Source organism: Syngnathus leptorhynchus, chromosome 5 (assembly GCF_054491065.1).
Source record: "Syngnathus leptorhynchus isolate UIUO chromosome 5, UIUO_Slep, whole genome shotgun sequence".
NCBI lineage: Eukaryota > Metazoa > Chordata > Actinopteri > Syngnathiformes > Syngnathidae > Syngnathus > Syngnathus leptorhynchus.
In genome coordinates, this window is record NC_141199.1 from 3,370,178 (window position 1) to 3,512,500 (window position 142,323).

At 42.4% G+C, this 142,323-nt stretch overlaps 3 protein-coding genes, 2 long non-coding RNA genes and 1 pseudogene across 12 annotated transcripts in view; 1 reads left to right on the plus strand and 5 right to left on the minus strand.

The window, feature by feature from the left end:
• Window positions 1–10,265: 10,265 nt before the first annotated feature.
• On the minus strand, window positions 10,266–17,279 carry dctd (dCMP deaminase). Its single transcript, XM_085911858.1, has 6 exons — window positions 17,019–17,279; window positions 16,756–16,855; window positions 15,799–15,934; window positions 13,494–13,610; window positions 11,379–11,475; window positions 10,266–10,564 (listed from the first exon to the last, which is right to left on the minus strand). The coding sequence occupies exons 1-6, from the start codon at window positions 17,057–17,059 to the stop codon at window positions 10,480–10,482; spliced, it is 576 nt and encodes a 191-aa protein (XP_085767984.1). The 5' UTR covers window positions 17,060–17,279; the 3' UTR covers window positions 10,266–10,479.
• A 9,034-nt stretch (window positions 17,280–26,313) lies between these two features.
• On the minus strand, window positions 26,314–55,277 carry cep44 (centrosomal protein 44). 4 transcript variants are annotated; one of them, XM_085911857.1, is made up of 11 exons: window positions 55,003–55,273; window positions 54,805–54,902; window positions 51,730–51,877; window positions 50,823–50,843; window positions 41,763–41,837; window positions 38,987–39,112; window positions 38,728–38,856; window positions 36,503–36,601; window positions 35,913–35,984; window positions 35,610–35,647; window positions 26,314–26,739 (listed from the first exon to the last, which is right to left on the minus strand). In XM_085911857.1, exons 2-11 carry the CDS (start codon window positions 54,894–54,896, stop codon window positions 26,679–26,681), a joined length of 861 nt encoding a protein of 286 aa, XP_085767983.1. In that variant the 5' UTR covers window positions 54,897–54,902; window positions 55,003–55,273; the 3' UTR covers window positions 26,314–26,678. The 4 variants fall into 4 exon arrangements, with proteins under 4 accessions (XP_085767983.1, XP_085767980.1, XP_085767981.1 ...); XM_085911854.1 differs by having other exon boundaries at window positions 50,823–50,981; XM_085911855.1 differs by having other exon boundaries at window positions 50,823–50,960; window positions 55,003–55,271.
• A 5,736-nt stretch (window positions 55,278–61,013) lies between these two features.
• On the plus strand, window positions 61,014–109,001 carry fbxo8 (F-box protein 8). 4 transcript variants are annotated; one of them, XM_085912966.1, is made up of 8 exons: window positions 61,015–61,354; window positions 74,226–74,328; window positions 85,294–85,377; window positions 95,197–95,341; window positions 95,435–95,561; window positions 95,700–95,818; window positions 103,202–103,398; window positions 105,220–109,001. In XM_085912966.1, the coding sequence occupies exons 2-8, from the start codon at window positions 74,226–74,228 to the stop codon at window positions 105,405–105,407; spliced, it is 963 nt and encodes a 320-aa protein (XP_085769092.1). In that variant the 5' UTR covers window positions 61,015–61,354; the 3' UTR covers window positions 105,408–109,001. The 4 variants fall into 4 exon arrangements, with proteins under 4 accessions (XP_085769095.1, XP_085769092.1, XP_085769094.1 ...); XM_085912967.1 differs by lacking the exon at window positions 61,015–61,354 and adding an exon at window positions 61,374–65,626; XM_085912969.1 differs by having other exon boundaries at window positions 61,014–61,354; window positions 103,202–105,370.
• LOC147056251 (uncharacterized) lies at window positions 80,873–83,274 on the minus strand (annotated as a pseudogene).
• A 4,959-nt stretch (window positions 109,002–113,960) lies between the features above and the next one.
• On the minus strand, window positions 113,961–121,121 carry LOC147056252 (uncharacterized). Its single transcript, XR_015066125.1, has 3 exons — window positions 120,618–121,121; window positions 119,060–119,149; window positions 113,961–114,119 (listed from the first exon to the last, which is right to left on the minus strand). It is a non-coding gene; the product is annotated as an uncharacterized LOC147056252 (long non-coding RNA).
• A 14,168-nt stretch (window positions 121,122–135,289) lies between these two features.
• The window catches only part of LOC147056253 (uncharacterized), an 18,860-nt gene continuing 11,826 nt past the window's right edge, over window positions 135,290–142,323 (minus strand). For both annotated transcript variants that reach the window (XR_015066118.1, XR_015066119.1), the window contains one exon: window positions 135,290–136,162. This is a non-coding gene — a long non-coding RNA (uncharacterized LOC147056253). The remainder of the gene's footprint in view (window positions 136,163–142,323) is intronic.

Here is a 142,323-nt window from a genome sequence, read left to right on the forward strand (position 1 = left end):
GAAACGGAAATTATCTTAAATGTACAGGAGATATTCGCGTTAAAGGAAAAGTAAGAGAGAAACACTGAAGTTAAAATTTGCAAAATAAAAGGAAAAGAATTACAAATAGCGTCTAAAAGTAAAATAGAGAATAAATCAGACAAGTAAGATGAGCAAAAAGGTGTTCTTAGTGTGCTCTTTGTGGTCTTTTATGTTGTGCGCCAAACGTGTGTGTAGCGTGTGTGTGCGTGCGTGTGTGCGCAGAGGATCCTCATGAATGAGTGTGTGTGTGTGTGTGTGTGTGTGTGTGTGTGTGTGTGGGTGTGTGTGTGTGTGTGTGTGTGTGTGTGTGTGTGTGTGTGTGTGTGTGTGTGTATACGTGTGTGTGAGTGAGATGTGTGTCCTATGGAAGAAATTAGTCATGGAGAATGTTCAGGAGCCTGTTGAGCGATAATAGGGAAGTTGAGAAGTAGACGATGAGTATGTTTAAGTTGGTTGGAGAAACTAAGATGATTGAGGTGTGGCAGTAGAGAAAATAAGGTGTGTGGCAGTAGAGACTATAAAGTGTGTGACAGAAAGTGACTAGAAAGGTGGCCTGATAGGATGAGAATAAGAGACAACAAAATGTTGTGTAGAAGACAGTGAAAGATGTTGAATGTGAACATGATGAAGGGGGAACAGTAAAGTAGGCCTGCCCTTTGAGAGGGTGAGATTGAGGAGCGTGCCTGCGCTTGCGCGTAGTCGTGGGTCTGTGCTATGCTCGTGTGTGTGGTGGGCCGGCATCATGATTGTTGCAGGAAATGGCCAGCCTGTGAGCAATCAACATTGATGCCGCGTCCCCCTCGCACGGGGTGTGTTATGGCTGCGGGTGAGGCAGAGAAAGTGTGAGTTTTTCAGAGAATGTTTGAAGAAGAGTGATGCTTAAGGAAGTGGTGACATTTGCATGAAGGATAAAACTCACTGATGAGAAAAGAGTATAACCAAAACGTCATCCTCTATGACCTTTGCGCAGCGTTATTTGTTGGTATTGTTTGTGAGCTGTGTCTCTGCTGTTTTTTGTGTTGTCTGTGTGCTGTCAGTGTTATGTGTTAAAAGGATGAAATTGGCTAAAATAGGTAAATAAAAAGAATTTATTAGACTGTAGTCTATCTGATTTGCACCGCAAAACAAAAGCAATTTTGAAAGATGTGTCATATTAAATGATAATGTAATCGTATGTAGTAATACAACACCTTATATGGGTTCTCTAAGTTATATAAACATACATTTTGTAGAGCTTGTTTGACATGTGCTAAAGAGAATCCATAGGGTTATAATGCCTGATCATAATCGATAGATTTTCAAAATGGATTGAATTGTTTCAAAATTAACACTGAATGCCTTAACAGTGGCAAAAACGTTATGAAAAGAAACAATGACGTTATTGCATGTTAGGTGGCCATCTTGGTTGCCGTTTTGTTAACTTTAACAATATGGTATTTGTGGGAACTAAGAGTCATAATGAATAGGGGAGAGATGAGTTGGCAATTTATATAGAACACTCCCAAAAATTATGCTGCATTGTGTTGATTTAAAAAAAAGATCAATTTGGCCTTTGCAGTGTGATCTGCTGTGTTGCATCTGGCCATGGAGAAAGTATGTTGTTTATTTGTGTACTTTGTCAACAACCGATGTAGATGTTAACGAATGAAATTAATATCTTTAAAATGAATGTGGATTGAGACCACAGGTAAACACCCAGGCAGCTACCCTGAAGCTGAGATGATGTTCAGGACGGCGATGCTGAACGGCCTCCCAAATGAGGTGTAAGTGATTATGAGAATTGATCCGGACATTTTGGTCTGTCCGGAACCGAGATTCAAGAGGCATTTGATACACCATTGCCGCATCTACATGGAAAAAGCAAATAAAGATCAAAAGGAAACTGACGCTCTGGCGACTAGTTTGGTTAAATTACAGTTGGCAAAGTTGCATGGTGAGGCAAAACAAGAAAAGGTTAAACAAAAACAGATGTATCAGACTCCAGTGGGGGCTGGACGGGGCCGAGGCCAAGGGTTCCGTGGTGGATACAGAGGGCGTGGTCGTGGCGCCCCCCTGGGACGAGGGCGGAATTGGTTCGCTCTAGGGACTTGCTTCAACTGTGGGTCCCCTGATCACTGGGCACGAGATTGTAATGGCAACCCACCACCACCAGGGGCGGAGCAGCAGAACCAGCAAGCAGGGCCACCACACCAAAGTGGACCACAGCAGCCCCGCCCGTGGCCACAGCCGAATCCACAAGGGCAGTATTACCAAGCCGACCCGTGGTACGGCCCGGACGAATAGGGGGGCCTGGGAAGCTCGGGAAGCACTGGTCAGGCAGAGCCAATGCTTCGGTTGACAGTGGCAGACACTCCGGTCCAGATGTTGGTGGACACTGGAGCAACACATTCATCGATCAACATGCCACTGCCAAGTACAGCGTTGTCGAAACGAGTTACAACGTTGGTCGGCTTCTCGGGACGTCCTCAGACTCTGCCCTTTACTCGACCATTGAAAACGGAAATCACAAACACCGGACAGAAACTATATCATTCATATGTTCATGCAATGGACACACCCATCAACTTGATGGGCAGAGACATGTTGTCAGCATTGAGAGCCCAGATTCTGTGCGGCGAGAAGGGACTTACAGTGACATTTCCTGACGGACAGGTTCTGGAATGCTCCCAGCCTGTGACACCTCAGGGTCAGTGGTTGATGGCACCACTCCCCACAGTACCAGAAACGGCACGAATCTACTGGGCGAGATTGAAACCTGAGACTCCGTTTGGGGGAGGTGTCTACTCCACGTACCTCTTGTGGAAACCGTGGATCCAGGCATTGGCACCGTACCACCCCCCAGTGGATCCATTGCATTGCACTCTATATTATGATAGAGAATCAGATGAGATATATAGAGATGCGTTTGAAGAAATTGAGGGAGATGATTGGACATTACAATCACCATGCATCTTTGTGGGCCCCGAGGGGGTGGCAGCATATGTACAGTTGTCGCCGGAGCAAGAGCAATGGTATCGAATGAGTGAGGAAGGTTTACCGCACGTGTCACTGGCTGTGTCGCCAGGCCATGAGCCCCGCCAATTGGGGCCCATGGTGAAACGATTAACACAACAACATGACTGGATGATGACTAAGATTCCAGATGTGTGGCATTCGGCCGCAACCAAAAGTTACAGGACAATGGCAAAAATGGTAGATGAGTCAGACCTTGAATTGGTCTTCCTGGACCGCCATCATGGGCGGGAACAGACGGACCATGAGTCTGCACAGGCGATGCTGGATCAAATGCCACAGACCTTGTGGTCACAGGGTCCATTTGATGTTGGTTTTTGTCATACGGTTCAGCCGATCCAATTGGAAGTTGATTGCTCCAGTCCGGTCCGCCGTCCTCAATATTGATGGCCGAAGGAAGCAGCCAAAGGTATGGAGGACACAGGGGCACAGTGTCTGCCAATGGTGGGCTTAAAGGTTGACCGCCTGGACAGGCAGGTCAAGAGAGGGAATGTGACAATGGCGGGAATTGGATCCAAGTCGGACTCGAAAGTGTCTGAACAACGACGACGACGATGCAAATGTTTAACTTTATTGACTATTTTCAGAAGTGATGGAGCGAAAGAAGAACGAGTGATGGTGTATCATTCCTGTAATGGAACGGTATGGTATGAAGCAGAGCAAGATGGTGGTAAGACGCTGACACAGACACAACAACTACTGCTAAATCTGAAGTGTAAACAACCGACACAGGTGAAAGCTTGGGTGACAATTTTCAACTGGACTCAACAATGGCTTGATTTGTTAGATAAATTGGACAATTATCAACCACGGTACCAGGACTGGCCCTTGGTACGCCCACAGGAAAGAAAAAGCAAATTTTTTACGGCAATGTTGCACAACAAAATTTCACCTGCCTAAAGTTAAATGGGACTGGCCCTGGGATTGGAAATATCCAGGAGTCATGGTGTAATGAAAATGTGTCTTTGCCAGCAGGAATCCCTCTCGCTCGTGCTGATGTTTGGCTGTGGTGTGGAGCAAAAGTGTTGTACGATAGGCTTCCCTCCAATGCCTCAGGTAAGTGCGCCCTAGTAACGCTGATCATGCCAATTAGTGTGACAGCATTAGACGTGTCCAGAATAAATTGGGAAGGCGTTGGACGGTGGGGAAGAATCCCCTTCCTTTTGAGGAAGAAAAAGGACATGCAAGAATGGTTGAAAGCAGGAGACCCCACGTACATAGATGCAATTGGAGTTCCGAGAGGGGTCCCTGATGAATACAAATTGGTGAATCAAGTGGCGGCAGGATGGGAGAGTATTTTCCTGCTCATTACAGTAAACAAAAATGTGGACCGGATTAATTATGTCCACTACAATGTCCAACGATTGGCGAACTTCACCACCTCGGCACTCCAGGCAGTGCATGAGCAATTAGCAGCCACGTCTCTTATGGCATTCCAAAATAGAATAGGTTTAGATATGGTGTTAGCGGAAAGAGGAGGAGTCTGTGGTATTTTTGGGCATCAGTGCTGTACTCTGATTCCCAACAATACGTCTCCTGACGGTCGGCTCACTAAGGCATTGGAGGGTCTGCGCACGCTAAGTAACAAAATGAAGGAGCACTCAGGTGTGAACACCAGTTGGTACTCTGACTGGTTAAACGTCTTTGGCAAATATAAAAGCTTGATTGCATCAGTACTGATTTCTATCGCTGTGTTTGCTGCTATTATGGTGTTATGCGGATGTTGCTGTATTCCATGTATCAGATCATTAACTGTTAAGACAATTGAACGCACGTTGGGGCCACTCCCTCCGGGTGGCCAGTACATGATGATCCCTCAGAAGGACCCCCAGGAGGCGGAGACAGCTGTGGTCCTCCGGGATGTGAGTATGTGAAGGTGGCCTCAGGGACCTGAGGCCATGAGGAGGGTATGAAATGTTCTCCTGATTGTCTACTAGAATTAAATTGTTTGCTGATTTTTAGCTTACGGCGAGTGATTTTTAGCTTGTGTTTAACAAGAAAACAAGGTATTCGAGTGATGACCTCAGTGGTCTGAGGTCATGAGAGGGAATGAAGGAACATAAGAATTTGATCTTGAAATAGTTCATTAGACATCTTGTGCATGAGAGTATGAAACTGCTGAGTGTGTGACAGTGGGAACAAAACAAAATATGTGGTTGGTGCGAGGACGTCTGCGTTCCAGAACAAAAAGATAACCCAGGAGCAGCATGGATGACAAGACCCACAAGGCCAGCTGATAGAGAACAACTGGTGACCCTATATGGAAAACTACAACCAGGAGGAGCGAGCAAGTTATTCGGCAGGAGAAGAAAGACCAATGAGAGCAAGCTAAAGTTAACTGCAGTTTACACATAGCCAATAGAATAATGACAGAATGCCTTTGTTGATGTGCCATTTGCATATTGTGTAGTATAACTAATGGCTGGGCAACTCGGATGTAGAGTACGTCTGCTGGTTGGCAACAGAGGCGTACAGAGGTGTATTGAGAGGGACCCGAGACCCAGGTGATGTATTAGATTTGTGTGTTAGGAATAAATCCACTCGTGTGTGAAAATGCCGGCTTCCTGATACCTTTCTATTGCAGAACGAGCGCGCATATTGTTGGATGAGTGGCAGTTGGGTAAAGTCACAAATTGGAGTCAGATTAGTAACTCGAGTTCATGTTAAATTAGAAAAATATTCCAACACACGGTAAAAAACAACAAAACAACAGAATCCACTTACTTTTAAAATCACTCATCTATTTAAAACTGCTTAAACCGTATAGTAAACTTTACACATTAAAAGAGCAACAGTGGCATGGAGCCTTCAAGTCACACATCTATAAAAAAACAAGCAAAACTGATATATAGCCAAGAAGGTTTACACACACCCTCAACATGTGCCCAAACGTAATTTTGCTTAGTTAAGCCTTTGTCTGCGCACTTTGTCTATGCGTTAGCCATTTGGTGTGGAAACCTCTCGAGCATTTTTTGCACGTTGGCTTGTTCGAATCTATAATTGCTCCTGTTGCATCCGCCTCGACTGCAAAATATTTCCACACGTGACTCTTTGATCGACTTGGCTTTTCAATAAGCCGGCGTGTTGGACTCCGACTTGGTGAAGACATTATTATGAAAGACCAAACATTTTCTTCTTCAGCGCCGCTCCGTGCTCCTCCGTGCTGCTCTCATGCGTATACTGCCCCCTCCAGTTCCGGCAAAAATCGACAAAAGCTCCCAGCTGTAAAGTTAAACATTCGGTTCTGACGGTACCTCAAAAAAGGAGGTATCGACGTATTTTTTGCGTGTTGGTACTGGAAGTATCGGTTCTTGTGACAATCCTACCTTGTAGTAATTGGCATGGTTCAACAATTTTTATCCAAAAAAAAAAAAATCATTTCCACAGTGCTTGGCTTTAATTGGCTCCTCTTCTTTTTCCACCCATATCTTTTCATTGTTAGGCAATACATTTTCCTCTGTCCAGAACATTCTGTAATAATCCAAAACTGGCGTCTACCATTAGGCGACATAAGACGTCACATCAAGCATTCATCAAAACATAAGATATAATTGAGTACTGAACATTCTTAAGACACCATTGGCAGTGTCCGTGATTTAGAAAAACATCAGGCATGCATTAAACAGTTCATTAAGGGTCGGTAAGGTATTCAGGCAATTAACCAAAAAAAAAACATTTCAAAGTGTGCAGAAATACATATCAGATCATAAAGTTATAAAAACCTTTGTCATTACCACATATCAAAATTGTCCAGTTATGTCTGCTTTATTGTGTATAATTATATGCTTAACATATATCTTTTATTGATTTAATATGTGAATATACCAGCTCAGTGGCCTCGTAGTAGAGTGTTAGCCCTGACACTGGAAGGTTGTGGGTTCAAACCCTGACCGGGTCATATCAAAGACTATAAAAATTGCCTCCCTGCTTGGCACTCAGCATTAAGGGTTGGAATTGGGGGGTTAGATCACTAAATTATTCCCGAGCGCGGCACCGCTGCTGCTCACTGCTCCCCTCTCCCCCAGGGGATGGATCAAAATCACATGGGGATGGGTTAAATGCAGAGGACAAATTTCACCACACCCAGATGTGTGTGTGACGATGATTATTGGGACTTTTTAACTTTGACTTTATACTTGTATGTTTATGTACTTTATTCAATGATGTTTGAGCATATCTGTTTTTGTAGCTAGGCGTGACTTTTGGTTTTTCGACCCTATTTCTTCAAGTTCTAAAACTGTAACAGTACGAAAGCAAGTGGGGAATGGGCCATTATTGCTGTGAAATCAGAATGCCAGTGATTCACTCATTCAAAACAAATGCCTGTGAGTCCTGTAGTCATGAAAAACACCAACTTGGACACATCCTTTGGTACCATGGAAAAATATGATCACAATGTTGATAGGACAGTCTGAGAGATCAAAATGGAACAATTGGCGCAAGATCCCGGTTTTAAACTATGAAACTTTGAGGTCAGCTTCCATAATATGGTGGGGCAAAAAAATATTTTGTCAGTCACCAATTGTGCAAGTTCTCCCACTGACACCAGCTGAACACCAGCAAGACGAAGGAGATGATTGTGAGCTTCGGGTGGACAGCACCCCACTTCACTCCGGTGAACATCCAGGGATTGGACATTGAGGTAGTGGAGAACTACAAATTCCTGGGTGTTCGCCTTAACAACAAACTGGACTGGACTGATCACACCCACGCCCTGTACAAGAAGGGCCAGTCGCCTCCACCTGCTGAGGAGACTGAGGTCCTTCGGTGTGTGCAGGGCTCTCATCAGAACCTTCTATGACTCTGTGGTGGCCTCAGCCATCCTCTACGCTGTGGTCTGCTGGGGTGGGGGCAGTACGGACCGGGACAGGAGGAGATTGAATAAGATGTTCGGGAGAGCGAGCTCTGTCCTGGGCTGTCCCCTGGACTCCATTGAGGTTGTGGGTGAGACGAGGACGTTAATTAAGCTGAAATCCATCATGGAACAACACCTCTCACCCCCTCCATGACATTGTGCGTTCCCTGAGCAGCTCCTTTAACAGCAGACGAACGATTCCGCAGGTCCTTCATTCCCCCTGCTGCTCTACAACATGCGTGGCACCTGATATAATTGTGTTTTGTCTCTACTAGCGGCACTTGTCTTTGTCCTTATCTGTTATTTATCTTTTTTTGAATTTTGGCACTTGTATTCTTGCACTCGTATGCGTTGCTGTGACAAGTAAATTTCCCCGCTGTGGGATGAATAAAGTTCTATCATCATCATCATACAAGGTGAAAGATGGCTGTAATTTTCATCATAGGTACACTTCAACTATGAAACAAGAAATCCAGTTAATCACACTGTCTGATTTTTAAAGAATATATTTGCAAAATATGGTGGAAAATAAGTACCGTAATTTTCGGACTATAAGTCGCGTTTTTTTTGTCATAGTTTGGGTGGGGGGCGACTTATACTCAGGAGCGACTGATTTTTTTCACAAATTTTCAAAATTCAAAAATCTGCGATGTAGTAAAACCGCGATAAACGAACCGCGATGTAGCAAGGGATTACTGTCATTTGAACTGCAAGTGACGTCACCCGTGCCGCGCAGCGGTTGTTTACATAAAGAACAAAGGATTCGATCACGGGATGACGAAGGGCCCCACGTACTACCGGCATCAGTAGCGGCTTTGTTTGTAAGTGACACGGAGGATGAAGAGTTTGAAGGATTTAATGATTTAGAGTGACACAGGTTTTAAAAACTATTATGGCTTTTACGCATGCCCGGTCCTTCTCGACGGGAGCTCTCTTTCATCTTCGTGGATGGAAGTCGGGGGCCGGCGCTCGGCGGGGTGGCTGTCCGGGGACGGTGGATGGGGCTCGGACATGGCTTTTACGCACGCCCGGTCCTATTTATGGAGCTCTCTTCCATCTCCGTGGCTGGAAGTTCAGTAGTTGTTGGCTCGTTGAACTCTTGTTTTGTTAAATAAAGAGCCGTTTACCAAACCCACGTCTTTCCTGGTACTTTTGTTAACGCTACAATATAATTATATACCAGATCTCTGCAGCGCACGCGCGGCGTTGTTTACATACAGAACGAGGAATTTGATCGATGGATTTAATGATTTGGAGTGACACAGATGATTTGATAATATCATTTTAATATGATAGTTATTTGAAATATACTTTATATATCGTTATATGGGTCTGTGGAATAATTAGAAATGCAACTTACAATGGGTCCGACTCGAGAATATGCGGCACATACGCGGCATTGTTTACATAAAGCAAGATTGATGGATTGAATGAATTGGAGTGACACAGATGGTTTTAAACGTGTTATTTATGTAATACTTACTTGAATAACTCTGAATGTTACGTCAGGCCTGTCCTCAGCTCCTCGTTTGTGTATATGTCACGTTAGCATACCGTATCGTTTAGCCTGTTGTTGCTGCTTCATGTCTGTTTTTTGTGTTGGATTTTGACAAATAAATTTGCCCCAAAAGTGCGACTTATTCTCCGGTGCGACATATGTTTTTTGTTTTTTTTTTATTGTGCATTTTATGACTGGTGCGACTTACACTCCGGAGCAATTTATAGTCCGAAAATTACGGTATTTGGTTAATAATGGCCTCGATTTGGGGTTCCTGAAGTTTGCTAGAGAGCATTTGGATGATCCAGAAGAGGATTGGAAGAATGTCATAAGGAATGTTAAACTTCAGACGGGCCTGGACATGCTGGCTTAGCCAGGGGGACACATTTAGCACTGCAGGATTTGAGTCCCTGACAACATAGTGTGTTACTGATGGTAGTCTTTGCTACTTTGGTGCCAGCTCTCTGCAGGTCATTCATTAGGTCCCCAGTGTGGTTCTGGGATTTTTGTTCATCATTCTTGTGATCATTTTGACCCCACGGAGTGAGATCTTGCGTGGAGCCCCATTATTGACCAAATACTTATTTTCCACTGTAATTTGCAAATAAATCGTTTAAAAATCAGACAATGTGATTTTCTGGATTTTTTTTCTGCATTTTGTCTCTCATAGTTGAAGCGTACCTAGAATGAAAATTACAGGCATCTCTCATCCTTCAAGTGGAAGAACTTGCACAATTGGTGGCTGACTAAATACTTTTTTGCCCCACTGTAAGTGAAATGGCCAGGAACTTAACAATATTTCTCCTTTGCCATAGTTGAGGAATGTCTTTGGATTAAAAGAAAAAGATGAATACATTTTTAAACTTAAAACATGTAGACTTGTAGGTGGAACTCAATTTAATTTTCAATTAAAAATGTGAAAACAATACCTATAAAACTCTTCTTGTTACCCAGATTGCAAAAGCAAGTCATCTGTATCTTGTCCAAAAAAAACCCACTACGATACAGGGCTCAAAAGGTATATACATAACAAATGCAACACTTTTTTCCATATTCTGGCTTTTTGGCTGGCCTTGATCAGAAATCTGGATGGTCACTTTGTTGAGTTGTCCAGCGCTGTTAGGAGGTTTATGGAATTAAAATCAATGGTAATCTTGGTCCTCTTCGGCTTGAATTGCCTAACAAGACAGGAGGATGTAAATATACAGATTTACACAAAAAAAATCAAATGTCTAGAATTACTAGCCTAACTGTAGCACTGTTTTTTTTTAAAGAAACAAAATCTTAAAATATGACTTCTATAAAAGACCAAAAATGCTGCCCAATTAAAAAAAGTCAAAAATGGCAGTCTTCCTGTTAGCATAAGGCAAGTCTTTTATGTAGGTCTTGAACTGTTACATAAGTCACACAATTTTCTACGTAGAACCAGGAATGCCTCATTAACCATTTGTAGAGGGCACTGTAGAGCCAATTTCTGAAACCCGCACAAGAAATTGCTGAAATATTGATTGTTATGCCAGGTGCGATGTGTGTGCCAAGTTTCACGAGTTTTCGCCGAGGTCCAGACCCTCAAAAACACCATGATTTTTCTTTGTAAAGAGCATTGTCATGGCAACAGCGTGCAACGAAATAATGTTTTCAATGACTTTTCAGCCTTAACATGTTAACTAGATGAAACACCCAAAATTTGATAAAATATGTTAGAGTTCAAAATATGCAAAAATGGGCAAAAATTGTACTTTCAAATACTCACAACGCACTCCCTGTACTGTACGGGGTATAGCTATGAACGCCTTTTTTGTACATATGAACGTGCCTCCCAGTTTTTGTAGCCAGCGGCGGCAGTTAAAGCACCTCTATGTCTCTACGTGCATTAGTTTACTACTACAAAGATCATCTCTCAACCGTGGGATGATGTTATGGGTAAAATGTTTAACAAGTTGGGACCACCAAAACTCTATATGAAGTCACACACAAGAAATGGTTACTCACTGGAACTGTACACATGCCATATTGAGTAGTCGTCTTGAGGCAATCATCTCAGGTGTGTCATGGTATTTGTCAGAAAGATAGACCACTGCCTTAATGCCTGGACAGAAGGTCAGTGCGACAAAGCAACGATACACAACAATAAATAAATTACAAATAATTTATTTGCATGCCTTCTTAGTATACATTGATATATTAGTATACTGTACAATGATTGTCAGAAAGATTCCAGGACTGATGTCACAAGACATATTTCAAGGATTTTAGGATATTTCATGTTTTTTTTTTCTCTTTGAAGTAATTCTCTGCTTTTGATGTTATGGGGGGGGGGGGGTTCACGATGAGCCAGCTTGGGTGAGAGGTTGCGCCAACATGACAATGTTGTTCACAGCCAGGAACAACCAGATGCTTAGCGAATTGTCATAATGTGGAGGTGACAAAAGGTCCTCCCCCAACTCTTACCTCATCTTGTGCACTGAATCAAGCCAACACTGCATGTTAGGGTTGATAGATTAGTTTGATCCTATGCTTATGTTGGAATGTATGTAACCTGTAATAATTAACCAAACTTGTCCTGTCTTAACAAAGTAGTAGAACAAAGTGCTAAGCTCCTTTAAACTGATTGATCAGCTGCAGAGGAAGCAATCTAAATTGTTCTGTTTACACAACATCGTAAAATACCCCCTGCTAAAATTTGACCAGAGGCCAGGGGTGCACCCCCATCCTGTCCACTCGCACCACCACCCTGCTTTCGCTCAATAAATACTCTCTTGCAAGAATCCAAAGTCAGACTTCATTCGAACATCACTGTATGCAGTGACAAACGACCTCTCCATTTGCAAGTGTTCAAAAGGCATCCTGTCTCCCGTGTGGTTCTTGTAAATAAGTTAGAGTGAGCACCACTCTAACACTGCAGGATCCATAAACATGCTGTTTGGTAGCCTTGCATAAGAGGATGCCCCTCCCTCGTAGAAGAATGCAATCAACATGTCTGACTTTGGACTTTGACAGTTTTTTCGTTTTTCTAACAGTGAGGGCTCTATTAATTGATCTTTAGGTTGTAATATTTATGATTAATTACTGGCATTGACTCTCCAGAGCAAGTCTGGTCTTGTTATTATTACTCTCATTGCTTGACTACCCAGACATATGTGGAGACCTCTTTCTGTCCTTTAAGTCATCAAAAGCTACGTGCAAGTAAAAAGACGAAAGACGTGTGACTTCCTCTGTCCAGACAGGAACGAACCTCGTCTTGGGTCTACAATAATCCCTCGTTTATTGCAGATAATTGGTTCCAAGACCACTCGCAACACGTGAAAAATGTAGAGAAAATATATTGTTACAATATCCACGAAAGACTTTTATGAAACACTATTGTATTTTTGAACACTGTATTATACTTTCAAATGCTTTTTTGGTATTTTTGTAAACACTTTAAGTCAAACAGATTTTCAGAAACATTCTTATTTAGAAAATAAATAAAGAGGAAGTATTTTGTTACAATCTCCGCACAAAACTTTTAATATCCATTATTGTAGTTGTATACACTTTGTTTTTTTTAAACACATTTTTGTATTTTCAAATACTTGTAAAAATGTTTAAGTCATATTGACTTTCAGAAACATTCTTGTTTATTTAAACAAATAAGAAAATAAATAAAAGTAAATAGTCCCGAACCTTTTAGTAATAACATAACAAAAATATATATATATATTTTTTTTACATGGCTGGGACAAATAAATTGCATTTCTAGTCATTTCAATAGGGAATGCCATTTGAATGATGGTCATGGGACAAATTAAACTCGTATCTCAAGGTACTGTACAACTATGTTATTAGACATGCAAAGACCATTTTTAATACTGTTGTTACACTATTTAACTAGAGGAGTAAAATTAGTTCTCAGTACAGTTTCATAAAGCCACTAACCATTACTTGAAGCTCTTTGAGACTGCTTGTGATTTAGGGCTATGCAAATAAACTTGACTCGACTTAACCCCCGCCACCGCCCCTTCCCCCCAAATAAATCAGCATTTTTCTTAGCATTACAACTTAAATCCATCATTAACAAAAGAAAATCATCATCAATCAGCCAATAGAAATTACACCAATACCAACCTGCTTGGATGATGAGTTTAGCACATTCATTACAGGGGAAAAGTGCAACATAGATGGTACAGCCCTTCACTTCAGCGGTGTTCTTGTTCATGATGGCATTTAGCTCTGCATGGCACACTGTGGGACACAACCAGGTGATTAATATAATGCACCTGTGTATGTTCTGAGTCTGGCTGATTAACAAGAAGCACTTTTGAGTTTGTCGTCAGTGTTGAATTGGTGCTGTATGTGACTATGATGTAATTTTAAATATAAAAGAGATATATTTTTTAAAACAATGAAAAAAAAAAATCAGACAGATAAGGTTTCAAACATTTGTCTACGGAAGAGGATTAGGGCCAGTGAAGAAAAAAAAACAAGGGGTGACAGGATTCTGACTTTTCTTCTCAGATAAAGTCAGAATTCCGACTTTAAAGTCAGAATTCTGAGAATAAAGTCAGAATTCTGACTTTAAACTCAGAATTCTGAGAATAAAGTCAGAATTCCGACTGTAAAGTCAGAATTCTGAGAATAAAGTCAGAATTCTGAGTTTAAAGTCAGAAATTGGGAATTCTGACTTTAAAGTCAGAATTCTGAGAAAAAAAAAGTCAGAATCCTGTCACCCCTCATTTTTTTTTTCTTCACTGGCCCTAATCCTCTTCCGTATTTGTCAGAGCAGCATAAAATGACAATCATTTAAATGAACAATACACTACTAGATATTAGCTATTAAGCCTTTTTTGGGTGGTGAACCTGTTAAACCACTATGAGCCATGTTATGGAGGGAGACCCAGCTTAATGTTCGCTCATGCTGTTTGTGTTTAGTCATATAATACAGTGGAGCCTCGGTTTTCGACCACAATCCGTTCCAGAAGGCTGTTCGAGAAGTGAATTGTTCGAATTGTGAATCATGTTTTCTATTAGAAATAATGGAAAAAAAATTAATCCATTCCAAGCAAAAAAACAACCGCTTTTAAGCATTTTTTTCATTTGCGCATTTTTGTCCGATCGCGCAACTGTAGCGCACCGCCGAACGCGCAATCGTAGCGCGTCGCCGTCCGCGCAATTGCACAGCGCTGGTTGCAATATTGTGACAGAGCCGTCGCTGAAATTTAGAAAATATTTTTAAAGTCCTGATGTACTTTCCAAAATTTAAGTGGACCTCAGTGCGCAGGGAGCTTGATTTTGTCCGATAGTGCAACTGCAGCGCACCGACAAACGCGCGACCGTAGCGCGCCGCATGACCACGCAACTGCACCGTGGTCGCTAAAATTTAGAAAATATTTTTAAAGTCCTGATGTACTTTCCAAAATTTAAGAGGACCTCAGTGCGCACGGAGCTTTATTTGGTCCGATCACGCAACCGCAACGCGCCGGGCGCTCACTGTAGCATTGCTTTAGGAGCGTCTTTGTGTTTTAGGATGGCTTTACTGCTCCCACTTGCTTCCTTTGGAGGCATTAGAGTTACAATCCTCAGAGTAATGAGAATGTAATAACGAACGGAGTCAGTTGGCATGCGGGTTTCTCGGCTCATCTCGCGAGGTTCGACAAAGCAAAATAAATCTCGAATTTTTTGTTCGAATACCGATTTGTTCGAGAACCGGGACATTCAAAAACCGAGGCTCCAGTGTATAATATAATATAAAATTAACTCAAAACCCCATGGTTTCTTTTTCAAAAACGCTTTACAAAACCATTCCTTTCTCCATGCCATGTCATATCCCTGGAAATTTGTCGAACCACTCTGATTTTGTTTGACAAGTTGAGTCCCTATTAAAAGCTTGTTTTGCTGTCATCTTGCTTCTTTTTTTGTGGGCACGGATACGGAAAACAAAACTTTGCCGTTTGCCGCGGCTCGAGTGCTAGGACGTTGTTGGTGCAGTGTGCTTATCAATATTACATTAGTAGCAATGCCTGTACATTGCCAGCCTCACTGCAATGTGGAATATACTATAAATTATAATATTGGATTGAAAGCCATATTGTAATGATACAATCGTCAATCATATGCATCACTGGCTCCATTTAGAACTGTGGGATTAAGTGATTCGCAAACGGACATTTTCATTTCAATGTGACAGCTTTTGAGACCATTTCAGCAAGGAGAGTTTTATCAAATAAATCAGCTCTTCACCTGACGTCATTGGCAACATAGCAAACGCCATGTGATCCCTGCTACAGCTAGCACCCTGACATCATTGTGACATAAGCCATGCAAGGGACTATAGTACAGAATGTACACTCAAGAGTGAGCACTTGGAATAAAGTCATGTAATGATTGATGCTGTTATGACTAGTCCATTTTTGTTCAAGTAAGACATTCTCACCATAGGGATATTTAGTGTCCAGACGATCAGCCGCTGACCGAGCCCAAGGCAGCTGATCATCATCACAGCCATTAGGCATTCCATTGTAGCCAATGCCAACAATCTTATTCTCCTGGTTCACTATACATGCCCCCACCTGTAATTACAAAAATAACTAGGGTTGTCATTAACCTTTATGGAGCCGATTATCCTATGGATCATTCGAGAAATTGAACACTACACCAATTTCCAATATTCAAGGGTCTGGTGCCTCTTTTTTTCCCCATAAAAACCTGCTCCAGATGACGTAAGGAATTATTTAAAAAAAATAATAATAAAAAAAGACCACACAACGACGTTCATGCTCGCCTGGTCCTTTTTCATTTTTCTTCACTGTTCCCCACGACTGGTCCTTATTCATTTTTCTTCACCATTGCCCACATTACAAAGGCAAGCTATGCTAATATGACAAGAACAAATGAATGCACACAAGACAACTGAGTTTAAATTTTAACATGTTTTATGAGGTGAGATTTGGGTAAAAATTATTTGCGCGAATACATCCACAATTTGGTTTTTCAGATCCATAGATATATTCGTGATTTTCACGTTTTCAGATTCACAAATACATTCGTGATTTTTACGTGTTTTTCGGATACAAAAATATATTTGTGACTTTCACGATTTCATCCATCCATTATCTGTACGGCTTAATCCATCAATACAGTTTTATAGTTAAAAGGTTGGTGCAATCATGCCATTTTACGAATTTGTATAACTGTATAAAAACTTACACTCTTTGTGACGATTTTTCTTTGGAACCAACTTGTTGGAACACGCGCGCGCACACACGCAAGCCTGAAATGTCAGTTTAAGGCTTAAACTTAAACCTTAACCAGTTTGTTGTTGGAAAGGCTTAAACTTTAAGACCTTTCAAAGACAAATTGGAATCGTTTAAAATTGGGACACAATACACACTTGTGAGTTCGGGTCTTTGCTTCTCTGAGCTGACAAGAATGCCACAGCCATGAAGTACTCGGGCCAGTCCAGGTAATCTTCCCTCTTCTTGGTTGTGCATCTGTAGAGATCAGTCCATTGACAAGATTGAGCTTTAAAAGGTTTGCAAACATGGCAATTGTGCCTCCAAGAAAAACCGTATATTTTGTCAACTGACGGCGAGCCCCATTCTATGCGTAAATTCTTTCCGGAGGTTGTTGTCTATTGTCAGTTAAAACACTTACCCATGGCAAATGTCTGTCTTCGGCCGCGAATTGCTTTCCATAATCGGTCAACCTGGTCCGCGATACCAAACCTTACTTTCTACGCTTGGTTCCGCAAATTTGTTAACTCCCTTTCTCTATTTAACATAACCCGGAAACGTTAATTTTTACCCAGAGTTTTGTTTTACAGGTAAATTAAACTAATCGGAGCCATGTTCCAAGACTAGTTGTGTGTCTAAGATTTATTATACAACCCAAAACCCTATCTAATACAGTCAAAAGCGTAATATATATAGTACGAACGCGCGCGGACACACACACACACACACACACACACACACACACACACACACACACACACACACACACACACACACACACACACACACACACACACACACACACACACACACACACACACACACACACACACACACACACACATATTTATAAATATATATATATATATATATATAAATATATATATATATACATATATATATGTATATATATACATTTATATATATATCTCCAGACGGCTCAGTATATAGACATCCCAAAAATCTAAGTGAAAAAATGATGTGGCAGGCTCATCCATATTGCCTAAACTCAATTTCTGCAATTCAAAACTCTTCAATATTTTGTGTAGCCCCCAGATGCTTGTATGCATGCTTGACAATGTCGCGGCATGCTCCTAATGAGACGAGGGATGGTGTCTTGTGGGATGTCCTCCCAGATCTCTCTTAGGGCATCAGTGAGCTCCTGCAAAGTCTAACGAGCAACCTGGCGGTGTCTGACAGACCGAAACATTATGTCCCAAAGATGTTCTATCGGGTTTAGATCAGGTGATCGTGAGGGCAATTCAGTTGTGTCAATTCTTTCATCCTCCAGATACTGTCTGCATACTCTTGCCACATGAGGCCGGGAATGTCGTTGATCAAGAGGAACCCAGGACCTACTGCACCAGCGTAGGGTTTGACCATGGGTGCAAGGATTTCATCCCGATACCTAATGGCAGTCAGACTGCCATTCTCTAGCCTGTAGAGGTCTGTTCGTCCCTCCATGGAAATGCATCCCCAGACCATCACTGACCCACCACCGAACCGGTCATGCTGAATGATGTTGCAGGCAGCATAGCGCTCTCCTTGGCTTCTCCAGACCCTTTCACGTCTATCACAAGTGCTCAGGGTAAACCTGCTCTCATCTGTGAAAAGCACAGGGCGCCAGTGGCGGACTTGCCAATTCTGGTGTTCTATGGCAAATGCCAATCGAGCTCCACGGTGCTGAGTAGTGAGCATAGGGCACACTACAGGACGTCATGCCCTGAGGCCACCCTCGTGAAGTCTGCTTCTGACTGTTTGGGCAAAAACATTCACACCAGTAGCTGAAGTTCATTCTGTAGGGCTCGGGCAGTGCTCAACCTGTTCCTCCTTGCACAAAGCAGCGGATATCGGTCCTGCTGATGGGATGAGGACCGTCTACGGCCCTGTGCAGCTCTACTAGAGTAACTGCATGTCTCCTGGAATCTCCTCCATGCTGCGGAGATTGTACTGGGAGACACATCATATCTTCTTGCAACAGCACGCATGGATGTGTCATCCTGGAGGAGTTGGACAATCTGCGCAACTTCAGGAGGGTTAAGAAATCACCTCATGCTTCCAGTATACATACATACATACATACATAAATACATATACATATACATATATATATATATATATATATATATATATGTATATATATGTATATGTATATATATATATGTGTGTATGTATGTGTGTGTGTGTGTGTATCTATATATTTGGGAATTTTCTTTCTTCAAAGCTTAGTCTGGGTGCCATCATTTGGATCGATGGCTTTAATCTGCAAATAAAAAAAACAAACTTTTGAGTTATCAACTGCTAAAAAGTGTACATCTTTTTGAGACACCCTGTATATATGCCGTTGCCTGTCAGTCCTCATGAGGAATAAACTGAAAAAACTATAAATACATCCTCCGTTCAAACATTGCCATCTAGTGGCTAATCAAATTCTGTACCTGTTAAATAGTTAAAATACTAGCACCTTAACAGTACATGGCAAACTAAACACTGCAGGCAATCCTAAATCTTAGATTATTTTTGTTTGGAAAAATTATACCCATTACAATCTGTAAGCAAACACTGATCTAGCCCTGCAGAAGCACTGACCTAATTTAATTCTTGTTGAGGCTTCACCGTCTCCCCCTAGTAATTAGGGCAGTTTGATTCGTCAAGTTTGGTCTCGATTTGGTGTCGTGTTCAGCCACATCGCTATAATCATGCTTAAATGCGCTAAACGGTTCAGCTTTTTCCCTCAGTGTACAGTTGTTTTTAAGATGATCGGTTCATCTATTGAGTGTTTCAGGGAGGCTTATAGCTGTCTCTGCCACCGCCCTCCCCTACAGCCTCTCGTGCTGAATAATATTAATGTTCTTCCTTTAAGAAATCTAGTTCAGGTTGTTTGTTAATTTAGGGCAGTGTTTCCAAACCCCGGCCCGCGGGCCAAATCCGCCCCCCGGTATATTTCATACGGCCCGCAGCTTTGGTTTTATAATGTTTTATGGCCCGCCTGCACTGTCAAACTGAATTTTAAAAAATCAGGAAACGTTAAATTGTAATTCCTACTATTGCCATAGGGTGGCAGCACCACCCCTCTACGCTCATTTTTGCCATGGCGACTGCAAAGAATACGAGGAAAGTTGACATTGGCGCTGTCACTTTCAAGAGAAATAGTAATTACAATTCTTCTTCACTGAAACTCAAGGCAATTGTGTTTGTCTAATTTGTAAAGAGACCGTTGTCTTGTTTAAGGATTTCAACCTAAAGAGACACTACCAGCCTAAACATGCTAACACATACCACAAGCTAACAGGGAGTGACCGCGCTGATAAAGTGAAGCAGCTCCAAGCTGAACTGGCATCACAACAGCGATTCTTCATGCAGGGCTGCGAGTCAAAAGTAAATATTACTAAAGCAAGCTACGAAGTGGCCATGTTAATACTGTTGATGTTATAAACCTGTAACAGGGAGTGACCACGCTAATAAAGTGAAGCAGCTTCAAGCTGAACTGGCATCACAACAGCAAATCTTTACGCGGGGCTGCGGGTCAAAAGTAAATTCGAGATTCAAGAAGTTTATTGGCCATGTTTGGGCATGCCAAACAAAGAATTTGACTCCGGTAGAGCTCAGCCTTGTTCAACATTTAGGTGACTAACAACATTCAGGCTATGTGTGAAAATTAACAATTATTCTCAAACATCCCTTGCTCTTAAACTCCCAGGAGGGCAAGGAAAAACTCAAAACTTCTACTAGGGGAAATGAGAAACCTTGAGAAGAGACCATAGATGGTAGAATCCCTCTTCCAGGATGACCAGGCTGCAATGGATGCAGAGAGGACACGTACAAGATAAAGCCTCGAGAGCAGGATGTTATTGCACAGCAATGACTGAGACTTTATGAGTGGTGTGAGTTCATCAGAGCGACAGCGTGGGGGAAGAAGCTGTGTCTGTGTCTGCTGGTTTTGACGTACAGCACTCTGTAATGCCGTCCAGAGGGGAGTAGTTTGAACAGACAGTGACCTGGGTGAGAAGGGTCTGTAGAGATGTTACTTGGATGTTTCCTGGTCCTGGACAAGTCTTGGATAGATGAGAGGTTGGTCCCGATTATATTTTCTGCAGTCCTGATTGTGCATTGCAGTCTATGCTTGTCTTGTTTGGTGGCCGATCCAAACCAGACAGTAATGGAGGTGCAGAGGATAGACTGAATGATGGCAGTATAAAAGGTCTTCAGCAGTTCTTGTTGCAAGTTAAACTTCCTGAGCTGTCTCAGAAAGTACAGCCTCTGCTGGGTCTTCTTCCAGGCAGTCTATGTGGCCGGTCCGATTCAGTGGATCCCAGGAATTTGAAGTTGTCTGTGGAAGGAATAGCATTAGTGAGGATAGTGAGAGGTGGAAGTGGTGAAAGGTCTCTCCTGGAGTCCACTGTCATCTCCACGGTCTTGAGCAGGTTCAGCTCCAGGTGGTTTTGGCCCCTGTCTGTACGCAGTCTTGTCACCGTCCCGGATCAGTCCGATGAGAGGGTGTCGTCCGCATACTTCAGGAGCTTCACAGAAGAGTCGCCTGAGGCTCAATCATTGGTATAGAGAGAGAAGAGCAGTGGGGAGAGGACGCACCCCTGCGGGGCGCCACTGTTGGTGGTCCGGGTGTCTGATGTGATGGTCCCCAGCCTCACACGCTGTCTCCTGTTGGTCAGGAAGCTGGTGATCCACTGACAGGTAGAGGCAGGCACCGCGAGCTGGATGAGCTTCTGGTGGAGGATGTGAGGAGCGATGGTGTTAAACGCCGAAGTGGTCCACAAACAGGATCCTGGCATACGTCCCTGGGGTGTCTAGGTGTTACAGGATGTAGTGCAGTCCCACATTGACCGCATCATCCACCGACCTGTTTGCCCGGTAGGCAAACTGCATCTCAAAGGATTTTATGACCACAGATGTCAGGGCGACAGGTCTGTAATCATTCAAACCTGTGATGGTGGGCTTCTTGGCCACCGGTACAATGGTGGAGCTCTTGAAGCACGAGGGAACTTCACACAGCTCCAGGGACCAGTCGAAGATCTGTGCAAAGGTGGGTGCCAGTGTTTCAGCACACACTTTCAGGCCGTGATGCTCTGCAGGCCTTTCCATACTATTGAGGGATCAGGATTGGGAGCGAGGTGTCTCCCCAGGCTCTCCTCATAACACAGCTTGGCTTCCCTGATCTCTTGGTTCAGTGTGTTCCTGGTCTGCTTGAACAGTTGCCGGTCCCCACTACTGTAGGCCTCCTCCTTGGCTTTGCGCAGCGTCCTGAGGTTTGGTGTAAACCAAGGTTTGTTGTTGTTGTACGCGCAGGTCTTAGTCTACACACACAAGTCCTCACAAAAGCTGATGTATAATGCCACAGTATTGGTGAGTTCATGCAGGTCTGAAGCTGCAGCTTCAAAAACACCCCAATCGGTGCAATCAAAGCAGGCCTGGAGGTCCTGCTTTGACTCCACTGTCCATTTCCTTACAGTCCTCACCACAGGCTTAGACGTTTTTAATTTCTGCCTGTAGGTTATTACTAAAGCAAGCTACGAAGTGGCCATGTTAATACTGTTGATGATATGAACCTGTAGACATGACACACACTCTTACTTTCTGAAAGATATTGTAAATGACAAGAGCAAAATTCACTTGTTCTAAGTTTTCATCATGATAATGATCACGAGGTGGAGAGGAGGTGTGGACATTGCTTGTACGTAAGGGGGATCACCTTCCATAAGAAAAATCTGGTGGCTGCATTTTGTCAGTGTTTTCGTTGTTTTTTTCCACCTGTTGGGACTTGTTTGGTAACCCCCTTAGCAACAATTGCAGTTTTTAATTGCCTTTCTATTCCTAAAAAATTAACTTATGGTTACTCTCAGCACTTGCCTAGTCCATCACACAAACCCCTCTTTCATACTTGTCTATGATCGCCTTTCTCAACTCTATCGTTGTTCTCGCCACTTTCCTCTTCTGCTTTTCTCCTGCTTCTTTCTTGGGCCCATGTTTTTTCTCAGTACAGTGCAGCCTTACAATGGTTGACAACCCGCCTAACAACAATGCCAACCAACGCTGACTAGTGGCAGGTGGAATGAACTGTATTTTGTTTACAATAGCCGCGTGAACTGAGTCAGTTTCTGAAGCTTTGTCAGAGACCAGGGACAAAGATTTCCCAATATTTTTTTCCGTTGAAAATGGAATCTGTGGAGTTCCCAAGGCGGTTCCGGGGTTTCACTATAATTGTTCCTTAGGTATTTTGGTAAAATATGGTCTAACACATTTTTACAGAACAGTTATTAGTTTGAGTCTTAATTAGCTTTGAAGAACGCAAAATGCAGAATGAGGACTTTAAATATTCCATATGTTAATAGCCACAGGATCGGAAATATATCCTGTGGGAATAACTATACCTGATGGATTAAGATGGAGCTGATAGTTTGCCAGGAAAGATAAAACATGTTATTTGTTGGTTAGGATGAGGTATTTCTTTTTCTTTGGATCAATGACACTTGCACTCCGATATCATGCAAGGAACACAAAAACGTCAATCTCTTTGTCGTGTTATCACCGAGACATCACAAATTACATTATCTGATGTGAAGGTTTTGTTTGTTGACCATATCATACATATGTATTAAACGTTTTTTTCTGAAGTCACCAGCCATAAAGGAAATATGCAAAAGTTTGGGCACCCCTGATAATTCTCAAGATTTTACTTTATAAATCATTGGTTGTACGGATCAGCAATTTCAGTTAAATTTATTATATAGCAGACAAAAACAGTGATATTTAAGAAGTGAAATGAAGTTTATAGGATTTACAGAAAGTGTGCAATCATTACCTAAACAAAAGTAGGCAGGTGCATAAATTTGGGCACCCCAGCAAAAAATGACATCAATATTTAGTAGATCCTCCTTTTGCAGAAATAACAGCCTCTAAACGCTTCCTATAGCTTCCAATGAGAGTCTGGATTCTGGTTGAAGGTATTTTTGACCATTCTTCTTCACAAAATATCTCCGGTTCAGTCAGGTTTGGTAGTTTCCGAGCATGGGCAGCCCGCTTTAAATCACACCACAGATTTTCAATAATATTCAGGTCTGGGGACTGAGATGGGCATTCCAGGACATTGTATTTGTTCCTCTGGATGAATGCCTTGGTAGAATTGGAGCAGTGTTTGGGGTCGTTGTCTTGTTGAGTTATCCAGCCCCTGCGCAATTTCAACTTTGTCACTGATTCTTGAACATTGTTTGCAAGAATCTGCTGATACTGACTTGAATCCATGCGACCTTCAACTTTAACAAGATTACCAGTACCTGCACTGGCCACACAACATGATGGAACCACCACCAAATTTGACTGTGGGTAGCAAGTGTTTTCATGGAATGCTGTGTTCTTCTTCCTCCATGCATATCGCCCCTTGTTATGTCCAAATAATTAAATTTTAGTTTAATCAGTCCACAGCACCTTATTCCAAAATGAAGCTAGCTTGTCCAAATGTGCTTTAGCATACCTCAAGTGACTGTTTGTGGCATGTGCAAAGAAAACATTTCTGCCGCATTATTCTCCCATACAGCATCTCCTTGTACAAAGTGCACTGAATAGTTGAACGATACACAGTGTCACCATCTGCATGGAGATCATGTTGTAGGTCTTTGGAGCTGCTCTGTGGGTTGACTTTGACTGTTCTCACCATCCTTCGCTTCTGCTTATCTGAGATTTTTCTTGGCCTGCCACTGCGGGCCTTAACTAGAACTGTGCCGGTGGTCTTCCATTTCCTCACTATGTTCCTCACAGTGCAAACAGACAGCTAAAATCTCTGAGCTAGCTTTTTGTATCCTTTCCTTAAACCAGGGGTGTCAAACTCATTTTTGTCGCGGTCCGCATTGTAGTCATAGTTTCCTTCGGAGGGCCATTATGACTGTCAACCCAAATCAATGTATGATATTATATACAGTATAAGCTATGAAACAAAGTGACAAATAACTCATTTTCAAATTAGACTAGTAAAAACTTTTCAAATATTTAAAAAAAGATGCATTTTAAAAGTGAATATGATTTGCAATTTTAGTAATGACTGAATTTGATGCACAATTTGTCCGCGGGCCACATAAAATGATGTGGCGGGCCGTATCTGGCCCCCGGGCCTTGAGTGCCTTAAACTATTGCGTTGAACAATCTTTGTTTTCAGGTCATTTGTCAGATGTTTTGAGGCTCCCGTGTTGTCACTCTTCAAAAAACATCCAAAGAGAACCACTTGCAACTGGCCACCTTAAATATTCGTAAATGGAGACCTTTTGTGAAGACGAATGGTCAAAATACCTTCAACCAGAATCCAGACTCTCATTGGAAGCTATAGAAAGCGTTTAGAGGCTGTTATTTCTGCAAAAGGTGGATTTATCTGTTGGGGTGCCCAAATTTATGCACCTGTCTACTTTTGTTCAAGTAATGATTGCACACTTTCTGTAAATCCTATAAACTTCATTTCACTTCTCAAATATCACTGTGTTTGTCTGCTATATGATATATTTAACTGAAATTGCTGATCAAACAACCAATGATTTATAAAGGAAAATCATGAAAATGATCAGGGGTGCCCAAACCTTTGCATATGACTGTACAATTCTAGCATTTTCATCTTCAGGTCATCATGTCATCGCCTCACCGCGTAGTTGCGCTTGTTAGCGTCGCATACATAGGAACTCTGCTAACCTGTTTTCCAAGTTTGGTTATGTGACAATCCACATAATGCACATTCCTATTCCGAGGCAAGTTGAATTGTGATGATTGATTATATTAAGAATTAATAGAAAAGGTACAATTAAACGGCTGCATGATAGAGTGGGTTGCAAGAGTGTCTGCATTATAATCACAGGCTTTGATGTAAAAAAAACAACAACAAAAAACATGCATGCTATGTTAACAGAAGACTCCAAAGATCACAGTGCAGATGTTGAGAGTAATGCGAGTGAGTGTAAATGCATGTTGATCTATCTAAATGCATTCAATGATTCAAATGATCTGAAATCAAATGATCTGAGCCAGATCAAGTTGCATAACGATCCCGATCATTTACACATTAAATTTTTGAGGCCATAACCCTTCACTTATTTTCCCAAAATATATTGTCGAGTATAAATACCAAAAGATTATTTCAACTACCATTTGAATTAAATGCTAGTGAGCATATGTTAGATCATTTATTCCATCATGTCACAGTAAATTTAGCTTTTATGTTACGTGATCTAGTATGCTCGCTGTTCTTTAACATGAACACATCAATCTGTACATTAGCACTCAAACCAAAACAATTCTTGGAGACTTCATAATCCCTCCTTTAATGGTCCTCTTCTTTTTACCAAACACAAAATGCACTTTGATAGGTTGTTTATGAAGTGTTTTAAAAATGAACATCATACTTACGTAAACTACTATCAACACAATATTTATTTCTTAACATAGATTTTATTTATTCTAAATACAAATAACTAGCAGTGTCCAGTAAGCATTTAGAGCAGAAAAAAAGTCATTTGAGATGTACATAAAATCCATGAAGAACTCTTGGTTAACCACCATAATACTCCAATGTCCCTAAGTAAATGCCACTTCATACAATGGACAGTAACGTTAAATTGCATAGCTTGTTTTGTGTTTGGTAGACATTCTGACTGGTTGTCATAGATTGTTTGAAAAAAGACATAATAGTGTGTCAGAATTGAAGAATTTTAAAGAAGAAACCTTCATAAAACTGCCAAAAAACATTTACTAAATCAAACAAATATATACAAAAGACAAATTATTGGAAAGTAAACAATTTAGAATCAATTAATTTCCACACAGTGATACTAGGACAGAGTAAAATAAATACAAACCCATAATCTCTGAATTACAGCAGACGTGCTAAACAGTCATCAACCTTGCTGCATATTGAATACAGATTACAGAATTATTGAATTTTGCTCAACAGAAATGACCCAAATTGAGTTTTCAGTTTTTTCCCCATCAAAAAAAGATAAATATGCCTCCCCTAGGCCAAGCACAAACAGAAGCTCGACTGATGAATTGTGGGCCTCCTGTGAATTAAGTTGCTCTGATTTAAGTAAATAATCTAGTTGTAAGGTGTTGTGGATGAATCTATTCTCTTCATTAGAGTTGAGGTACTCTTCAACCTATAAATGTCAAGACAAAGGAACACTCAAAAACAGTGCAATGTTTGTACAGTGTTGGTCATCAAAACCGAAGTTCAAGAATAAATCAGTTTGAGTACAATTTTCGAACAATATTTCTTTGTTCCACGGACTGTTTTTCAGTTTGCAAAAACACAAAATCCATGCAATATTGCGCTCTTTCACATATTGTGAACTAGTTATCTTCATGTGCCACCTACTTAAGAGAAACGTATCTTTTCCTTTTTAAATTAAATGTTTGTACAGTCTTGGTCCACGAAACCCATTTTCGAGAATAAATCAATTTGACCCCTGGAGAGAAGGCGAGCGCCTGGTGGCCAGGCCTTCGCCCATGGTGGCCAGGCCTTCGCCCATGGGGCCCGGCTGGGCACAGCCCAAAAAGAAAACGTGGGTCCCCCTTCCCATGGGCTCACCACCTGTAGGAGGGGCCAAAGAGGTCGGGTGCAAAGCGAGCTGGGCGGCGGCCAAAGATGGGTTCCTTGGCGTTCCGATCCCCGGCTGGAGAAGCTGGCTCTTGGGACATGGAATGTAACCTCTCTGGCTGGAAAGGAGCCTGAGCTGGTGTGTGAGGCAGAAAGGTTCCGACTAGACATAGTCGAACTTGCCTCCACACATAGTTTGGGGTGTGGTACAAGCTCTCTCGAGAGGAGCTGGACTCTCTTCTACTCTGGAGTTGCCCATGGTGAGAGGCGTCGAGCAGGTGTGGGCATACTTATTGCCCCCCGGTTGGGCGCCTGCACATTGGGGTTCACCCTGGTGAACAAGAGAGTTGCCTTCCTCCGCCTTTGGGTGGGGGGACGGCTCACTGTTGTTTGTGCGCATGCACCGAACAGCAACTCAGAGTACCCAGTCTTTTTGGGGTCCTTAGAAGTGCTGGAGAGTGCTCTTTCTGGGAACTCTATCGTTCTACTGGGTGACTTCAATGCTCACGTGGGCAATAACAGTGAGACCTGGAAGGGCGTGACTGGGATGGTGGGGGAAGATGCCAGTCTGACCTGGCAGATGGAAACGCTCTGTGAGGGTCTGCTGGGAACGTCTGGCAGAATCCCGTCAGGAAGAGCTAAACTCCGACCTCTGGCAGAGATTTTCCTGCCTCCCAGGGGAGGCGATGGGACATCGAGTCCGAGTGGACCATGTTTCGTGCCTCCATTGTTGAGGAAGCCGACCGGAGCTGTGGCTGTAAGGTCTGTCGTGGCAATCCGCTGAACGACGCCAGTGATAAGGGATGCCGTCACGCTGAAGAAGGAGTCCTATCGGGCCGTTTTGGTCTGTGGGACTCCGGAAGCAGCTGACAGGTCCCGGATTGCCAAGCGGAACGCGGCTTCCGCCGTTGCTGAGGCAAAAACCCGGGCGTGGGAGGAGTTTGGCGAGGCCATGGAAAATGACTTCCGGACGGCTTCAAGGAAATTCTGGTCCTCCATCCGGTGTCTCAGGAGGGGGAAGCAGTGCACCGTCAACACTGTTTACAGTGGAGATGGCGTACTTCTGACCTCGACTCGGGCCGTCGTGAGTCGGTGGGGAGAATACTTCGAAGACCTCCTCAATTCCACCTACACGCCTTCCATTGTGGAAGCAGGGCCTGGGGACTCTGAGGCGGACTCTCCAATCTCGGAGGTCGAAGTCACTGAGGTAGTTAAAAAACTCCTTGGTGGCAAGGCCCCGGGGGTGGATGAGATCCGCCCGGAGTTCTTAAAGGCTCTGGATGTTGTGGGGCCGTCCTGGCTGTCACGCCTCTGCAACATTGCGTGGACATCTGGGACGGTACCTCTGGATTGGCAGACTGGGGTGGTGTTTCCTCTCTTTAAGAAGGGGGACCACTCCGGTGTTCCAAATACAGAGGAATCATACTCCTCAGCCTCCCTGGTAAGATCTATTCAGGGGTGCCGGAGAGGAGGGTCTGTCGGGAGGTGTGGCTTTCGTCCTGGCCGTGGAACAGTGGACCAGCTCTACAGCCTCGGCAGGATCCTCGAGGGTGCGTGGGAGTTCGACCAACCAGTTCACTTGTGTTTTGTGGACTTGAAGAAGGCATTTGACCGTGTCCCTCGGGAGGTTCTGTGGAGGGTGCTTCGGGAGTACGGGGTGCCGAGCCAACTGATAAGGGCGGTTCGGTCCCTGTATTACCGATGCCAGAGTTTGGTCCGCATTTCCGGCAGTAAGTCGGATTCGTTCCCAGCGAGGGTTGGACACCGCCAAGGCTGCCCTTTGTCACCGATTCTGTTCAGAATTTTTATGGACAGAATTTCAAGGCGCAGCCGAGGCGTTGAGGGGGCTAGGTTTGGGGACCTCAGCATCACGTCACTGCTTTTTGCAGATGACGTGGTGCTGTTGGCTTCTTCAGGCCGTGATCTCTAGCTCTCACTGGAATGGTTCGCAGCTGAGTGTGAAGCAATCGGGATGAGTGTCAGCACCTTCAAATCTGAGTCCATGGTCCTCGTTCGAGAAAGGGTGGAATGCCCTCTGCGGATCGGGGATGAGATCCTGCCCCAAGTGGAGGAGTTCAAGTATCTTGGGGTCTTGTTCACGAGTGAGGGCAGGATGGAGCGCGAGATCGACAGGCGGAACGGTGCAGTGTCGGCAGTAACGCGGACTCTGTACCGGTCCGTCGTGGTGAAGCGAGCTGAGCCAAAAGGCAAAGCTCTCGATTTACCAGTTGATCTACGCTCCTACCCTCACCAATGGTGTCCGGGCTCTCCCTTAAGGAAAAGGTGAGAAGCTCGGTCATCCGGGAGAGACTCTGGGCTAGAGCTGCTGCACCTCGACATTGAGAGGAGCCAGATGAGGTGGCTCGGGCATCTTATCAGGATGTATCCTGGACGCCTCCCTGGGGAGGTGTTCCGGGCATATCCTACTGGTAGGAGACCCCGTGGACGACCTGGGAGGCGCTGGAGAGACTATGTCTCTCAGCTGGCCTGGGAACACCTTAGGATCCCCCGGGATGAGCTGGATTAAGTGGCTGAAGAGAGGGAAGTCTGGGAGTCCCTCTTAAAGCTGCTGCCCCCGCGACCTGACCCCGGATAAGCGGAAGAAGATGGATGGAAATCAGTTTGAGTACCATTTTGAAACATTATTTCTTTGTTTTACTGACTGTTTTTTTGGTTCGCAAAAAACACAGAATCCATGCAATATTGTGCCCTTTCACATAGTGTAAACTAGTTATCTTCGTGTGCCACTCAAGAGAAACGTTTCTCTTTGTTTTTAATTATCTTTGGAAAGAGTTACATTTCCAGCAATGTCTTGTGAGCTCTTGCTAGCGGAGCTGGGCATCTGCCAACCTACTCTGCCTCTGAAAGCCATGGGTAGGGGCCAATCGTCCGCTCCTCACCAGGCAACAGCTCTGGCTCCACGCAATGTCAACTTTTTTTAGGGGCTGGAAGCTGATATATTTCGTTCCCATTCATTTGGTTGTATGAAGGTGAACTTATGTTATTCTACTCCATTCTCTATTATTATTATTATTGTGTGAAGGCGAAGGCCTTCACACTAATGTTATTCTACTCCATTCACTTTATTATTATTATTATTATTATTATTATTGTGTGAAGGCGAAGGCCTTCACTTATGTTGTTCTACTCCATTCACTTTATTATTATTATTATTATGTGAAGGCAAAGGCCTTCACACATGTTATTCTACTCCATTCACTTTATTATTATTATTATTATTATTATTATTATTATTATTATTATTGTGTGAAGGCGAAGGCCTTCACACTTATGTTATTCTACTCCATTCACTTTAGTATTATTATTATTATTATTATTATTATTATTAGTGTGAAGGTGAAGACCTTCACACTATTGTTATTCCTGTCCTTTATTAGTATGGTGAAGACCTTCACACTATTGTTATTCCTGTCCTTTATTAGTGTGAAGGCAAAGGCCTTCACACTATTGTTATTCTACTTTATTATTATTATTTTTATTATTAGTGTGAAGGCGAAGGCCTTTACACTATTGTTGTTCTACTTTATTATCATTATTAGTGTGAAGGCAAACCTTCGTGCTTCGTGCACCAACTGCACCCTTCTGTTAGAGAGGTTGTCCCTGCTAGAGGGACGTGTCCGCCAGTTAGAGCAGAATAGTGCGATAACAGTAGATGTGGCGGACACAGTTGCCCGCTAGCCCCGTTAGCATTAGCCCCAAGTGGCTTGCTAATCGCGATGAGCCAGGTAAGACGCATAGCCGTCCAAAGTCATCTCGGTCTACTGGCCCTCGCACCTTGGTCATAGGTGACTCCATTACCCGAAATATCACGCTTAAAAATCCAGCCACGGTAATGTGTATTCTTGGGGGCAGAGCACCCGACATAGAAGCTAATCTTAGGGAGCTGACTCGCAATAGGACTAGTCAACAGCGTAGTTCCAACAACACTAGCTACTCTGATATAGTGATACACGTCGGCGCCAATGATGTTAGGATGAGGCAATCTGAGATCACAAAGAGAAACATAGCGAGGACTTGTGATCTCGCCAGAAAGAGGAGTCGGCATCGAGTATTTGTCTCTGGCCCCCTGCCTGGGAGAGGATCTGATGAGAGGTTTAGTAGATTAGTCTCCCTTGATCGATGGATGGCTGGGTTCTGTAAAAAGCAGGGACTGTATTTCATAGATAACTGGTCCTCCTTCTGGGGCCGCCCCGACCTACTGAGGAAGGACGGCCTTCATCCTAACCGTGAAGGCGCCTTCACTCTTTCTAGGAATATAGATTACTGTTTGAGCCACTCATGACAGGTCACCTTAGAGCAGGCCGGAGCACAGGTGACTAGACCACCTGTCAGGATGAGTTTGGAGTCAGTTAAGTTAAAGTTAACTAGCGCTAGGCTAGACTTCCAGCATGCACATAGCTCCTTGTGTAGACTAGAGCGTCACAGTTTGAATAGTGCTACAGTACACATGAACACACATTCTACTGAGGTGGCAGACAAATCCAATCGCTCCACCCCGACCGGTATAGCTGATGATATGGTGCCTGTTTCAGATAATATTACGTGTGTACCAAATATTTACTATCAAATTCCTACGGTCGTATCGTCCCACCGCGCGAATAAACAATTGAGAGGTGATGTCAGGCCTAGAGAACACAATCTTACTTTCATTTCGTTTAAAAATCCTTTGATAAATACAAACCTTGATCAACCGATTACACTTAAACTTTTTAAACGTTTTATGAATATTAGATTGCTTCATACGAAAGCAGTTCTCGTTAATGACCTCATCACGGAACATAATCTAAATATATTTGGTCTTTGCGAGACCTGGTTAAAACCTAATGAACTGCTACCGCTTAATGAGGCCTCGCCTCCAAATTTTGTGAGCTCGCATGTGGCGCGTCCTCGCAAAAAGGGTGGGGGTGTTGCCCTCATCTCAAATTCCGATCTTAGATTTACGCCTCGTTCGATTAACATATTTAAAACATTTGGAGTTCTCACTCTCCGATCCACCGCTTTACCGTCATTTTATCTTGCTGTTATTTACCGTCCACCTGGGGCTTACTCTGGCTTCCTGGATGAATTTTCAGAATTCGTGGCTGATCTAGTGACAAATGCGGATAATATAATAATCATGAGCGATTTTAACGTCCACATGAATTTACCGTCAGAGCCACTTACCTTGGCGTTTCAGACTCTAATTGATACGTTTGGTTTTACGCAAGCCGTACAGGTAGCAACGCATAAGAATGGTAATACCTTAGATTTGGTATTATCCCGAGGACTGGCAACCTCTAATATAACAGTACTGCCATACACTACTGTTTTGTCTGATCACTACTTAATAAAATTTTTAATTTTAGTTCTTAGTCAAAGACAAGAGAGCAATCAGAATTATAGCAGCCGTAATATTAACTCCATGACTGCGACTGCGCTATCTGGGCTACTGCCACCAGCAATTGCCGTATTACCCTCATATACCGGCTCTATTAATAATCTTACAAATGAATTCAATGCTACATTGTTAAATGCCATTGACTGTGGCGCCGCTACGTCTGAAAACTCGCCGTAGATTGCCTACTCCGTGGTTCACAGATGAAACACGTTCGCTTAAACAATTAAGTAGAAAGCATGAGCGCAAATGGCGTTTAACCAAACTTGAGGTTTTCCATCAGGCATGGTGCGACAACCTCCTGAAATATAAAGATGCGCTTATTTTAGCAAAAACTCGTTATTTTTCGCAGGTCATTAATCTCAATAAGAACAATCCTAAATACCTATTTGATACGGTGGCAAAGCCAACACTACGCCAGCCAACCCCCGATAGCTCCTTTAACTCGGCTAACGAGTTCATGAAATTCTTTACTCGAAAGATTGAATCCATTAGGGATGAGATCAAGATGACCATTCCGATCGCTCAGTCGGGACCGCCGATTACCGGCGCTGACGATTATGCAATAACCCTTTCAAATTTTAAAAGCGTGTCCCTCGAAAGGCTTACACAATTAGTTAGTGCGGCTAAACAAACAACATGTTTACTTGACCTTCTTCCAGCCAAACTATTTAAAGAATTATTTCAAATCTTAGGACCGTCCGTTTTAAATATAATTAATCTGTCTGTCTCCTCTGGGATAGTGCCAACAGCCTTTAAAACCGCTATTATTAAACCGCTACTTAAGCGACCTAATCTTGACCCGGACTGTCTCAGTAACTATAGGCCAGTTTCAAATCCCCCATTCATAGCAAAACTGCTTGAAAAAGTAGTAGCGCAGCAGCTTATTGATTACATGGTTGCTAATAATCGATATGAATCTTTTCAGTCTGGGTTTAGAGCTAATCATTCCACTGAGACAGCACTTGCTAAAGTGACTAATGATCTCCTCTTAGCTATGGATTCAAATACTTCATCGGTATTGTTACTACTCGATTTTAGTGCTGCCTTCGACACTGTTGACTTCAATATTTTATTAGAGCGTCTTAAAGGTTGTGTTGGTATTTCGGGGTCAGCACTAGGCTGGTTTCATTCGTATCTATCAGACAGGACGTACCGAGTGGTCCATGGCAATGCGTCCTCTGAGCTCTATAAAGTTACGTGTGGTGTCCCACAGGGATCGGTTCTAGGACCAATTCTATTTAATATTTATATGACTCCGCTTGGGGACATAATACGTAAATATAATATTAGTTTTTAATGTTACGCGGATGACACCCAATTATATATGCCATTATCAATGACAGATCCGCGGGACTGTTGTAATCTTGAGGCATGCCTTGCGGAGATCAAGCAATGGATGTCTCTCAACTTCCTTCGTCTGAACCCAGAGGAGATCAAGCAATGGATGTCTCTCAACTTCCTTCGTCTGAACCCAGATAAAACTGAGATGTTGATAATTTGTCCAGCTCGTTATCAACATTTATTTAAGGAAACCGCTATAACTCTAGATAACCGTACTATCACTCAGAGTGATACTGTAACTAATCTCGGGGTAATATTTGACCAAACGCTCTCCTTTCAAAAGCACATTAAGAACATAACCAGAATAGCATTTTTTCACCTTCGTAATATTGCTCAGATTCGCCCAATCCTCTAGACCGGTGATGCGGAAATTATTATACATGCATTTATCACGTCGCGCCTGGACTATTGTAATGCATTATTCTCTGGTCTTCCCAAGTCCAGCATCAAAAGTCTACAGTTAGTACAAAATGCTGCTGCAAGGCTGCTCTCACGGACAAGAAAATTTGATCACATTACCCCAATATTAGCCAATTTGCACTGGCTCCCGGTCCATTTAAGATGTGACTTCAAGGTTCTTCTATTAACCTATAAATCATTGCATGGCTTAGCGCCTTCATATCTCGTCGACTTAGTTGTTCCTTATGTTCCGTCTCGTAACCTTCGTTCGCAAAACGCTAGTCTTTTAGTGACACAGAGGGTCAAGAAAATGTCTGCAGGGGCTAGAGCATTTTCTATTCGGGCTCCAGAGCTCTGGAATGCCCTACCAATGGATATTAGAACTGCCACCTCAGTAGAAACATTTAAGACACGTTTAAAGACGTATTTCTATGATATGGCCTTTAATTAACCTGTAGTAGCTGATTCGGCTGGAGTTTGTTTTTGCTCCCTCTCCCCGACCCCACTCCCCCCACCCCTCCCCGGCTGGGGAGGTGGTTAGGTGACACCCAAGCTGACGACGGTTATTTGGATTCTCGTGGACCAATTCAGCATGAGGGAACTGCAGCGGAATACCCTCCTAGAGGACACTGCCAGGACAATCGAAGGCACCTCCGACAGCTCTTCGCTTTGGCCTGGACATCCACTTTTTGATTTCCATATTATGTATTTTATGTGCCCTCTTTGCATCCATTGCAGCCTGGTGATCCTGAAAGGGGGATCCTTCCATCTGTGGTCCCTTCTCAAGGTTTCTCATTTTTCCCCTGGTAGGGGTTTTTGAGTTTTTCCTTGCCCTTTTGGGAGCCCAAGATCAGGGGATGCTTTGAGAATAATTGTCAATTGATTGTCTATGTGAAGCCCTTTGAGACTGCTTGTGATTTAGGGCTATACAAATAAACTTGACTTGACACATTTTTCAACCAATTCAACCCATTCCAACTATCAACTCTTCATCTTTTTCCTCCCTATTCCCCGAATTCCCACTTACCACAAATTACACATTTTCAAATTTGAAATTCCACTAAATTCTCCAAAATTCCGTTTTTCACCTATAATTTCTACATTTCTCAAGTAATTCAACCCGTTTCAACATCATTCGGCAGCATTCCTCAAAAAGTTATTCAACCATTTCGCCTTCACACGCAATTTCTCTAGAAATTGCAAATTCTAGTTCATTTTAAAATTTCTTAGGCTCATGAACAGGTTCTACTGTAAAGATTTTATCATGATGCGTTTGTGAAGTCATTACTTACATGTTGGCAATCCTTTCCAGTCTGTCTTTTATATCACCCTGGACAAACAAGAGAGGTAATAAACACGAGCTGAACTGATTTATTCTGGGTAACAGATGTTCCCGAGTCAGATAATAACATACAATAGCTGCATTTACATGCCTGCTTAATTTGAAATAATACGTTAAAAAGTAATGAAAGAAAAACAAATTATTGTTTTTCTTTCATTACTTTTTTTTATAGGCTTCGTGTGTACATAATGGAGATTCCGCGGAGATAGATACTTTTCCGCAACACCGTGATGGGAGGGCTTATTGGTCTCACCTTGGAAGCATCAGAACTGGAGGTGAAAGAGTATAATGGGGCAGATAACTCTGATGGTGGAGGAGCATTTGACTATAACAAAAATAAAGCGGTAATGTTACAATAACTTTCAGAGGCAACAATCAAATTGATGGGAATGACACAGCAATCTTAGCGAAACAAAATTGCTCAAATATTTTTTCCTGGTCCTGTCAAGTGGTTTGGCAACTTCTGCAAGGAAGAATTTTGTGAGGCAAAATCAGTGTGCTCAATGATCCAATGGGGAAAAAATGACAGAGGCACGCGAAACACCCAATAGGCTCTTTGAGTGACAAACTACCAACCGCTATTCCGATGAATTAAAATCAAAACAGAGCACTCTCTTTGCAAATCAGTGGCGGCTGCTGGTCATTCAAAGAGGGGTAGCTGCTTTTTTTCTAGTCTACATATTCTTCTTATGTGGTGCAGTGCAAACAAAACTGACATACAAAGTGAGTTTTTTATTTATTTCCAGGCGTGATATAAAATACTGTACTATATTGGAATCAATTAAAACAACCGGTAAAGCACACTGAAAAGAGCAGCACCTCAAATCCGTTCAGAGGTCCTACCTTTGTGTGGTCAAGTTCAAATTTCGTTTCCAGTAATAGGATTCTACCATTTAGATTTTCCCAGCTCTCTCTTGATATTGTGATCAATTCTCCTTCATTCTGAAACAACATACCAGTATGATTTTAGGTGAGATGATGGCACCAAAACACACTGATTGAATTGAATGAATGATGGCTGATTTGTGTTTTTTTGGAGACTGTAAGTCTCTTTATTTTTTATGGTTTGTTTGGTCCTGCAACTTATACTCAGGTGTGACTTGTATAAATTAAAATTAGAGTTGGGACTGGCACGCAAAATCCATGTTCCCGATTTGTGTTTACTTTCTGTGCATAACTGCCACTTTATTTCCACCAGTAGTAATGCACCAAAAGTATTTGCAAATTGACAAAATGCAACAAGTAGTGGTGGTTATTCATTACCCTCGCAGACCACCTTCATTATAGCATGCTAAGGAAAGTGGCAGTAATGCATCAAAAGTATTTGTCAACCATCAAAAAGTAGAGTAGTCATGGCAACAAAGGTTTACATGGTGAGTTGTGCTTGCGGTTTCCTTACTCAACAACAAGGATTTACAGCATTAAAAGGCGCAATAGTTGACCAGGGGTGAACTTTGGGCTCAATATGACCAGGCATAAAAGTTAAGGTAAGCCATTCAACCAAGAAATAATTTTCTTTTCATAGTTTTCAGTTGTCTGAAGCACAAGTTTTGTCCAACCAGAACTCATTCACTTCCGTCAACACTGGGTGCATTTGAAAATTCACTGATGGCCTAACAGCGCTCTGAGAGTTCATACAAGCAGAGCGTGCTCCACTCACAATTTTTCCAACTATAGAGTAACTATTCAGCAGCTTGTGCTTGAACTATTTTTATATGTCTGTACTGCCTGAGGAATTTTTATATTTCTGTACTACCTTTTCTTTTGAACACTGAATAACTCAACAGCACATTTTAACAACGTTCTGAGTATCCCAACGGTTGGAATGAAGCAGCGAGCACTAATTATTTGTAATTGTCCTAATTCCAAACGCACCAACGACTAGGGAACAGGGATTTTGTGTGCAAGTACAAGCTCTACTGTTCTTTGTCTAAATCTTTGTAAAGTAAATTTCGTAAAAAAATCGACTTCTACTCTAGAGGGACTTGCTACTAGAGATGCACCGATCCGACTTTTTCGGTTTCGATACCGATGCCGCGGCTATGCGTATCGGTCGATACCCGATACCGATCCGATATTATGGTTGACTTAACAAGCTACATACCTCTACATGTGGAACAGAAAAGACTAAAGGCAATGGCATCAGGCATGACTACACAGTTCTTTCCTAAAACAAAATGTAACAAGATAAAGCAGATTAATGCAATGAACTATTTATTTGTAACAAAAGTTGTGCAACAGCAGCAATAAAGTGTATCAGCATTTAAATTCAAGTAAATTAGGATACAAACTTCTTAAAAAAAATACAAATGTTGCAGCTGAAACTGCACTGGGCAAATATAGAAAGGGTGATCAAGCACACAGTAACCAAATATTAAAAGAAATAGTAATCATGTAAACATTAGGTGCGTTAACTGCTGTGTAGGTCCACCTCCCGCTCTCTTTGATCTGCTCAACTGCTGGAACTCCTGGTGCTTCGTTGCGTGGTGTTTCTGGAGATGCTTAATTAAATTGGTAGTACTATAACTGGCAGTACTACCACCACCCCTGGCAACATTAGCTTTGCAGACATTACAAACTGCTGTCGAGGTAGTTGGCGTGTTCAGTTTAAGTACCTCCACACAGCTGACTCTTTCGTTCGCTCCATGTTTGCGTTTGTTTAGAAAACTCTCGTGGCATGCGGCACGCGTGCTGCTGACGTATAACGTAGCCCGCGTCCCAATAGATTAAGAAAAGGATCGGCCCACAGATCGGCTGCATTTTCCGATACCCGATCCATCTATTTTGTTGATATCGGGGCCGATGTCTGATCCAGATATCGGATCGGTGCATCTCTACTTGCTACATGATTTTTTCTCATGATGCATATTTTGATAATGGAAGTTCTACTCAGGACCGACTCATTGCCTTTGAGCAAAACAGTATTTTTCCATTACTATACATTTAATAGCACACTATGCTTAAGTGTTTACATGCCCATACAATCATCAGCACAATTAAATAATCGGGCTAAAGTCTGTTGAATAAATCACTGTAGAGGCCTACAGGTATAAAATAAGTGTCATTACCTTTTCTGTATTAGTCCTGCTCACTAGCTCCTCCAGACGGGCTTCCAAGGTACTAAGCCTTTGAAGACCACAAAGAAGACTCTCAATTTGACCTTCCATTACAGAAATCTTTCGCTCTATATGAGAAGACTGAAAGACATACCAAATGAGATGCGTGAGTTAGGACATACTCTATTTACAAATGTATTGGATGCAGTCCAGTTTTGAGTAGGTGTGTTGCGCCTTAAAAATTTATTGCATGTTGAATGTCACCCTCCACCTGCTTCTTTTCTGTCAGGCCTATGTTCTCATTTTCAGAAGAATTGGATGCGTATGCTTCATCATGGAAGGCCTGCACTGCACTCTGGCATGCCAATGTATCATCTTTTGCATATGATTCACAAACCTGAAACAAAAGATATGTTGAGTCATTAATATACATACATACCATATTTTCCGCAGCATAAGACGCTTCGTGTTAAAAGGCGCAGACTCAATTGCAGGTGCTATTCTGTACTTAATCCACACATAGTGCGCACCGCATTATAGGGCACATGGGCAATAGCAAAGGGTGTACATTAGCACAAAGGAACAAACCCACCAGCAGTAAGCAGAGGCAGGGTAACTACCGTATTGGCCCGAATATGAGACAGCGTTTTTTGCATTGAAATAAGACTGAAAAAGTGAGGGTCATCTTACATTCGGGGTCTAGACATTATACCCATTCACAACGCTAGATGGCGCCAGATATCTGTAAAGCGAATGCTGAGCTTAACTCCCCAGGCCAAAGTGAACCCCTGTCACGAAAAATAAAAATAAAAATAGCGGTAGCACGAAGAAGAAAAATAAAAAATAGCGGTAAGAAAGAAAAGAGAAGAAAATTAGAGAAGAGATAACAGTAGTGAAGGAATGGGGTCGAAATACATAAAGTCCAGCCTAGCTAAAAAAAAAGATATGCTCATTGAATAAAGTACATAAGCAGACAAGTATATTCACATATTAAATCAATAAAATAAAAAATTTAAACATATAATTATACCTACACACCAAATCAATAAAGAAGACCTAACTAGACATTTTTGATAGGTGGTAATGATAAAGGTTTTTATAACTTTATGATCTGATATGTATTTCTGAGCACTTTGAAATAAATGTTTTTTGCTATATTGCCTGAATAGCTTAATGACCCTTAAGGAAATGTTTAATTCATGCCTGATGATTTTCTAAATAACGGACACTGCCAAAGTCGTCTAAAAATGTTCAGTACTTGATTATATCTTGTGTTTTGACTAATGCTAGACGCCAGTTTTTCTATTACTACTGAACGTTCTGGACAGAGGGAAATATTTTGCCTAACAAAGAAAAGATATGGTTGGAAAAATGATTAAACTAAGAATATGATGACGTAAGCAAGTGCATGGAGTATCAAAAGAACAAACAAACAAAAACATGGTAAGTGGTGAGTACAAACTTTGCATAGTCAGGGAACATGAATAAATGGATGATGTCATAGCCAAAAGCTCACATAATCCCGTACAAAATGACACAATTGAAAGAATGATGAATGGGCGGTGTGCGACAGTAGGCGAAGTGGATGTATGTGCAAGAATGGTTTACAGGAAGGACACTTGGAGATAAAACCGGTAGAGGTGCCAGAGGAAGAGCGGCACGGGATGACGGAAAGACGGGATGGAAAACAACAGCCCCCACACACACACACACCGAATCAACCATTATCAGCACCCAACCCCACGGAACCAGCTCTCACTGAATCAGCACCCACTCCAATGGAATCAAACTCTCCTGCGAACTTGCCACACCCCCTGACTCATCACCCATCAAACTCAGCCCACACTGGCATGTGCAACTGAATATAAGATGACCAAAGAACCTTGAACGTTGCCTTTTCTGAATGGAGACTTTCTGCTCTTGAGCATGGTCGCACAAAAGGCCCAGTGCTGTATTGTACTTCCCTGAAAACAGAGCTTTCTTAACAAGAATTGTGATTGAACTCAACCAACCTGTGTAAGTCTATATTTTGTTCCGGTGTCTTAGCCTTTTCCTAAAACTGAAGAAATAAAACGAGCACGCGGTGAGTAATTTGGATAACAGGTGATTGGCTATGGCTTTTGCCATGAGGCGCGGATAGCGCGCTTCCCAAATTGTGCACAAAAATCCAACAGTAGGTTTATTTACATTTCAAAATCCAGAAGCCATTCATTTATAAATGTGATTGCACTTTAGTTTACATATTTAAATGTTCAGATATTAAGATGTGATAGACAGTTTTTGCATGATTTGAATGAGCTTTTTCTCTCGAATATATTGTTAAAATTATTTGTTTCAGATGTACTGTAATTATTTTCTGTATAAATATTAAATTTGGTGTTCAAAAAGTATGTTTTTAACCTTGAGTCTTGAAAAAGAGGGGGTCGTCTTATAATCAGGGTCGTCTTATATTCGGACCATACAGTATTCACAAAAACTACATAGTGAATTATGTCGTATTATTTTTATCCCGAACAATGATGTTATTCCGCAAATGCAAACACGTGTATACATATTTCCCTACTGCAATTTCCCAATATGCTCCAATGCATGGATCAGAATTTATTTGCCCTTCCAAGACGTTCTAGATTATGTGCTTTCAGGTTAACGCAAATCCCAAATTCTGGACCCCAAGGTCCATGTAAAATTGAGGCTTAGCTGTATTGAGTGAGTTTGTGCACGCTTCTCTTGAGTGCGATTGAGTATGATTATACTATCATAGTGTAGTCTTTTGCTAAAAATGCAGGCAAATGTAGGTGTTCCATTTTTTGAGCGTGTCATAAATCTGACTTTGTTATAAGGAAGGCATTTTGAAAACCGACAATAAAAGGAAGGCATTTTGAAAACCGACAATATGGTGTAAAATTGGAGGGGGTGGCGTTCTGTACTGTCTAGTTGACAACATACAGTATGTAGTGTCTATCTGATAACAGAAGGGCCATACTTTTGTACTACTGCATCGAGTTTGATCAGTGCTTCTGCATTACATCATTATATTCTATACTTACAGTATCTGGTATCGTCAATTTTGCATGGTCTGCTCCTCTTGTGTCCTTGTGTGTGACAGGATTTCTGAGCCTGGGCTGAGGGAACATACCATCAATGCAATCTAGTAAAATAGATTCTAATAGACAAAATGAGTAAATTAGGAACTCCCTGCATTCTTGAATTAGACAAAATGAGTAAATTAAGAGAACAACTCCCTGCATTATAGAATTTTTGAATTTTTAGGCATGGCAGGACATTAAAGAGGATTACCGTATTTTCCGCACTATAAAGCGCACCAGATTATAAAGCGGACCGGATTATATAATAGCCGCTACAGTAGAGACTGAAGGTTATATTATGCATCAATTACTAGATATAGCTGTGCTAAAGGGAATGTCAATGAAATAGTCAGATAGATGAGTAAACTTTATTAATAAACATTAATAAATAAACATTAATGCAATCACAATATATTAGTAACACTCAAAATAGTGAAAACAATAACAATAATTCAAAGTTGCTTTATTCATAAACATTAATAAATAACAAACATTAATGCAATCACAATATACGAGTAACACTTGAAATAGTGAAAACAATAACAATATATCAATAATGTAAATATCACACAACACAAAATAAACACGTAAAACTTATACTTTAATAAGTTAGTCCTCATCCACGAATCGCTTAAATTCTTCTTCTTCGGTGTCCGAATTAAACAGTTGGGCGGATACGGCATCCAACATGCTCCGTCTCTTTGAAGTCGTCAGTGTCGCTGCTGCTGTCTTGCAGTTCAGTGACAATTCCTGCCTTCCTGAAAGCTCAGACAACGGTTGATCCATTTACGATCCACTGGCAGATAGTGGCATATGTCGTCTGGCGCTGTCTCCCTGTCTTAGTGAACATGTGTTCGCCTTCTGTCATTCACCGTTCCCACGCAGTTCTCATCCTATCTTTGAAAACCCTGTTGACACTGATATCTAGCGGCTGGGGTTCTTTTGTCAATCCACCCGGAATTACAGCGAGTGTTGAATTAGTGCGCTTCACTTGTTTTTTGAAACCATCTGTGATGTGGGCGTGCATGGAGTCATAAATAAACAGGGACGGATCTGTGTGAAAAAAGCCACCTGGTCTCTTCGCGTATATTTCGCTCAACCACTCGCTCATCTTCTCTTCATCCAAGTCAAGTCAAGTCTATTTGTATAGCCCTAAATCACAAGCAGTCTCAAAGGGCTTCACATAGACAAACAATTGACAATTATTCTCAAAGCCTCCCCTGATCTTGACCTCCAAAAACGGCAAGGAAAAACAAAACAAAAAAAACCTACCAGGGGAAAAATGAGAAACCTTGAGAAGGGACCACAGATGGAAGGATCCCCCTTTCAGGATAACCAGGCTGCAATGGATGCAAAGAGGGCACATAAAATACATAATATGGAAATCAAAAAGTGGATGTCCAGGCCAAAGCGAAGAGCTGTTGGAGGAGCCCTCGATCGTACTGGCAGTGTCTTCGAGGAGGGTAATCCGCTGCAGTTACCTCATCCTGAATTTAGTCCACGAGAATCTAGATAGCCGCTGTCAGCTTGGGTGTCACCTAATGTCACCTATGTCTCCCAGCCGGGGAAGGATGTGGGGGAAGTGGGGTCGGGGAGAGGGAGCAAAAACAAACTCCAGCCGAATCGGCCACTACAGGTTAATTAAAGGCCATATCATTGAAATATATCTTTAAACGTGTCTTAAATGTTTCTACGGAGGTAGCAGTTCTAATATCCACTGGTAGGGCATTCCAGAGCTCTGGAGCCCGAATAGAAAATGCTCTAGACCCTGCAGAAATTTTCTTGGCCCTCAGTGTCACTAAAAGACTAGCGTTTTGCGAACGAAGGTTACGTGACGGAACATAAGGAACAACTAGGTCGACGAGATATGAAGGCGCTAAGCCATGCAATGATTTATAGGTTAATAGAAGAACCTTGAAATCACATCTTAAATGGACCGGGAGCCAATGTAAGTTGGCTAATATTGGGGTAATGTGATCAAAGTTTCTTGTCCGTGAGAGCAGCCTTGCAGCAGCATTTTGTACTTACTGTAGACTTTTGATGCTGGACTTGGGAAGAACAGAGAATAATGCATTACAGTAGTCCAGGCGTGACGTGATGAATGCATGTATAATCATTTCCGCATCACTGGTCGAGAGGATTGGCCGAATCTTAGCAATATTACGAAGGTGAAAAAACGCAATTCTGGTTATATTCTTAATGTGCTTATGAAAGGAGAGCGTTTTGTCAAATATTACCCCGAGATTCGTTACAGTATCACTCTGAGTGATAGTACGGTTATCCCCTAACCCTAAGCACCACAAAGGACCGCCTTTAAAGTATCGCTTTCAAGTTTGCTTGCTGGCGCTATCGCCAACTCGAATAGTGGCTGTACTGACACTTCTATTTGCTGCTCTCTGCTTGACTGTTCGAGTTTGTCCTCCAACTTTGTCCATCGGGCCTTGTTCCCTCGGAAACTCTTTTTCGTCTTCTTGACTTGGCATAGCTCGTCTTGTTGCTTCCTCCACTTCCGCACCATTGACTCGTAGATGTTAAGTTCTCTCGCTGCTGCTCTATTCCAGTGTTCTTCCGCGTGACTGACCACCTTGAGTTTAAAATCTGCGTCGTAGGCATGTATCTTAGTAGGAGCCATTTTCGGGTCTTTACATAAAAGACAAATGGAAATGAAATATAGATACCAGTATGTATATCCCAGCATGCACCGCCTTTTATTATTTAAATTTTTGTTTTTTAATTGCATTACAGAAAATAAAGGATTTATCACAATATCCTAATTTTCTGAGACAGTCCTGTATCAAAGTCAAAGTCAGCTTTATTGTCAATTTCTTCGGTGAGACGGGAGGTGTAAATGTCTTTCAGGGAGGGGAGCGGAGCCCCAATGATCTTACTAGCAGTGTTCACTGTGCGCTGCAGAGCTTTCATGTTGTATTCAGTGCAGCCACCACCCCACACACCGATACAACTAGAGAGGACGCTCTCAATGGTGCCACGGTAGAATGTGGTCATTATGGCAGGAGGAGCACTGGCTCGCCTGAGATTCCGCAGGAAGTACAGGCGGCGCTGAGCTTTCCGGAGAGGGCATTCCACCCTTTTCCGACCGAGGACCATGGACTCGGATTTGGAGGTGCTGACCCTCATCCCGACCGCTTCACACTCGGCTGCGATCCTCTCCAGTTAGAGCTAGAGATCACGGCCTGAAGAAGCCAACAGCACCATGTCATCTGCAAAAAGCAGTGACGTGATGCTGAGGTCCCCAAACCTAGCCCCCTCAACGCCTTGGCTGCGCCTAGAAATTCTGTCCATAAAAATTCTGAACAGAATCGGTGACAAAGGGCAGCCTTGGCGGTGTCCAACCCTCGCTGGGAACGAATCCGACTTACTGCCGGAAATCCGGACCAAACTCTGGCATCGGTGATACAGGGACCGAACCGCCCTTATCAGTTGGCTCAGCACCCCATACTCTTGAAGCACCCTCCAGAGAACCTCCCGAGGGACACGGTCGAATGCCTTCTCCAAGTCCACAAAACACAAGTGGACTGGTTGGTCGAACTCCCATGCACCCTCGAGGAACCTGCCGAGGGTGTAGAGCTGGTCCACTGTTCCACGGCCAGGACGAAAGCCACACTGCTCCTCCTGAATCCGAGGTTCGACCTCCCGAGAGACCCTCCTCTCCGGCATCCCTAAATAGACCTTACCAGGGAGGCTGAGGAGTGTGATTCCTCTGTAGTTGGAACACACCCTCTGGTCCCCCTTCTTAAAGAGGGGAACCGGCATCCCAGTCTGCCAATCCAGAGGCACCGTCACCGATGTCCACGCAATGTTGCAGAGGCGTGTCAGCCTGGAAAGTCCCACAACATCCAGAGCCTTTAAGAACTCCAGGCGGATCTTTTCCACCCCTGAGGCCTTGCCCCTGAGAGGTTTTTTAACTGCCTCAGTGACTTCGACCCCAGAGATTGGAGAGTCCACCTCAGAGTCTCCAGGCCCTGCTTCCATAATGGAAGGTGTGTCAGTGGAATTGAGAAGGTCTTCGAAGCATTCTCCCCATGACTCACGTTGCCTGAGTCGAGGTCAGCAGCACGCCATCTCCACTGTAAACAGTGTTGATGGTGGACTGCTTCCCCCTCCTGAGACGCCGGATGGTGGACCAGAATTTCTGCAAAGCCGTCCGGAAGTCATTCTCCATGGCCTCGCCAAACTCCTCCCATGCCCGGGTTTTAGCCTCAGCAACTGCCAAAGCCGAGTTTCGCTTGGCCATCCGGTACCTGTCAGCTGCTTCCGGAGTCCCACAAGCCAAAACGGCCCGATAGGACTCCTTCTTCAGCTTGACGGCATCCCTTACCGCTGGCGTCCTCCAGCGGGTTTGGGGATTGCCGCCACGACAGGCACCCAACCACCTTACGGCCACAGCTCCAGTTGGCTGCCTCAACAATGGAGGCACGGAACATGGTCACCCTTAAGTTTGAACATGGTGTTCGTTATTGACAATCCGTGTTGAGCACAGAAGTCCAACAATAGAACACCGCCCGGGTTCAGATTGGGGGAGGGGGGGGGGGCATTCCTCCCAATCACGCCCTTCCAGGTCTCACTGTCATTGCCCACATGAGCATTGAAGTCACCCAGTACAACGATAGAGTCCCCAGAAGGAGCGCTCTCCAGCACTTCTTCTAAGGACTCCAAAAAGGGCTGGTACTCTGAGCTGCTGTTCGGTGCATGGGCACAAACAACAGTCAGGTTCTGTCCCCCCCCACCCGAAGGCGGAGGGAGGCTACCCTCTTCTTCACCGGGGTGAACACCAATGTGCAGGCGCCCAGCCGGGAGCAATGAGTATGCCCACACCTGCTTGACGCCTCTCACCATGGCCAACTCCAGAGTGGAAGAGAGTCCAGCCCCTCTTGAGAGGGCTTGTACCAGAGCCCAAACTATGTGTGGAGGCAAATCCGACAATGTCTATTTGGAACTTTTCTGCCTCACACACCAGCTTGGGCTTTTTCCAGTGAGAGGTGACATTTCATGTTCCAAGAGCCTGATTCTTGCAGCCGGAGAACTGCCAAGGTACCTGCTTTGGCCGCCACCCAGCTCGCTTTGCACCCTTCTACAGGTGGTGAGCCCATGGGAAGAGGGTTCCCACGTTTTCTTTTCGGGCTGTGCCCAGCCGGGCTCCATGGGCGAAGGCCCGGCCACCAAGGCGCTCGCCTTCAAGCCTCACCTCCAGGCCTGGCTCCAGAGGGGGGCCCCGGTGACCCACGTCCAGGCGAGGGAAAACTAGGTCTATACATTTTATTCACCATAAGAGGTCTTCTGAGCTGTGCTTTGTCTGGCCCCTCACCTAGGACCCTTTTGCCATGGGTGACCCTACCAGGGGCATGAAGCACCAGACAACATGGCTCCTAGGATCATAGGGGCACGCAAACCCCTCCACCGCGATAAGGTAACGACTCAAGGAACAAGACCACAAAAAATTGTTGGTCTAAACTAAAATACATGCATTTAATTGTATCTAGCCTATTGTGTTTTTTTGTTTTTTTTGTTTTGTTTTTATAAAATGGTATGGCTCTCACGGGAAATTATTTGTAAAAAATGGGCATGTATGGCTCTGTCCGCCAAAAAGGTTCCCGACCACTGATGTACAGCATGGATGTTCTGGGACATAACCCACACATTGCAGAAAAATTTACTGTAGATACGTTTCACACAAAAACCCAGGGTAGCAGAGAACATTGTAGGCTACACCATTTAAAATGCTGGGTTTAAAACGACCCAATTTTGGGTTAAAAAAAATTGACTGACCTGGATTATTCAAAGTGGGTTATTTTTGCAAAACAACCCAAAGTTGGGTCAAACCCAATTTTCTGGGTCTGTCCAATTTTTAACATAACATTTTAAGGGTGCGGCGAGGAGCTGAAGGACTGTGCTGAGGAGCTGATGGATGTCTTCACGGACATCTTTAACATTTCCCTGCAGCAGGCCATCGTCCCGTCATGTTTCAAGGCTGCGACCATCCTACCTGTGCCGAAGAAACCTGCTCCTTCCTGCTTCAATGACTACTGCCCTGTGGCACTGACACCCATCATCATGAAGTGCTTTGAGCGGCTTGTCATGGCGCACGTCAGGTTTGTTCTCCCCCCCACCATCGACCCCTTCCAGTTTGCGTACCGAGCCAATCGGTCCTCTCAGGATGCCATCTGCCCTCCCCTCCACTCTGCCCTCACCCAACTGGAAAACAGAGACTCGTATGTGAGATTGCTGTTTGTGGACTTCAGTTGTGCATTCAACACCATTGTTCCTCATCTGCAAACTCGACAAGCTCGGCCTCAGTACCTGCCTTTGCAACTGGCTACTGGACTTCCTCTGTCAGAGGCCTCAGGTAGTGCGTGTTGACGACAATGTCTCCGGCAGCATCACGCTGAGCACGGGGGCCCCCCAAGGCTGCGTGCTCAGTCCGCTGCTCTTTACCCTGCTGACGCATGACTGCACTGCAAACTACAGCAGCAACCGCGTGCTGAAATATGCCGACGACACAACTCTGGTGGGTCTCATCACCGGGATCGACGAGACTCAATACAGGTCGGAGGTCGACCTTCTGGCCACGTGGTGCAGGGACAACAACCTCCTGCTGAACGTCAGCAAGACCAAGGAGATTGTTGTTGACTTCCGGAAGGGTCACACCCAACACCTGCCGCTGACCATCGACGGTGCTGTGGTGGAGAGAGTGAGCAGCACCAGATTCCTGGGGGTGCACATCAGTGAGGACCTCTCCTGGACCACCAACACTGCGTCGCTGGTGAAGAAAGGGTAGCACTATTGAGAGCATCCTCTCCAGTTGTATCGCTGTGTGGGGTGGTAGCTGCACTGACTTCAACATGAAGGCCCTGCAGCGCATACTGAACACGGCTAGTAAGATCATTGGTGCTTCACTCCCCTCCCTGAAGGACATTTACACCTCCTATCTCACCCGCAAGATGACCGCGATTGTGTGTGATGTGAGTCACGCCGCTCACTCTTTGTTTGATCTTCTTCCCTCTGGGAAGAGGTACAGAATCTTGTGCTCACGCACCACCACACTCACCAACAGCTTCATACTCCAAGCTGTCAGGATACTAAACTCTCTCCCCCCTCCACCCTCGACTGCATAACGTCCTGTACTTTTGCGCTATATTCTGGCTGTCTGCTGTATGTACGCTTGCTCCATTTTGCTCCTCTTATTTGTCTATTTATTTATTGCTTATTTATTTTGGTTATTTGCTTATTACTTATTCATCGCTCTTATCTATTGTTTTTACTCTTTGTGCTATTTGCTTGTGTGTGTTGTGTGATGTGTCTAGTCACCGTGGGACGGTGGGAAACGTAATTTCGATCTCTTTGTGTATCTTAACGTGAAGAAATTGACAATAAAGTAGATAGACTCAAATATATTTAATACTATTATTATTGTGATTGAAAAAATGTCTGATAGTGACTCATTTGCATGTGTTTATTCTGTTAAATTTTGTATTGATGCGTGGTGTCATTAGACTAATGCTCCGAGCGCATGAAGAGGTCCAGTGCAAGATCCTCGCGCGCACTACCGCCAATTCCACGGCAGGATTCTGGACAATATTTTTTGCCAGACACAGACCAGATTTCAAGATCTTTGTCACCCTCCTTGTCGCCCAGAAGTTTCATATCAGAAGATTTTCCCGCATGCAGCCTTTTCCAGCTTAGCACAGAATCACAGAACACTTTTTGATCTGCCTCGGCTAAGAACAGAACTGACTGTAATGTATGCCATGGATGATTTTGCAGGAAAATCTCCCACTGATCTACTTGACTTTCTTCAGCAGAAAAAAACTGAATGAGAGCATGGGGCAGCTGTACACATTTGTGTGTTTGATGACCATCCCCGTGTCCACTGCTTCTGTTGAGCGGACAATCTCAGCCCTAAAGTGAATTTAAACGGATGCCAGAAATACGACAGGGCAGGTGCGACTTTCAGCATTAGCTTCGATGGCGATAGAAAAGGACTTCTTGATGGAACTGAAACGCTCAGATAATCTTCACAACAGATTAATTGAAATCTCCTTGAGGAAAGAAAGGAGGATGGGTTTTGTGTACAAATAATCAGGATTTTTGGTGAGTAAAATGTTGCTATATTCCTAAATAATACTGCAATTTTATCAGGTTATTTTTTATGCTTTTTTATGTATGTCGCAGCTGTACCTGCAGTAGATGTTTTAAAGCCATACAATACTGATGGAGGGTCGGATTGATTCAGATGGAGCACTACTGAAGGCCTAGGTGTGAAATGCACGGCCCCCCACTGTCATTAGAAATGCAGCTTTCTGGCAAATTGGCTGGAAATATAACCGATTTCTGTTACACGAGCTGTCATCTGGAGTTGCCGACTAAAATACGTCTCACATCTAAAGAGCAAGTGAGTCGGGGTCACTTCAAGCAACAAGATGGGCATGCACTCGATTCTGGGCTATCAAATTGATTGAGACCAGACCCCTTTGAGGTTTGGGAGTAATTATATTAATAATATATCAATTATATTAATTATAATAATTATTATATGAATTAAAATGTGCTCTGAGAGTTGTAGCAGCCTAGCTCATTGCCATCTGCTAACCAGCAGTCTACCAAGTGTTGTTTCCCCTCTCGAATCGAGGAAGAGTTGTAGTTTTGTTAGATAGTACTTAATGTGCACTTTACCTGTAAACTCTTTGATGGTATTGTACCTGCAATGGTGATTTTTCTTGTTGATAAAAACCCCTGAAAGTTGATGTCTGTCTTTTGTTTTAAGTTGTTGGATCAGGCACAGGTATTGTTTTAAAAATATTGGTTTAGCACCACAATATTAGTTAAAAAACTAATGATATCTGATCCTATTGACATATTTAGTTCTGTTTTGTAAATATATTTGACTCATACGTTTGTACATTTTACGCATTCCCTGGAAATGTTACAAGCATTATTACGCAACACTCACCAAACAATACAATTTGTCAACAACATTTAGATGAATTTGAATGTTCACTGTACCTTGTTAAGTTCCCTGTGTCTCTTCAGGACCAAATCAATGATGTCACAAAGGGTAGAAATTTTTCTTTGCACAAAGCCCTTCTGAAGGAACTGCTGCTTGGAAACTACTGGCTTATAGTGAAAGATATCTCGCAAAACCTTGACAAAGGAATTGTCAAGCTGAAAAGACGTGACTTGTAGAAAATCAAAATTGGGAACAGAAAATTCACATTCAGTTAAAACATCAGCCACATCATATTTGGTTTTTTTTGTTGCACAAGTCTGTTCAAAAAGTAGACCAGTTCCTAGACAAAATCATTGCAGAAAGTTGCGCCAGGGAGGAAATCTGTCTTAAAACTTTGACAGATAAATATGAAGTTAATATATTACAGAATTTCATTGCATCAGGTGTGACTCGGGTTAACATCAACCACCGATGTGGAATTCCTGAATGCAAAGGAGAGGTAGGATGCTGATTAATTAATTAGAGGAAAGGAAACCACAAAGGCTGAAAATATAAAACATGCAACTAAAAGGAAAAAATGAGTTAAAATCTTGAAAAATAAATGGAAGTGAAAACTGAAAAAAAAAAAAAAAAAGACTATTCAAAAATTACTATTCAAAGTTATTACCAAAGCGGAGCAAAACTATTTTTAACTCGAAAAAAACATTTCATATTTTTTTATTTTGAATAAATTGTTTTATTTTTCAAGATTCAAGCCCAACACATTTATTTTCAGTTTCAAAGTTTATTTTATTTCCAAGTACGAGTTTTGGTTTTTCAAATACAAAATGTTTGAGCCCAATCTACCTCCAGAGATGAACAGGTGGTAGGTACGCACGGACGCAAAATGAGTGTGACCAAATGATGTGGCTGGTGTAACCAACTGAAGAAATATAAATATATAAGATGCTAAGAGAGGGGTACCTTATAGAGTGTGTCAGTGAATCTCAGGTCACTTTTGCTTGCCAGCTCCAGTCCAGCTGCCATTAGTTGTTCAGCAAAAGGTGGAGAGAATGTGGTGAGACTGAAGCTCAAAATTGGCAGAAAAGCTGAGGGGTCTCCTTTGGAAAGGCTGATGTGAAATGGATTTGAAATTATTAAATAGAACCACCAGGAAGAAATGACATACATCACAAACAAAAGGAACTAACAATATTCAGAAAATAATTATATTTAAGGTATATTTTAAGGTTAAACATGCATTAATTAATGTAACATTTGAGACCCACTCTATGTATGTTGGTGATTTTACATCAGAATTGCATTTCACTGACATCTGTGAGGACATGTATGAATTACACAATGGACTTTGTCTCAGCAATTTGGACTGGTGGGGAGGGCCATTCAGCACGGCTCGGCACAAAATAAACTGACAAATCAAATTACCGTAATTTTCGGACTATAAGTCGCTCCGGAGTACAAGTCGCACCAGCCATAAAATGCACAATAAAGTGAAAAAAAAACCATATATAAGTCGAACCGGAGTATAAGTCGCACTTTTGGGGCAAATTTATTTGTCAAAATCCAACACCAAAAACAGACATGAACCAGCAACAACAGGGTAAACGATACGGTATGCTAACGTGACATATACACAAACGAGGAGTTGAGAACGGGCCTGACGTAACACTCAGAGTTATTCAAGTAAGTATTACATAAATAAGACGTTTATCAAACCATCTGTGTCACCCCAATTCATTAAATCCATCGATTGTGCTTTATGTAAACAATGCTGCGTATGCGCCACATATGCTAACGTCAGACCCGTTGTAAGTTGCATTTCTAATTATTCCACAGACCCATATAATGATAAATAAAGTATATTTCAAATAACTATCATATCAAAACAATATTATCAAACCATCTAAACGGCTCTTTATTTAACAAAACAAGAGTTCAACGAGCCAACAACTACAGAACTTCCAGCCACGGAGGTGAAAAAAAGCTCCGTAGAGTATGACTGGGCGTGCGTAAAAGCCATGTCCGAGCCCCATCCACCATTCCCGGACAGCCACCCGGCCAAGCGCCGGCCCCCGACTTCCATCCACGGAGGTGAAAGAGAGCTCCCGTCGAGAAGGACTGGGCGTGCGTAAAAGCCCTAATAGTTTTTCAAACCTTCTGTGTCACTCCAAATCATTAAATCCTTCAAACTCTTATTCCTCCGTGTCACTTACAAACAAAGCCGCTAATGATGCCGGTAGTACGTGGGGCCCTTCGTCATCTTCGTCATCCAGTGATCGAATCCTTTGCCCTTTATGTAAACAACGGCCGCGCGGCACGGGTGACATCACTTGCAGTTCAAATGACAGTAATGCCTTGCTACATTGCGGTTCGTTTATCGCGGTTTCACTACATCGCGGATTTTTGAATTTTGAAAATTTGTGAAAAAAAATCACATGTTGCTCCAGAGTATAAGTCGCCCCCCCCACCCAAACTATGACAAAAAATGCGATTTATAGTCCGAAAATTACGGTAATTTACTTGCTATGATGTGTCCTTCCTGTCCTACATCACAAATGGCATGCGCCTGCGAGAGGGAGTTTGTTTCATTCGGCATTAAACCCAGTTTGAAAAGACTATAAACCCATCGAATCATTATTTCAAAAAAAGAAATGTATTTTCCCCCCCTCAACGTCACATATTCACTGATTGGTTCATTTGAACTGTGTTTGCTCAAGTTTGCCCTGCCTTTGAAATGCAACTCCACACCAAACCAATCACTGTCGCATTGGCATGGCTTGCTAAGCTAGACTTTGTCTGCTAAGTGTTTTTGCCAAGTGTTAAGCCACTTACCAAACTGTTAAAGTAATTCAGTGTAATAGGCCCACAACGTGCCGGAGCGTATCCCAGCTGACTCCCGTCACCAGCAAATTGCAGGGCACACATAGACAAATAACCATGCACACTCACACTTGCACCTTTGGGCAATGTGGAGTGGTCAATCGGTCGACCATGCAGGTGTTTGGAATGTGGGAGGAAAACGGAATATCTGGAGGAAACCCACGCAGGCACAGGGAGAACATGCAAACTCCACACAGGAAGGCCGGAACTGGAATCGCATTCACAACCTCTGCACTGCGAGGCGGTCGTGTTAACCAGCTCTACATTATGCTGCCCTGATATAATTCAGTTATTCTATAAAGAATTATACCACACCTTATGAGTGTGCATTTTATTTTGAAGTAACATTTCAGATCATCTGTATCTGAATCCAATATTGCTGCTTTATAAAATTATCAAAGGTAAAAGAGCAACGTGGTCTTTATGCACAAATGAAGATAAACCTAAATAAACTGAATAAAAAAACTGAAATTGTTTAAAAATAAAATGAGCTTTACCGGAATGCAAGTTTGAGAACATGTCTTGTGCGAATCGCAAAAGTCAAATTCTAAACTTTTCCACTTCTGATACGGTACCAATAATGAAGCCTAGAGTACTGTCCAATGCAGACATCATACTGATATGATACATGTTTTTATTTATGGATTAGAATGAAATGTTAGAAGAGACTTGATCAAGTGATACTAATCAAAACAATTAACATTAGTCATTGAGGAACCACTGCTGTTTCCTTGGTGGTGACGTAAATGGCAATGAATGAGCTGGATTGTAAACAGTGTAGGATTTTAAATAAATATTTAATCTTTTGTGTTTCTCGTTGTTTTTCACGACGAACACATATTCAATTGCCGAAATTCAAATTCAGTTTTTCAATGCAATAATTCAAGTTGATCGATTCAAATTAAAACATAACTTGTTCAAATTTAATTTCTGGCGGCACATATTTGCACCGTGCTTCAACCCAGTTACCATGCAATCAAAGTCTGTAATGATTAGGGTGTCTTTATGCCAAAGAGATTTGGCCACATCAAGAAAATAAACACAATTTAAAAAAATGTATCCTGTAAAAACGCCAAACCTTCAATGTTTAAATTTACTTTTTGAAAGTCGTTTATGGCAACGTTGCCCCCAAGACAAGATAAAGAGTTGATCTCTTACCCATTGTAGTCGACATGTCCAGGGTACTTGACGATTCGTAAGAGAGTTTCCAATTTACGAAGACAGCCTTGCACATCCCCCGTGGGCAGCATTCTCGCCTTGTTCAACGTCAATAAATAGCGTTATGTCATTTTTTGCAGCTATAGTTTCTAATAAAAAAATAGCACATATGATAACGTTACCAACCAAAATGCTTACCTTAGCAATTTTATTTTAGGTTAACCGACTCTTTTCACCGTGTCTGAATGACAACGCGGAATTAGAACTTGTGTTTTGACCGGGGTTACCAACAGACCAAAATCCATTGGCTTCTCTTGTCACGTGACGTTTAGTGATGTTTATTTTTAAATTCAAATATTGTATCTTTGTTCAAATAGGTTTAAACGGATTTATGTGTAAAAAAAAAAAGTATAGGAGTTGTGATAACCTAGGAAGCGGGAGGGGGGCGACTGAGAGGAGGAGGGCCTAACATCAGATAATGACGTCGGCAGTAGTGATGAGAATTCCAGTTCTTTTAGGCGAACTGAATCTTTATAATCAGTTCACTCAAAAGATTCGTTCAAACGAATCGTTAAACGAATCGTCTCTCCCTCCCGCACTGATCCAATTTCTCACTTTTAAAAAAAAAATGTTTTATACATCCCGTGGAAACAACCCATACACATCAAACAATACAACGAAACAACCCCACCTCCAAATTATTATATCAAGTCAAGTCAAGTCAAGTTTATTTGTATAGCCCTAAATCACAAGCAGTCTCAAAGGGCTTCACATAGACAATCAATTGACAATTATTCTCAAAGCATCCCCTGATCTTGGGCTCCCAAAAGGGCAAGGAAAAACTCAAAAAACCCTACCAGGGGAAAAATGAGAAACCTTGAGAAGGGACCACAGATGGAAGGATCCCCCTTTCAGGATCACCAGGCTGCAATGGATGCAAAGAGGGCACATAAAATACATAATATGGAAATCAAAAAGTGGATGTCCAGGCCAAAGCGAAGAGCTGTCGGAGGTGCCTTCGATTGTCCTGGCAGTGTCCTCTAGGAGGGTATTCCGCTGCAGTTCCCTCATGCTGAATTGGTCCACGAGAATCTAGATAGCCGTCGTCAGCTTGGGTGTCACCTAACCACCTCCCCAGCCGGGGAGGGGTGGGGGGAGTGGGGTCGGGGAGAGGGAGCAAAAACAAACTCCAGCCGAATCGGCTACTACAGGTTAATTAAAGGCCATATCATAGAAATACGTCTTTAAACGTGTCTTAAATGTTTCTACTGAGGTAGCAGTTCTAATATCCATTGGCAGGGCATTCCAGAGCTCTGGAGCCCGAATAGAAAATGCTCTAGCCCCTGCAGACATTTTCTTGGCCCTCTGTGTCACTAAAAGACTAGCGTTTTGCGAACGAAGGTTACGAGACGGAACAGAAGGAAAAACTAAGTCGACGAGATATGAAGGCGCTAAGCCATGCAATGATTTATAGGTTAATAGAAGAACCTTGAAGTCACATCTTAAATGGACCGGGAGCCAGTGTAAATTGGCTAATATTGGGGTAATGTGATCAAATTTTCTTGTCCGTGAGAGCAGCCTTGCAGCAGCATTTTGTACTAACTGTAGACTTTTGATGCTGGACTTGGGAAGACCAGAGAATAATGCATTACAGTAGTCCAGGCGCGACGTGATAAATGCATGTATAATAATTTCCGCATCACCGGTCGAGAGGATTGGGCGAATCTTAGCAATATTACGAAGGTGAAAAAATGCTATTCTGGTTATATTCTTAATGTGCTTTTGAAAGGAGAGCGTTTGGTCAAATATTACCCCGAGATTAGTTACAGTATCACTCTGAGTGATAGTACGGTTATCTAGAGTTATAGCGGTTTCCTTAAATAAATGTTGATAACGAGCTGGACTAATTATCAACATCTCAGTTTTATCTGGGTTCAGACGAAGGAAGTTGAGAGACATCCATTGCTTGATCTCCGCAAGGCATGCCTCAAGATTACAACAGTCCCGCGGATCTGTTATTGATAATGGCATATATAATTGGGTGTCATCCGCGTAACATTGAAAACTAATATTATATTTACGTATTATGTTCCCAAGCGAAGTCATATAAATATTAAATAGAATTGGTCCTAGTACCGATCCCTGTGGGACACCAAACGTAACTTTATAGAGCTCAGAGGACGCATTGCCATATAAAATAATAATAATTGTCTCGGGTAATTAACACATTTATTTCTATAATACAACACCTGCACACTGATCTGTTGGCAACAGTTTCTCACCGTGGGACGGTGGGAAACGTAATTTCGATCTCTTTGTGTGCCTTGACGTGAAGAAATTGACAATAAAGAGGACTTTGACTTTTGACCTGGTCGTGAACGGGAAGTTGCGTCAGTGACTCGTTCGTGAACGGGAAATTACGTCACTGACTCGTAAAGTCCCTCCTCCATCTATCACTCGCTGCTGATTGGTCGTTCGCGAAGATTCACGAATGAGTGACAAACAGCATTGCCGCTATGCCATTGCCAACCACACACGTTCTGCCGACATTGATGTTTTAATTTTGTATTTGTTGGCTTGTAGTTGATGGTGTTAATATACCAAATGTGTTTGTGTTTGAATAAAAGGCTGAAAAAAAACGTCATGCCGACATCTTTGATCTTTTTATTTTGGGGGTCCCCAACTCATAAAACAACGTAAAATACGTATACATATAGTCATATAAAGCAGTTAACCAAATGTCAGATTTTTATGTTTTGTTTGGCGAATATAAGAACAAGGAATAAAACACCAGACAATTTATAACATAAATGTTTATTAAAATAATAATGATGATAATAAAATAATAACAATAATAATAATAATAATATTATCGTTATTTTTGCAGGTCATTAATCTCAATAAGAACAATCCTAAATACCTATTTGATACGGTGGCAAAGCTAACACTACGCCAGCCAACCCCCGATAGCTCCTTTCACTCGGCTGACGAGTTCATGAAATTTTTTGCTCGGAAGATTGACTCCATTAGGGATGAGATCAAGATGACCATTCCGATCACTCAGTCAGGACCGCCGATTACCGGCGCCGATGATCATGCGATAACCTTTTCAAATTTTGAATGCGTGTCCCTCGAAAGGCTTACACAATTAGTTAGTGCGGCTAAACAAACAACATGTTTCCTTGACCCGCTTCCAACCAAACTACTTAAAGAATTATTTCAAATCTTAGGACCGTCCGTTCTAAATATAATTAATCTGTCTATCTCCTCTGGGATAGTGCCTACAGCCTTTAAAACCGCTATCATTAAACCGCTACTTAAGCGACCAAATCTTGACCCGGACTGTCTCGGTAACTATAGGCCAGTTTCAAATCTCCCATTCATAGCAAAACTGCTTGAAAAAGTAGTAGCGCAGCAGCTTGTTGATTACATGGTCGCTAATAATCGTTATGAATCTTTTCAGTCTGGGTTTAAAGCTAATCATTCCACTGAGACAGCACTTGCTAAAGTGACTAATGATCTCCTCTTAGCTATGGATTCAAATACTTCGTCGGTATTGTTACTACTAGATCTTAGTGCTGCCTTTGACACTGTTGACTTCAATATTTTGTTAGAGCGTCTTAAAGGTTGTGTTGGTATTTCGGGGTCAGCACTAGACTGGTTTCGTTCGTATCTATCAGACAGGACGCACCGAGTGGTCCATGGCAATGCGTCCTCTGAGCTCTATAAAGTTACGTGTGGTGTCCCACAGGGATCGGTGCTAGGACCACTTCTATTTAATATTTATATGACTCCGCTTGGGGACATAATACGTAAATATAATGTTAGTTTTCAATGTTATGCGGATGACACCCAATTATATATGCCATTATCAATGACAGATCCGCGGGACTGTTGTAATCTTGAGGCATGCCTTGCAGAGATCAAGCAATGGATGTCTCTCAACTTCCTTCGTCTGAACCCAGATAAAACTGAGATGTTGATAATTGGTCCAGCTCGTTATCAACATTTATTTAAGGAAACCGCTATAACTCTGGATAGCCGTATTATCACTCAGAGTGATACTGTAACTAATCTCGGGGTAATATTTGACCAAACGCTCTCCTTTCAACAGCATATTAAAAATATAACCAGAATAGCATTTTTTCACCTTCGTAATATTGCTAAGATTCGCCCAATCCTCTCGACCAGTGATGCCGAAATTATTATACATGCATTTATCACGTCGCGCCTGGACTACTGTAATGCATTATTCTCTGGTCTTCCCAAGTCCAGCATCAAAAGTCTACAGTTAGTGCAAAATGCTGCTGCGAGGCTGCTCTCACGGACAAGAATATTTGATCACATTACCCCAATATTAGCCAATTTACATTGGCTCCCGGTCCATTTAAGATGTGACTTCAAAGTTCTTTTGTTAACCTATAAATCATTGCATGGCTTAGCGCCTTCATATCTCGTCGACTTAGTTGTTCCTTATGTTCCGTCTCGTAACCTTCGTTCGCAAAACGCTAGTTTTTTAGTGACACAGAGGGCCAAGAAAATGTCTGCAGGGGCTAGAGCATTTTCCATTCGGGCTCCAGAGCTCTGGAATGCCCTGCCAAAGGATATTAGAACTGCTACCTCAGTAGAAACATTTAAGACACGTTTAAAGACGTATTTCTATGATGTGGCCTTTAACCTCTCCCCGACCCCACTCCCCCACCCCTCCCCGGCTGGGGAGGTGGTTAGGTGACACCCATGCTGACGATGGCTATCTAGATTCTCGTGGACCAATTCACCATGAGGGAACTGCAGTGGAATACCCTCCTGGAGGACACTGCCAGGACAATCGAAGGCACCTCCGACAGCTCTTGGCTTTGGCCTGGGCATCCACTTTTTGGTCCCTTCTCAAGGTTTCTCATTTTTCCCCTTGTAGGGGTTTTTTGAGTTTTTCCTTGCCCTTTTGGGAGCCTAAGATCAGGGGATGCTTTGAGAATTATTGTCAATTGATTGTCTATGTGAAGCCCTTTGAGACTGCTTGTGATTTAGGGCTATACAAATAAACTTGACTTGACTTGACTTAATAATAATAATAATAATAATAATAAAAGTACATCTCAAACCAGCAATCTAATGTGAAACTGCAGTTGATATATTGGATAACAATATTTAGGCATATGCATAATGTATCTTATGTATTTTATCTCACGTGTATATGCATACACGTGAGATAAAATCTACTATAAGTAAATCGTAAATCTACCATCTTGCTTACATAGTTCACGCAAGGAGACGCAACACGTTCACTGACTGATCCGTTGATGCACGGGAAGGCAGTTCACCCATTGACTCGTTCGCGAACGGGAAAGTCAGGATTCGTTCCCTCACTGATCCGTTCTCGTGATGAACCGGAGATGCAAATCACTCACTGATTCGTTCAATCACTGATTCGTTCGTTGATGAACGGGAAATGCAATCCACGACTCGTTCGTGAACGGGAAATTACGTCACTGACTCGTAAAGTCCCTCCTCCATCTAACGCTCGCTGGCGCTGCTGATTGGTCTTCAGGAGTGAGTGGGTGACAGACAGCATTGCTGCTATGCCATTGCCAGCCAACATACGTTATGCCGACATTGATGTTTTAATTTTGTATTTGTTGGCTCGTAATTGATGGTGTTAATATACCAAATGTGTTTATGTTTGAATAAAAGGTTTAAAAAAACCTTTATGCCGACATCTTTTTATTTTGGGGGGCACCAACTCATATAACAACGTAAAACACGTATACATATTGTCATATAAAGCAGTTAACCAAATGTCAGAGTTTTATGTTTTGATTGGCGAATATAAAAACAAGGAATAAAACACCAGACAAGTTATAACATAAACGTTTAATAATAATCGTAATAATAATAATAATCATAAACCATATTAATCATCATAAAAGTACACCTCAAACCAGCAATCTAATGTGAAACTGCAGTCGATATATTGGATAACAATATTTAGGCATATACATGCATACAAGTTATTTAAAACCTATATGTAAATCGGATGACTCGTTCGCGAACGGGAAATCGGGAAAGTCAAGATTCGTTCCCTCACTGATCCGTTCTCGCGATGAACCGGAAATGCAAATCACTCACTGATTCGTTCACTCACTGATTCGTTCGTTGTTGAACGGGAAGTTACGTCATTTTCTTCTTTGTTTTGTTTTATGGCGAGGTGGCACCAGCTTCAATACGCATTACTGACACTAACTGGTTGAAGTCATATAAACTGAAAAAAGAACGAATCACTTTCGGAAGTGATTTGTTCACTCTCTTTCACTGAAAAGATTCGTTTCTTTTTTGAACGAATCGTTCACTCAGGAGCCAACACTAGTCGGCAGAATGGAGGGCAACTCAAGAACCAAGAAACGTTTGCTTTAATCGCGGAGTCGTGGGTCTATTTATTCTTAGGTGGCTGAATGAAATGTCAACCAAATAAATCTCACACCAAGGCAATTTTAACTGCTGTGCTCGTGTGCAAGCCGAGCTGTGATCCCCTAACAGGAATCTTTGAACTCAGGTAGGTGTCTCATGTTTTAATGTCATCCACCATTCATTACAGAAGCCTCCCAATTCGTACTAAATAAATCTAACCAACTAAATTACCTTTGATTCAGAAATCGCTCCATAAATCGACACAATTTCTAGAAAGATAGTTTACGATGCTAAGTCGTCAAATTGAGAGCGAGTGATAGCGCCTATAACCAATAGAATTACAAATAGGATGTACATGTGACGTGCACGTCGTTTTCAATTGGACGGGAGTTGGGACTACGCGTCTACCTACTTATGGTACTGTACCTTCCAATGTTCCTGTTTACAACAGTCGAGGATTGTTTATGCAACACAGCTGACGTTGCTGGCGAAGGAGGCAGAGCCATGGCCGTGAAGGCTGATTTGATTTTGTTTATTTCGGCAAGTACAACACGCTTATTGAAGCTTCAGTTCACGTTTTGTTCTACATGACTTGTCGAAAAGGGAAGTGAGTTAATGCAATTTTGCTTATCCAGTCCCATCCCGATTACAACCAAGTGTTTATTGCCAAACATACAATTTACATTACTACAGAACTGCTAATGAGAGAAACAAAAGAAAACAGAAATTTGACCATGATAGCAATAGCAATAACAAATAAAGTGGAAGTTTGAACATTATTTCTATATAGCAATGATTTGAATACAGCAATAACAAATTCACTGGAAATTTGAATATGATTTCAATACAACAATAACAAATGAACTGGAAGTTTGCATAAAAATTGATATCAATTTGTTTTGTATACAGCAGGGGTGTCAGTCATTTTTTTCGCGGGCCGCATTGTTGTCATAGCTTCTTTCGGGGGGCCATCATGACTGTCAACCCAAATAAATGTATGAGCACCTCATATTATATACAGTAAAAGCAACAAAACAAACTGACAAATAACTCATTTTCAAATCAGATGAGCAAAAACTGGTCAAATATAAAAAATAAAAAAAATATTAAAAGTGAAGACAATTTCCAATTCTAGTAATGACACAAATTTGATGCACAATTTGTCTTTGCGGGCCACATAAAATGATGTGGTGGGCCGTATTTGGCCCCCGGGCTTTGAGTTTGACACCTGTGGTATACAGCAATGCCAAGTAGATTTAGTTATATGTTTTAACGGTTTGATTAAATACAACAGTGACCGTTTAATAAATTTTGAGAAAGTTGGAGTCACAATCCCAAAGGCACTCTAGAGGGGAGATCAGAGACAATAAGAAGAGTATTATGGAAATGGGGACTCGATTGATTGGATTAGAAACCAAGATGGAAGAAATTGTATTTCTCAAAGCTGAGAATGCCAAGAAAGACCAGCTGGTTTCAATTTCAATTTTTCAATTTCAAATTCTCACCATCAGAGTAGAAGATATGGACCAACAATATAAAAGGAGTGATGTCATCAAGAGAGGGGCAACTGGAGGTAGGGTGAGCAAAAATCGTATGGTACTACTGAGTATTAAGCACAAAGTTGCTCTGCTGAAACAGGGAAAGAATGTAAGAGGATCCAATATCTACATCACCGAAAATCTCAACAAACAAAATGCCAACATTGCATGGTGAGCTCGTCAACTGAAAAAGCAAGGAAAATTACAAAGCACTTGGGTGACAAGCTGCAAAATCTACATAAAGCTGAATAGATTATTCCCAGAAAACACCAAACCAGTGCTGATCAAAGCAATGGATGAGCTGGAGAAATACTCAAATTGAGACAAATGTGAATACTACTTGGAAGATCAATTTAACAACTTCATAAACATGGTAAGAAAACTTCAACAGCAGGAGTTAAATGACAACTTTGAAAAAATACAGGACTATCTTTAGACTTTGGACAAACTTTTCAACGTCATTGCAATACCAAAAACGTGGATCAAAGAAATTACAGTCAACGGAATTCCACTTCAACTAATATGAACAAGTTCATAGATGCAGAAGCAACAAAACAGGTGGTGGAGTCGCAATCTATGTTGAAAATAATATTGGTTTTTGAAACACTACTATGTTAATGGTGATTGAAAACTGTTTGTGAATTTGTCAGTCAAAATTAGTCTTTTCTATTTATGACTGAAAACAAACGGCACACACACCCTACAGAAGTTCCATATTGAATAACGGAAATGGAAAGCCAAACTGGGGTCATACTTGACATGCCCCCTAACATACAAAATCTATTAAGACTGAAACAGAATAACCTTGCGCTCAGAGGACTGTTGATATCTGAACATTTCTTTGTCACCGGCTGGCTCTCTCTGATTCTCATGGGGTTGCAATTGTAAAGTAAGCTGAAACAAACAAAATCTGGCGCCCTTGGAAACGAGCGACTTCCAGCCTTGGGAAAGGCTGAGAACTGAGAGGCCAGAGAGATGATGGAACGCGGCGTCTTGAGATGTCTGAACTCAATAAGAAAATAGTCCAGCTACAGAAGGCCAGTATGGGAGACAATTAGCTGTGATTGGTCAGTGCAGGTGCCGCCTGTTTTTGGGGACGATTGTGACTCCAACTCGAAATTCATTAGTAAATTGTTACTGTTGTATTCAAATCAAATCGTTAGTAAAAGTTATTACTTTACAAAATTTAAGGTCTGTTTTGTTTTAAGAGTTCACTCAGCCCCCCATCTGCTCAAAATGAACCCAAAATGGTACCGTTCGTTTGTGCTGCAAAAAGTTTTGTTTGTGCTGCTCCGGTTTCATAGATATTAGCCTTTTTTCTTTTATAGCGATGACGTCACTCAGCCCCCCATTTTCCTCCAAATGGATCCAAAATGGTACCGTTGGTTTGTGCTTCGTTTGTGTCTGGATGACCTATAAAATAATTTTTATAACTCAAAAATCATTGCTGCACAAACGAAATTTTTCTGGGCACAAACCAGCACAAACGTAGCACAAACGAAACAGACTATTTTCCTTAAATTTTGCGTGGGGTGGGGGGCCAGCTTCACGCAGGTCTGTATTCAAATCAAACTGCTATCAATCGTTATCAAACTTCCAGTTAACTTGTCATTGCTGTATTCAAACCATATGTTATGTGTCAAATTTCAGTTTATTTTGTTTCTTCCTTGTTTATTGGTTATGGTGGTGGTATAGGTAGTACTGTAGATATGTAGATTGTGAGTCTGGCAGTGAAATCCTTGGTTGATATCGGGATGGGACGAGAACTTCAGCCCACTTTTTGAAAAGTCATGGAAAACAAAATTTGAAATGAAGTTGAAATGAGTGTGTTGACTATGTACTTAAATAAATAAACAAATCAAATCAATAGTCACAGTAATAATAATTTAATTGAAATGTGTTAGTCACTTGGGAGCTGTGGTATATATTTATGCAGCAGTATAACTTACGTAGTTCCAATTCTGAAAACAATACTCTCGACCATTTAAACATCCATCCATTTTCTGTATCGCTTTGTCCTCACCGGGGTCGCGGGCGTGCTGGAGCCTACCCCAGCCGTCATCAGGCAGTAGGCGGGGGACACCCTGAACTGCCAGCCAATTGCAGGGCACACAGAGACAAACAACCATTCGCACTCACACCTAGGGACAATTTTGGAGTGCTCAATTGGCCTACCAAGCATGTTTTTGGGATGTGGGAGGAAATCGGGGTGCACGGAGAAAACTCACGCGAACACGGGGAGAACATGCAAACTCCACACAGGGAGGGCTGGAGGTTGAATCGAACCCGCACCCTCCTAACTGTGAGGCGGACGTGCTACCCAGTGCACCACCGAACCACCCATTTAAATATACGAATGGGAAATTGTAGATTGGTTTTCTTAATGATAACAAAACACAAATAGTTCCATTTTGATAGCATAGAAAATGAGTTAAAACTGCCAATGTACTGTTTTCTTGATTTTTTTATTTATTTATTCATTTGTTTTATTCGAGATGAAACAGTAGGAAATTTGTTCATGACCAAAAATGATCATCAAATAATTAATTGATGATATCACAATACAATAGATCCATGCATACTCATAATTTGGCACCTGTAGATTCACTTTTTGGCATGTAGTGAACACGGCTAGTAAGATAATTGGTGCTTCACTCCCCTCCCTGAAGGACATTTACACCTCCCATCTCACCCGCAAGGCGACCGCGATTGTATGTTATGTGAGTCACCCCGCTCACTCTTTGTTTGATCTTTTGCCCTCTGGGAAGAGGTACAGGAGCCTGCGCTCCCGCACCACCACACTCACCAACAGCTTCATACTCCTAGCTGTCAGGATCCTGAACTCTCTTCCCCCTCCACCCTCGGCTGCATAGCGTCCTGTACGTTTGCGGTATATTCTGGCTGTTGGTTGTATGCACGCTTGCTCCATTTTGCTCCTCTTATTCGTCTATTCATTCATTCATTCATTTATTTATTTATTTATTTATTTATTTAGGTTATTGGCTTATTACTTTTTAATCGCTCTTATCTATTGTTTTTACTCTTTGTGCTATTTGCTTGTATGTGTTGTGTAATGTGTCTAGTCACCGTGTGTCTTAACGTGAAGAAATTGACAATAAAGCAGACTTTGACTTTGATATTTCTTACCCCCAATATTTTTCTACATGTTCATTTTGAGGCGCCAACATTTGTTTTTCGTAAAAGGGTTTATACGCAGTTTCATCCCCACTTATAGAAGAATTTTGGGAGTTATATTTTCCAATCTCTGGGGTCGAAGTCACTGAAGTAGTTGAAAAACTCCTCGGTGGCAAGGCCCCGGGGGTGGATGAGATCCGCCCGGAGTTCTTAAAGGCTCTGGATGTTGTGGGGCCGTTATAGCTGACACACCTCTACAACATTGCATGGACATCGAGGACGGTGCCTCTGGATTGGCAGACTGGGGTGGTGGTTCCCCTCTTTAAGAAGGGGGACTGGAGGGTGTGTTCCAATAACAGGGGAATCACACTCCTCAGCCCTGGAGAGGAGGCTCCGTCGGGAGGTCGAACCTCGGATTCAGGAGGAGCAGTGTGGCTTTCGTCCTGGACGTGGAACAGTGGACCAGCTCTACACCCTCGGCAGGATCCTCGAGGGCCATGGGAGTTCGCCCAACCAGTCCACGTGTTTTGTGGACTTGGAGAAGGCGTTCGATCGTGTCCCTCTGGGGGTTCTATGGAGGGTGCTTCGGGAGTACGGGGTGCTGAGCCAACTGATAAGGGTGGTTCGGTCCCTATATCACCGATGCCAGAGTTTGGTCCACATTTCCGACAGTAAGTCGGATTCATTCCCAGTGAGGGTTAAACTCCTCAAAGGCTGCCCTTTGTCACAAATTCTGTTCATAATTTTTATGGACAGAATTTCTACGCGCAGCCAAGGCGTTGAGGGTGTCCGGTTTGGGGACCTCAGCATCGCATCTCTGCTTTTTGCAGATGACGTGGTGCTGTTGGCTTTTTCAAGCCGAGATCTCCAATTTTCACTGGAGCGGTTCGCAGCCGAGTGTGAAGCAGTTGGTATGAGTGTCAGCACCTCCAAATCCGAGTCCATGGTCCTCAGCCGGAAAAGGGTGGAATGCCCTCTCCGGATCGGGGATGAGATCCTGCCCCAAGTAGAGGAGTTCAAGTATCTTGGGGTCTTGTTCACGAGTGAGGGCAGGATGGAGCGCAAGATTGACAGGCGGTTTGGTGCAGTGTCGGCAGTAATGCAGACTCTGTACCGGTCCGTCGTGAATTTACCAGTCGATCTACGCTCCTACCCTCACCTATGGTCATGAGCGATGGGTCGTAACCGAAAGAACGAGGTCCCGGATACAGGCGACCAAAACGTTTCCTCCGTAGGGTGTCTGGGCCCTCCCTAAGAGATAAGGTTCTTCTTCTTTCATGTAACGTCAGAGCTCCAACTTGGTGTTGTTGAGCCACGCCAGCATCTCTGGTCCCAGGTCAAAGAGGCCGGCCTCCGAGGGTGGTTCTTCTTCTTTCATGTAACGTCAGAGCTCCAACTTGGTGTTGTGGAGCCACGCCAGCATCTCTGGTCCCAGGTCAAAGAGGCCGGCCTCCGAGGGTGGTCTATATGGGGGCAGGCATTGATGATGTGGTCGGCTGTCTGCTCGGGGACGCCGCACTCGCATGCCGCACTGTCCGCCAGTCCCCACTGCCGCATAGATGTGTTGAAGCGCCCAACACCGGTTCAGTGCGGTCCACTGCTAGCGAGGTAGTTCGTCTCTTCCTATGGCGCCATCTCCTGGTTCCCTGATGTAACGGTGCATGAGGAAGGGACCAGCTGCCTCTCACTCCTGCTTTCAAGCTGCTGCCAGCCAAGCATCTCTGGAGATGTCCTCAGAGGATGGATTTGAACATCTCATGTGCTACCATGTTGTAGGGGTGGCACGCCTTGAGTCTGCTTGGTGGAGCTGGAGTTGTTGTGGTGCTGTGCAGGATGTGCCAGTTGTTATTTTTTGCCTTCCTGGCGAGAACAAGGGTGGCAGCCTCTCGACGAATGTTGGCCGGCGCTATTCCCGCAAGGACAGGCAAGAGGGACACAGGGGTGGGCTTCAGGCATCCTGTTATAGTTCAGAGGGTGTTGTTAATTGCCACATCCACCTTTTTGGCATGGGGGCTTCTGTTCCAAACTGGGGCACAATACGCAGCTGCAGAGAAGACCAGCGCTTGAGTTGATATCCGCAAGATCTTAGCAGAGGCTCCCCAAGTTGTTCCATCAAGGGTTAGGGTTAGTGCAACCCTGGATGTCACCTTTGCCTTCAGTTCTTCAAGGTGTCATTTGAAGGATAGGGTCCGATCCAGACGCACACCAAGGTACTTCAGGACTTGTTGAACTTTCAGGCGTCTGCCCTCAATGCTTACTACAAGTTCTCTCTTCCCTGGTGCTGAGGTGGTATGACGCAGCAACAGTCTTTCCAACGCTGAGCTGGAGACGCCACTTTCGAAAGGTATGCTACCATGGTGCGCATGTCTTCATTCAGGCCGTCTTCCGTCGCCTTCCACGTTAGTCGGCTCAGCGTGATGGCAAGGTCGTCTGCATAGCCATACTTTCTGGATGCTGTGTCCGGTAGATCGTATATACACTGCTCAAAAAAATGAAAGAAACACTTTGAAAACACATCAGATTTCAATGGTGAAAAAAAAAGTTGGATATCTATACTAATATGGACAGTTTGTCTCAGGAACAAAACAATGCCACATTTTTTGGTGGAAATAAAAGTTTTCAGCCTACAGAGGGCTCAGTAAATAGACACCCCAAAAATCTAAGTAAAAAAAATGATGTGGCAGGCTCGTCCATTTTGCCTAAATTCAATTTCTGCAATTCAAAACTCTTTTCAACATTTTGTGTAGCCCCCACATGCTTGTATGCATGCTTGACAACGTCGCGGCATGCTCCTAATGAGACGATGGATGGTGTCTTGTGGGATGTACTCCCAGATCTGTCTAAAGGCATGAGTGAGCTCCTGCAAAGTCTAACGAGCAACTTGGCGGCGTCTGACAGACCGAAACATTATGTCCCAAAGGTGTTCTATCGGGTTTAGATCAGGTGATTGTGAGGGCCATTCAATTGTGTAAATTCCTTCATCCTCCAGATACTGTCTGCATACTCTTGCCACATGAGGCCGGGAATGTCGTGGATCAGGAGGAACAAGGATTTCATCCCGATACCTAATGGCAGTCAGACTGCCGTTCTCTAGCCTGTAGAGGTCTGTTCGTCCCTCCATGGAAATGCCTCCCCAGACCATCACTGAACCACCACCGAACCGGTCATGCTGAATGATGTTGTAGGCAGCATAGCGCTCTCATAGGCTTCTCCAGACCCTTTCACGTCTATCACAGGTGCTCAGGGTAAACCTGCTCTCATCTGTGAAAAGCACTGGGCGCCAGTGGCGGACTTGCCAATTCTGGTGTTCTATGGCAAATGCCATTCGGCCTCCACAGTGCTGAGTAGTGAGCATAGGGCAAACTACAGGACGTCGTGCCCTGAGGCCACCCTCGTGAAGTCTGTTTCTGACTGTTTGGGCAAAAACATTCACACCAGTAGCCTGCTGAAGGTCATTCTGAAGGGCTTGGGCAGTGCTCAACCTGTTCCTCATTGCACAAAGCAGCGGATATCAGTCCTGTTGATGGGATGAGGACCGTCTACGGCCCTGTGCAGCTCTCCTAGTGTAACTGCCTGTCTCCTGGAATCTCCTCCATGCTCTGGAGATTGTACTGGGAGACACATCAAATCTTCTTGCAACAGCACGCATGGATGTGTCATCCTGGAGGAGTTGGACAATCTGCGCAACTTCAAGAGGGTTAAGAAATCGCCTCATGCTTCCAGTCGTGATAATGACTCTTGCTAAAGCCAACACTTGTGGAGCTTGAAATGGCCTCCACCCGCAAAACCAGTCCTGTTTTGGGGACCATCTCGTTGTTGCCCCTCTAGTGTGCCTGTTGTTAATTCCATCAACACCAATGCAGCTGAAAGTGATTAACAACCCCCTCTGCCACGTGCCTGACCAAAACCATCAGAAAAGTGTAATTGAATTCATGCCATACCCTGATAAAAAAACTGTTCCTTTAAATTTTTTGAGCAGTGTATAAATGTTATATAGCATTGGTGAGAGAACTGACCCCTGCGGTGCCCCGCTCCTCAGTCTCCGGAGCCTACTGCACTACCCACTGCTGGTTTGGAGAGTAAAGCTGCGGTTGGAAAGCGTCTCCATGATGTACTGCATCATGTGCCGGTCCGTTATGGTCCTCAGCAGCTTCAGGTGGAGTCCCCAGTGCCACACGGTGTCATATGCGGCAGTTAGGTCCAGGTATACCACTCTAGCTTTCTCCTTATCCTGAAAGCTGTTCTCAATGTCTTGGGAGAGTAAGGTAATCTGGTCTTCTGTTGACCTTCTTCGACAGAAACCAGCTTGTTCCCGTGGGAGCTGTGAGTCCACCTCTGGCTCTATGCGGCTGTGTATCATTCTTTCCAAGATCTTAAATGGGACACTCAGCAGTGAGATGGGCCTGTATGACTTGGGGTCCTCCGCATCTTTATTTGGCTTCAGCAGAGCTATCACAGAGCCCCTACGCCAGATCTTCAGGACCTTTAACCTCCGGTAGCATGATGTGGAGAAAGGACTAAGCCATCTAGATGTTGTTGGGCCCTGGTGGATGACGAACTCCGGGTGGATGTTGTCACGGCCTAGGGATTTGCCCGGCTTGATCTTGCTCATGGCCTCACTGAGTTCCTCTGCTGTAAAGGCTTCCGAGAGATTGGAATTGACGTTGGCTCAGATAAGGTGAGAAGCTCGGTCACCTGGGAGAGACTCTGAGTAGAGCCGCTGCTCCGACACGCTGAGAGGAGCCAGATGAGGTGGCTCGGGCATCTCATCAGGATCTCATGGACGCCTCCCTGGGGAGGTGTTCCGGGCATGTCGCACAGGTAGGAGACCCCATGGACAACCCAGGACGCGCTGGAGAGACTATGTCTCTCAGCTGGCCTGGGAATGCCTTGGGATCCCTCGGGATGAGCTGGATGAAGAGGCTGGGGAGAGGGAAGTCTAGGAGTCCCTCCTAAAGCTGCTGCCCCCGCGACCCGACCCTGGATAAACAGAAGAAAATGGATGGGTGGATATTTTTTCTGCAACACATTTATCATGCCCTCATATTGCAATTGTCTGCTGTATTACTGAATTAAATGTAAACAAAAAAAATCATCCACATGTAGTAAACAGACATTTGAAACAAATATTAGTTTGAATTAAGACACTTTAAAATCTTCATGTTTCTGTACAATACTATCCATCCATTTTCTGTACTGCTTGTTCCCGCGAGAGTTGTGGGCGTGCTGGAGCCTATCCCAGCAATCATCTGGCAGTAGGCGGGGGACACGCTGAACCGGTTGCCAGCCAATCGCAGGACACAAAGAGACGAACAACCATCCCCACTTGCACTCACGCCTATGCTCAATCAGCCTACCATGCATGTTTTTTGGGATGTGGAAGGGAGCCAAAGTTCTCTGAGAAAACCCACGCAGGCATGGGGGGAACATGCAAATTCCACACAGGGAGTGCCGGTGGTGAAACGAACCCAAACCCTCTTAACTGGACGGAGCTGTCAATCAAACAGCACGCACACAAAGCAAACCGCGATCGGACAAACGGCACTACAGTGGTACAATGAAATGTATATACTCACTTTGTGTCAAAGACCCACACGATCACAGAAACATACTCAGTCGATACCTGCAACCTTTAACTTACCGCTGTGCACAAGCTCCAACAATCACGATAAACTGAGGTAACCCACGTGAGACTTAAGGCGCGGTGATGTAACTTCACTTTAAAGATATCTGGCGTCTAATGTCTAGACCCCGAATGTAAAATGACCCCCACTTATTTCAATGCAAAAAATATCGTCTTATATTCAGGCCAATATGGTAAATGATGATTTGTGTTAATTTAAAAAATAATAATATTCAAAGCTACCTGACCCATTGGGGAAATGTAGTTAACCTCTAAATCTAATGATGGAGTGGGTCATGCTCAGGAGCAACATCTGAAATCAAGTGTTAAGTATAACTGCCAATGAGACTTTCACACCTCTGAAAAGATATTCTTCTATGCAGGATTTTTTTGTTAATTTACCAATGGGTTTTTGCATTTCAAGTCCAGACCAGTCCACTCAAAAAACTTTTTAAAAATGTTTTTAAATCAACCATCCAGAAATTGACTTAGATCATTGTCCAACGCAAGTGGGCTTCAGTTTGAAATCACAAACTGATGGCAAACCATTCAGCCTCAATAATAAGTTAGTTTTCCGGGTCCTAAATGAGCAAAGCAGCAATGGAATGTCACAATTCAACCACATTTGACTGCTGGTTAAATGTTATTTTGATGTAATGCCGTCACATCGACACACGTTGTAATGAGCTACAATTATATTATATTATATATTATATTATATTATAATATATTATTTTATATTATATTATATTTTATACCGTAATTTTCTGACTATAAGTCGCGTTTTATGTCATAGTTTGGGTGGGGGGGGCGACTTATACTCAGGAGCGACTTATGTGATTTTTTTCTCAAATTTTCAAAATTAAAAAATCCGCGATGTGGTGAAACCGCGATAAACGCACCGCGATGTATAGCAAGGGATTACTGTTATTTGAACTGCGAGTAATGTCACCCGTGCCGCCCGACGGTTGTTGACATAAAGGGCATAGGATTCGATCACGGGATGACGAAGATGACGAAGGGCCCCCACGTACTACCGGCATCATTAGCGGCTTTGTTTGTAAGTGACACGGAGGATGAAGAGTTTGAAGGATTTATTGATTTGGAGTGACACAGAAGGTTTGAAAAACTATTATGGCTTTTACGCACGCCCGATCCTTCTCGATGGGAGCGCTCTTTCACCTCCGTGGATGGAAGTCGGGGGCCGGCGCTCAGCCGGGTGGCTGTCCGGGGACGGTGGATGGGGCTCGGACATGGCTTTTACGCACGCACGCTCCTTTCTTTGGAGCTCTCTTCCACCTCCGTGGATGGAAGTCGGGGGTCGGCGCTCAGCCGGGTGGCTGTCCAGCGACGGAGGATGGGGCTCGGACATGGCTTTTACGCACGCCCGCTCCTATTCTATGGAGCTCTCTTCCATCTCCGTGGCTGGAAGTTTCGTAGTTGTTGGCTCGTTAAACTCTTGTTTTGTTAAATAAAAAGCCGTTTACCAAACCCACGTCTTTCCTGGTACTTTAACGCTACAATATAGTTATATACTAGATCTCTGCAGCGCACGTGCGGCGTTGTTGACATAAAGAACGAGGAATTTGATCGATGGATTTAATGATTTGGAGCGACACAGATGGTTTGATAATATTGCTGAAATATGATAGTTATTTGAAATATTCTTTATATATCATTATATGGGTCTGTGGAATAATTAGAAATGCAAATTACAACGGGTCCGACGTCAGCATGTGCGGCGCAGACTAACTCTCTTAGCTTCTCATGTGTAATTCTTTCCCATTCTTGTTTGATGAACCGCTTCAGTTTTTCAACAGTTCGGGGTCTTCCCTGTCGTATCTTACGCTTCATAATGCGCCACACATTTTCAATGGGAGACAGGTCTGGACTGCAAGCGGGCCAGGGGAGAACCTGGAGAACTCTTTTACTTTGAAGCCACGCTGTTTTAACGTGCAGAATGTGGCTTGGCATTATCTTGCTGAAATAAGCAGCGGCGTCCTTGAAAAAGACGTCCTTTGGATGGCAGCATATGTTGCTTCAAAATCTGTATGTGGTTTTCAGCATTTATGTTGCCTTCACAGAAATGTAAGTCACCCATGCCATGGGAACTAATGCACCCCTATACCATCACAGATGCTGGCTTTTGAACTTTGCGTTAATAACAATCCGGATGGTCCGCTTCATCTTTGGTCCGGGGGACACGACGTTCAGTGTTTCCAAAAACAATTTGAAAAGTGGACTCATCAGACCACAAAACACTTTTTCATTGTGCATCAGTCCATTTTACATGAGCTCGGGCCCAGAGAAACCGGTGGCGTTTATGGATGTTGTTCATAAATGGCTTTTGCTTTGCATGGTCGAGTTTTAACCCGCACTTACTGATGTAGTGACAAACTGTATTTACTGACAGTGGTTTTCTGAGGTTTTCCTGACCCCATTTGGTGATATCCTTCACACACTCATGTCGGTTTTTAAGGCAGTGCCGTCTGAGGCCAATCCCATGGCACACAAAGACAAGAGTAGATGTTTGTCTATGTGTACCCTGCGATTGGCTGGCAACCTGTTCAGGGTGTACCCTGCCCACTGCCCAAAGTCTGCTGGGACAGGCTTCAGACAGCCGTTATAGGCACAACAGCAAAGCCTGGTTTGCGGTGCAGATAATGGATTACTGTGCATCATTGACTCCAACTGACCTGCCTCATACTACTACCATACAGATGGGTCAGGCACTGTGGAGGCTGCCACCCAGACAACAGCAGCAGCTTCGGGAAGAGCTTGTTGACCGACTGGCTGAGACGGGAGGGGCAAGACAAGAGCAAGGTAATCCTGACATGTGTTTCTATGGTGAAGTGCATCTGCTGCTGTCAGCAAATTGATATTGACTAAGCGACTTTTATGTGAATTTTTTCACAAATTTTCAAAATTCAAAAATCTGCGATGTAGTGAAACCGCGATAAACGAACCGCGATGTAGCAAGGGATTACTGTCATTTGAACTGCAAGTGACGTCAGCCACGGCGCGGCGGTTGTTTACATAAAGGACAAAGGATTTGATCACGGGATCACGAAGATGACTTGGGGCCCTACGTTTGAAGGATTTAATGATTTGTAGTGACACAAGGTTTGAAAAACTTATTTATGTTATAGTTACATGATATATTTCATTTCGTGTTGTATATGTTTTTATTGTTACAGTTCAGTAGTTGTTGGCTCGTTGAACTCTTGTTTGTCTTGTTTGTGTATATGTCACGTTAGCATACCGTATCGTTTAGCCTGTTGTTGCTGGTTCATGTCTGTTCTTGGTGTTGGATTTTGACAAATGAATTTGCCCCAAAAGTGCGACTTGTACTCCGGTGCGACATATATGTTTTTTTTCACTTTATTGAGCATTTTATGGCTGGTGCGACTTATACTCCAGAGCGATTTATAGTCCGAAGATTACGGTAATTTATACACTGCTCAAAAAAATTAAACGAACACTTTGAAAACACATCAGATTTCAATGGTGAAAAAAAAGGTGGATATCTATACTGATATGAATGTCTCAGGAACAAAAGGATGCCACATCTTTTGATGGAAATAAAGGTTTTCAGCCTACAGAGGGCTCAGTATATAGACACCCCAAAAATCTAAGTGAAAAAATTATGTGGCAGGCTCGTCCATTTTGCCTAAATTCAATGTCTGCAATTCAAAACTCTTTTCAACATTTTGTGTAGCCCCCACATGCTTGTATGCATGCTTGACAACGTCGCGGCATGCTCCTAATGAGACGATGGATGGTGTCTTGTGGGATGTCCTCCAAGATCTGTCTTAGGGCATCAGTGAGCTCCTGCAAAGTCTAACGAGCAACCTGGCGGCGTCTGATGGACCGAAACATTGTCCCAAAGGTGTTCTATCGAGTTTAGATCAGGTGATTGTGAGGGCCATTCAATTGTGTCAATTCCTTCATCCTCCAGATACTGTCTGCATACTCTTGCCACATGAGGCCGGGAATGTCGTGGATCAGGAGGAACCCAGTACCTAGTGCACCAGCGTAGGGTCTGACCATGGGTTCAAGGATTTCATGCCGATACCTAATGGCAGTCAGACTGCCGTTCTCTAGCTTGTAGAGGTCTGTTCGTCCCTCCATGGAAATGCCTCCCTAGACCATCACTGACCCACCACCGAACCGGTCATGCTGAATGATGTTGCAGGCAGCATAACGGTCTCCTTGGCTTCTCCAGACCCTTTCGCGTCTATCACAGGTGCTCAGGGTAAACCTGCTCTCATCTGTGAAAAGCACAGGGCGCCAGTGGCAGACTTGCCAATTCTGGTGTTCTATGGCAAATGCCAATCGATCTCCACGGTGCTGAGTAGTGAGCATAGGGCACACTACAGGACGTCGTGCCCTGAGGCTACCCTCGTCAAGTCTGTTTCTGATTGTTTGGGCAAAAACATTCCCACCAGTAGCCTGCTGAAGGTCATTCTGTAGGGCTCGGGCAGTGCTCAACCTGTTCCTCCTTGCACAAAGCAGCGGATATTGGTCCTGCTGATGGGATGAGGACCGTCTACGGCCCTGTGCAGTTCTCCTAGAGTAACTGCCTGTCTCCTGGAATCTCCTCCATGCTCTGCTGTGGAATATTTTGAAGTGCAAGCTAGAGACGCACCGATCCGATATCTGAATCGGATATCAGCCCCGATATCAACAAAATAGATGGATCGGGTATCGGAAAATGCAGCCGATCTGTGGGCCGATTTATTTCTTAATCTATTGGGGCTACGTCATACGTCAGCAGCACGCGTGCCGCATGCCACGAGAGTTTTCTAAACAAACGCAAACATGGAGCGAACGAAAGAGTCAGCTGTGTGGAGGTACTTTAAACTGAACACACCAACTACCTCGACGGCAGTTTGTAATGTCTGCAAAGCTAATGTTGCCAGGGGTGGTGGTAGTACTGCCAGTTATAGTACTACAAATTTAATTAAGCATCTCCAGAAACACCACGCAACGAAGCACCAGGAGTTCCAGCAGTTGAGCAGATCAAAGAGAGCGGGAGGTGGACCTACACAGCAGTTAACGCACCTAATGTTTACATGTTTACTATTTCTTTTAATATTTGGTTACTGTGTGCTTGATCACCCTTTCTATATTTGCCCAGTGCAGTGTATTTTTTTTAAGAAGTTTGTATCCTAATTTACTTGAATTTAAATGCTGATACACTTTATTGCTGCTGTTGCACAACTTTTGTTACAAATAAATAGTTCATTGCATTAATCTGCTTTATCTTGTTACATTTTGTTTTAGGAAAGAACTGTGTAGTCATGCCTGATGCCGTTGCCTTTAGTCTTTTCTGTTCCACATGTAGAGGTATGTAGCTTGTTAAGTCAACCATAATATCGGATCGGTATCGGGTATCGACCGATACGCAAAGCCACGGCATCGGTATCGAAACTGAAAAAGTCGGATCGGTGCATCTCTAGTGCAAGCGCCGTCAGCGGCGCGCACCTGGCCGGCATTGTTGACATAAAGGACGATCGGTGGATTTAATGATTTGGAGTGACACAGAGGATTTGATAATGTTAATGCTTATATAATAGTTATTTGATATATAATTTATATATCGTTATATGGGCCTGTGGAATAATTTGAAGTGCAACCGCTGTCAGCGGCGCGCACTCGGCCGGCATTGTTTACATAAAGGACAATCGATGGATTTAATGAATTGGAGTGACACAGATGATTTTATAAACGTGTTATGTCATAGTTATTAGAAAAACTGAATTTTACGTCAGGTGATACTTATTTGAATAACTCTGAATGTTACATCAGGCCCGTTCTCAGCTCCGCGTTTGTGTATATGTCACTTTAGCATACCGTATCGTTTAGCCTGTTGTTGCTGGTTCATGTCTGTTCTTGGTGTTGGATTTTGACAAATAAATTTGGCCCAAAAGTGTGCCTTATACTGTGGTGCGACTTATATGTTTTTTTTTCATTTTATTGTGCATTTTATGACTGGTGCGACTTATACTCCGGAGCGAGTTATAGTCCGAAAATTCCGGTAATGTGTTATTGATCAAGTACAAATTTGTGAATAATTTCACATATGTCACTCCTGAGTATAAGTTGCCCCCCACCCAAACTATGAAAAAAAACGCGACTTATAGTCCGAAAAATACGGTACTAGTTTGTGGAGCTGTGGCAGCAGTATCCCTCTTAAATGATTTTTAAAGAATTTATTTCAAAGTAACGGTAGAAATGTATTCGGTCAATAATGACCTTATTCTGGGTTCTGGGATTTTTGTTCACCGTTCTGGTGATCAGTTTGACCCCACAGGCTGAGACGTTGCGTGGAGCCCCAGATCGAGGCCAATATTGACCAAATATTTCTTTTCCACCATTATTTGCAAATTATTTAAAAATTTTCTGGATTTTTAAATTTTTTTTCATTTTGTCTTATAGTTTAAGTGATGAAAATTACAGCTGTCTCTTAAGTTGGTTGAACTTTCACAATTGGTGGCTGTCTAAATACTTTTGCCCCACTGTAAAAAGAACTAACTTATTGTGATGATAAAATAGATTAATGTATAAAAAAAATCGACCTATCTATTTCTGTTGCACTTTGTTAATGCTACAATAGTAAGAAAACTAGGTTATTGTAAGGTTGTTGTTTTTTACTCTTTGGAATGAGTGAAGGTGAATAGCTTTGAAAATAAAATTCAATGAAAAGTTATCTTGAATTCATATATATTATTGCCAGATAAGATAATTTTTTTCATCGTATCAAGTTCCTTTGTTTTAAAAGAGTGATACAGTAATTAGTTCCAAAAACCACCCGCGATAAGTGAAATCCAAGAAGTAGGGTCACCCTCTCATCTGGACATTTTTGGTGTGTCAATAAATGTTGATGAAACCATTTAAGTGCATATTTTATTCTTACAACATTAAATAATTGAACGTGTAAATAATACATTAATAGTATAAATAACATGATGACAATTTTGCATAAATATTGAAAATATAAATATTATACAGGTGTGCGTGTAACATGTTAACAAAAAGTACTGGGCAAGATAAGTTAACAGAAATATGCTAATTTGCGATCGTATGAACACGCGAAAACAGACCTCTAAAGTCAAGTCAAGTTTATTTGTATAGCCCTAAATCACAAGCAGTCTCAAAGGGCTTCACATAGACAATCAATTGACAATTATTCTCAAAGCATCCCCTGATCTTGGGCTCCCAAAAGGGCAAGGAAAAACTCAAAAAAACCTTACCAGGGGAAAAATTAAAAACTTTGAGAAGGGACCACAGATGGAAGGATCCCCCTTTCAGGATCACCAGGCTGCAATGAATGCAAAGAGGGCACATAAAATACATAATATGGAAATCAAAAAGTGGATGTCCAGGCCGAAGCGAAGAGCTGTCGGAGGTGCCTTGGATTGTCCTGGCAGTGTCCTCTAGGAGGGTAATCCGCTGATGTTCCCTCATGCTGAATTGGTCCATGAGAATGTAGATAGCCACCGTCAGCTTGGGTGTCACCTAACCACCTCCCCAGCCGGGGAGGGGTGGGTGGAGTGGGGTCGGGGAGAGGGAGAAAAACAAACTCCAGCTGAATCGGCCACTACAGGTTAATTAAAGGCCATATCATAGAAATATGTCTTTAAACGTGTCTTAAATGTTTCTACTGAGGTAGCAGTTCTAATATCCATTGGTAGGGCATTCCAGAGCTCTTGAGCCCGAATAGAAAATGCTCTAGCCCCTGCAGACATTTTCTTGGCCCTCGGTGTCACTAAAAGCGTTTTGCGAACGAAGGTTACGAGACGGAACATAAGGAATGACTAAGTCGACGAGATATGAAGGCGTTAAGCCATGCAATGATTTATAGGTTAATAGAAGAACCTTGAAGTCACATCTTAAATGGACCGGGGGCCAGTGTAAATTGGCTAATATTTGGGTAATGTGATCAAATTTTCTTGTCCGTGAGAGCAGCCTTGCAGCAGCATTTTGTACTAACTGTAGACTTTTGATGCTGGACTCTGGAAGACCAGAGAATAATGCATTACAATAGTCCAGACGCGACGTGATAAATGCATGTATAATAATTTCCGCATCACCGGTCGAGAGGATTGGGCGAATCTTACCAATATTACGAAGGTGAAAAAATGCTATTCTGGTTATATTCTTAATGTGCTTTTGAAAGGAGAGCGTTTGGTCAAATATTACCCCGAGATTCGTTACAGTATCACTCTGAGTGATAGTACGGTTATCTAGAGTTATAGCGGTTTCCTTAAATAAATGTTGATAACGAGCTGGACCAACATCTCAGTTTTATCTGGGTTCAGACGAAGGAAGTTGAGAGACATCCATTGCTGGATCTCCGCAAGGCATGCCTCAAGATTACAACAGTCCCGCGGATCTGTCATTGATAATGGCATATATAATTGGGTGTCATCCGCGTAACATTAAAAACTAATATTATATTTACGTATTATGTCCCCAAGCGGAGTCATATAAATATTAAATAGAATTGGTCCTAGTACCGATCCCTGTGGGACACCACACGTAACTTTATAGAGCTCAGAGGACGCATTGCCATGGACCACTCGGTGCGTCCTGTCTGATAGATACGAATGAAACCAGCCTAGTGCTGACCCCGAAATACCAACACAACCTTTAAGATGCTCTAATAAAATATTGAAGTCAACAGTGTCGAAGGCAGCACTAAGATCGAGTAGTAACAATACCGATGAAGTATTGAATCCATAGCTAAGAGGAGATCATTAGTCACTTTAGCAAGTGCTGTCTCAGTGGAATGATTAGCTCTAAACCCAGACTGAGAAGATTCATATCGATTATTAGCGACCATGTAATCAATAAGCTGCTGTGCTACTACTTTTTCAAGCAGTTTTGCTATGAATGGGGGATTTGAAACTGGCCTATAGTTACTGAGACAGTCCGGGTCAAGATTAGGTCGCTTAAGTAGCGGTTTAATAATAGCGGTTTTAAAGGCTGTTGGCACTATCCCAGAGGAGACAGACAGATAAATTAAACGGACGGTCCTAAGATTTGAAATAATTCTTTAAATAGTTTGGCTGGAAGCAGGTCAAGTAAACATGTTGTTTGTTTAGCCGCACTAACTAATTGTGTAAGCCTTTCGAGGGACACGCTTTTAAAATTTGAAAGGGTTATTGCATAATCGTCAGCGTCGGTAATCGGCGGTCCCGACTGAGCGATCGGACTGGTCATCTTGATCTCATCCCTAATGGATACAATCTTTCGAGTAAAGAATTTCATGAACTCGTCAGCCGAGTTAAAGGAGCTATCGGGGGTTGGCTGGCGTAGTGTTGGCTTTGCCACCGTATCAAATAGGTATTTAGGACTGTTCTTATTGAGAGTAATGACCTGCGAAAAATAACGAGTTTTTGCTAAGATAAGCCCATCTTTATATTTCAGGAGGCTGTCGCGCCATGCCTGATGGAAAACCTCAAGTTTGGTTAAACGACATTTGCGCTCATGCTTTCTACTTAATTGTTTAAGCGAACGTGTTTCATCTGTGAACCACGGAGTAGGCAATCTACGGCGAGTTTTCAGACGTAGCGGCGCCACAGAGTCAATGGCATTTAACAATGTAGCATTGAATTCATTTGTAAGATTATTAATAGAGCCGGTATATGAGGGCAATACGGCAATTGCTGGTGGCAGTAGCCCAGATAGCGCAGTCTCAGTCATGGAGTTAATATTACGGCTGCTATAATTCTGATTGCTCTCTTGTCTTTGACTAAGAACTAAAATTTCAAATTTTATTAAGTAGTGATCAGACAAAACAGTAGTGTATGGCAGTACTGTTATATTAGAGGTTGCCAGTCCTCGGGATAATACCAAATCTAAGGTATTACCATTCTTATGCATTGCTACCTGTACGCCTTGCGTAAAACCTAACGTATCAATTAGAGTCTGAAACGCCAAAGTAAGTGGCTCTGACGGTAAATTCATGTGGACGTTAAAATCGCTCATGATTATTATTATCCGCATTTGTCACTAGATCAGCCACGAATTCTGAAAATTCATCCAGGAAGCCAGAGTAAGCCCCAGGTGGACGGTAAATAACAACAAGATAAAATGACGATAAAGCGGTGGATCGGACAGTGAGAACTCCAAATGTTTTAAATATGTTAATCGAACGAGGCGTAAATCTAAGGTTGGAATTTGAGATGAGGGCAACACCCCCACCCTTTTTTCGAGGACGCGCCACATGCGAGCTCACAAAATTTAGAGGCGAGGCCTCATTAAGCGGTAGCAGTTCATTAGGTTTTAACCAGGTCTCGCAAAGACCAAATATATTTAGATTATGTTCTGTGATGAGGTCATTAACGAGAACTGCTTTCGTATGAAGCGAGCTAATATTCATAAAACCTAGTTTAAGTGTAATCGGTTGATCAGGGTTTGTATTTATCAAAGGATTTTTAAACGAAATGAAAGTAAGATTGTGTTCTCTAGGCCTGACATCACCTCTCAATTGTTTATTCGCGCGGTGGGACGATACGACCGTAGGAATTTGATAGTAAATATTTGGTACACACGTAATATTATCTGAAACAGGCACCATATCATCAGCTATACCGGTCGGGGTGGAGCGATTGGATTTGTCTGCCACCTCAGTAGAATGTGTGTTCATGTGTACTGTAGCACTATTCAAACTGTGACGCTCTAGTCTACACAAGGAGCTATGTGCATGCTGGAAATCTAGCCTAGCGCTAGTTAACTTTAACTTAACTGACTCCAAACCCATCCTGACAGGTGGTCTAGTCACCTGTGCTCCGGCCTGCTCTAAGGTGACCTGTCATGAGTGGCTCAAACAGTAATCTATATTCCTAGAAAGAGTGAAGGCGCCTTCACGGTTAGGATGAAGGCCGTCCTTCCTCAGCAGGTCAGGGCGGCCCCAGAAGGAGGACCAGTTATCTATGAAATACAGTCCCTGCTTTTTACAGAACCCAGCCATCCATCGATTAAGGGAGACTAATCTACTAAACCTCTCATCAGATCCTCTCCCAGGCAGGGGGCCAGAGACAAATACTCGATGCCGACTCATCTTTCTGGCGAGATCACAAGTCCTCGCTATGTTTCTCTTTGTGATCTCAGATTGCCTCATCCTAACATCATTGGCGCCGACGTGTATCACTATATCAGAGTAGCTAGTGTTGTTGGAACTACGCTGTTGACTAGTCCTATTGCGAGTCAGCTCCCTAAGATTAGCTTCTATGTCGGGTGCTCTGCCCCCAGGAATACACATTACCGTGGCTGGATTTTTAAGCGTGATATTTCGGGTAATGGAGTCACCTATGACCAAGGTGCGAGGGCCAGTAGACCAAGATGACTTTGGACGGCTATGCGTTTTACCGGGCTCATTGCGATTAGCAAGACGCTTGAGGCTAATGCTAACTTGGCTAGCGGGCTGACTACAGTCCGCGACTGTGTCCGCCACATCTACTGTTATCGCACTATTCTGCTCTAACTGGCAGACACGTCCCTCTAGCAAGGACAGCCTTTCTAACAGAAGGGTGCAGTTGGTGCACGAAGCAGTACAAACCTCTTGTTTCGCAGCCATACTTACGTGTCCGATGATCGACGGTAGACCAAGGAATGTAAACCAACATTTGGAGCAATACTACATTGTCCTAAAGGTTAGACATATGTGATCGTTCATTTCTCTTGTTAGGGGACCTACTTACATCGTCAATGACTGCTGTACCACTGTAACATGTATGTACATGACCTCATCCGACCCATGGGAACGTTTAATCCAGCCCACCCAACTTGAATAAATTGTATTATCAAACTTTTTTTTTTTGTCAATTTCCCCTCAATGACTGCATTTCCCCAGCAGATGGGGAACCGCCCGCCCGCGCATTTACTCCCGGAAGCCGCGTCAGAAAGCTCAGTGCACACTCGCAAGTGCGTGTACGTACTCAGTAGTATGGACCCGATTCATTATCAGTGCCGAATTTTGAGTGTGAGCTGTGACGTTAGTATTGTAATTCGCTCGCTGAGCTTTCAGATAGTTTTACGCTAAAGCCACCCACAAACCTTCACCTAGAATCCTTCAATTAAAATGAGTGGCCCAAGGAAAGAAAGATGGACACTGAGTGCCGAGTGTTTATTTGCTGGAGTCCAATCAATGCAGGTTTGTCAGATATGCCAAGAAACGGTTGCAGTATTCAAGAGCACAATATTAGCTGTCACTTTGCTACAAAGCATGCTAACTACGCTAGCAGTCAACACATGAACGGGCGGCTACAGCGGAGAGGTTGACAGCTAATTTCAACAAAACTTTTTCACCAACAAACTGCAGCTCAAAAGTCAAGTACTGAGGCAAGTTTTTGATGCACCACCTGTTTGCGACTCATCTTAACTTGAAGGAAGTGTTTTCCGTTTCCTCACCTGTCACCAGGTGTTTGTGAGTTAAAGCTCTGCTCTGATTTTCAGATATCGGTCACCATGTTGCCGTTTTGGTTTCTTTATTGCTTTATTTAGATGTATTCTTTCACTGATTCTTCAAGATAATGTATTTGGTCAGAATGTTTGCCGTTTGATGTGATTTTGCCTCATAAGACAAACATCTTTCATAAATCTGACCTGCAGGCGCTGAAGTGATGGAAACTGTTATTCATAATAACAGTGTCGTATTGAATTAGTGATTGTAGTTTTTTGGTGAAATATTTATTTTAATGCTGTTAATAAATTCATTTATTTTCAAAAAGCTTTTTTTATATCCTTGCTTTACTACGTAGTAAAGGCCAAAACCTTTTATGGAATGACCTTTACATGTCATTTATATCACTTCACACAAACACTCCATCCATCTCCTCCTGTTTCTGCCCCAGTCAAAATTTAGAACCAATTCAATTCGGCCCTCAAGTCAAAAAGTTTACCCACCCCTGATCTAGCCACTCAGTTTCCAGAGTAGAATGCTTGCCGCAATACACTTGACTACTTATTATAAGGGCGTTAATAATTGTCATATGTGTCTCTGTGTGTCATATTTAAATGTTGTCACTTTTTTTTTTAAACAAAACTTGACTAAGTTCTGTGTGGAAATGGTGACATCCAGGTCAATTCTCAGTTTTAAATTGCAATGTCTTGTGCAGTGCTGGTTACTATGGATGCACTATATTAGGACAGCGACAATTTCAAATTTATTAGAGTTCACTGGACACATAAAGATTAATCTGAAAGAAATTATCCAGGAAATTATGAGACTCATTAATCAGTACTGGATAAGGAAAGGTTGTCATTCCTCCACCAGATTTAGATGATCAACAATTAAAGGCTTTGATAAATTTATGGATCACACACTTTTACAATTATGTCTCTTATTGAAATTGTGTGGTTTAAATTAGGACAACAGAGACCCCAGACTATTGACAAACTAAAATTGTGCATTAAACAAGAATTGAGAAGAAATCCACTTAAATTCCCAAACAGTTATTGAGTGTTAAATTGAAAGTTTATGTAAAACAGTGGTAAACATGTCCCTGTCCCTGCTTTTTATGGAACGTTGCAGGCATCAAACTCAAAATTTGTGAATATTGAGAAAAAAAAAAAGATAGTTATAATTTTGAACATTCAATGTCTTATCTTCTTTCATGTCCAATTGAATACAGAAAGAAAATGATTTACAAATATTGCATTATGGTTTTATTTACATTTTCACATCCTAAATTTGTTGGCAAAGGGTTTGTTATCTTATCTGTAAATGTAAATTCAAGATATGTAACTGAGATTTGTAAATAAAAACAATTTCCCCAGGGAGGGATGGAGCCACACTTCGAAGAATGCCTCAACACTGCTATGGCCCTGACATCTACCATCTATTGAAAACACGCAGAGGAGGTAGGATGATAATATTTTATACTAGCAATACTGCTCGGCCATTTTATTTATCTTATTAAACAGTCCTTTGCTTTGCATTTTAACTGATTGGTGTGCATAATTATAGCAATACTTTGCTTTTTCTTGAAAAAGAAACTGTACCTTTTGGTCATTAATTACTTAAATGTATACTGTGTAACCTCTGAGACCAATCAATTACAGGACTATGCTCATCAAACCTATATTTACTGTACAAGTAATTTCAAAATACTAATCTAATTTATGCTGAGTTCACACCGACTGTTAGGCGTGAGCTGTGCATGTTAAGTCAAGTTTATTTATATAGCCCTAAATCACAGGCAAGTCTCAAAGGGCTTCACATATACGAAAAATTGACAATTATTCTCAAACATCCCCTGATCTTAAACTCCCAGGAGGGCAAGGAAAAACAAACAAAAAAAACGACTGGGGGAAAAATGAGAAACCTTGAGAAGGGACCACAGATGGGAGAATCCCTCTTCCAGGATGACCAGGCTGTAATGGATGCAGAGAGTGCACATAGAATACATAATGTAAAAAAAATCAAAAGAAAAAGTTGATGTCCAATTCAGTGAAGTGAAGAGCTGCAGGAGGTGCCCTCGATTGTCTTGGCAGTGTCTTCAAGGGGCGTAATCAGCTGCAGTTCACTCATCCTGATTGGTCCGCGAGAAATCCAGACAGCCGTTGTCAGTCTGGGTGTCACCTAACCGCCTCCCCAGCCGGGGAGGGATGGGGCAAAAAAAACTAACTTCAGCCGAATCGGCCACTACAGGTTTCTTAAAGGCCATATCATAAAGATTTGTCTGTAAACGTGTCTTAAATGTTTCTAATGAGGAAGCAGTTCTAATATCCATTGTTAGGGCATTCCAAAGGTCTGGAGCCTGAATAGAAAATGCTCTAGACCCTGCAGACATTTTCTCGGCCCTCGGGGTCACTAAAAGAGCAGAGGTTACGGGAGCGAATGTAAGGAACAACTAGGTCCGTGAGATATGAAGGCGCTAAGCCATGCAATGATTTATAGGTTAATAAAAGAACCTTGAAGTCGCATCTTAAATGGACCGGGAGCCAATGTAAGTAGACTGTAGACTTTTGATACTGGACTTAGGAAGACCAGAGAATAATGAGTTACAGTAGTCCAGGCACGACATAATATGTCAAATCAAGTAAAGTCGAGTTTACTTGTATAGCCCTAAATCACAAGCAGTCTCAAAGGGCGTCACATAGACAATCAATTGAAAATTATTCTCAAAGCATCCCCTGATCTTGGGCTCCCAAAAGGTCAAGGAAAAACTAAAAAAAACCCTACCAGGGGAAAAATGAGAAACTTTGAGAAAGGACCACAGATGGAAGGATCCCCCTTTCAGGATCACCAGGCTGCAATGGATGCAAAGAGGGCACATAAAATACATAATATGGAAATCAAAAAGTGGATGTCCAGGCCAAAGCGAAGAGCTGTCGGAGGTGCCTTGGATTGTCCTGGCAGTGTCCTCTAGGAGGGTAATCCGCTGCAGTTCCCTCATGCTGAATTGGTCCACGAGAATCTAGATAGCCACCGTCAGCTTGGGTGTCACCTAACCACCTCCCCCAACCGGGGAGGGGTGGGGGGAGTGGGGTCGGGGAAAGGGAGCAAAAACAAACTCCAGCCGAATCGGCTACTACAGGTTAATTAAAGGCCATATCATAGAAATATGTCTTTAAACGTGTCTTAAATGTTTTTACTGAGGTAGCAGTTCTAATATCCATCACTAAAAGGATAGCGTTTTGCGAACTAAGGTTACGAGACGGAACATAAGGAACGACTAAGTCGACGAGATATGAAGGCGCTAAGCCATGCAATTATTTATAGGTTAATAGAAGACCCTTGAAGTCACATCTTAAATGGACCGGGAGCCAGTGTAAATTGGCTAATATTGGGCTAATGTGATCAAATTTTCTTGTCCGTGAGAGCAGCCTTGCAGCAGCATTTTGTACTAACTGTAGACTTTTGATAATGGACTTGGGAAGACCAGAGAATAATGCATTACAGTAGTCCAGGTGCGACGTGATAAATGCATGTATAATAATTTCCGCATCACCGGTCGAGAGGATTGGGCGAATCTTAGCAATATTACGAAGGTGAAAAAATGCTATTCTGGTTATATTCTTAATGTGCTTTTGAAAGGAGAGCGTTTGGTCAAATATTACCCCGAGATTAGTTACAGTATCACTGTGAGTGATAGTACGGTTATCTATAGTTATTGTGGTTTCCTTAAATAAATGTTGATAACGAGCTGGACCAATTATCAATATCTCAGTTTTATCTGGGTTCAGACGAAGGAAGTTGAGAGACATCCATTGCTTGATCTCCGCAAGGCATGCCTCAAGATTACAACAGTCAGGTTTAATGATAGTGGTTTTAAAGGCTGTTGGCACTATCCCAGAAGAGACAGACAGATTAATTATATTTAAAACGGACGGTCCTAAGATTTGAAATAATTCTTTAAATAGTTTGGCGTGAAGCGGGTCGAGTAAACATGTTTGTTTAGCCGCACTAACCAATTGTGTAAGCCTTTCGAGGGACACGCTTTTAAAATTTGAGAGGGTTATTGCATGATCGTCAGCGCCGGTAATCGGCGGTCCCGACTGAGCGATCGGAATGGTCATCTTGATCTCATCCCTAATGGATTAAATTTTTCGAGCAAAGAATTTCATGAACTCTTCAGCAGAGTGAAAGGAGCTATCGGGGGTCGGCTGGCGTAGTGTTAGCTTTGCCACTGTATCAAATATGTATTTAGGATTGTTCTTATTGAGATTAATGACCTGCGAAAAATAACGAGTTTTTGCTAAGATAAGCACATCTTTATATTTCAGGAGGCTGTCGCGCCATGCCTGATGGAAAACCTCAAGTTTGGTTAAACGACATTTGCGCTCATGCTTTCTACTTAATTGCTTAAGCGAACGTGTTTCATCTGTGAACCACGGAGTAGGCAATCTACGGCTAGTTTTCAGACGTAGCGGCGCCACAGAGTCGATGGCATTTAACAATGTAGCATTGAATTCATTTGTAAGATTATTAATAGAGCCGGTATATGAGGGCAATACGGCAATTGCAGATAGCGCAGTCTCAGTCATGGAGTTAATATTACGGCTGCTATAATTCTGATTGCTCTCTTGTCTTTGACTAAGAACTAAAATTTCAAATTTTATTAAGTAGTGATCAGACAAAACAGTAGTGTATGGCAGTACTGTTATATTAGAGGTTGCCAGTCCTAGGGATAATACCAAATCTAAGGTATTACCATTCTTATGCGTTGCTACCTGTACGGCTTGCGTAAAACCAAACGTATCAATTAGAGTCTGAAATGCCGAAGTAAGTGGCTCTGACGGTAAATTCATGTGGATGTTAAAATCGCTCATGATTATTATATTATCCGCATTTGTCACTAGATCAGCCACGAATTCTGAAAATTCATCCAGGAAGCCAGAGTAAGCCCCGGGTGGACGGTAAATAACAGCAAGATAAAATGACGATAGAGCTGTGGATTGGACAATGAAAACTTCAAATGTTTTAAATACGTTAATCGAACGAGGCCTAAATCTAAGATCGGCATTAGAGATGCGGGCGATACCCCCACCCTTTTTACGAGGACACGCCACATGCAAGCTCACAATATTTGGAGGCGAGGCCTCATTAAGCAGCAGCAGTTCATTAGGTTTTAACCAGGTCTCACAAAGACCAAAAATATTTAGATTATGTTCTGTGATGTCATCAACAAGTGCTGCTTTCGTAAGAAGTTATCTAATATTCATAAAACCGAGTTTGAGTCTAATCGGTAGATCAGGGTTCGTATCTATCGGAGGATTTTTAAACGAAATACGAGTAAGATTTCTGTTGTCTAGGCCCGACATTACCTCTAAAATGTTTATTAGCGCGGCAGGAAGATACGACCATAGGAATTTGATAGTTAATATTTGGCAAACACACCGTTCCATCAGCGAGACCGGTCATGGTGGAGTGATATGATTTGTCTACCTCCTCGGTCGAGAATGTGTCACTGTATACTGTGGCACTATTCAAACTGTGACGCTCTAGTCTACACAAGGAGATATGTGCATGCTGGTAATCTAGCCTAGCGCTAGTTAACTTTAACTTAACTGGAAATATACACATTGAAAACGCCATAAATAATCTCACAGTGATGGGGACACACGAGCTACCTGCAGATGACCTTATCACTATCTACACCACTCTCATTAGGCCGTGTCTGGAATACAGTTCAGTACTCTTGGTGGGCTGCTCTAAAAGACAACAAGCAGAGCTCGAGCGAGTCCAGACACGTGCCTGCAAAATCATCAGAAGGAGAGCAGGTAACTTCTCACAACCTCTACCATCACTCCAGACCAGGAGGGAGGAGGCTGCAGTGAAGCTGGTCAGACATGCATGATCAGCAACACCCTCTGCATGACCTGCTACCTCCGACAAGGCAGCTGCACTACCAGGAGTTTGATGAACCAACACAAGCTGGCTGAACCTGAACCCAGGACCAAGACCAACAGGCTGAGAAACTCCATGTATATATCAGTCAGGCTGTATAATGACATTATTTAGACATTATTTAAACAAGCAAAACCGCATGGCCACCAGAACTGACACTTTTTCCATGTCCATGCCCAGAACGTTTTCCATGCCCGCTGCTTTGAAAAACGTGTCTTGTTTTTTTAAAATATTTAATATACCGTAATTTTCGGACTATTAGTCGCTCCGGAGTATAAGTCGCACCACCCATAAAATGCACAATAACGTGAAAAAAAAACATATATAATTCGCTCCGGAGTATAAGTCGCACTTTTGGGGCAAATGTATTTGTCTAAATCCAACACCAAAAACAGACACGAACCAGCAACAACAGGCTAAACGATACGGTATGCTAACGTGACATACACAAACGAGAGGCTGAGAACGGGCCTACGTAACATTCAGAGTTATTCAAATGATTATTACATAAATAACACGTTTATCAAACCATCTGTGTCACTCCAAATCATAAAATACATCAATCATCGATCGTGTAAACAATGCCGCGTACGCGCACCGTCGGACTCGTGATTTGCATGTCTAATTATTCCACAGACCCATATAACGATATATAAAGTATATTTCAAATAACTAACATAGCAACAATATTACCAAACCATCTGTCACTCCAAATCATAAAATCCATCGATCATTGATCGTGTAAACAATGCCGCGTACGAGCGCCGTCGGACTCGTGATTTGCATGTCTAATTATTCCACAGACCCATATAACGATATATAAAGTATATTTCAAATAACTATCATATAGCAACAATATTACCAAACCATCTGTCACTCCAAATCATAAAATACATCGATCATCGATCGTGTAAACAATGCCGTGTACGCGCGCCGTCGGACTCGTGATTTGCATGTCTGGCGCAATGTGTGCTCGCATGCTGTCCATCACAAGCAGAGCTTGCATCCTAAATTGCATTGCTGCCTTTTTTTTTTTTTTTTTTTTTTTTTTTTTTTACACATCACCACACTAAATTCTCTTCACCAGACCTGTGCTTTTTTAAAACTCAAAAAAACAGCGCTTTCCCCTCCCAGTTGTTGCGTCACGGCCAATGGTGAAATTTAAATCACCCTCGTTCAGTTTAGTTTGAAAATAACTATATTTCTTTTTCAGTTGTTTTTTATTGTTTTGTTTATTTGTTTCATGAACTTGAATATTGTGCTTTAAAGTGTGAATTGCTTTATTCGTTTTTTCAGTGTATTAAAAATAATATGTGAGGTGATCAACTGTACTAGTAAGTAATGTGTTAATGAGTAAATTTTTTTGAAAAAAAAAAAACATAAGTCGCTCCTGAGTATAAGTCGCCCCCCCCCCCCCCCCCACCCAAACTATTAAAAAAAACGCGACTTTTAAATCCGAAAATTACGGTATGTATTTTTTTATTATTGTTATTGTAAAGTTCTGCTGGTTTTTCCGTGCGGCCTTTTTGCCTCCACTGCAAGCATGAATTAATAAAGTCAAATCAAATAAAAAAAGAAAAATGAAAAAAAAAAATACCTAACAGGTGACCTAATCACCTGTGACCCGGCCTACTCTAAAGTGACCTGTCATGAATGGATCAAACAGTAATCTATACACCTTGAAAGAGTGAAAGCGCCTTCACGGTTAGGATGAAGGCCTCCTGAGGAAGGACGGCCAAACCCATCCTGACAGGTGGTCTAGTCACCTGTGCCCCAGCCTGCTCTAAGGTGACCTGTCATGAGTGGCTCAAACAGTCCTCTATATTCCTAGAAAGGGTGAAGGCGCCTTCACGGTTAAATTGAAGGCCGTCCTTCCTCAGCAGGTCGGGCGGCCCCAGAAGGAGGATCAGTTATCTATATAATACAGTCCCGCTTCTTACAGAAACCAGCCATCCATCGATTAAGGGAGACTAATCTACTAAACCTATCATCAGTGCCTCTCCCAGGCAGGGGGCCAGAGACGAATACTCAATGTCAACTCATCTTTCTGGCGAGATCACAAGTCCTCGCTATGTTTGTCTTTGTGATCTCAGATTGCCTCATCCTAACATCATTGGAGCCAACGTGTATCACTATATCAGAGTAGCTAGTGTTGTTGGACCTATGTACGCTGTTGACTAGACCTATTGCAAGCCAGTTCCCTAAGATTAGCTTCTATGTTGGGTGCTCTGCCTCCAGGGATACACATTACCGTGGCTGGATTTTTAAGCGTGATATTTCGGGTAATGGAGTCACCTATGACCAAGGTGCGAGAGCCAGTTCACCGAAATAGCTTGGGACGGCTATGCGTCTTAACTGGCTCGTCGCAGTTAGCAAGCCGCTTGGGGCTAATGCGAACTGGGCTAGCAGGCTGACTACAGCCCGCATCTGTATTTGCCACATCTACTGTTATCACACTATTCTGCTCTAGCTGGCGGACACGTCCCTCTAGCAGGGACAACCTCTCTAAGAGAAGGGTGCAGTTGGTGCACGAAGCCGTACAAACCTCTTGATCCACAGCCATACTTACATGTCCAATGATCGACGGTAGACAGTAGACAAACTGCCACAAAGCCTCCGCCGAGAGGCGAACAATAACATCCCCTGATCTTAACACCCAGGAGGGCAAGAAAAACTCAAAAAAACACCAACTGGAGAAAAATGAGAAACCTTGAGAATTGACCGCAGATGGGAGGATCCTCCATCCAACAATGGATGCAGAGTGGGCAACATTGAACACTTAATATAAAACAATACAAAAAAAAGTAAACTACAGTAGGTGTCCATAGTCAAAATTAAGAGCTGCAGGAAGATGCCCTCAGCGGTAATGGCAGTGCCTGCAAAGTCAAGTCAAGTTTATTTGTATAGCCCTAAATCACAAGCAGTCTCAAAGGGCTTCACATAGACAATCAATTGACAATTATTCTCAAAGCATCCCCTGATATTGGGCTCCCAAATGGGCAAGGAAAAACTCAAAAACCCCTACTAGGGGAAAAATGAGAAACCTTGAGAAGGGACCACAGATGGAAGGATCCCCCTTTCAGGATCACCAGGCTGCAATGGACAAAGAGGGCACATAAAATACATAATATATCAAAAAGTGGATGTCCAGCTGTCGGAGGTGCCTTCGATTGTCCTGGCAGTGTCCTCTAGGAGGTTAATCTGCTGCAGTTCCCTCATGCTGAAGTGGTCCACCATAATCTAGATAGCCGCCGTCAGCTTGGGTGTCACCTAACCACCTCCCCAGCCGGAGAGGGGTGGGGTCGGGGAGAGGGAGCAAAAACAAACTCCAGCCGAATCGGCTACTACAGGCTAATTAAAGGCCATATCATAGAAATACATCTTTAAACGTGTCTTAAATGTTTCTACTGAGTTAGCAGTTCTAATATCCATTGGAAGGGCATTCCAGAGCTCTGGAGCCCGAATAGAAAATGCTCTAGCCCCTGCAGACATTTTCTTGGCCCTCAGTGTCACTAAAAGACTAGCGTTTTGCGAACAAAGGTTACGAGACGGAACATAAGGAACAACTAAGTCGACGAGATATGAAGGCGCTAAGCTATGCAATGATTTATAGGTTAATAGAAGAACCTTGAAGTCACATCTTAAATGGACCGGGACCCAGTGTAAATTGGCTAATATTGGGGTAATGTGTTTAAATTTTTTTGTCCGTGAGAGCAGCCTTGCAGCAGCATTTTGTACTAACTGTAGACTTTTGATGCTGGACTTGGGAAGACCAGAGAATAATGCATTACAGTAGTCCAGGCGCGACGTGATAAACGCATGTATAATAATTTCCGCATCACCGGTCGAGAGGATTGGGCGAATCTTAGCAATATTACGAAGGTGAAAAAATGCTATTCTGGTTATATTCTTAATGTGCTATTGAAAGGAGAGCGTGTAGTCAAACATTACCCCGAGATTAGTTACAGTATCACTCTGAGTGATAGTACGGTTATCTATAGTTATTGTGGTTTCCTTAAATAAATGTTGATAACGAGCTGGACCAATTATCAACATCTCAGTTTTATCTGGGTTCAGACGAAGGAAGTTGAGAGACATCCATTGCTTGATCTCCACAAGGCATGCCTCAAGATTACAACAGTCCCGCGGATCTGTAATTGATAACGGCATATATAATTGGGTGTCATCCGCGTAACATTGAAAACTAATATTATATTTACGTATTATGTCCCCAAGCGGAGTCATATAAATATTAAATAGAATTGGTCCTAGTACCGATCCCTGTGGGACACCACACGTAACTTTATAGAGCTCAGAGGACGCATTGCCATGGACCACTCGGTGCGTCCTGTCTGATAGATACGAATGAAACCAGCCTAGTGCTGATCCCGAAATACCAACACAACTTTTAAGACGCTCTAATAAAATATCGAAGTCAACAGTGTCGAAGGCAGCACTAAGATCGAGTAGTAAGAATACCGATGAAGTGTTTGAATCCATAGCTATGAGGAGATCATTAGTCACTTTAGCAAGTGCTGTCTCAGTGGAATGATTCTGAAAAAATTGAATATGTATATGTTTAGGCTGGCCTGAAGTTAAGCAGGAGGTCATTCCAAAAAGTGGCCCAGGCAATGGAAAGGGCTCGATCCCTACTGAGCTTTCACATAGTCCTCTGTACCTCTAATAGCATCTGGACCGCTGACTTAAGGCACTGGGCAGATGTGTATGGGTGAAGGATTGCAAACTCCAATCAGATGAATTGCTGCAGGACATGCCACAGTCTGCGGCAAGACCAACAAAGATTCTGACGTGCCAGATATTCAGCATTTTCTTGGAAATCCTAAACAGCAAATAACCAATCGTTGAGTGTGTCATAGTACGTGGGCTATGCATCGAGAGAACCTAAAATCGGCCATGACATTGAACATTTGTCCGGCATATCTGTTGCATCAAAATCAGGCAATACTCCGATAGTCTTACCTCACACTATTTTTTCTGAACATTAATTTTCGATTTGATTGATTTGTATGCACTTCATACGTATAACGATATTTGTACAAGACATTAAAGATTAAAAAATTTCCCTCTAACTCTCGAGTTATATTGAAATATTGCGTGACTTCATTGATGCCCAACAGAAAATCCCAATCTATGCCCAGATTTAATCCTTTGATGCTTGCTGAACTGAACATCATAAGACTGTGTATGACAATGTGTAAAGGACATTTTCAGTTTTCCGTTTGTACTTTGTGTTTATTCAAATTTGCTCTTTAATTTTCTGTATATGCCTATGTTTATTTAACCTGCTCTGTAATTTGTTGTTGTAGGTAAAGCACAAAATCGTTTTATAGATTTGGAGATGCTCCCACCAGAGTTGGGAATAACCATATTGTCGTATCTGAATGCTACTGATCTGTGTCTGGCCGGGTGTGTGTGGCAGGACCTAGGCAATGATGAATATCTGTGGCAGGGGTAAGGAGATTTAAGTTTGGTGTTTGTGATGGTACTTTGCCATATGTTTGCAATAAATGTCTTTCTGGTAACCGTCCTGTGTTGATTTTCTAGGCTCTGCAAGTCCACATGGGGTCACTGCTCCATATATAACAGAAGGTTGCCTGCTGGTTTCTCATATAGAAGACTATATCTACAGCTAGATGAAGGGAGCCTTACATTCAACGCAAACCCAGAGGAGGTAATGCATGCCAAACATAAAAGATGAGTTGCACAGACCCCCACCACACGCATGTACGTGTGTGTCTAGATCTTCAAAAGTACTGAGCCCAATCTATGATCTCCCTCTCTCTGTTGCTCTTTCCTGCCTCCTCAATAGGGTATCTCTTATTTCATGTCTAAAGGCATACTCGTAGATCATCCCACAGAGCAGGCTAAATTCATCTTTTACACTAGACGGCTCAACTGGAAGATGCTGAGAATTTACCTGGATGAGAGGTAAGCAGAGAGATATACACAAAAGATGTCTACAAAAATGTACTTGTGCAAAGGTTTATGGCAGGCGAAGTAGACATTTACATAAAGATTTTTCAATATATGTAAATATACCCATAAATTACCGAATAAGCAAAGTAAACCTTGCATCTGACATTTCCATTAAATTAATTATATAATAATGTTCATACTCTTATCAGGGTTTCCCCCAGAAAACTTCCCTGGTGGTAGATAAGCCAACCAAGCTTCATAAAAGATATTTAGTGTGCGTTCAAAAATTGACTAAGATGCCCTTCCACTAGTCTGAGAGTGGGTGTGGTCGGAAAGGTTAAGTGCGCTCAACTCATTTACAAACACAACCACTAGTGCACCGTGTCTCCGGTCGGAGCCCCCACTTTGTTCATGGTATGCCCTGGGAGGATATTTTCAATTGTGTCCTTCAGTTTAGTTTGTGTACTGTTTTTATTGACAATGTTTATTGGTAGGCTAGTCACAATAAGAATTTTTTCAGGATGTTATACTCACCAGAAACTATCACAGTAACCAGTATTTCATTGTTGTTGTTTCTAAATGCCACTGATAAACTGATTAGTTTAGAGCAAAACCATTTAGAGTACATCCTTTTTAAGTGAAATTTATCTTTTAATTCTCAAGGATATGGGACATTTGCATTAAAGTATAGAACAACAAAATATCTTGAATAAATAAATAAACATTCAATTATATAAAAAGGACTGCAGCTCTCTTATCTTTTGAACAACATAAATCAACATTTACACAATCGCAGTTTAGGAAATCTACTTTTTCTAGTCTGCAGTTAGGTTAAGTCAAGTCGATTTTATCCGTAGATTCTTTTGTTCAGACAAATGAAAGAGATTTTCGTTGTTACCTGCTGCTGAGAGCACAAACTGCAGCCAAATTGGCCAGCACAGGTTAATTAAAGGCCACAGCATTAAAGTGTGTTTGTAATCATGTCTTGAATGCTTCTACTGAGGTAGCAGCTCTGATATCTCTCGATAGAGCGTTCCAAAGCTTTGACCCCGAATCGAGAAAGCGCTTGACCTTGCAGACTTTTTTTGGGCCTTGAGGTTACTAAAAGACCCTCGTTTACCAGCAAGGCTCGAACTGTTTGTGTGACAGCTAACGCTGACACTTAGAAAATAATCTCAAAACTGAGATGAGGTCCAGGATGGAGAGGCTGATTTTTCGTCATTTCTGTCCAACCGGGGAACCAGGGCGGCACAAACAGTTTGTGTGACAGCCAACGCTGACATTAATCTCACAATTGAGACAACCTTCAGGGCAGAGAGGCCGATTTTTCGTCATTTGAGTCCAACCAGGGAACCGCAGAGGCTCGGACAGTTTGTGTGACAGCCACTTCTGACACTTAGAAAATATTCTCAAAATTGAGATGACCTCCAGGGTGGAGAGGCCGATTTTTCGTAATTTCTGTCCAACCGGAAAACCAGTGAGGCTCGGACAGTTTGTGTGACAGCCACCGCTGACATTTAGAAAATCTTCCAAAATTTGGAATGACCTCCGTGACGGAGAGGCCGATTTTTCGTTATTTGTTTCCGACCAGTTCGGTGCGTCGGTTCAGAAGTTGAAAATTGGTTTGGAAGTAGATGCTCTGGTTCATATCTCGAGAAGTTGGTAAATATAGGCAGCCAGGAATAATCATTGCTGTGGCTGGATTTTTAAGCGGGATGTTGCGGGTAATGGAGTCACCCATGACCAAGGTGCGAGAGCCAGTAGACAGAGGTTTGGATTGGGGCAACTATGCGTCTTTACAGTTTCTTCGCTGTTCGCGAGCCGCTTCGGGCCAATGCTAACCGGGCGAGCGGGCTGGCCGGCGAACGACGGTAGATAGCAGCTACAAAGCCCTGCTGAATGAATTCCAAGCAGTGAGATGGTCGAAACTGGCAATGATTGTTTGCAGATTACACAAAACTCAAGATAGTACACTCCCAAAAGAAAAGTGAAAATGTAGGAAGCAAGTGAGGGGAACTAGAAAAAAAGAATGTAGAATATGGGTCATCTCTCTGGCATTGCTGTGACACACACTACGTGACATCTCGAACGAACAATACTTCACCACTGGAAGTAGAAAACAATTTATTTTTATTTTTATTTGATAAATCGTGGAAAACTACTGTTTGGGGTGAACAGTTGAAATACATTTGACAAAAAAAAAAAAAGCGAAGTAGACAACACTGTTGGTTACAACAGCTTCTGCTCGCCTGCCATGTGTTTTACCTTCACCTTCATCTTCTTCCGCTTATCCGGGGTCGAGTCGCGGGGGCGCAGCTTTAGGAGGGACTCCCAGACCTCCCTCTCCCCAGCCACTTCCTCCAGCTCATCCCGGGGGATCCCAAGGCGTTCCCAGGCCAGCCGAGAGACGTAGTCTCTCCAGCGCGTCCTGGGTCGACCCCGGGGTCTCCTACCGGTGGGACATGCCCGGAACACCTCCCCAGGGAGGCGTCCAGGAGGCATCCTGATGAAATGCCCGAGCCACCTCATCTGGCTCCTCTCAACGTGGAGGAGCAGCGGCTCTACTCCGAGTCTCTCCCGGATGACCGAGCTTCTCACCCTATCTCTAAGGGAAAGCCCGGACACCCTGCGGAGGAAACTCATTTCAGCCGCTTGTATCCTGGATCTCGTTCTTTCGGTCACGACCCATAGCTCGTGACCATAGGTGAGGGTAGGAGCGTAGATCGACCGGTAAATCGAGAGCTTTGCCATTTGGCTCAGCTCTCTCTTTACCACGACGGACCGGTACAGAGGCCCCTCAACGCCTCGGCTGCGCCTAGAAATTCTGACCATAAAAATTATGAACAGAATCGGTGACAAAGGGCAGCCTTGGCGGAGTCCAACCCTCACTGGGAACGAATCCGAGTTACTGCCGGAAATGCGGACCAAACTCTGGCATCGGTGATACAGGGACCGAACCGCCCTTATCAGTTGGCTCGGCACCCCGTACTCCCGAAGCACCTTCCAGAGAACCTCCTGATGGGACACGGTCAAACGCCTTCTCCAAGTCCACAAAACACATGTGGACTGGTTGGGCGAACTCCCATGCACCCTCGAGGATCCTGCCGAGGGTGTAGAGCTAGTCCACTGTTCCACGGCCAGGACGAAAGCCACACTGCTCCTCCTGAATCCGAGGTTCGACCTCCCGACGGATCCTCCTCTCCAGCACCCCTGAATAGACCTTACCAGGGAGGCTGAGGAGTGTGATTCCTCTGTAATTGGAACACACCCTCCGGTCCCCCTTCTTAAAGAGGGGAACCACCACCCCAGTCTGCCAATCCAGAGGCACCGTCCCCGATGTCCACGCAATGCTGTAGAGGTGTGTCAGCCATGACAGCCCCACAACATCCAGAGCCTTTAAGAACTCCGGGCGGTTCTCATCCACCCCCGGGGCCTTGCCACCGAGGAGTTTTTTAACTACCTCAGTGACTTCGATCTCCGAGATTGGAGAGTCCGCCTCAGAGTCCTCAGGCCCTGCTTCCACAATGGAAGGCGTGTCGGTGGAATTGAGGAGGTCTTCGAAGTATTCCCCCCACCGACTCACGACATCCCGAGTCGAGGTCAGCAGCACACCATCTCCACTGTAAACAGTGTAGATCGTGCACGGCTTCCCCCTCCTGAAACGCCGGATGGTGGACCAGAATTTCCTCGAAACCGTCCGGAAGTCATTCTCCATGGCCTCGCCAAACTCCTCCCACGCCCGAGTTTTTGCCTCAGCAACCGCCGAAGCCGCGTTCCGGTTGGCCATCCGGTACCTGTCAGCTGCCTCCGGAGTCCCGCAGGCCAAAACGGCCCTATAGGACTCCTTCTTCAGCTTGATGGCATCCCTTACCGCCAGTGTCCACCAGCGGGTTCGGGGATTGCCGCCACGACAGGCACCAACAACCTTACGGCCACAGCTCCGGTCGGCTGCCTCAACAATGGAGGCGCGGAACAAGGTCCACTCTGACTCAATGTCCCCCGCCTCCCTCGGGACGTGGGAAAAGCTCTGCCGGAGGTGGGAGTTGAAGCTCTTCCTGACAGGGGATTCTGCCAGACTTTCCCAGCAGACCCTCACAGAGCGTAACATATAAGTCACTCCTGAGTATAAGTCACCCCCCCACCCAAACTATGAAAAAAAACGCAACTTTTAGTCCAAAAAATACGGTAGTTTAAATTACTCTGTTAAATTATTTTAAAATATTTTGAATTCATGTTTAATTGGTAACAATTGCAAATATGTTTCCAATGATAATGATATCACTTATTAAACAATTCAACGGCAAGTATCATCTAATGATGGTGTTTATATGATAATTATATTAGTACAGTAATCCCGCGCTTAGCGCGGATAATTGGTTACAAAACCACCTCGCAATAGGTAAAATCCACGTAGTAGGGTCACCCTCTCATCTGTACATTTTTTGTGTGTCAATAAATGTATATGGAACATTTAAGTGCATATGTTATAAGAACATTAAATAATAGTTTCAACATTAATAGTATAAATAACACTAAAAATATTGTTTAAATATTGAAAATATAAATATTATACATGTGTGGGAGTGTGTGTAACATATGTAGATGTGATGTTCTGTTGTTAACCATGGTAACATACTGAAAATATTGTATAAATATTGAAAATAGAAATATTATACGTGTGTGTGTTTGTGTGTGTGTGTGTGGGGGGGGGGGGGGTGGCTGTGACGTTCTGTTGTTAAGCTTAGTTAAACAGGGACCTGTAGTGGTCACAAGATACCATCGCAGCGCTATGCGCATTTTGTAGATGTACCGTAATTTTCGGACTATAAATTGCTCCGGAGTATAAATCGCACCAGCCATAAAATGTACAATAAAGTGAAAAAAACACTTTTGGGGCAAATTCATTTGTCGAAATCCAACACCAACAACAGACATGAACCAGCAACAACAGGCTAAACGATACGGTATGCTAACGTGACATATACACAAACGAGGAGCTGAGAACGGGCCTGACGTAAAATTCAGAGTTATTCAAATGAGTATTGCATAAATAACACGTTTATCAAACCATCTGTGTTACTCCAATTCATTAAATCCATCGATTGTCCTTTATGTAAACAATGCCACGTATGTGCCGCACATGAGAGAATAATGCAATGCGGAAACCTTTGATGTCTATTGTTATGCAAATGTAGTAGGTGTATATGCTAATGTGTATGACACCTTGCGGTCAGGTGTCGCATCCTGGTGTCACATCCTGTCGCCAGACAGGAAGGCGCCACCTTGGCTGGCCAAGATGGCTCCATCCTGTCATATTCAGTTCAGGTGTCGCATCGTAGTGTAGCATCATGTCGTCAGACAGGAATTTTGGCTGGTCACTGGTTGTCGCGGAGGCATGTTGAGGCATGTTAATGTATTAGGGTGTCGCCATATTGGTTGGAGACATGTCAGGGGCATGTATTTTTTACTTTACTAGGCCATCTTGGCTCTCGCCATATTGGTCTGGGGTAATATTACACTATTGTACATGCTAATGTATTTGGTGGCATTTTAGCTGTCGGCATATTGTTGGAGCTATGTTGGGGCATGTTAATGTATTTGGCTGCATTTTTTTGGCTGTATCCTCGCCCCTTATAACAATGTCTGCAAAAGAAAGCGTGACCAACATGTTTTTCACATTACTCGGCCATCTTGGCTGTCTCCATTTTGTGTTGGTGCTGATGGCCCTAGCCGTCTCCGGGGCGATGAGCTTACCTGTCATCAGACAGGTATTGAAAGTCATCATGCCTGCCTGTCTCCATTTTGCGGTGGTGGTGCTGATGGCCCTAGCCGTCTCTGGGAGATGGTCATCTGGCAGGAAGGCGCCATCTTGGCTGGCTGAGATGGCTCCATCCTGACTGACGTCATACGGCTACATCGCGGTTCGTTTATCTCGATTTCACTACATCGCGGATTTTTGAATTTTGAAAATTTGTGAAAAAAATCACATAAGTCGCTCCTGAGTATAAGTTGCCCCCCCCCACCCAAACTATGACAAAAAACGCGATTTATAGTCCGAAAATTACGGTATAAATATTCCTGTAGAAACACCAAACAACAACTAGAATTGGCAATTTCTGGAGAAATTGCATGTGAAGGCGAAGGCACTTCACACTATTGTGGGACTCGAAATAATGATTAAATGAAATAAAAATGGTAAATTAATAATGATGATTAAATAAAATAAAAATGGTAAATTAATGATGATGATGAAAATAATTATTAAAGTGATGTGTTAAAATTGAATGAATGAAAAATGAATGAATAAAAAATAATGGCCAAGTGGGATTCGAACTCGCTTGCGAACATGGCTCGTGTTGGAAGGGCCATTCTCTTCTTACTGAGCTAAACAGCGACTTAATGTTGCTGTGGTGGAATAATGCTATTAAATGAGAAATAAAAATGGTAAATGAAAACGGTTAAAACGGTAAAATGATGTTTTTAAATTAAAATTAAATGAATAAATAAATGAATGAATGAAAAATAAATAAAAAATAAATGGGTTAAATAAATGAGTTAAGGAAAGAAATCATAATAAAAGTTGTCAGATGTCAAAATTCGAACTCGCTCGGGATCATGGCTCGTGTTGAATGCGCCATTAAGAATGAATGGGGGATTTTAAGGCACAAATTTGCTAATTATGCAAAAACGGTAAATGTTATGAACAAATAAAATACTAGCAATCATGCCGTGAATTTTTGGAACGTGTGAAAGTTGGAATGGGGTGAATCGGTTAAAGCATGTGGGAGTAGTTAGGTGTCAAAAAAGTGGGAGGAATAAATTGTTTAATAATAATAAGAAGAAAAATAAAGTAGAATAACAATAGTGTGAAGGCGCCTTCACACTAATTAAAAAAATGAAATAAGTTACCCCTCAGCAACAATTGCGAGTGTCTTCGAGGCAGCGAATGTTGCGTTCACATCAGAGTTGTTTCAGGGATCATACAAGGTTGTAAATGTTCACAAAACATTGGCCAAACATCTGCGAACATTTTGGATTTTTCTTGACGCAAGAAAATTTATAACATGTTCATAGTTCCCTTGTGACAAGAAAGTACAGGCGAACCTTTGGCGAACATTTGCAACATTGAACAAAGCCTGACGTGGATGCAATATTTGCTGCATTCAAAAACACTAAATTTTTCGCCCCTTGGTGAGAATTTTTTATTTTATATTTTTGCTCAAAAACCCGAGCGTTTAAGTTTGCCACCGGCATTTGTGAACGGGAGGCTTTTGCTGTTTTGTCAGCTGATGTCGGAATAAGGTGCTTGCAACTAAATGCAGTTATCACAATTCCAATATTTCCGTAGTAAATATATGAAAACACTTGGACATTGTACCTTATGTGTATTTGCAGGCGTGATGTTTTGGACGAGCTGGTGACACTTCACAACTTCAGTAACCAGTTCCTCCCCAATGCGCTGAGGGATTTCTTCAGACACATTCATGCACCAGAGGAAAGAGGAGAGTATCTGGAAACACTCATCACCAAATTTAGCCACAGGTTTTGTACCTGTAACCCTGGTCTTGTCCGGGAGCTGGGGCTCAGTCCTGGTTAGTTTACACACACCATTAAACAACTAAAATCAATGCTTCAGCTCAGTAATTGTGTTTTTTTAGGCATATTGGTATGAATAAATAACACAATTGTGAAAAATTATGTATTAAGAAATACACTTACTGTTGAGAGTTGTTGATTACTCATTAACCTTTTTGAGATATCCATTAAATAAGCCTCTGATCATAGAAAGCATTCCATGACTACAAGCTAAAGTAACAAATCTTCAGTTTAAAAAATGTTAATGGACCATAGCCAAGAATTAACAGCATCAGCAACAAATCTTCAGTTTCAAAAATGTCAACGGACTATGTATCTACCTAATGTGCTACTGCTACTCTTACCAGAACATGCTGGAATTTCCTTTAATACTGCCTGGGTTCACTTATTTGATTAGTGGGATTAATGTAATGGTACTGGATCAAGGATTAATGGTTGGTTCTCACTGATGCCTCAATTTACTGCTGCCTATAGCCACAATTTACTTTGGGTACATTTAAAATGTATATGTAGAAGAGCAGAATTTCAGCATTCTGCAAGCAGTTCATTAATATTTTTCTTCATTACTTACCGTATGTTTCGGACTATAAATCGCGTTTTTTTTCATAGTTTGGGTGGGTGGGCGACTTGTACTCAGAAGCGACTTATATGTGAAATCATTCACAAATTTTCAAAATTCAAAAATCCTCGATGTAGCAAGGGATTACTGTAATTTGAACTGCAACTGACGTCAGCAGCACGGCGCACACGGGGCGTTGTTTACATAAACTGCAAAGGACTCGATCACAGGATTTAATGACTTGGAGTGACAGAGATTGTTTGATAAAATTGTTGTTTATAATTATATGGGCCTGTGGAATAATTTTAACATAAAGGACAAGGAATTCGATCGGTGGATTAAATGATTTGGAGTGACACAGATAGTTTGATACTATTGTTGTTTATATGATAATTATTTGATATATACTTTATCGTTATATGGGCCTGTGGAATAATTTGAACTGCACCTGACGACAAGTCTGACGTCAGCGGCGCGTCGCACACGCGGCATTGTTTACAGAAAGGACGACGAATTCGATCAATGGATTTAATGACTTGGAGTGACAGATGGTTTGAGAAACTTGTTATTTATGTTATAGTTATTTGGATAACTGTTAACGTTACCTCAGGCCCGTTCTCAGCTCTTCGTTTGTGTTTGTCACGTTAGCATACTGTATCGTTTAGCCTGTTGTTGCTGGTTCATGCCTGTTCTTGGTGTTGAATTTTGTTGAATAAATTTCCCCAAAAATGCGACGTATACTACGGTGCGACTTATATATGTTTTTTTTTCACTTTATTGTGCATTTTATGGCTGATGCTACGTATATTCCGGAGCGACTTTTAGTCCGAAAAATATGGTTGTTTATCTACACTACTTTCCCACTAATTTCTACTCATTTTAGCACTTGTTTCCATACTTCTTCCTATGAAAATAAAAGTGAATTTTTACATCGTTTAAACAACACATGTAATGATCCAAATATACAATATTAATGCCATAAAAAGCAAAGAGATGAAATTACAAAAATAGTTCCAAAAGTATGTCTTTACATACATTTTAAATCGAATTTGGGTTTGTTTTAATGTTCTTGAGTTTTACTTGACTTGTGTAGTCAGTTTTTTACTGGTGTGTTATAGCCTGCTAAATTGTCCAGCATTATGTATTAATATGAGTTTAACATTGTGAATGTAAACTTTGATATTTATGGCCATACCAACAATGTTCTCTTTGTTTTCCTATAGACAGATATTACAGTGTGCTATTATGTTCTTTGCAGATGCTGTGTATGTGCTATGCTACAGTCTCATCCTGCTCTCCATTGATCTGACCAGTCCTCATGTCAAAAACAAAATGTCAAAAAGGGAGTTCATCAGGAACACTCGTAGAGCAGCCCATAATGTCTCGGATGACTTTGTGGGCCATCTTTATGACAACATATATTTAATTGGCCATGTGGCTGCATAGCTAACGTCACCAGCTGTTTATTAGCTATTTATCACAATGCACTGAAGAATAGGAATCTGTGTTTTGGTTCCTATACAATATCTGTGGAATGTTTGAAATATTTATACAGAATTTTCAAACAAATCAAATTTACCACTGTACTGTGGGAGAGATGCTGCCACCAAAATTTACTGACATTTTTGTAATAGAGGAGGATGGTTTTAATTAAAACCATGAAGATAAGTTTATACACTGCACTGATGAAGTATTACTACTAAGTGGTGGAAGGATGAACTAGACAGCTGCCCTCGGATTGTTACTGACTGCTTCATGATCACCATATTTAACCCATATGGTGACTAACAACACTCAGGACATGTGAAAAATGACAAATATTCTCATCCCCTGATCTTAAATTGACATTTTGTACAGTACACCATGGTGTCCAGGCTGTAGCCCACCTCTCACCTAAGGTGAGCTGGGAAAGGCTCCAGCTCACTCCCGACTCTAATGATTACAAGAGGTTTATAAAATAAATGGATGGATTTTCTGCAGTTATTAGTGCAATGGCTCAATTAGAAGCTTCGTGCTGCCATGCTGTAAAGTAGTGCATAATCCTCCATGCCATAAGTATCTCAAAAATGTTACTTTCAATTACAGATTAAATAACTGAAACCAATGCCACAGAGAACGTGAGGATGTCTTTGTAGTAATGTTGGTATGTACTTTTTTATTGTTTAAATCTAGAAGAAAATTACCTCTAGAGCAAAATTACAGTAAAAACAGGATCAGTGTTAAGTTAAAATGCTTTTTAAGTACCGTATTTTTCGCACCAAAAGGCACACTGGATTATAGTGCACCCTCATTGAATTTTTTATTTTAGAAATTATTTCATATATAGGGCACACCGGAGTAAAAGGCGCATAAAATAGAAGCTATACTGACACAAACTGAGGTTGACTAGGGTTGCGGTATGCATCCACTAACCAATACCCAATGAGCCCTCTGTAAACAATCGCGTTTCTCAAACTATCTCCTATAAAATGATGAGAACTGATTAAAGTTCAATCTAACGCATTGGTACTGCTTACCATGTTACTATGTTTCCCTTCTATATTGAGCCGTAAATGTACTCGAAACATTAACAGAGCAGCCTATTTTGACATTTAATAGCCTTGTGCATACAGCAGCTATCACTATAGCATTAGCCACCTGCAAACTCCCATGAGCTTCAGCTTGCAGACTCCCATGAGCCTCAGCAAAGTGTAAACAATCACTTTTCTCAAATGATCGCCTATAAAATGATCGGAACTGACTAAAGTTTGATCGATTGATTGAACACATCGGTACTGCTAACCTATGTTTCCCTTCCATATCGATCTGTAAATTTACTCAAAACATTAACAGAGCAGCCTATTTTGACATGAAATAGCCTTGTGCGTATAGCAGCTATCACTACAGAATTTGCCACCCGCAAACTCCCATGAGCCTCAGTTCACAGACTCCCATGAGCCTCAGCAAAGTGTAAACCAGTGGTTCCCAAAGTGGGCAGTACCGCCTCCCTGGGGGCGGTGAAAAGATCTGGGGGGGCGGTGAGGAAGAAGGGGGCGGTAGGGGGGCGGCGGCAGTCTGAAGTCGAAGTCAGAAGTTCGAACGTTTGTTTGACGGTTTGTACACAACACGTGCAGCAGGACGAGTCAGTGGACGACACATCAGGGTCCGGTTACCGCACGTCGCTCTGGCCCAGTCAGATCCGACAGCATAGACTACAAAAGCAAAAGCTCAGGTTTGTAATTTCAAGCTTGTAATGTTCAGAATTTTCTAATAAAAACAGCATTCTGGTGGTCAACATCATCTTGAGTTCAAGTCAACATGAAATTGGGGACTCGCCAGAACGCGCCGTGTTGTTTGGTCGAGATGGTTAGGGTGGTGCATTCACTGATATATATTGTTACGAATGTATATGACTTTGTACCTGTGTGTGTGTGTGTGTGTGTGTGTGTGTGTGTGTGTGTGTGTGTGTGTGTGTGTGTGTGTGTGTGTGTGTGTCCGTGCGTGTGTCCGTGCGTGTGTCCGTGCGTGTGTCATTGTGTGGGTGGCGAGGGTGGCATGCCTTAGATCACGTCTGCCACCATTTTTTGTGAGTAAATGGAAGAAAATGAATACGTGAGAGGGTAAACTTGCTTTTCATACCTTCAATGTTGTCATTTTTGTCTTTAAGTAGGCCTATTTATGAAATACGATAAAATGCTGTATTTTTCATAGTTTTATTTTTTTTTGTTCCAGAATAAAGTATGGCCTTGGTACAGCAAACAAAAAAGAAGTGTCTGCAATATACTGTGGAATACCTGAAATATGGATTTGTTGCAGCACCACACAACCAACAGCAACCAAACATTTGTGTTTAACCTTTCTCTTTTCAAATTGCAGCATACCAAATATCAAGAAAGAGGTGTTTGTTTCCATATGTGTCTGTGGGGGGAGGGGGGGGCGCTAGGAATTCACTGGGGAGCCAAGGGCGCGCCAGCCTGCAAAAGTTTGGGAACCACTGGTGTAAACAATCGCGTTTCTCAAACTAGCACCTATAAAATGATCGGAACTGACAAAATTTTGATCTAACCCATTGGTACTGCTTACCTATGTTTCCCTTCCATATCGATCCGTAAATTTACTCGAAAACAGAGCAGCCTATTTTGACAGGAAATAGCCTCGTGCATATGGCAGCTATAGCATTAGCCACCCGCAAACTCCCATGAGCCTCACCTCGCAGACCACCATGAGCTTCAGCAAAGTGTAAACAATCGCGTTTCTCAAACGAGCTCCTATAATGATCGGAACTGACCAAAGTTCGATCTAACACATTGGTACTGCTTACCTATGTTTCCCTTCCATATTGATCCGTAAATTTACTCGAAACATTAACAGAGCAGCCTATTTTGAAAAGAAATAGCCTCACGGGTACAACAGCTATTCAGTGACGCCCCCTGACCGCGGTTGCCGTAATGCTGGGAAGCGATGCGACTTTGTAATTTACTAGTCGTACTAAAACGTACTGAAACAATTTGGCAGAGCACTGTGTACAACCAGTATGGATCAACAAATGTATCAATTGATCCATATATAAGGCGCACCGGACTATAAGGTGCACAGTCGGCTTTTGAGAAAATTATACCTTATAGTCCAGAAAGTACGGTACCATATTTTTCGGACCATAAGTCGCGTTTTTTTTTCATAGTTTGGGTGGGGGGGGTGACATATTCAGTGATATGTGAATTTTTTCACAAATTAAAAAATCTGCAATGTAGTGAAACCACGACAATCGAACCGCGATGTAGCAAGGGATTACTGTAATTTGAACTGCAAGTGGCGTCAGCGGCGCTGCGGTTGTTTACACAAAGGACAAAGGATTCAATCACAAGATGACGAAGATGACGAAGGGCCCCACGTTTGAAGAATTTAATGATTTGAAGTGACACAAGTTTTGAAAAATTTATGTTATAGTTATTTGATATATTTTATTTCCTGTAGCAACTTGTATATGTTCTTATCGTTACAGTTTAGTAGTTGTTGGCTCGTTGAACTCTTGTTTTGTTAAATAAAGAGCCGTTTACCAAACCCACGTCTTTCCTGGTACTTTGTTAACGCTACAATATAGTTATATACCAGATCTGTGTGGCGCGCGCGCAGCGTTGTTGACAAAGGACGAGGAATTAGATCGATATATATCGTTATATGGGTCTATGGAATAATTAGAAATGCAACTCACGACGAGTCCAACGTCAGCGGCGCACACGCGGGGCATTGTTTACATAAAGGACAATCGATGGATTTAATGAATTGGAGTGACACATATGGTTTGATGAACATGTTATGTCATCGTTATTTGAATAACTGAATGTTTCGTCAGCCCCGTTCTCAGCTCCTCGTTTGTGTACATGTCACGTTAGCATACTGTATGTATATATATATATATATATATATATATATATATATATATATATATATATATATATATATATATATATATATATATAATATGTATACTATATTGTTGCTGGTTCATGTCTGTTCTTGGTGTTGGATTTTGACAAATAAATTTGCCCCAAAAGTACGACTTATACTCCAGTGCGACATGTATATGTTTTTTTTTTTCACTTTATTGTTCATTTTATGGCTGGTGCGACTTATACTCCGAAAAATACAGTATATACTTTGGTAGATGCTAAAGCAAAACCTCACAAATCAAAACTGAGGACCAGACTTAAGAAATGTCTATACTCGTGTATGTATTTGAATTTTTAATTGTTAATGAATTTGTCAATAACAAGATTATACCGTCTACTAATTTAAAACTATTAGCAATATATATTTCATTGCATCAATAATGTTACCTTTACAATTGATCTTACACTATATTTTTGAGAAGTAATTATTTAACATTTACATTAAAGGTAGCCATGTAGCTATGCCTCCCTTCCGTTTTGCCCCCTCCTCAAGTCACTGAAGTCAGTACCATCTTGGTTTCATTAAAAATCAAGGCTTACTTGCAATTACATTCATTTTGTTGACAATCCAATAAAGACAAAATCTTAATGAAGTATAGCTTTTTGAAATTATGAAAGCCATTAATGTGTTTTTTTTTTGTTTAGAATGCTTTGTAACTGACATTGTATCACACAAATATGTAACTAGTTATTAAATCCTCTGCTAACATGTTTGTAGTTTCTGTACTTTTATAACTTAGCTAAGATATGTAGCCTATGAACATTTTGTTTAGAATGTAGAATTTTGTCGAATGTTTTGAAACTTCAATGTCTGGTAGATAATATACTTGATGTAACTGATCTAGGTATAAATGAAACAAAAATACAGGGGTGGGCCTTAATCTTTGCACCTTGGTTCTGCTGTAAATAATTTCTCAGTAATACTGTTCAACCTTGTGTACCCCATTTGTAGGCCTGTATTTACAAACGTGTGTGTGCATTGTATGTGTGCATGGGTTCTAGATGAAGCAGCCCAAAACTAAATCCTGTCCAGACACAATATGACCTCTGACATTCGACCTCTGCGTGCATGTGCATGAGCGTGTGAGAGTGAGAGCAAAAGGGCAATATGTGGTTTTATGCACAACAAATGAGAAGAGCGTTGAGGGCAAGGCTACATTACCTAACATCACACAAATACACCTTTCCCTTCAGTTTATTTTGTTCATTTTAAAAATTAAGCTTGGTATCTTTAGCTTTCCTCAGTGACTATGTCTTTGATCATCTTCACATATATGATATACAGTAAAACACAATCTGGGCTGTTGATAATTTTAGTAAATTTAAATACTGTTTGTCTCAGTATACACAATCAGTAAAATGGCATAGGGTATCAAATTATAGTCCTCATACCAGGAAAAAAAGACACTTAGAAAAGATAGTGAAATTACTCAGTTATGACTACTAATGTCACCTGGTGCATTCTGAATTAATATGTTTTGTACTATATCTCAGAAGTAACATGAGCAATTAGCACTGTTTGTGCTTTTACTTCTGATGATAATGATGTTGATCCAATTACACTGATACTGATGATGACGAAGGGCCTGATGTTTATTTGGCCAACCCACAGCGGTGAACTCAGGTCGTCGTCTGGTAGCGTCTCCGTCTGGAGAGGCACACTTAAGCCTGAAAGAGATGATGGATGGCCTACTGAGCTCAAAGCCTCTGCACTTCATCAGGATGGGCTGACACGGAGGCAAAAGCGCACATGTATACACACACGCACACACAATTAATGCCAACACACACACCCACACACACAATTAAGGCTGGTTTATATACTAAGTCCAGCCTTTAAATACTACTCTACCAGGACTTGGACTGACACTCCTGCTACTGTATCTACAGTTACATTAATTTATTGTGCAGTTTTTTTTTTTTATGATTTTTAAAAAATAGATTGAATTGGTATTTTGTTGTCTTCAATCCACTTTATAAGTGTTTTAAAACGAAACAAGTTTTTTTTTTATCGTACTTACTATATAATTGAGCTATTTTTAACGTATTCATTAATTTTTGTCCCTCACTCCCACACATACAATAAACCAAAGATTAATGCAATAAGCAAAACAATAAGCAATGCAATTGAAAAGGGAGGACAGAACAAAAATAGTATTTCCTTGAAGTACAAATTTATTTTGTTCTCTGACCAAAATTGTAACCTAAACCACTTATTTCTCAAATCATCTGTCCCCGTTGAAGTGAAGTGAAATGCCATTATTATTTTTGAGTCTCCCAAAAACCCGATCATATTTTTAATCAGGCCTCTATATTATTTTACATTAAAAAACATATCAATGACATAATTATTAGAATTTAAAGGGATTAAACAGTTGGGGTTTGCTTTAGTTCAATCGACATTGTACTCCGTGAGTTGTCACCTTATCGTGGTGGAGGGGTTTGCGTGCCCCTATGATCCTGGGAGCCATGTTGTCTGGGGCTTCATGTCCCTGGTAGGGTCACCCATGGCAAAAGGGTCCTAGGTGAGGGGCCAGACAAAGCACGGCTCACCAAAGCACCTTATGATGAGAAACAAAAATGGACTCAGTTTTCCCTCGCCCGGACGCGAATCACCGGGGCCCCTCTCTGGAGCCAGGCCTGGAGGTGGGGCTCGAAGACGAGCGCCTGGTGGCCGGGCCTTCGCCCATTGGGTCCAGCCGGGCATAGCCCGAAAAGAAAACGTGGGTCCCCCTTCCCATGGGCTCACCACCTGTAGGAGGGGCCAAATGGGTCGGGTGCAAAGTGAGCTGGGCAGCGGCCAAAGGCGGGGACCTTGGCGGTCCGATCCCCGGCTGCAGAGGCTGGCTCTAGGGACATGGAATGTCACCTCTCTGGCTGGAAAGGAGCCCGAGCTGGTGTGTGAGGCAGAAAGGTTCCGACTAGACATGCCTAGACTTGCCTCCAAACATAGTTTGGGCTCTGGTACAAGCCCTCTCGAGAGGGGCTGGACTCTCTTCCACTCTGGAGTTGCCCATGGTGAGAGGCGTCGAGCAGGGAGTTGGCATACTTATTGCCCCCCGGCTGGGCGCCTGCACATTGGGGTTCACCCCGGTGAGCAAGAGGGTAGCCTGCCTTCGGGTGGGGGGACGGGTCCTGACTGTTGTTTGTGTCTATGCACCGAACGGCAGCTCAGAACACCCACCCTTTTTGGAGTCCCTGGAGGAAGTGCTGGAGAGCGTTCCTTCTGGGGACTCCATCGTCCTACTGGGTGACTTCAATGCTCACATGAGCAATGACAGTGAAACCTGGAAGGGCGTGATTGGGAGGAACGGCCCCCCGAGCGGTGTTCTATTGTTGGACTTCTGTGCTCGACACGGATTTTCTATAATGAACACCATGTTCAAGCATAAGGGTGTCCATGTGTGCACTTGGCACCAGGACACCCTAGGCCCCAGTTCGTTGATCGACTTTGTAGTCGTGTCATCGGATTTGCGGCCGCATGTTTTGGACACTCCGGTGAAGAGAGGGGCGGAGCTGTCAACTGATCACCACCTGGTGGTGGGTTGGCTCCGATGGTGGGGGAAGTGTTGACCGTGCACTGCTTCCCCCTCCTGAGACGCCGGATGGTGGACCAGAATTTCCTCGAAGCCGTCCGGAAGTCATTCTCCATGGCGTCGCCAAACTCCTCTCACGCCCGGGTTTTCTCCTCAGCAACCGCCGAAGCCGCGTTCCGCTTGGCCATCCGGTACCCGTCAGCTGCCTCCGGAGTCCCGCAGGCCAAAACGGCCCGATAGGACTCCCCCTTCAGCTTGAGGGCATCCCTTACCGCCGGTGTCCACCAGCGGGTTCGGGGATTGCCGCCACGACAGGCACCAACAACCTTACGGCCACAGCTCCGGTCGGCTGCCTCAACGATGGAGGCGCGGAACATGGTCCACTCAGACTCAATGTCCCCCGCCTCCCCCGGGACGTGGGAAAAGCTCTGCCGGAGGTGGGAGTTGAAGCTCTTCCTGACAGGGGATTCTGCCAGACATTCCCAGCCGACCCTCACAGAGCGTTTGGGTCTGCCAGGTTGGACCGGCGTCTTTCCCCACCATCGGAGCCAACCCACCACCAGGTGGTGATCAGTTGACAGCTCCGCCCCTCTCTTCACCCGAGTGTCCAAAACATGCGGCCGCAAATCCAATGACACGACTACAAAGTCGATCAACGAACTGCGGCCTAGGGTGTCCTGGTGCCAAGTGCACACATTATGCTTGAACAGGGTGTTCATTGTAGAAAATCCGTTTCGAGCACAGAAGTCCAATAATAGAACACCGCTCGGGTTCAGATCGGGGACACAGACTGATACATTTTTTAAATTGAAACCAATAAACCAGATGAATATTATTTGTCTAGAATGCCAATCACACACCAAAACTTATTATAATATTTTGGTATAAACCACAGCAAATTTATATGAAAAAAATGTATCTATGATATTCACATTTTAAATAAGAGAAAGAGTATTATTTTTCTATAGTGCATGTAATATGAAAAAAGTATTATTCTACATATTGCTTGACACCGGTCAGAGCAAATATTTTTTTTTACAAATTTTTTATTCTATTGCAGTTACTATACTCACGATTACATTAAGTGCCACATCTCAGCAACGGACATAGGATATGAGGAAATGATAAATATTTGTTTATTAATTTCCTCCATTACACTGCATGGCCACCTCACCCTGGCTGAAAAACCCACACTGTAAAAACAGACAAAAAAGTGTTGTTAGTCAAAATAAAGGTTTAGCAATTTCCATTTACCGTAGTTTTTGGACTATAAGTCGCATTTCTTTTCATAGTTTGGGTGGAGGGGCAATTTATACAGAGGAGCGACTTATATGTGATTTCTTTCACAAATTTTTACAATTCAAAAATAATTAAGTGAAACCGCGATAAACGAACTGCAATGCAGCAAGGGGTTACTGTAATTAGAATTTCAAGTGACGTCAGCGGCGCGGCAGCTGTTTATATAAAGGACAAAGATTTAATCACGGGATGAAGAAGATGACGAAGGGCCCCACGTACTACCCGCATCATTAGCGGCTTTGTTTATAAGTGACAAGGAGGACGAAGTGTTTGAAGGATTTAATGATTTGGAGTGACACAGAAGGTTTGAAAAACTATTATGGCTTTTACGCACGCCTGGTCCTACTCTACGGAGCTCTCTTTCACCTTCGTGGATGGAAGTCGGGGGCAGGCGCTCGGCCGGGTAGCTGTCCGGGGACGGTGGATGGAGCTCGCACTTGGCTTATACGCACGCCCGCTCCTATTCTATGGAGCTCTCTTCCACCTCTGTTGCTGGAAGTTCAGTAGTTGTTGGCTCGTTGAACTCTTGTTAAATAAAGAGCCGTTTACCAAACCCACGTCTTTCCTGGTACTTTGTTAACGCTACAATATGGTTATATACCAGATCTGTGTGGCGCGCGCGCAGCGTTGTTGACAAAGGACGAGGAATTAGATCGATGGATTTCATGATTAGGAGTGACACAGATGGTTTGATAATATTATTGTTGTTTGAAATATACTTTATATATCGGGTCTGTGGAATAATTAGAAATGCAACTTACGAGTCCGATGTCAGCGGCGCATATGCGGCGCATACGCGGCATTGTTTACATAAAGGACGATCGATGCATTTAATGAATTGGAGTAACACAGATGGTTTGATAAACATGTTATTTATGTAATACCTACTTTAATAACTCTGAATGTTACGTCAGGCCCGTTCTCAGCTCCTCGTTTGTGTATATGTCACGTTAGCATACCGTATCGTTTAGCCTGTTGTTGCTGGTTCATGTCTGTTCTTGGTGTTGGATTTTGACAAATGAATTTGCCCCAAAAGTGCGACTTGTACTCCGATGCGACATACATGTTTTTTTTTCCACTTTATTGAGCATTTTATGGCTGGTGCGATTTATACTCCAGAGCGATTTATAGTTTGAAGATTACGGTAATTTATACACTGGTCAAAAAAATTAATCGAACACTTTGAAAACACATCAGATTTCAATGGTGAAAAAAAAGGTGGATATCTATACTGATATGAATGTCTTAGGAACAAAAGGATACCACATCTTTTGATGGAAATAAAGGTTTTCAGCCTACAGAGGGCTCAGTATATAGACACCCCAAAAATCTAAGTGAAAAAATTATGTGGCAGGCTCGTCCATTTTGCCTAAATTCAATGTCTGCAATTCAAAACTCTTTTCAATATCTTATGTAGCTCCCACATGCTTGTATGCATGCTTGACAACGTCGCGGCATGGTCCTAATGAGACAACAGATGGTGTCTTGTGGGATGTCCTCCAAGATCTGTCTAAGGGCATCAGTGAGCTCCTGCAAAGTCTAACGAGCAACCTGCCGGCGTCTGATGGACCGAAACATTATGTCCCAAAGGTGTTCTATCGAGTTTAGATCAGGTGATTGTGAGGGCCATTCAATTGTGTCAATTCCTTCATCCTCCAGATACTGTCTGCATACTCTTGCCACATGAGGCCGGGAATGTCGTGGATCAGGAGGAACCCAGGACCTACTGCACCAGCGTAGGGTCTGACCATGGGTGCAAGGATTTCATGCCGATACCTAATGGCAGTCAGACTGCCGTTCTCTAGCTTGTAGAGGTCTGTTCGTCCCTCCATGGAACTGCCTCCCTAGACCATCACTGACCCACCACCGAACCGGTCATGCTGAATGATGTTGCAGGCAGCATAACGGTCTCCTTGGCTTCTCCAGACCCTTTCACGTCTACCACAGGTGCTCAGGGTAAACCTGCTCTCATCTGTGAAAAGCACAGGGCGCCAGTGGCAGACTTGCCAATTCTGGTGTTCTATGGCAAATGCCAATCGATCTCCACGGTGCTGAGTAGTGAGCATAGGGCACACTACAGGACGTCGTGCCCTGAGGCACTGTTTCTGACTGTTTGGGCAAAAATATTCCCACCAGTAGCCTGCTGAAGGTCATTCTGTAGGGCTCGGGCAGTGCTCAACCTGTTCCTCCTTGCACAAAGCAGCGGATATTGGTCCTGCTGATGGGATGAGGACCGTCTACGGCCCTGTGCAGCTCTCCTAGAGTAACTGCCTATCTCCTGGAATCTCCTCCATGCTCTGCTGTGGAATATTTTGAAGCGGCGCGCACCTGGCCGGCATTGTTGACATAAAGGACGATCGGTGGATTTAATGATTTGGAGTGACGCAGAGGGTTTGATAATGTTAATGCTTATATAATAGTTATTTGATATATAATTTATATATCGTTATATGGGCCTGTGGAATATTTAGAAGTGCAACCGCTGTCAGCGGCGCGCACTCGGCCGGCATTGTTTACATAAAGGACAATCGATGGATTTAATGAATTGGAGTGACACAGATGATTTTATAAACGTGTTATGTCATAGTTATTAGAAAAATAGAATTTTACGTCAGGTCTGTTCTCAGCTCTTCATTTGTGTTTATGTCACGTTAGCATACCTATCGTTTAGCCTGTTGTTGCTCATTCATGTCTGTTCTTGGTGTTGGATTTTGTCGAATAAATTTCCCCCAAAATGCAATTTATACTCCGGAGTGACTTATAAAAAAAATTTTTTCACGTTATTGTGCATTTTATAGCTAATGCGACCTATATTCAGGAGCGACCTTTAGTTAGAAAAATACGGTATATTTAAAGTATATTTAACTCCAGCTATTGATCAGTACATGACAAAAGACTAAAAAAAAGTTACAAACATCAATTTTATGTTGTTCTTTCTGTCTTTCATGTTGAGCAAACAGCGTAAAAAGACACGCATCAAATGTGAAGGCATGTTTAATACTTTAAAGTAGAGCGTACTACCTGTAACGGCAGACTTTCATGCTCCCAGCGCTTCAAAGCCTCATAAATGCACAACGCTTTTAACTATAATGTTGTTAATGTACATAAGTAGAAGATAGCATAAAGACTATGTCTGGCTTGTTAGATTCCTCTCCATGCTGAGTTGAAGATCCGACGTTGGGACATTAAAATTATGACAGAAGTAAAAATTCAAAGATTTCTAAACACATCATTGGTAGTAGCACAACATGCGCTATGCAGGCTCCATGCCCATCCCAATAGAAGAGGATCATTAGTTTTCTGATTTACCAGAAATTTTTGTAGCCTTACGTAACGATAGTGGAGGTGGTGGATGGTAGTCTTTATAAAACTGTAAGGGACATGTCGCCCCCCTCCCCTTTGCCATCTGCGGCCATGTGTTGTAGTATGTGTCAACATGTGCTGCTCTACTGTTCATGTTCAAATATCTGTTGCTTACCTATGCCGATGGTAAAATCCCCCTACTGAAGAAGAGCAGTTTGTACCCCAATCATAATTAATAATTACTGACCAGTATCCAACTTACCGTTTTAAAGTGAGACTTTTGAAAAAAAATTTGTAAACTCTCCGATTAAATTAGCTTGTTCATAAAGTATGATGCACGGTTATCTGTGACAACTCACTTACTGTACTCAGTGAAAAATAGCATGCTCAGTAAAATATCATCCTCAGCAGGTTTATCATCATGTTATCTAAATTAAGAGTGAGTCCACAACTTAGCGTTTGAAGTTTTTAGACACAGTAATTACTTGGTGACTGGCATCAGTTAACGGCTTCTGCACTTTGTTAAATGCTACATGATCAAAGAGTGAGGAGTTGTTTTAGTCTTGTTATGCTTAACAAAATGGGAACTAAAGAATTGCTTGTACAGTTAATAGAGGTTTAATAATAGCATCAGTTTGACTATGGAAGGATTTTTTTCTTGCCCGTTTTTTAATGCACCTTCAAAAATGTTGCATTGAAAACAACCCAATTTCGGTTAAAAATTGGACCGACCCAGGATGTCAAATTGACCCACCTTGCTGGGTTGTTTTGCACAAAACAAACAATTTTGCACATAATTATCCAACAAATTGGGTTAGTCTTTTGCAAAACAACCCCAAGTTTGGTCAAATACTTTCAGTTGTTAAACCAGCAGTTTTAAGGGGCTGCGGTTCTTTTTTTTTTCCTTCTATTATGAACAAACCTGCAGAAGGGATTCTGTTATTACACCTTTCATTGTATTATTGCTCGTTGTTTCTGATATCTTCAAAAGAAATGACCATATTTGGCACACATGCTTTTCATGGATAATGGCATTCCTTTTCTGCCAAATGCATTCAAGACATCACAACTGATGTGTCAAATGCCCCTTGAGAGTTCACCGCCTGATTGTCATCTGTAAAGCAGTCTCTACAGGAAAAAAAAAACTGTTGCCATGAGCAATCATGACAGCTTTTGAAATGTCTCAACTTACGACTTCTATGATAGAAAAGAATAGTCTGGAGTGGATCTCCCAGAAAAGTGTGTCTCTAGTGGAAACAATCATCTTATCCTGCTTTGTGTTCCCTCTAACCCAGAGCTCATGCAGTAAGTGCAGCTTAAGTAGTCGCAACTGTATTTTTGGAGGTTTTGTGCACTTAAATTCTTTATAATCTATGAAATGTTAAAATTTTATTGAGTTTTGGGTAACGTTTAACCTCTTTAAATTATTTGTCACTTTTATAAGATGAAACATATATGTCGTTTAATTTTTTTCTTATCTGTCTCGTCGCCTGTAACATATTTTTCCATTCCCATAATGCTCAGTTCTCACCTCATTCAATTTCCTCCTTCTTTCCTGTCTGTGATGAAAATGCAAGCTCTCCACTCTTGGCTGTCTGAAGCTGCTCTCACTGCAGTAAATCTGCTCGCGGATGAACACAGGACAGACAGAGAAAAAAAGTAATCTAACAATGTTTTGTCTTTGCACTTCTTTTAAACTAATAAATCATGAATGACAATGCCTGCACTTATGTGGTGTGGCTCTGCCATCTGGCGCTGTGTGTTGCACAACATCTGACATGCGTTGAGACACAGAAGCCAGAGCACAAAGCTCTGCATTACTGATTATACAATGAAATTCCCCACCTCATAGGAGTTCACAATTCACAAATTCACCTATTTGTGGTTTTTCTGTGGAACCTGATGTAACAAATGAAAGGGAAATTGGTTCTTTATGTAGGTGTGTCATCAGCTAGAGCCTGTGTATAATTTGTTGCCTGATTTTCCGCCAGTTAGTGGCCAGACATGGGGGGGAGAAAAATGCAAACTACACTCTCATTTCCTGGTCTACACAACTCATTTTGTGATGCAAAGCGAAGTGTGGTTGAGTCCGCTGCTCATGTGTGAATAAGAAAACCCGCTACTGGGCTAGTGTTATCTTTTTTTTTTCTTTTTTTTTTTTTGCGCGTGAGTACACGACGAGCATTTTTGATATCCCAGCATTGATGTGGATTTTTGGCCCGTCTTTTTCTCCTCACTCTACCAACCCAAACTCTTCAGGCATCTTGGGCACTGAAGAGGGTGCCCAAGATGCCTGAAGAGGTTGCCAAAATCATGGTTAATGAAAAAGAAGTAATTGTCAGACTTTGCTCAATCCCATTTCTCTCCTTTCTTCTCTTCCTTTAGCCCCTTGTTTGGTGAGCAAAAATGAAGGGTTAAACATTTTTTACCCCACTTGTTCTATGAACCCTTGCCTCTTGCTGACTGTCATATTGTCATTATGACAGCTATTTACACTTCCAAGATGCTGTCTTGTGGCAAATGAATCTCACTCTTCATCACTTTTGAATTTCAATTTGTTGGGAAGTTAACAAGAAAATGCCGGATCTAAAGGTGAGCATTTTGAAGTTGTTTATTATAAACATTTCCTACCAGCTAATAAGGTGCATACATTGGTGCATGATTTAATTTGATCTACTCCAGAAAAAACTTTTTTTTTTTCAATAGAAGCAATACATTTTGACAAACTGACATTTATTGCCTAATGTGAGCCAAAAAAATAAGACCAACAATAACCACCATATAGCACATAACTATTTGGAAACTGAATATATCTCTAATAGACAAGGACATTATTTTTTTACATATAATAATAAACAGGAAATGTCTGAAACGTTCATATGACTACACTTTGTCTACCATTTGTCCTTTAATAACTGTGAAGCTGTAAAGCAAGACACAAGGGATGGAACGAACCCGCATTCTCTGCACTGTGAGACAGATGTGCTAACAAGTCGACCACTGTGTGACCCAAATTTCAGGTTCAGAGTTTGGCTTTAGCCAGGGGTGTTTCTCCAGCAGGTAAAAAAGCTTGAGCATGTGCATCTTACCTGCTGGTTGAATAGAAGCACCTCGAGATGAAGCCAAACCGTCGCAGGGTTTTTACTTTCTGAATCTGGATTTCCTGTCTCCGCGCACACGTATGCAAGTGCAGTGAACGGGGCATCAAATATCGCTAGCTGAACCCCTTGAGCCGGTGCAGGTACGAGTATTGCCTTGCTCAAGAGCTCCTGAGCCATGACGCAAACGAGCATTTCTCTGAATGAGACTTGAGCCCTTAGCCACTGTGCTCGCTCTTAATGATTTTAGGACCGTTTGGAGAGGCCCAACTCCTAGATTGCTACTACGTTCTTTTTTTTTTTTTAATTGTCCGGTGACTTGCAAAGAACAAAATGGGGAATGACCGCCACAGCAAACATCTAACTGCAGAATATATAAAATGGGAGAATAAAAACATTAACCCCTTTTTCTTGTGCAGACTATAATCACACCCACACACTCGTTCACACGAATGCGTGCGTTAGCACACTCTTCCACGTGCATGTCTACCTAATGCTCTGATGTTACTATAGCCATTAACATTAGTGTTGGCTCCTGAGTGAACGATTCGTTCAAAACAATGAATCATTTCAGTGAACGAGAGTGAACGAATCACTTCCGGAAGTGATTCGTTCTTTTTTCAGGTCACATGACTTCAACCAGTAGGTATCACTAATGCGCATTGAAGCTGATGCCACCTCGCCGTAAAACAAAACGAACAAGAAAATGACGTAACTTCCCGTTCACGAACGAGTCGTGGATTGCATTTCCCGTTCACCAACGAACGAATCAGTGAGTGAACGAATCAGTGAGTGAACGAATCAGTGAGTGAACGAATTAGTGAGTGAACGAATCAGTGAGTGAACGAATCAGTGAGTGAACGAATTAGTGAGTGAACGAATCAGTGAGTGAACGAATCAGTGAGTGATTTGCATTTCCGGTTCATCGCCCGTTCGCGAACGAGTCAATGGGTGAACTGCCTTTCCGTGCATCAACGAATCAGTCGGTGAGCGAGTTGCGTCTCCTAGCGTGAACTATGCAAACCAGAATGTAGATTTACGATATGCCTAAGTATTGTTATCCGATATATCGACTGCAGTTTCACATTAGATTGCTGGTTTTAGGGCTATACAAATAAACTTGACTTGACTTGGTTTGAGATGTACTTTTATTATTATTACGATTATTACTATTACTATTATTATTATTATTATTATTAAACATTTATGTTATAACTTGTCTGGTGTTTTATTCCTTGTTTTTATATTCGCCAGTCAAAACATAAAAATCTGACATTTGGTTAACTGCTTTATATGACAATATTTATACGTGTTTTACGTTGTTATATGAGTTGGTGCCCCCCCAAATAAAAAGATGTCGGCATAACGTTTTTTTCAACCTTTTATTCAAACACAAACACATTTGGTATATTAACACCAACTACAAGCCAACAAATACAAAATTAAAACATCAATGTCGGCATAACGTGTGTCGGCTGGCAATGGCATAGCGGCAATGTTGTCTGTCACTCATTTGTGAATCTTCGCGAACGACCAATCAGCAGCGAGTGATAGATGGAGGAGGGAGTTCACAAACGAGTCAGTGACGCATCTTCCCGTTCACGACCAGGTGAGAGACTGTTGCCAACGGATCAATGTGTCGGTGTTGTATTATAGAAAGAAATGTGTTAATTCCCCAAGCCAATTATTATTATATATAATACGTTTGAACGAATCTTTTGAGTGAACTGATTCCAAAGATTCAGTTCACCTAAAAGAACTGGAATTCCCATCACTAATTAACATCATCAATGTATTAGGTAGACAAACGCCGAATAATAATCGTGCGGTCACCTTTTTATATAAACCCAAAATACATCAAGGATTATTTTGCCTCTCGCAGCGAAGAATTCATCATTGCCATCCTTCATATCTGACACCTAAAAATGCACAGCAGGTCTGAGTTTATTCTTTTCTTTTTAGTCAACAGATGTTAAGGCTCAATAGTTTTAGAGGTAAATTAAGTGACATACAAGTTATGATCTGTTTAGTAAGGGAGGCTATTATTAACAAATACATATAAAAAATAAAACGATAACACTAATTGTACAAATAATTTGAATTCTGTATGTTTTCATATTTTTCTGCTCTTACGTTTGATGGAAATACGATCGTACAACATTGAATTATGTAGACCCTTGCAATCAGGAATTTCTTTTCGTTTCAGAACAACACTACGAACAATAACATTATTAGCTCTGCAATTGGCTGACGAGCAGTTAACAGAACCTGCTCCCAAAGTCTCCTGGTCTATCGCTGCAGCTCATCCGCAACCCTCGTGAGGACAAGCCTACATGAATTGATATGAATATAATACCAGAAAATGGATGGATGGATAAAAAAATAATCGTAATAATAATAACATTCATTCCCTGAACCGCTTCGGTCGCGGGCGTGCTGGAGCCTATCCCAGCCGTCATCGGGCAGTAGGCAGGGGACACCCTGAACCGGTTGCCAGCCAATCGCAGGGCACACAGAGACGAACAACCATCCGCACTCACACTCATACCTAGGGACAATTCAGAGTCTTCAATCGGCCTACCAAGCATGTTTTTGGGATGTGGGAGAAAACCCACACGGGCTCGGGGAGAACATGCAAACTCCACACGGGGAGGGCCGGAGGTGGAATCGAACCCGCGCCCTACTAACTGTGAGGCGGACGTGCTACCCACGCGGCTCGGTGCCGCCCATAATAATAACAGTAATTGTTAAATCATGTTATGTATATTTTATTATTATTCCCAACTGCTTATTAAGGCATGACTGCTTAGTTGAGCTTTTCTTTTTAATTGCCATTTGTGAACTTCAACAATTGAGATCAAATTCCCTGACATAGTACTTAATCACTTTAAGGCAGGGGTGTCCAAACATTTTGCAAAGCGGGCCAGATTTGGTGAGATGAAAATGTATATGTAAATGTGCATTCGCACAGACATTCCTCGAACCATTACCATTGTAAATGAACTTGTAAATATATGACTATATCCTTTGCTGTCTGCAGATAGGTTGATATTGCAAATGAGGATCTGTTTTCAATTGCACTAGCAGAAATGTTAAAGATTTAAATGATAATATATTAAATACAAATGAACACTTTTATAAAAGTTGAATTATTTTTTAATAATAATAATACATTTTATTTTGCGCCTTGAATTATTTTTTATCAGGTGTATTAAGTTTGTTTTATTATTGTTATTGTTGTATTAATAAGAAGGGTGATATTGGTGTTTATGACTGCAGTAAACAAGCCAGGTTGCATCATGTCAGATTTTGAATCCAAATTAAATCATTCTCCATTTTATTTTTTTATTTCAACTTCATATGCAACAAATGACTTCATAATCACAAAATAATAATCCATCGTATTTTTGTTGTTTGCAATCACTGTGAGTGCGCGACGTGGACGCGTAGTAGTGTGTCGAGTGTGTACAAAGTAGAGAGCTCTCACCGGTAGTCCTTGGTTGTTGATTTTTTCTTTGCCTTTCCCTGTGCAGTGTCACTTGCAGCGTCTCTGATTTTAGCGTCGCCTTAGTCCTTGGTGTGTGGACATTTGAATGAGGAAGTGTCTGTGTCACTGATTATCTTGCAAATGGACACTTGTGTGCGCGTGAACTGGGAAGAGACGGAGGAGACATGCTCGCAACCGATCATGAGCGCTGGCTCGTGCGCGTTCCCTTTAGGACGAGTTTCATTTCTGTGGCTCGCTCTGGGGCGTGTAGGTCCGTTGACAGTGCTAACGGGCCACTTATTGTTCATTTTATGACACAGTGCTTCAGACCAGTTTAAATTTAGACGCCGGCCGCATTTGGCCCGCGGACTTGACTTTGGATATGGGTGGTTTAAGGTGAAGAGTTTATTTTATTACTTTTTTCAGAACACACAAGTGTGATTTATGGAAAGTGCAGTGGATGACATATGGTAGGCCTGCAGCCTAAATAGGCCACTGCATAATGTTCAAAACATGCGCAATCACATGGCTGGAGTAAAACAAAACTGAGCAACCGCCCGATCCGCAACGTTTGATTCAAATGAAAAATAAAATACAATTATGTACGGCTTCATGGCTGTTGTATGCAGCCTATGTAATTGCATATAGGCCCATGTACGAAATAGCCTACAGTGGCCTAAATACGATTTATTCACAATGGTAGCCTACGAGAAATATTCAACTGAAACAAATAATTGGTGCATAAATGCTTTGAAATAATCAGAATCAGCTTTGAATTCATGATCAGTTAAGATTATTATTATTATTATTATTATTATTATTATTATTATTATTATTATTATTATTATATGTTTATGCTACTGTTTTCTCGCACTTTAAATTGGTCCAAAGAGAGCATTTCGTGAACATATTTGTAGGCCTAATAATTACTTAATGTGGGAGGCCCACTTTCCGGGTAAGTTGACAAGGCAGACAAACTTGTTAATCGGAGCTATTATAGTTATTGGGTCACTTTTAGCTGATATTCATCACGCAGACCCACTCTCACACCTGATCCTCTTTCCCTCATCTCCTTCCGTTTGCGAATAACGACAAATTAAAAGCTGTGACAACAAATGTTTACATGAGAACGCCGAGAAGAGCAAAATGAAAATATGACAGCCACGTATTTTTTCTCTCCCGTGACTTTGCATGCGAAGCATGTGTAAAGGTAACAAATTAAAACATTCAATTAATGCACCAATTTATGTATGTATGTATGTATGTATGTATGTATGTATGTATGTATGTACGTATGTATGTGTACGCAGTTAGTTAGTTAGTTAGTTAGTTAGTTAGTTAGTTAGTTAGTTAGTTAGTTAGTTAGTTAGTTAGTTAGTTAGTTAGCTAGTTAGCTAGCTAGTTAGTCAGTTGATCACTGTACTATTGCTTAAAATCGCTCCCTACTTTTCTCTCAAACCTACCTCCAGTCCAGTTCTGAGGTGCCGAGACATCCTTGCAGAGTGCTGGGAGGCTCTGCAGAGATGTCTGGATTATGATTGACAAAGGCGCAAAAACACACTCAGCCGTTTAAACAACCAACAACAGCAAGTGCGCCGCCGAAGACACTTTCCTTGCAGATAAATGAGGTGAGTGCACTGAGGTTATATCCCACATGCAGTCACCGTTACACTATATATTCTCATCCTGCTAAAGTGCAGTTACCCACCACTCCCCACCCCTCCCAAGAAGGTCATATGTTTTTTCTACCATGAATGCATAAATCACCTAAATTGTGCCCCATGTCCAGGAATAACGTTATTTTGTAGCTCTCGGCGGCACAAACAAATAGATTTGTCAATGGAGGTTATTTTCAAAATTGCTGGAGTGCCTACATCACTGTTTATTTATCTTATTTAGTCCAGCATAGTATTTATTTTGGGTTAAATCGGGGTTGATACGACAAATTGTGACTTCAATTTGTGGTGTGGAGTTTTGTAACATTATATCCATGATTATTTCAATAACATTACTACAACTTTATTATTATTATTATTATTATTATTATTATTATTATTATTAAAACATTATTGTTATTTTATATCCCATCTCCAAAACCTTTGTAATTATCTTACGAAAATATTACAGCATATCTCCAGAGCATCATGTTAGTTGGAAAGTGCCCCCTCCCCCTTCTAGTTTGTACTTATGTGGCCTGTGCCAACTAATTATCTTCTACTATACTTGAAGTCTCTTTTCACGTGTGGTTACGTCGTCAGTTTCGCGCGCGTGTTTCTGTGCGCGCGTGTTTTCGTGCGTGCGTGTGCGCGCGCGTGTTTCTGTGCCTGTGCGCTCGCGGCCGTGTGCACGTAATGGGATATCCTCTTGGCCTTGGGAAAAATCAGCGTCCGATAGACTGACAGAAAACAGACTGCAGCATCGAGCTTCCTCTCAGCTAATGAATTCCTGATCACATTTGCACATACAGACGTAAGACAAAGGCCTTTTAAGTACAAAGGGGTATCCCCGATGTTGAACATCACTTCGCAACATAGTCTTGGTTTAGAAATTTTCTGTTTGGAACAGAAAAATAATACAAATATTTAAAAATTTCAATATTAAAAACATTTTTATTTTGCGATATCACAAGTGCTGCTGGTACATTAAATAATGGGTTGATTTATCTCTTCGAGTCTTCGAGATTTAGTTTGACGCAATGAACTGATCCTGAAATACAGTTGTGATTGAGTCCGTATGGGTTGCCCACTTTGACCGGCAGGGGGTGAAATAAACCACCTTCCAAGACTGTTGGCAGGCAAGTGTATGTCTTTTGATGGACGAGAACGGGTGAACTTAGCTACTGAATTCTTCTTCTAGCAATGCAAATTTAATCAGGCAGAATATCACAATTAGATTAGTGGATGCACACAGAACATACTGAAAATACCTTATTTTGACTTCCAATTTAAGATGTAGGCGGCTCGGTGTTGCAGTGGGTAGCACGTCCGCCTCACAGTTAGGAGGGTGCGGGTTCGATTCCACCTCCGGCCCTCCCTGTGTGGAGTTTGCATGTTCTCCCCGTGTCCGCGTGGGTTTTCTCCGGGCACTCCGGTTTCCTCCCACATCCCAAAAACATGCTTGGTAGGCCGATTGAGCACTCCAAATTGCCCCTAGGTGTGAGTGCAAGTGTGGATGGTTGTTCGTCTCTGTGTGCCCTGCGATTGGTTGGCAACCAGTTCAGGGTGTCCCCCGCCTACTGCCCGATGACGGCTGGGATAGGCTCCAGCACGCCCGCGACCCTCCTGGGGATTAAGCGGTTCAGAAAATGGATGGATGGATGGATGGAATTTAAGATATCTGGCTTCCATTCATAGTTCAAGCCATTGATGAGCATAAGAAAGAGCCAAAAATAATGGCAGCGCTGTCAAATGGGCTCGGACAGACCTCAATGCGGCAAAAGACCAACCACCCAACATCCCTCTAGAACCATGGCTGTGATGTACTATGGTCAGTTCCTGTTCCAGTGTGTACCACTTACTGTGGGTCTGTCTTAACTATACTCGGCTCACCCCCTCCCCCTCCCCCACACACAAAGAATTTTGGATATAAATGTTGAACACGTTCATTACTTAAGCTTCTTGGACCCGACTGGATTTGGACCCTATCATCAGCACAAATACACACCTCACACACACAAAGATAATCTTGTGCGAAAATATTAGAAGAAATATGATTATGCATCAGACGTCCTTCGTCGGAAAGGGGCAAAATTCGCACAAGCCTCATTGGCTTTATGTGTACTTAGACTTAGCTGCATAATCAATTTCTTTTTCTCTGATACTGTGCTCTTTCGCTCTGTCTTTGTCTCGGTCTCTCTGTCTCTCTCGTTTATTGTCTAGTCAGTAAATTAAAGAACCAAACTCTTCTTAGACAAACAAAAACATTAGAATAACAAATTTATCTCGCCAAATCATGCCACAACATGACACATAAGGTCACAGGAAAACAAAAACCTTTCACCTTAAGAGTGAATATAGAGCCTTTCAGCCTTCAAATAGAATTACAGGGAGGACGTATGAGGTTCAAACTCAGAAAAATTACGGTGACTCACATCCCAACCTGAATCCCAAACTGCCATGAGTGTCTACTATACATACTGTGTCTACAATAAAGCTATTCGACATTTCCTTGACACTTGTACCTTAAAGCATCCCTTAGTCCTTGGGGAAAAACAGGCTTCAGTGTGGTGAACAACTTCCTCCTAAGCCTAATTTAATACACATGTGGCATATTAGACATTTCAACTGGACCACTACAGGAAGACAATAGACTGTTATGATGAAGTTAAATTTAAACATAGTGAGAGAAGTAGCACATTGGATGTTTGAAGTTGTTGAACAAACTAAAAAAAACTAACTAAAAGATATTCAAACAGCAACATCATATGGTTGACCACCACAGTGGTTTTACAACATAAGAAAAGTGCAGGCACTCACGCACACCCCCCACAAACACACACGCACTCACACAAACACGCACACACACACACACACACACACACACACACACACACACACACACACACACACACACACACACACACACACACACACACACACACACACACACACACACACACACACGACAACCCAGCATGTTAGGGTCAGGTTAGTAACTGTTCCTTTTTAATGGGGATACTTACCTGAACTGCTCACGCAATAAATCTTGCGGTACCAAAGGTATTCCGTTGTCAGCTGGATGTAGTAAAGACAAATTAGGCATGAATATGTAAGAAGCATTTTTTTAATTCCTCTGAGATTTTCCTGGTTAATTTTGCTTATAATGACAATTGCCCTATTGTCGACATGAAACTCAAAACTAAAGGGCTAGTAAAGGGAAGATGGTTTATTTTTCACTAACTAGCCTAGTTCTTTTTTTTTTATCAGAAAAATGAAAAAATTTAGCATTTTCTTTTTTCATCCATCCATTTTCTATATCGCTTGTCCCCACGGCGTCGCGGGCATGCTGGAGCTTATCCCAGCAGTCATCAGGCAGTAGGTGGGAGACACCCTGAACTGGTTGCCAGCCAATCACAGGGCACAGAGAGACAAACAACCACCTGCACTCACACTTATGGGCAATTTGGAGTGCTCAGTTGGCCTACCAAGCATGTTTTTTGGATGTGGGAGGAAACTATCTGTTTTACCCATTCATTTTGAAGAAATTATGAAACAATGAATGCCTTTAAAATTGCCCACTTTTAATGAGGAATAGGGCCACACACCCCTTCCCTCTTTGCCTTGGTTGATGACGTTATGGAAGGAAGCGATCACAATTTCCCCTTTGGAAATCATTGTAAACGATTACTTAAAATGTCCATAAACAGCTACATATCAATTGGCATCAAAATTTACATGGAGATCTCTACTTAGGCCTATTTCAACCCATCACAAGGGTTAGCCTCTCCGTGGTTGATCCAAGAGAAATGTGCAGCCTCTCTGCAGCTGAAGTACCCTGTCAGGTCTGTCTGTACTTTCACAAGTCACCAACATATGCATCATAGGCTAATGCTTGTGATATGTTGAAGTAGTTGTAAGAAGAGATCCCTCCCTCCATCCATTTTCTATACAGCTTGTCCCCATGGGGGTCTCGGCGTGCTGGAGCCTATCCCAGCAGTCAACCTTGGACCGGTTGCCAGCCAATCGCAGGGCACACAGAGACGAACAACCATCCACACTCGCATTCAGACCTGGGGGCAATTTGGCATGCTCAATCGGCCTACCAAGCATGTTTTTTGGGATATGGGAGGAAACTGGAGAAAACCCATGTGGGCACGGGGAAAACATGCAAACTCCACAAAGGGAGGGAATCGAATCCGCATCCTTCAAACTGTGAGGCGGTTGTGCTAACCAGTGCTCACTGTGCCGCCTTATATGTAGAGATGTCCAAGTAGATTTTGGTGCCAATTGACGGCTGTTTTTGGACAGTTTAAGCTTTAGTCTGTACAATGATTTCCAATGGGGAAATTGTGATCACTTCCTTCCGTGACGTGGTCAGGCTGATGTGTCAAATCAAGCAGACTCCACCCAAAAAGTCGGCGCCACTAAATCCACTGCCAGTCTTCCAAAATATCGTTAAATCACTTCTGAGTTTTCTTTTTAAGGGGGAATTGTAGTACTGACGTCATTTTTTTAATACAGTCCTATCACATGAGTACCAATGTTGGGCTTGCTTTACTGTAATGGTAATTGGCTGTCTTTTTTTGAGGAAAAGAAGCTCTTGTGTTTCATTTGCAACTACTATGTTACCACAAGCATTCAAGCAATTCAGCATTGTGCAAGCATATTTGTTCCACCTGTAACTTGATGTGTCTTATTCTACAAATAAAGTTGTATTGTTCAATCATTCCTCTACAGCCCTGCCTGGTATGTGTCTGATTTTTGTTTTTGTTGATTTGTCAAAGTTGAGGAAGATATCTTGGCAAACACAAAGTATAGTCCCTCAATTCCTTTTTTTTTGCCATTAAAGTAATCTTATGAAGACTTTCCCTAGCCATGCATATAGATAAGAGAATGCGCCTTTTACCTGTGTAAAATATTGCAATATGAATATTTCTTCATTTTTATGTTTTTTTAGTGTTACATGGATTATGGTAAACAAAGACAGTCAATTGAACAGCTCTCAGAGTACATGTAATGGCTTGAATGTAAACAATTACACATACACTCATGCACAAACACAAAGGCAGTAAAATGGGACGTATCAATCATATCTTGACCAGATTCAGTTAACCTTTTGTTTCTTTGGCCAGATACAAGGGCTAAGCGCCAATCAGATTCCAACAACACTACACACCCATTATACCCATTGGTATATGTTAATTGAATTAAAGATGGTCCAGAGTCTTGTCTGGACATCGTCATTGAGGCAGCTGGTCAGCACTGCTCCTCTTTCTGGATGTCTCCCATATCTCTCTCTAATTGGTCTCTTTGCCAGGGGCTATATTCTGTACACAAGGCCTTTTCAACATGTTAGTGGACTCACAGAAAGCACACATGAAAAACAGTTGCAGAAAATACAAATAAAAGCAACGAGTATGAAATACAAGAACAAAAGTTTGTGTTTTACCATGTCTATTTGCAATTTCTAGCAATAATATCGGTACCAAGTCAGTATCAATATCATATCAATGGCCTAAATAATAGATGTCAAACCCAAGTCACATGGCCCAGATACGGCCTGCCACATCATTTTATGTGGCCCGCGAAGACAAATTGTGCATCAATTTCATGTGTCAATACGAAATTGAAAATTGAGTTCACTGAAAAAAAAAGCTAATTTTTAAAAATATTTGAACAGTTTTGGTCCTCCAAAGGAAAGTATGACTATGATGTGGCCTGCGACAAACATTTGTTCGACACTGCTGGCCTAAATCCTTAGCTAATTCTTACAAACTGTGGCTAATTTTATTAGTGTCATAAATCTGTTAACAGATTATAAACTACATGTTTTATTTTGATATATAGATTTTATAATAATAATTATAATAATAATATTTAAATTTTATATACCGTAATTTTCGGACTATAAGTCGCTCCGGAGTATAAGTCGTACCAGCCATAAAATGCACAATAGAGTGAAAAAAAACATATAGAAGTCACACCGGAGTATAAGTCGCACTTTTGGGGCAAATTTATTTGTCAAATTCCAACACCAAGAACAGACATGAACCAGCAACAACAGGCTAAACGATACGGTATGCTAACGTGACATATACACAAACGAGGAGCTGAGAACGGGCCTGACGGAACATTCGGAGTTATTCAAGTAAGTATTACATAAATAACACATTTATCAATCCATCTGTATCACTCCAATTCATTAAATCCATCGATCGTCCTTTATGTAAACAATGCCGCGTATGCGCCGCATATGCTGACGTCGGACCCGTTGTAAGTTGCATTTCTAATTATTCCACAGACCCATATAAAGTATATTTCAAATAACTATCATATTACAACAATATTATCAAACCATCTGTGTCACTCCAAATCATTAAATCCATCGATCAAATTCCTCGTCCTTTATGTCAACAACGCCGCGCGCGCCGCACAAATCTAGTATATAACTATATTGTAGGGTTAACAAAGTACCAGGAAAGATGTGGGTTTAAATAACAATATTATCAAACCATCTGTGTCACTCCTAATCATTAAATCTATCGATCCTATATGTAAACAACCGCCGCGTGGCGCCTGTGACGTCACTGGCAGTTCAAATGACAGTAATCCCTTGCTACATCGCGGTTCGTTTATCGCGGTTTCACTACATCGCAGATTTTTGAATTTTAAAAATTTGTGAAAAAATTTTCGCTCCTGAGTATAAGTCACCCTCCCACCCAAACTATGAAAAAAAATGCGACTTATAGTCCAAAAATTACGGTACATAAATACAATATGTAATGTGTTATGATCTGATCTGTGTTTGGCCGCCTTGTGCATGTCTGATAGACAGACATCCACCTACAGAACGACACACAGACAGGCCGATTGATAGATTTTTGATCCCGGGGGGAAATTGCTTACCATGGAAACCAACCCAAGCAATGCTCAAGGAGTTTTTGTGAATACTCAGATACATGGAAAATTAGAGAACATTGCTCCATTTTGGCCCAGCTTTATCACATTATTGTAGGGAGGGTGAACAGTGGCTCAGGTTCTTGTGAAAATTCAATGAGGCAAAATATAGGGTGTCAAATCAAGTATGATGTAACTCTTGAATTTTGGTGTATTTTGTTGAAAGCTTGCTCACGGACATGCTATTAAAACATCAAGCAATTGTTTGCAGTTTTGAAGAAAAATGCATATATAATTTCTTATTTAAAGGTTAAATGTGTTGATGACATGCAAGACAAGTTTCATAAACAGCAACAGATTATGAAACAGAACAAGATGAGTGTTAGGGTTGAATAGATTAGGGTGATCATATTATGTTGGAATGTAATCAGTGGTGATTGACCTAAGCTTGTCCTGTCTTAACAAAGGAGTAGAACAAAGTGCTAAAGATCCTTTGCACTGATTGACCAATTGTAGAAGACGCAATCAAAGTTGTTTTGTCTACTCAACATTGTAAAACATCCCCCGCTATGATGTGATCAGAGGCCAGGTGTTTCAACCCCCACCTTGGCCACCACACATGTAAATTGTCACCCCCACCCTTCTTTTCTCAATAAATACTCTCTTGCATGGGTGCAGCGGCAGACTTTGTTCGAACAGTGCTGTGTCAACAGCATCGAACAATTTCTCCACTTGCAGAAGTAATTCTCCACGTGTAAGTGTTCAAAGGGCATACTGTCTCCTGAGTTGTTCTTGCACAGTAAGTTAGAGTCGAAACATCTCTAACAATGAGTATGATTTGTAAAGCCCTAAATCACAAGCAGTCTCAAAGGGCTTCACATAGAAAAACAATTGACAATTATTCTCAAAGCATCCCCTGATCTTGAGCTCCCAAAAGGGCAAGGAAAAACTAAAAAAAACCCTGCCAGGGGAACAATGAGAAACCTTGAGAAGGGACCACAGATGGAAGGATCCTCCTTTTGTGATCACCAGGCTGCAATGGAAGCAAAGAGGGCGCATAAAACACATCATATGGAAATCAAATGGTGGATGTCCAGGCCAAAGCGATGAGCTGTCAGAGGAGCCCTCGATCGTCCTGGCAGTGTCTTCGAGGAGGGTAATCTGCTGCAGTTCCTTCATCCTGAATTGGTCCACGAGAATCTAAATAGCCGCTGTCAGCTTGGGTGTCACGTAACGACCTCCCCAGAGAACCAACAACAAACTCCAGCCAAATCGGCCACTACAGGTTAATTAAAGGCCATATCATAGAAATACGTCTTTAAACGTCTCTTAAATGTTTCTACTGAGGTAGCAGTTCTAATACCCATTGGTAGGGCATTCCAGAGCTCTGGAGCCCGAATAGAAAATGCTCTAGACCAGGGGTGCTCACACCTTTTCACCATGCAAGCTACTTATAAAACAACCAAGTAAAAATGATCTACCTACACGCCACAAAAATGCAAAACATAACTATTTTCAAATTTGTTAAGGATTCTTTGTATGTACAATGTATGTTGATGTACCTTGCATAACTGAATAGGCCAATATTGCACAACACACATAATAAATATTTAATTTTTCTGTAATAATGTGATGATAGGCTGACAATTTATTTTTTTTAAACGTCACACTGCGATCAACCAGTACTGCCTCCGTGATCGACCAGTCGATCGCGATCGACGTAATGAGCACCCTTGCTCTAGACCCTGCAGACATTTTCTTGGCCCTCTGTGTCACTAAAAGACTAGCGTTTTGTGAACGAAGGTTAAGGAACAACTAAGTCGACGAGATATGAAGGCGCTAAGCTATGCAATAATTTATAGGTTAATAGAAGAACCTTGAAGTCACATCTTAAATGGACCGGGACCCAGTGTAAATTGGCTAATATTTGGGTAATGTGATCAAATTTTCTTGTCCGTGAGAGCAGCCTTGCAGCAGGATTTTGTACTAACTGTAGACTTTTGATGCTGGATTTGGGAAGACTAGAGAATAATGCATTACAGTAGTCCAGGCGCGACGGCGCAATTTTGGTTATATTCTTAATGTACTTTTGAAAGGAGAGCGTTTGGTCAAATATTACCCCGAGATTAGTTACAGTATCACTCTGAGTGATAGTACGGTTATCTATAGTTATACGTAGTGGTTTCTTTAAATAAATGTTGATAACGAGCTGGACCAATTATCAACATCTAAGTTTTATCTTAAGACGAAGTTGAGAGACATCCATTGCTTGATCTCCGCGAGGCACGCCTCAAGATTACAACAGTCCTGCAGATCTGTCATTGATAACGGCATATATAATTGGGTGTCATCCGCGTAACATTGAAAACTAATATTATATTTATGAATTATGTCTCCATGCGGAATCACATAAATATTAAATAGAATTGGTCCTAGTACCGATCCCTGTGGGACACCATACGTAACCTTATAGAGCTCAGAGGACGTATTGCCATGGACCACTCGGTGCGTCCTGTCTGATAGATATGAGTGAAACCAGCATAGTGCTGACCCTGAAATACCAACACAACCTTTAAGACGCTCTAATAAAATATCGAAGTCTACAGTGTCGAAGGCAGCACTAAAGTCAAAGTCCGCTTTATTGTCAATTTCTTCACGTGTTAAGGCACACAAAGAGATCGAAATTACGTTTCCCACCGTCCCACGGTGACTAGACACAGTACACAACACTCACAATCATATAGCACAAAGAGTAAAAACGAACAGACAAGAGCAACAGATAAGTAATAAGCAAATAACCCAAATAAATAAACAATAAATAAATAAATAAATAAATAGACAAATAAGAGCAGCAAAATGGAGCAAGCGTGCTAATAGCAGACAGCCAGATCATAACGCAAAAGAACAGGACGTCATGCAGCAGAGGGTGGCGGGGGGAGGGAATTCAGGATCCGGACAGCTTGGAGTACGAAGCTGTTTCTGAGTCTGGTGGTGCGGGAGCGCAGGCATCTGTACCTCTTCCTAGAGGGCAGAAGTACAAACAAAGAGTGAGCCGGGTGACTCACATCACACACAATCGCGGCTGCTTTGCGGGTGAGACGGGAGGCGTAAACTTCCTTCAGGGAGGGGAGTGGAGCCCCGATGATTTTACTTGCAGTGTTCACTATGCGCTGCAGGGCCTTCATGTTGTACTCAGAGCAGCCACCACCCCACACAGCGATACAACTGGAGAGGACGCTCTCAACGGTGCCACGGTAGAATGTGGTCATGATGGCGGGAGGAGCACTTGCTCGCCTGAGTTTCCGCAGAAAGTACAGGCGGCGCTGAGCTTTCTTCGCCAGCGACGCAGCGTTGGTGGTCCAGGAGAGGTCCTCACTGATGTGCACTCCCAGGAATCTGGTGCTGCTCACTCTCTCCACCGTCAACGGTCAGCGGCAGTCATTAGTCACTTTAGCAAGTGCTGTCTCAGTGAAATGATTAGCTCTAAAACCAGACTGAAAAGATTCAAATAGATTATTAGCGACCATGTAATCAATAGGCTGTTGCGCTACTACTTTTTCAAGAAGTTTTGCTATGAATGCGAAATTTGAAACGGGCCTATAACTACTGAGACAGTCTGGGTCAAGATTTGGTTGCTTAAGTAGCGGTTTAATGATAGCAGTTTTAAAAGCTGTTGGCACTATCCTAGAGGAGACAGACAGATTAATTATATTTAAGACGGATGGTCCTAAGATTTTAAATAATTCTTTAAATAGTTTGGCTGGAAGCAGGTTGAGTAAACATGTTGTTTGTTTAGCCCCACTAACTAATTCTGTAAGCCTTTCGACGGACACACTTTTAAAATTTGAGAGGGTTATTGCATGATCGTCAGCGCCGGTAATCGGCGGTCTCGACTGAGCAATCGGAAAGGTCATCTTGATCTCATCCCTAATGGATTCAATCTTTCGAGCAAAGAATTTCATGAACTCCTCAGCTGAGTGAAAAGAGCTATCGAGGGTTGGCTGGTGTAGTGTTAGCTTTGCCACTGTATCAAATAGGTATTTAGGATCGTTTTTATTGAGATTAATGACTTGCGAAAAATAACAAGTTTTTGCTAAGATAAGCGCATCTTTATATTTCAGGAGGCTGTCGCACCATGCCTGATGGAAAACCTCAAGTTTGGTTAAACGCCATTTGCGTTCATGCTTTCTACATAATTGCTTCAGCGTACGTGTTTCATCTGTGAATCACGGAGTAGGCAATCTACGGTGAGTTTTCAGATGTAGCGGCGCCACAGAGTCGATGGCATTTAACAATGTAGCATTGAATTCATTTGTAAGATTATCAAAAGAGCCGGTATATGGGGGAAATACGGCAGTTGCTGGTGGCAGTAGCTCAGATAGCGCAGTTGCAGTCATGGAGTTAATATTACGACTGCTATAATTCTGATTACTCTCTTGTCTTTGACTAAGAACTAAAATTTCAAATTTTATTAAGTAATGATTAGACAAAACAGTAGTGTATGGCAGTACTGTTATATTTGAGGTTGCCAGTCCTCGGGATAATACCAGATCTAAGGTATTTCCATTCTTATGCGTTACTGCCTGTACGGCTTGCGTAAAACCAAATGTATCAGTTAGAGTCACAAACGCCAAAGTAAGTGGCTCTGACGGTAAATTCATGTGGATATTAAAATCGCCCATGATTATTATATTATCCATATTTGTCACTAGATCAGCCACAAATTCTGAAAATTCATCCAGGAAGCCAGAGTAAGCCCCGGGTGGACAGTAAATAACAGCAAGATAAAACGACGATAAAGCGGTGGATCGAACAGTGAGAACTTCAAATGTTTTAAATACGTTAATCGAACGAGGCGTAAATCTAAGATCGGAATCTGAGATGAGGGCAACACCCCCACCCTTTTTTCGAGGACGCGCCACGTTACCTCACAAAGTTTGGAGGCGAGGCCTCATTAAGCGGTAGCAGTTCATTAGGTTTTAACCAGGTCTCGCAAAAACCAAATACATTCAGATTATGTTCCGTGATGAGGTCATTAACGAGAACTGCTTTCGTATGAAGCGATCTAATATTCATAAAACCAAGTTTAAGTGTAATCGGTCGATCAGGGTTCGTATTTATCAAAGAATTTCTAAACGTAAGTAAGATTGTGTTCTCGAGGCCTGACACCACCTCTCAATTGTTTATTAGCGCGGTGGGACGATACGACCATAGGAATTTTATTGTAAATATTTGGTACACATGTACTATTATCTGAAACAGGCACCGTATCATCAGCTACAGCGCAAGGACTGCTGGGATAGGCTCCAGCATGCCTGTGACCCTCATGAAGATAAAGCGGTTCAAAAAAATGGATGGATGGATGTTCATTGATTATCTCACAATTACAATGATCATAATTTATTAAAAATCATTTAAAATGCAAATTCCTTGAATTAAACGGAAAGTTAAACATAAAGTCTGTTTAATTTACCGTATTTTGCGGACTATAAATCGTAGTTTTTTTCATAGTTTGGCAGGGGGAGCGACTTATAATCAGGAGCGACTTATATGTGAAATTATTAACACATAACTTGATAATCAAGCCATTACTTACTAGTATAGTTGATCACTTCACATGGTATTTTCACTTTAAACCGCACAAGGCCTGTGGAATAATTAAAATAGCAACTGACAATGAGTCTGACCTCAGCGGCGCATGTACTTTCGGAGTCAGGAGCTAGAGTTAGTGACACGGAGGATGAAGATTTCGATGGATTTATTGATTTGGAGTGACACGGATGGTTCGATAAACGTATTTATGTTATAGTTATTTGATACGTATATGGTTTATATATAGTTATATAGGCCAGTGAAATAATTGGAACCGCAACTGACGACAAGTCTGATGTCAGCGCCGCTTGTACATCCGGAGTCAGCAGCTGTGTTTTTTTTAAGAGACACAGAGGACGATGATTTTGATGGATTTAATGATTTGGAGTGACACGCATGGTTTGATAAAAATGATATTTATGTTATAGTTATTTGATGTATAGTTTATTTATACGTAGGATAACTTGGAGAATAACTTGAACTGCAACTGACGATGAGTCAGCGTTGCATGCACTTCCAGAGTCAGCAGTGCTGTTGTTTATAAGTGACACAAATGACGAACATTTTGATGGATTTAATGATTTGGAGTGACACGGATGGTTTGATAAACTTATTTAGGTTATAGTTATTTGAATAACTGTTAATATGTCACGTCAGGCACGTTCTCAGTTCCTCGATTGTGTTTGTGTAACGTTAGCATACTGTATCGTTTCGCCTGTTGTTGCCTGTTCATGTCTGTTCTTGGTGTTGGATTTTGTCAAATAAAGTTTCTCCAAAAAATTTACTTGTACTCTGGTGCGAAATATATGGTTTTTTTTTTCTTCTTTATTATGCATTCCATGGCTGGTGCGACTTGTACTCCGGAGCGATATATAGTCCGGAAACTATGGTAGATGATTTATTATACCTCATGGTGGATTCTACCTACATAAGTACGGACTGACGGACTAACGAACTGACTGACGGACCAACCGGCTGACTGACGGACCGACGGACGGACTGACCGAACCCACCTACCTACCAACCTGCCTGCCTGCCTGCCAACCTACCTACTTACTAAACCACTATATTAACAATGTATTAAATCTGTGTTTATGGCCTACGGCGTATATCAACCGCAAGGCATCAAATATTTAAACATATTTCCAAGGGAACATTAACCACGGACGGACGGACGGACCGAACGACCGAACGACCTACCTACCTACGCCTCCCCTCCCATCATGAAAAGGGGAAAACCAAATTCAATTGTTTTTATTATAGTCATTTTCTTTTTATTCTCAATAATTTTGTATCATTTTGAACCAAAATCGCTGAATTTGTATAGTTCTTTTAAAACCAAAGACGATTTGCTTGGACCTTCCTATGGGCTCACCACCTGTAGGAGGGGCCAAAGGGGTCGGGTGCAAAATGAGCTGATCGGGTGCAAAGTGAGCTGGGTGGCAGCCAAAGGCGGGGAGAACCTTGGCGGTCCGATCCCCGGCTGCAGAAGCTGGCTTTAGGGACATGGAATGTCACCTCTCTGGCTGGAAAGGAGCCCGAGCTGGTGTGTGAGGCAGAAAGGTTCCGACTAGACATGCCTAGACTTGCCTCCACACATAGTTTGGGCTCTGGTACAAGCCCTCTCGAGAGGGGCTGGACTCTCTTCCACTCTGGAGTTGCCCACGGTGAGAAGCGTCGAGCAAGTGTGGGCATACTTATACTTATACATACTTATTGCCCCAAATGCTCTGTGAGGGTCTGCTGGGAACGTCTGGCAGAAACCCCTGTCAAGAAGAGCTTCAACTCCCACCTCCGGCAGAGCTTTTCCCACGTCCCGGGGGAGGTGGGGGACATTGAGTCCGAGTGGACCCTCGCTTGGACGCGGGTCACCGGGGTCCCCCTCTGGAGCCAGGCCTGGAGGTGGGGCTCAAAGGCGAGTGCCTGGTGGCCGGGCCTTCGTCCATTGTTGAGGCAGCCGACCGGAGCTGCGGCCGTAAGGTCGTTGGGGCCTGTCGTGGCGGCAATCCCCGAACCCGCTGGCGGACACCGGCTGTAAGGTATACCGTCAAGCTGAATACAACATGAAGGCCCTGCAGCGCATGGTGAACACAGCTAGTAAGATCATTGGGGCTTCACTCCCCTCCCTGAAGGACATTTACACCTCCCGTCTCACCCACAAGGCGACCGCGATTGTGTGTGATGTGAGTCACCCCGCTCACTCTTTGTTTGATCTTCTGCCCTCTAGGAAGAGGTACAGATGCCTGCGCTCCCGCACCACCAGACTCACCAACAGCTTCATACTCCAAGCTGTCAGGATCCTGAATTCTCTCTCCCCTCCACCCTCGGCTGCATAACGTCCTGTTCTTTTGCGCTATATTCTGGCTGTCTGCTGTATGCACGCTTGCTCCATTTTGCTCCTCTTATTTGTCTATTTATTTATTCATTGTTTATTTATTGGGTTATTTGCGTATTACTTATTCATCACTCTTATCTATTGTTTTTACTCTTTGTGCTATTTGCTTGTGTGTGTTGTGTGATGTGTCTAGTCACTGTGGGACGGTGGGAAACGTAATTCCGATCTCTTTGTGTGTCTTAACATGTGAAGACATTGACAATAAAGCAGACTTTGACTTTTGAGAGGAGCCAGATGAGGCGGCTCGGGCATCTCATCAGGATGCCTCCTGGACGCTTCCCTTGGGAGGTGTTCCGGGAATGTCCCACCGGTAGGAGACCCCCAGGGAGGACCCGGGATGCGCTGGAGAGACTATATCCCCCGGGATGAGCTGGATGAAGTGGCTGGGGAGAGGGAAGTCTGGGAGTCCCTCCTAAAGCTGCTGCCCCCGCGACCCGACCCCGGATAAGCGGAAGAAGATGGATGGATGGATTCGCTCGAAGGAGCCAACGTCCTGTCTAGCCTCCTCTGAGGATTGCGTTATCACACGGAGTTATGTGATATGTTGACAGGCTATGCAGTTAGACTGAACTGCTATCCGTCTTTGTCACTCTTTATGTGTATTTGAACACTGTGGCTATAATAATTAATTTCCGTAGTTAAGATGATGTATATATCTTGTGTTTTTAGTCATCCGTCTGTAACGTCATGTTTCTTTTGATGAACAAAACGGCTATGAAAAGAAATCTTACGGAGGCTATGAAAAAAGGTTCTCCAGGCAGGGGGTGCTAGTGATCCCGGGATGCTTCATGCGCCTACCTGTAGAATAAGAGATCTCCAGTTCAAATTTACAGTGAACAACTGAGGAGCAGTCGTCCATTTATTTGTTTTACATTCTTTTATTTTTTCTTTTCCGTTTTTACATTTAGTTTTACAATGGAGGATTACATATCTAAACGATTTTCAATCATGGATTTTCGGTCGAAGCAGGAGGTCATCAGTAAAGGAAGACCAACTCCGGAGTTAAAAAGGTTTGATTCGGACAACGGAACTTCGGAGCAAATGGAGTGGTACGCACGATCAAAAACAAGTCTTTTTATGTGTGAAGACTGCTGAGATTTTAATTAATTTAATTTCATTAATTTGAATTAAGTAGTTTTAATTAATTTAATTAACTAGTTTTAATTAATTTAATTGACTAGTTTTAAATAGTTTAATTATTTAATTATTCATTCATTCATTAATTTTCTGAACCGTTTTGTCCCCACGGGGGTCACGGGCGTGCTGGAGCCTATCCCAGACGTCATCGGGCAGTAGGCGGGGGACACCCTGAACCGGTTGCCAGCCAATCGCAGGGCACACAGAGACGAACAACCATCCGCACTCGCACTCATACCTAGGGACAATTTAGAGTCTTCAATCGGCCTACCAAGCATGTTCGGGGATGTGGGAGGAAACCCGGAGAAAAGCCACGCGGGCTCGGGGAGAAGATGCAAACTCCACACAGGGAGGGCCGGAGGTGGAATCGAACCCGCACCCTCCTAACTGTGAGGCGGACGTGCTACCCACTGCCCCACCGAGACGCCATTAATTTAATTAATTTTAATTAATTAATTTTAATTATTTATTTATGGGATTTTAATTAAAATCGTTTAAATAATGAATAAACCACGCTAGAGCAGCGCTCCC

Bases quoted from the DNA above. Each gene is read 5' to 3' on its own strand.
- dctd (XM_085911858.1), bottom strand. From the start codon at position 17,059: ATGGAAAGCAATTCGCGGCCGAAGACAGACATTTGCCATGG. The intron at 16,856-17,018 runs GTAAGTGTTTTA...TGATCTCTACAG, and splicing joins AAGACAGACATTTGCCATGG to ATGCACAACCAAGAAGAGGG. The intron at 15,935-16,755 runs GTGTGTATTGTG...TTGTAATTACAG, and splicing joins GCAAAGACCCGAACTCACAA to GTGGGGGCATGTATAGTGAA.
- cep44 (XM_085911854.1), bottom strand. From the start codon at position 54,896: ATGCTGCCCACGGGGGATGTGCAAGGCTGTCTTCGTAAATTGGAAACT. The intron at 51,878-54,804 runs GTAAGAGATCAA...ATTTCACATCAG, and splicing joins GGACATGTCGACTACAATGG to CCTTTCCAAAGGAGACCCCT. The intron at 38,857-38,986 runs GTGGAGGGTGAC...TATGTCTTTCAG, and splicing joins GCCTGACAGAAAAGAAGCAG to TCTTCTCATATAGAGCGAAA.
- fbxo8 (XM_085912966.1), top strand. From the start codon at position 74,226: ATGGGTCAGGCACTGTGGAGGCTGCCACCCAGACAACAGCAGCAGCTT. The intron at 95,342-95,434 runs GTAAGGAGATTT...TTGATTTTCTAG, and splicing joins GATGAATATCTGTGGCAGGG to GCTCTGCAAGTCCACATGGG. The intron at 95,562-95,699 runs GTAATGCATGCC...CCTCCTCAATAG, and splicing joins TCAACGCAAACCCAGAGGAG to GGTATCTCTTATTTCATGTC.